Source organism: Capra hircus, chromosome 11 (genome assembly GCF_001704415.2).
Source record: "Capra hircus breed San Clemente chromosome 11, ASM170441v1, whole genome shotgun sequence".
NCBI lineage: Eukaryota > Metazoa > Chordata > Mammalia > Artiodactyla > Bovidae > Capra > Capra hircus.
In genome coordinates this window covers 30,293,319-30,405,245 of record NC_030818.1, presented here as the reverse complement: position 1 = coordinate 30,405,245, position 111,927 = coordinate 30,293,319, and the positions used below count along the sequence as shown (strand labels likewise).

The 111,927-nt window shown below is 41.3% G+C and overlaps 1 protein-coding gene and 1 pseudogene across 1 annotated transcript; one reads left to right on the top strand and one right to left on the bottom strand.

Moving 5' to 3' along the window:
• PPP1R21 (protein phosphatase 1 regulatory subunit 21) lies at positions 9,955-76,875 on the bottom strand. Its single transcript, XM_018055207.1, has 22 exons — positions 76,658-76,875; positions 65,793-65,861; positions 62,485-62,631; positions 56,124-56,222; positions 54,742-54,906; positions 54,143-54,201; positions 52,865-52,959; positions 50,186-50,238; positions 49,552-49,701; positions 46,667-46,768; positions 46,491-46,579; positions 43,856-43,992; positions 34,426-34,518; positions 30,278-30,405; positions 26,629-26,781; positions 24,262-24,354; positions 19,877-20,119; positions 17,628-17,660; positions 16,359-16,475; positions 14,180-14,278; positions 13,020-13,148; positions 9,955-10,611 (listed from the first exon to the last, which is right to left on the bottom strand). The coding sequence occupies exons 1-22, from the start codon at positions 76,712-76,714 to the stop codon at positions 10,582-10,584; spliced, it is 2,340 nt and encodes a 779-aa protein (XP_017910696.1). The 5' UTR covers positions 76,715-76,875; the 3' UTR covers positions 9,955-10,581.
• Positions 61,438-61,887, top strand: LOC102177444 (annotated as a pseudogene).

The following is a 111,927-nucleotide window of genomic DNA, read 5'->3' as shown; positions in this document are numbered from 1 at the left end:
TGGTGACTGATGAATATTGATTTAATGGTCTGTAAAATGAACTGCCTGGGAAGAGAGGGCTTGGGTCCAAGGAGAGGAGTTAGGAGGCCTTAGTGTGTGCAACCGGCAAGGATGAACCAGGTTGCGGTGGTCCCCTGGGCTTGCTTCAAGACATTTGGGTCATCCACCTTCCGGCGGCCCTGCTGCAGGCCTTGTGCACAATGACTGGCTTTGAGTTCTGCTCCCCACTGTGGTCTTTGGAAGCCAGGGCAACTCATTGATATCACATAGTCCCTTTGAGGGGGCCAAATCGCTGAAGCCAGGTTACTGGCTGTTGGTTCCGCTCATCTGTCTTCTTTGGCATCTGCCTCCAAATCCCAGTTGTTGAACACCCTAAATGCTGATTCCACCCCCGGGAAGTGGGCATGGGGGCCCCTGTCTCCAGCTTCTGTAATGTTCTAATGTCTGGGATGCTCTGGAAAGTGAAATGGGACTTTGCACATTATTGACCAAGGGATTTTTGCAGGAACTAACGTCTGTGGCCAGTGATTTGTCATGTAAGTGAATACTGAAACGTGTCCAGTCGATAATGTTCAGGTAACAAAAGACGCATTCATCCACCTGCAGTCAGTAAGTTGTTAAGAATGGCCTGCCCATCCAGTGACCCCAGGTTCACATTCATGTACATGCAAAGGCATTCCCTGAGGCATTCCAGGAACCCTACAAATCACAGCCCCGAGAGTGAGGTGTTGCTGGCTGTCTTCCTCTCGATGGTCCCACCTGGGGTCTGTGTTGGAAACAGCCTGAATTCCAGGCTGGTATGGGCTTCCCTGGTTGCTCAGACAATAAAGAATCCGCCTCCAGTGCAGGAGGCCTGGGTTCAACCCTGGGTCAGGAAGATTTCCCTGGAGAAGGAAATGGCAACCCCCTTCAGTATACTTGCCTGGGAAATCCAATGGACAGAGGAGCCTGGCAGGCTATAGTCCATGGGATCACAAAGAGTCGGACACGATTAAGCGACCAACACACACACACCAGTGAGTATCTTGACTTGAAATGCAGTGCTTGGATGATAGAGAGGAAATGAGGGAATTCTGATTGAACACTTCCTTGTGTTTGCACAGCAGTGTGATTTTCTTTTTAATGGTGTTTAAAGTGTAGTCTTGTGTTTGACCTTGGAATTCCTTGGTGAAATGGAAAAGATAATCAGTATCCTATTCAACCAGCAGCCAGTGGTTAGAACCTGAGGGGTTTGAGGAAGGAAGGAAATATTCAGAGAGGGCACTGGAGTGCCTCATGTCACACAGCTGCGATCTGTTTAGGAGACATTTAGTTTCAGATCAAATTTCTAATTGTGCTTAAGCTTAAGACACCCTAGGCAAACAGAAAAAGACATCAGGTCCTCCTCATAGTCCCTGTCCTCCAGCTACCATCCCTGTGATGATCAAGGGTTGAGGGAGAAAAAGGAGTCTAAAACATAGGAAGTCAGATGACTGTTAACTTTTCAGAGACTCTTCTATGGAATTAGACAGGTACTGGGCCCAAGCCAGCTCCAGTACCCAGACAGGTACTGGGCCCAAGCCTTCTGGTAAGGAGCTGAGCGAAGTGCAGAACAAGGACAAAGAAGAGGGAGGCAGAAGAAAAGAAAAGAGATGTTAACAGACCTGGGAAAAGTTACATGATGGCAACACAAAGCAGAAAAAAAACATGATAAAATATCATCATCCCTTTTGAATGCAAGAAAACTTCTGAGGGGAACAGTGGGGATATGAAACAAGATTAAATAATGAAGCTAAGTGATGATTAGTTCATGATCTGAGAAAAGACAATCTTAAGTATAATCAAGAGATGTCTTGACTCCAGGCATTCTGGCTGAAATCCCAAACTGAAATTCCTGTGTCTAGCCATTGGGCCATCCAAGAGGCCAGCCCATCACAGAAAATGCCACCTGTAACTACAGAAAGGAAACAACACATTGGACAAACCAGTAATTACCATTGGCTTAAAGAGAGTCCTGAGTTCACCTTTTAAATTCCATCTTCTTTTTAATTCCAAGCATTATGATCTTGATTAGTAGGTAGCCCACCCAGTGAAAGAAATCTCTTTTGGAAACTTTGACACTTTTGCAAAGCAAATAGGCCGATAATCTTCTAAAGGGCAAATGCAGTTGACTGAAAACCATTTATCTTTTGCAAGGGACAGGCGCTCCTCTTCTGTGTGACTCAGCATGGCCCAAAAGGTTGCCATTTTCACGAATGCAGATTTATTTCTTGTAACACTTCCACCTATTTTCAAAGGACCCTTTCTGGCAGTGTCCGTTTGTGTCAAAATCTGGTGGTAAACAGCTCAGTCTGGCCTAACTAGCCAGGCGCCCACAGCTGTTCATGGCCAGCTGTGACCTCATTTTCCTCCAGTTCCTGTCCTTTTCTTTGCTCTTCAGTAAAGAGACCCTCAGGCTATATCATTCTTTTCATTAGCAGGTTTCCCTTTCCTGGCATCCTTTTATAGAACCCATTTAGAATTTCCACACTGTTGAGCAACAGTCCCCAAGTTGTCTATAAATATGATCTAGAAGATTAACTTGGAATTCCTTAAATCTCGAATTAGCTGAAGCTGTCAGGATCAATATAAATTCAAACCAGCTTTTGGAAATGCCCAATGTGAAGGTGGACTTTATTGGAAAGTGAGGACTTCAGATCTAGGACAGTCTTAGCCCAAAATGCTTGATAAGAACATCCCTCTCTAAAAACTTTACAAGAGTCAGTCTGTTTATATTACAACATTCATTCAAGATAAAGTAAAGCCCTGCAGAAGACAGTATTAAAAAAAATTAACCAGTGATGGCTTCAACAGCAGTGAAAAAGAAACGGGAAAAAAATAAAAACACACCATTTTAGGTACATGATACATTCTGGACTGATATTTTTAAACAACTTTATCCATGAGGAAACTAAAATACTCTTTCAAAAGCAATTTCCAGAGATAAATAAAAAGCATACATCCTCACTGAGAATGCCAAATGAAATCAATAATACATAGAGGAATGATCACTTAATCAACTCAGGGCCTGAGACTGGCTATCCTGTTTTGGAGATAGGTCACCCCTAGGTATGGCTTGAGCTACAGTTGTATATAGTACCTTGGCCTGCTTCCTAATATGTATCCAATTAGCATTAACTGAACACCTACTGTGTACAAGACATTCTGCTAAGCACTGTCAGGGAGTAAGTATAAGGCATGGTTCCTGCTTCATGGCACCTGTAGTTGTTGAGGGAGATGGCATACGTGAAAATGACAACATGAGATGTGTTGTCAACACAGCAGAAGAGGTACCCTAAGGAAACAGAGGAAAGCTGAAAAATTCAGAAATGTTTTTTCAATAAGTTCTGAAAATTCCATCTCTTCCAGGAAGCAATGAATGATTAAGGTCCTTTTTTTTTTTCTTTTTTTGCTCCTATGTGAACTTCAGCCAACTGAGTCCCTACTCTGCCTGGACTCTCTCATTTTTCACTTTCCATGTTTTAAGGGAAAATATTCTTCAGCGTCTAAGTGAGGTAGTAAGCAACATTTTTTTTTGTTAGTTAACTGAACCATGCTTTTTCTATTCTTGGACCTATGAGGTGTCACCACCCAGCTATCCCACTGGTGTTTGGGGAGCAGTGGGCCACTGAAGAGCAGAGATCATTTAAAACAATACAAAGGATTTAAGTGGGGGAGAGGCCTAACAATAATAGCCTCCAGCATGTTTCCACCCAGAAGTCAATTCTTCTGATCCTCTCCTTATAAAAAGAGTTATTCTAATCCTGCTCTATGATCTCTTCTTTCAAAGATTTGGAAGAAATGTAATGGGTTTTCCTGCTCTAATGCTCTGATTGCCAGTTAGTTTCCTGTTTTGGAGCTAATTACCAAACTGCTTAAAAATGTATAGCACAGGCTAAACTTACTGACAAGCTTTCCATTTATCGCCACAGTGTCTGAGAACGTGGCCCTTAGCCGAGAACAGAAGCTTCTCTTCTGTCCCCAGACTATTCCTTGTCAGTGTGGCTCTGCCAGATGGTTTCTTAGCCTTCATCAACCAAGTTGCTATCTCCAGCCTTTCAAGAGCTGGGAACAACTTCCAGGGTCAATGTTGCATAGAACAAACTATAAACTGCTCATTCTTCTGTCTGAGGGTTTTTATGATGAAGAAAGCTTTAATTCATGATCATTTGGAGAGAGCCTTTTGCTCCAACATTGTTGGTGGCTTTCTCAGCTAATTGGTTCCTCATTTTGTTTTTTTCTCTCACATTTTTGTTTGGAAATAGTGCAGATGATTTTTTTGTTTTGCTTTAGTGGCTAATGAACTTGGAAAATGGTTGTGTTGCTAAAAAGTATCTGTTAGCATAAGTGATGGTCTCTTCCCAAAAGCAGTGGAGAATCCAGTTTTATTTATCAGCTTTGAAAAGTGAACAGTATTGCTTATAACAAGCATGATGGGGGGTGGTGTGTAAAATGACCTAACAAAATACATGCTATTTATCACAGTTGCTCAGGCTGAACCTGGAGCGTCTTCTCCCTTCACCCAGGCCTGCTACAGAACAGAATGTGAACAGTGCCCCCTGGAGTTGTGCAGCCAGCAAACCTACACCCCCCTCCCAGCTACTTCATATTAAAGAGCCTCTTTTTCTCATTTGGAATTTCTTATAATCCCAATTTTTACTGAAAACATGTATCATATATATGCATGAAAAAAGAACAGGAATAAACAAAAATATTAATAGCTGAATCTCCAAAAAGATGTGTATTCAACACTTTTCCTCATTTTCCAAATTTTTCACAATAAGCATATAGTATCTAATGAAGAAAAAGTCAGAAATGTTGTTTCAGTAAGTTCTGAAAATTCCATCACCTCCAGGAAGCAATGAATGATTAAAGTCCTTTTTATTTGCTCCTATGTGAACTTCAGTCAACTGAGTCCCTATCTGTGCCTGGACTGAGAATTTATCTCTCATTTTTCACTTTCCACATTTTAAAAGGCCTAGACAGAACAGATGATTCTTTGAGAGGGCACAGCAATGGCAAGTAGAGACAAAAGACACTCACTGGAAAGGCTTGTGGAGTTATTTTAAGAGGAGACACGATGCCCAGGATGATAAGGAAGGGAGATCCCAAGACAGCAGCAGTACAGCTGGCCTAGAGATCAACCAGGATAGCCTGGCACAGATCAAAGGACTCTCGGAGTGATTTCTTCCTTTCCTTCCTTTTTCTGGCTGCACCACATGGCTTGTGGGATCTTAGTTCTCAGAACAGGGATCAAACCCAGAACCCTGGCATTGAGAGCACTGAGTTCTAACCCTTGGATGGCCAGGGAATTCCCTAGGAGAGACTTCTTGAAGAAGATAAATTTGGCTAAACACCCAGCTGAATCTGATCACACTGAGATGAGAATTATACACCTGGGCACCTAGGAGAGAATTTAGGAATAATTAGTGATAAGCACCATGGAAGACAGATAGATACAGTTATTAACTCCGGGAAAACAAAAAAAAGTTGTACAAGAAAGGAAAAGGCATCATAGTACATTACATGACTGAGTTACCAACAGCATTTAAATGATCACACTAAAATATACATGGAGTATCAGTCTAATCAAAATGTTGATATAACTAGTCTGAAAGAGACAACAGGAAAACAGAAAACGTGTATATGATTGTGAGTAGTAGGGAAAGGGAGGCAGATGAAACAGAGACAAATCCTCATCTTCTAACTGGAAAATCAACTGACAATGCCTAACAGGAAAAGCGAAAGTAGCATGTCATTTGGAAATAGGGAGACAGATCAAAATAGTGAGTGAAAGTGCTTTTCTCTGGGGAGCATGAAATGAGGGTGAAAATCAGGAGATTTGTCTCTTTTGCCTCATTTTATCTTTATAATAAGTACTATTTTTAAATATTTATTTGGCTGTGCCAGGTCTTAGTTTCAGCATGCAGGATCTTTAGCTGTGGCATTCAGACTCTTGGCTGCAGCACGTGGGATCTAGTTCCTGACCAGGGATCAAACTGGGGTCCTGGCATTGGGAACAGAGAGTCTTGGACCACCAGGGACATTCTTGTAATAAGTATTTCAGAACAGCCTGACTCAAATCGAGTTTATAATTTTGGTAAAAATACAGACATTTAATCAAGGAAGCAGCAGCCTCTATGTTTTCTCTCTCACTTGCCGCCTTGTCTGAGACAAGCCCAGGGCAAGACAGGACATATGGCAGATTGTAACTGTGCATTTACAGGATCACTGTTGCTTCACTAACAGACTGTGAGCTCTCAAGGGCAGCCGGTGGACTGCTCTGCCTATCACAGTCTCATCTGCACCGGAGCATTCAGCAGGCACTGGGTGAGGCAGATTAAGAAGCTAGCGCTCTCATCTTACAAAAGGTATGCATGACTTAAGTGTTCACAGGGGAAATGGTCCAATGTCTGGGACCTGCCTTAAAATATTCCCGGAAAAGAAGCCACGTGGAAAAAAAGATGAAACAAGATTGACAAAATGTTTGTAAGAAGTGATGGAGACAAAAGGGTTCATACTAATCTCTAGTTTTGTGGTCACAAAATTCCTTTTAAAAAAAAAATAACAAAGTTTGTACAGAAAGTGGATTATGAGGAAGGGGGAGACTCATGCCATAAATTTATTAAATTCAGAACTTGGTAGCTGGCAAGGTTTATGTAACGAGGAATACGTAAATAAAAACAGGGTCAGAGAAGAAAAAAAATCGTATCAAAGGCAAACCTTGTACCCAGGCCATAAGCTCAAGAAGCTAAATGAATGCTGAAAGAAGGGGTAAGAATACTTACTGAAGACATGGAAAGGGAAAGTTGCATGAAGTATAGGAGTTACAGAGAAATTTAATATTTCATCCTCCAAATATATAGTACTTGTAGGAAGAGAACTGAATGTCTTCAATTCAAAAGGCTCATACTACAGTAGTGAATAAGCCAGGCTCTGGAAATCAGACAAGCCTGGATCTGAATCCCAGCCCCACATGGACTAGCTGTGTGTCTATGGAAAACTGCTTACCCTCTCTAAGCCTTAGTTTTCTAACTGTAAAACAGGGACAGTAATAGCACCAATGAGATACAGTTATTGGAAATTTAAATGAAATAAGTCAAGTCTTTACCATGCCTGACTTAAATAAATGGTTAACCAGTGGTGGTCATTATATGCTTTGGCAAGAGACTGCCTAAAGAACAAAGATCTTAGCAATTAAGTTAAAAAGGGTCAATTTTACCAGGAAACCAACTGCACCCTCTAGAGTCCTGCCCTGTTCCTCAGACCGAGGAAACCTCCCAGAGGCACTGACCCCTAGACAAAGGTCAAGCACTTCACAAGGACTGCCAGCAGGTCTGTGGGACCAGGCACCATGCTGGGCGATAGGGGCCGCTGGTCTGGGAGCTCTGGCAGCTCTCAGGTGGGGAGAGATACAAGTCTCGGCCACCAAAGCAAAGAAGGACACAACCCAAGATTCACATTTTCTCTAAGAGAAAAGCAGGCCCATCTCTCAGGAGAAGTGACACTCTTCCTGACCCAGAGGTCTGAGGATTTTCATAAAGGTAGACAGAGACTTGGAGAAGGCAATGGCAACCCACTCCAGTACCCTTGCCTGGAAAATCCCATGGACGAAGGAGACTGGTAGGCTACAGTCCATGGGGTTGCAAAGAGTCCGACACGACTGAGCGACTTCACTTTCACTGCTGCTGCTGCTGCTGCTGAGTCACTTCAGTCATGTCCGACTCTGCGCAGCCCTATAGACAAGCAGCCCACCAGGCTCCCCTGTCCCTGGGATTCTCCAGGCAAGAACACTGGAGTGGGCTGCCATTTCCTTCTACAGACACTATAGCAAGGGTGGGGGGGGCGGGGGTGCTTGGAAGAGAATAAGGAAAAAGTGAGGGACAGTATACACGTCTCACATGTACACACTACAGCCAGAGCGCAATGAGGGGCCACTGTGAAGGCTTTCTTTCCATCTAGGAGATGGTTCTGCAGAAATGTGCAAAGTGGAGAGAGAGATGTCTGGAGAACAGGAAGACGAGTGAGTCATCCAGGCAGCAGGGAGCTAGGGCTCAATTTAAGGCATCAAATAAGAAGTTAGAGCCGAGATATGTGAAAAGGCAGGAAGGTTCAGCAAGACAAGATAAAAAGCGAGATGTGTGAGGTGAGGAGGAAGTCAAGGTGACTCCTAGATGTTCAGCTTAACTCATAGCCGGGTAGAAGCAAGATGCTACTCCCTCGATCTTCCCTTGCAGTCAGGTGCATTCAGGTCAAAATCCCTGGCTTCACCTTTGACTGACTCTTCTTTCTCTCACACTCCACGTTCCTGCCCAGGAAGCATTCTTTTGACAAACATTCACTGAATGCCAGGTAGTGTTTTAGGTACAGGGAAGACAACAGTGAGCAAACCAGACCAAAAACCTGCCCTTATGGAACTGTAACCTCTAAAGGGGAGAAACAGGCAATAAACAAGATAAATAAGCAAAACATATTGTAGGTTAGATTATGATAAGTATTAGGAGTAAAAGCAGAGAAGAGTAATAGAAGTATAAAGAGTAACAGAAATATAGAGGAAAGCGTTGCGATTTCAGCAATTCCTATCTACTCTCTTCAAAACAAATCCAGAAATAGCCTTCACACAACTTCCACTGCCATCAGCATACACCAGGCCACCATCATCTCTCAACAGCCTCCTGCTACTGAATAGACTCCTAACTCTTCTGTTTACTTCCACCCTTGCTACCCTACAGTCGATTTTAAGCCTGCTGCTGCTGCTGCTGCTAAGTCACTTCAGTTGTGTCCCAGTCTGTGCAACCCCAGAGACAGACGGCAGCCCACCAGGCTCCCCCATCCCTGGGATTCTCCAGGCAAGAACACTGGAGTGGGTTGCCATTTCCTTCTCCAATGCATGAAAGTGAAAGTGAAGTCGCTCAGTCGTGTCCAACTCTTAGCGATCCCATGGACTGCAGCCTACCAGGCTCCTCCGTCCATGGGATTTTCCAGGCAAGAGTACTGGAGTGGGGTGCCATTGCCTTCTCCGGATTTTCAGCCTAGCAACCCATGATTCCATTAAAGCATAAGCCAGATGACATCACTCCTTAGTCCCAAACCCTCCAAAGGAGGAACAGAAACGCAGGGTCACAGAACACTGAGGGTCTAGCAGGGGCTGGAAACTCTAGGTTTAAGGTGGAGCTAAGCAACATGGTGCTTGGGGGCTTAGGCGCAGCCACAGTGAACACCGCTGGGTTCAGCTGACAGAGAATGAAAATGAGCAGATCATACAAAACAGAAAGGGCCAAGGGGCTAGGGAGGATGCGACCGAGCTGGACTCACCCAGAGATCCCTGAGGCAGGATTCAAATACTTCCATTACTGTGAAGACTGGGCACAACAGCCAGTCTGTCTCTATAGCAGGCAGCCAAGAACACGGGGCAGAGGCCAAGGAGTCGGCCTTCGTGCTGAGCACAGAGGGAAGCTGGTGCTGAGCACTCAGGTGAAACAGAGTAAAGCATTCTGGAGGGTGACTAGCAACTGCCCAGTGAAGAGGCTCACAAGAGATGAAGCTGCAGGCAGGGAGGTGAGGAAGGAGGAGCTTCAGTCTGGGGATGCAGACATGGAGTGACATGGGCATGTGCAGGAGACTCGGAGGGAAGGAGAAACTAAAGACTTGGGGAGGGAGGTGCTGGGAGAGACACCTCTGAAATGTACACTGAAATGACACAATGTTTATGAAATAAACCAATACGAGCCTGAAAGGGCTTAGCAACCTTGCCTGAAGTATAGTTACAAGTACCTTGAGAGGTATTCAAAGCCTTAATAAAGGATTAACTGTACAATTATTCCAATTTGAAGGATTAGAAAGATTATATCTAAATCAACTGGGATTTGGTAATTCTGTGAAGCCTACTTTAAAACGTTTCCGTTTCCTTCATCAGATTCTCAAGAAGACTGATAGTTTGATATAAGTATGAATTTATTGACATCAATTTCCTTAAGCTATTATTCCAACACAGAGAAAGTACTGAAGAGCTGAAGACAATGATAATAAACCACAAGATCTGGAGTTTTCAAGGCCCAATCCCTCCAGAACAGAGAAAGAGAGACAGAGAGAATGAATAAGTCTTCAAAAGGAACTGGAGACTGTTTTCAGTTATAGCGAGAAGTAATGACAGTTTGACAATGTAAGCATTTTATCCAGAAACATATATCTATTCCATAGATACCAAATTGATTACCATATCATTGAGTCTGAAAATATACAAAATATTTGTTGTTCTTACATACTGAAATTAAAACCTAATTTTAAAAAGTGCACAGTAAAAACAGCATAAGGAAACCTACAATATCCAAGGTATGTGTATTGTTTTCCATTTTACTGTCAACATCAAATTCTGTATTTGCCTTACCGGTTACAAATATATTTTAAATATTTCAGGGCCATTTACAACACTGACTACTTTACTAGGTCCAACAACACTCCAGCTTCCTGAAGGCGGCCAGCACTGGACGTGGAGGGTCGGCCCCGCAGCTCCGCTCAGCAGTAGCAGCTCTGGAAAGAAGTCGCCAACCCGCTATCCGTAAACTATCGACTCTTGTTCTTTTTAGAATTTCCCTGTGCAAAGAAAAATATCAACAATAAGAATACCAACTTCTAGAAAAATCATCCACACAACTTAGAGATCAAGCTATCTGGAAGCCATAGCTCACTGTGGAAAACTAGCTTCCAAGAAGGAGAAGAGCTGATAACCTTCCATTGCTAACTTTTATTTAGGAATCACAGAGCAGTTTGTTACTTTTCACTCTCTCCACTTTTCTCCATCTACCTTATTTCCCTGGTGTCTGAGCACAGGTAATAAAGAAAAGAAAGCATATCTTGGATTTATCAAACCTCATATATTCATTTTGTTTCAAAGACAAGGTACTTTATGATTTCATAAAGCTGAATAAAATATTTTAGCCTAAACTTGTTCCTTTGCTGTTGAAATGAACAGCTTTTAAAAGGTCTTAATAGGAACTTATTTTTAATATGTGCCAGCTAATATCTCAGTGGCAATGATAATCTCAGGATAAAAGGAAGCTCAGATACCAGCTGAGAGCAACTTGGAAGATGTCTTAACTTAATTCCCAATTCCCTCATATACAGAGATTTGGACTTTCCAGTTTTATGTAACTTTTCTTTTTTCTGGAGTTCAGAACAAGATAATAGCAAACAAATGGCTTCAGGATGTTTACTTGGTATCCAATGGAGACCATGTCAACTCAGCTATCTGATGCTATAGCAATTTAAATGACTAATAAATGGGGAGTGGGGTAGTGGGGACAAAATATAGGGACCACAGAAAGATCAAAGAAAGGTTAACAATGGAAACTAGAAAGTAAAGAAGGATCACTAACTCTACGCTTTATTAATCACAGATATTCTAAGGACTAGATTAAAAATTTCCAAGAGGGCTTAAAAATTTCCTTACTTACAAAGTGACTGCAATACAATTAATTACCTTTGGGACAATGAGCTTTGCTATAGCTCATCAGGCTCTTCTGTCACTGGAATTCTCCAGGCAAGAATACTGGAGTGGGTTGCCATTCACTTCTCCAGGGGATCTTCCAGACTCAGGGATTGAACCCAGGTCTCCCAGTTGCCACCAGGGAAGCCCCTATACCCAACATTAACCCTTCTCAATTCAGAACCAAATGCCCTCTGCAGCTCTGAGGTCTGAAAACTTTTCCTATAATGACTGTTACTTTTCTTCAAATGTTAGGTGCTAAAAGCAGACTTTCTCCTGCTACTCCCACTAACACATGTGCTTTCTACATGAGTCAGCTATTGCCCTGATGGAATACCAAGAGGCCAAAAGGGTTAAGGAGGCATTCTTCAAAAGGACCAATACCCTATCCCCTACCTACAAGCTCAAGTTTCCCCAAGCACCAGTAACCAGAGAACCCTAATCAGCACCACATAGGCTGGTCACAACCATCACAAGATGTCCCAGAAAAGCATCACAAACATTCTCTGAAGCAGCCAGAGGCCAATCAATACCACCCAATTACACTGAGAAACAAAATTCTGTAAGGCAGATTCTAGTGCATTAACATGATACACTTCCAAGGAGACACCAACTGAGCGGAATGCAACTCTGCACCACCACTGGCAGATGCAAAAATGAAGCTATGGTCTGTTCATCTCTATGTCCTTCCCAGGGCCAGCATGCAACAGGAACTCAGCACATGCCTGCAAGATCAGTGAGGGGCAGCGTGGACTGCAAAGAGCACAGGCTGGAGATAGCAGATCCAAGCTGCTGGTGGCAGGGTGTTGTCTGAGTTATCAAAATATGCCAAGCATCTGAGATCATGCATGAAACCAGCTCTCTGGCCTCCTGAAGCCTACCTTCTCATGCTAAGAGAGAGAGAGAGAGAGAGAGAGAGAGAGAGAGAGAGAGAGAGAGAGAGAGTGTGTGTGTGTGTGTGTGTGTGTGTGTGTGTCTGTATAATGATACAACAAAGATACATGATACATGGATATGCCCTTCAACACAAAAACACTACCCATATCTACTGACCCCAGCCTGGACAAGCAGAGGCTTTATGGAAAATGAAATTTAAGAAGTCTTTGGAATTAAAAGGACAAAATAGTCCTTTTATATGGTTATATGGATATGTTATGAGAATAAATTTGCTAAGAAGGTTACTTTTCAATGAGACCGTTTTAGATTCATATAAAGAGTAATCCCCATCATAAACCCTCTTAAGAGTGCTCCTAACTAACCGAACAGTAGCAGAATTGCCCCAAAACCAAAAAGCAAGGAACACAGCGTTAGGGCCTGGAGGTCAGACCTTCTGTCAACTTGTAACTCAATCAAACAATCTTCACTTTACTTTCGGATAAGAGGACAAGTGAAATGATTTATAAACACTTCAAATCTCTTAATCCTTTGCTCCTGAAACACACAGCAATGAAGTACCTAATATGAAATACATTAAATATTAACTATTACTCCTCAGAGAGACCCTTCCTTCCCCTACCTTACTGGACATCTTTAGTGTGTCAATCTCTTCTCTCTGTTTAGATAGCGTCTCGTTCATGCTGCACAGGTGGTCGCTCATCATACTTAACTGATCCTCATAACTCCTCTTGGTAGTTGTCAGCTCATCCTGAATGGCCAGGGAAAAAAGAAAAGAGAAAGCAAAACTCCACCAGTTATACAACTTGAAAGTTTCTTTAAGAAAAAAGAAAAGAAAAAAAAAATGTTGGAAAAGCAACCTATCAAGATGGCCTATCTGATCAATTAAGAAGCAGGTTAAGCTACAGGTCTAACAAGAGAACAAGCAAAAATGGGGAAGAAGTTTTTCTCAACCTTTAAAATGGGTTGTGAATTTCTTTTTGCAGAAATGAGTTTCCTTCTATGCCAGGTATAAAAGTATCACAAAAAAAAAAAAAAAAAAACAAGAGGGCTTCATGCTTTCCCTCAGGTTTTCCTGAGCCTTTGGTGAGGCAGGGAAGGTGGTCTCTGGCACATTCCCACCACCCCACACTTGATGGGGATCCCACAGCCCTCTGGGCAGGACTCTCCCTGGAAAAAGCATCTTCCTCTCCCCTCTCATCTCTCAGGCTCTCTTTGGCCTTTTAACATCTAATCTTGTGATTCTAGAAAATCTATAAATGAATCTGAAACCAGAAGGAAGTATGTATTGCTATTAATGAGTTATTTCTTTGCTTGTAGCATGTGTATGTTTAATAAAGGCTTCTAGAAACAAGGCTTGAAAACTAAGCAGTGAGTAAGAAGGAATATTCTGTAGCCCTGTCTTTCAGTTTATGTCAGTTTTCTGAATCAGTAAAGAGAAGGAATTGAATCATATGAACAAAATAAACTTCTGGCCAGCCATGACAGGGATTATCAACTGGGAGGAAGAGAAAAAGGAAGGACTATGGATAAATAAGTATTATTTAAAGAACTGCTGACTACAAAACTATTTATAATTAAAATTAAACTAGAGAAACAAATAATACAACCACTTCTTGCCTGCCATAAATGAGCTGTAACTTGAAAATAAGCTAGAAATAAAATGGTAAGAAAAATATTATATCTAGAGGTCAAATGTCACCATTTTAGAAAGGAAATGCTGATTTTCAGCCTAAGAACCTTCAATGAAAAAACATACTGCGTAGGTAACATGAAACTCACCTGAAGTCGGCTAATGTTCTGACTGGCTACTTTCATCTCTTCTGTCAGTACCTCTTTAGACTTTTCAGCCAAGGCCAGTCTTTTAGAGAGTGCTCGGCACTGTGAAATCAGAAAACATACCATAATCTCAGGAAGCATTTCCCCAAACCGAACTTACTTCAGGGAAGGTTACTAGAAAACAATCCCCAAGACCACACTTCCTTCCTTCATTCCACAAACATCTGCCAAATATCCACAGGCCCTGAACCATATACCCTGGAGCACACATAAGAAATGTGAGTGGTCCTCACTCACAGCAGTTTCATGAGGGGAAAAAACATCTACTAATCCAAGTTCATCGGTATTTCTTTCCAAACTCTAGCCTAATGACCACAGGTTACAAAAAGCATAAGAAGTTTCTTTTCTACATTTACCCAAGATTCATGTACACTGGATGAGAAAGGAAGTGGTTATTTCAAAAGTGATCAATGCCATCAAGCAGTACGAATTCTAAGATACTTTTCTTCTTGTGTTTTAAGTTCTTTATTGGAGACCATATCACAGGAACAATAAAATCTTCACAGCCTCACTCTGTCGATGGGGGAAAAAAGATGTGAGAGCAGTTTAAAGACCCCAGTTGGCTTTTTTGCGGGGGGGGGGGGGGTGGTGGTCTACTAAACTGAGGCTATCTGGAGACAGTACATGAAGAAGAAAAAAGAAAAATTCTATTTCATGCTATTGTTCAAAGAAGGCGTGCCATTAAAAGGATCACTAAATTTTCTGATAAACCATGAGGTTGACATGGAGAATCTGTTGAGACACATTTGAATGCTGTGTCAACATCAAATGCTCAGACTGACCATTCCAGTAAAGTAATACTGAGGGTCACCACTTCCTGTTTACAGACAAGGAAAAACTAGAACCATTTTAAAATTCCTGTATCACAATTGTGCTAAAAGAATTTACTAAGATAAGCAAATCTCTTGGAAATCCTCAGAAATTCCCCAGTTACTAATTTCATTCCTCATAAGAGAACTTCAGGCAAGTTCAGCCAACCAAATCAACCACTCTCTATTAATCACACATCTATGTGATCAGCCATTGAACCAGAGAAAGAGGGAGAGAGCTCTGCAAAACACAGGTCCTTGTGAGGATGACAATCAAGGCTGGGAGAGTAACTCAGAAGGTAGTTAGGGATCCAAAGCAGGACAAGATGATGTTCTGTGCCACATGGTTCAAACAGTAAGGCACTGCAGCATCCAACCTGCTGTCCTCATTTTTCTATAATCCAACAGCTATCACTACTGATCATCTTCTCAAACAGGTATGCAACACTAAGCTATGCATAGCATTTATTTCAGCAAGAAGAGAGAAGCAAAGCCTCTCTTCACTCCTAGCACCTGGCTTCCTATCAACCTCTCTGTCTCTGCAGAACAGGAGAAAATCACAAAGTCACATTCTAATAAAGGGTGTGATCTTTCCTTTGTCAATTTCCTTAACAGTTTAAAGGATTATACATCTCTGTCCGACATCTACAACTAACCTTTTAAGAAAAAATTTCTAATCAGAGACCTTACAAGTATCCTTATATGTTGAGTGATATCCATTCTATCTTATAAATTGTTTCTCACTTCTTGGTATCTGTAATTTCTTCTTTCATTTTCTCCTCTTCATCAAGGAATTTGTATAATTTTATTATCTTGCATAACCTTTTTCTAACCCTCTTAAGAAGATGAATTATATAGTGATGGAAGAAGAAAATGTAACAAAAGGCAACATTTTATAATTTTTAAAGGTTGAAAGAGGTTACATTTTGCATTTTATCATTTATAAAAACTCATTACCACAAGTTGTCATTTAGTAACTAAAGAGAATACTAAATAGAAACAAAGGCATACTTTACTTTGAATTTCCCAAAAGAAAATTCCTTCACCTACGAATGTTACCAGCTTATAACTCTCTAAAACAAGGAATCTATAATAATAATGTTCCAAAACATGTTATATAACCCTAAGAAAGTCTATCGATAAAGATTTTTCGTTGGTATGTGGACCAATCTACATGAACTCTAACCAAATCCACATTGCAGACACACTGACTCTGATCTCTCTTTTGTGGTGAACAGCAGGAGGCCAAGACAGTGACCTAATTGCTGAAGAGGTTAGGAAAATCCACCTGATCCGATTGACTCTCCACTCACCTCAGCATAAAAGTGCACTGACTTGCTGTCAGCTAGCTGCAGCTGAGACGTCAGTTCCACTATCCTTGTCATGTAGTGATTTCTGATTAAGTCTTCCCGAGATTCCACATCTGGAGCCTAAAGAGGGCACACATAACTGAGTAAATAAATGCCAGTGAGATGAAGCAGTTTTAAGAGGGGGAAAAAAAAAAAAAAAGATTACTATCACTTTAGCCAAATAAGAAGAAGACATTTCCTAGATTTTCATTTGAATTTTGATGGGAAATCATAGTTTCCCCACTTTTCAGAAAAACTTTAAACAAGACAGATGCTTTTATTCAGCTCCCTGCCCATCTCACAGTGAAGGTGTGGCTTCAAGAGCAGAAAGCAGAAGTGAAGTCTTGGGAGGCCCCCCAGCCATGGGGCCATGTCTCTCAGTTAGGTGCCGCACACCTAACTTTTCAAAATCTCTATCTACCTGCCTCCTATGTCTTCCACTAACTAGAGAACAGGGAGAAGGGGAGCATTTATTGGCATTCCTAAAAATATGAACATTCTTTTCCCCCACATTATCTTAAGATAGCTCTAATGCTTCTAAACATACTAACAAATTAAACTATTTCTATAACGAACAATTTATAGCCCTTGTTCCAGACTAGTTTTCTAATTACTCTAGCAATGGCACCTACTCAGTTGAGTTTAGAAGTATATGCATAAGTTCAAGATTACCTAAAGTGTAAGGCCAATAAAGAAACCAAAGAATTTACCAACCTACTTGAACTATGTTTGCCAATTCACCATTCTGACTGTTAGGCTGAATGACTTCAGTGTTCTTTTAATGATTATTTGTAAGTTTACACTTGGAATATTTCAAAATGAAAAGGTGCAAACCTATTTGACAGGCCAAATTTGACCTGGATTCAGTCACTTGAGGGCTGGAAAGAATTACAAGCCCATTGATGGTCAAGGCCCTGAAAAGCCCTGCTCTGCCAGCTGGCCCACTGGGAAGGTAATGGCTTGCAGCCTCCAGCCACATACCAGCAACCTGATGGCCGAGCTCATGCCACACCGTGTCAAACTGCCAAGTCAAGTGATTCAAGAAGACAATTACAGAAACAGGCTGTGATTTGTTGGTGACAGTTAACACTGACCCAAGCAAAGCAACATGGATCCACAATAACTAGACTTGTCAGAAATGTAATTAGATGAAGCTGACTTTTGCTGGACTTTGTCAACAAACATGTCGTCAGATATTTACTAACAAACAACATGATGTTAAGCACACATTACCTCACTGTCAGACGTCCTGGTTAAAATTCCAATCTAGAACACAAGGGAGGAAAAGCTTTAGAACAGACTGTTTATACTTTAAACACAACAGCTTAAACCCGTGTTAATATTTTTTCTCTTCTGGGTTCACATTGTTTCAAAGCACACTAACGAGAATTCCTTGGTGGGCCAGTGGTTAGGACTTGGTGTTTTCACTGCTGTGGGCCCAGTTTCAATCCCTGGTTGGGGAACTAACATCTCATAAGCTGTGTGGTGTTGCCAAAAAATAAAATGAAACAAGCAACATTGAAAAAAATAAATAAAAGCACACTAGCAGTGGAGTTCTGGAAGATCACCCTCAAATCAATCATCTTTTGATACAAATCATCTTTCAACACAAGCTGGCCCTTCAGATATGTAACCATATTCATGATTTCTGTCATATGGCAGTAATGGATATGACCATCACTATTTCCTCTATCCAAATGCTATTAGCCATTTTTACTGAAACCCAACAAATGGTCTGAGAAGAAAAAGAGGAAGAACAGATTTTAACTCTGAGTCATTTCTACGCTTATTTCCAAAGCAGGCAAGACCTAAAGATAGTTTCATGGTGACCCTAATAACTAAACATTTTCTCACTGCTGTGGGCATTTTCTCATATGCTGCTGATAAAGAGTATAAACTAATACAGTCCTTTAGAAACTAATTTAGCAATAAAAATCATGAAAACATTCAGTCTGATCTGATCAATGAGACAGACTCTGAAGGGAAGTCCACAGATGAGTGCTGGCAATGTTGCACTTCCCCAAATGGTACCTAAACTGATGCCAGAATTCTGTCCTGTTGGTTAAATGTCCTTCCAGGCAGTCATCTTCCCTTGTCAGGGGGAGAGGGCAACACCTGCGGCTAGGATTCAACCTCACCATCAGGCTTACATAGGATCCTCCAAGTGAGCATACTGGCCATTCAGGTCACTGCTCTGGGAAGTGTGGTGTGTTTTTCACTTTTCTAAGAATTTTAATTCTTTTTTCCTGTCCTACATTTTACTATGAAAATATGTAAACACAGAGTAAATTTGGGCAAAAAAGGACAATAAACACCTGTGCACCCACAATGTATTAACACATTTATACATTTATTGATGTATTATCAATACAATTATCAATACATTAATACATTTGATAAAGAACAATTTGTTACATTTACTTTGTCTGTGTGTGTACATTTCCTGAAGCATCTGAAAGTAAGCTGCAAATGTGATGATATCTTACTCTAAGTACTTTGGGATTTACCTCCAAAAGATAAAGATATTCTCCTAAATAATCAAAATATCATTATCACATCTAAGAAAACTAACAATAATTCCAGGTTTCTGACACTGTTAAGGTGCAGTGAGGTCTGTATACATCTTGAAAATAAAAGTTAATTTGTATATATCACTATTAAGTATGCTCTGAATCAGACACAGGTAGACGTGAAAGGGACCATGACTTGCTCTTCAATAGCATCCGCGAGCTATAAGGGGAATCACACGCCTTAGGACAGGGCCGTCAGCAGGTACCACGGCTGTCCTCAAGTTTCTCAAAAAAACGCTAACAAAAATACATTTAATGAGATCCTTCTAATTTGAGGGTCTTTTTTCCCTTCCTTTCCTAACTTCTCATTTTTCTAGATTTTTAGTTATTTTTTTACAGTGGGCAAAATACTATAATCAGAAAATTTTTCTCCGTGTAACTCTGAATTCTGTAATTCCAATAGAGATGTTTCCTTACCTTCTAAATCACTGCAATTAAATATAAGGCAAGAAATACAAAGCTGCAAAATAACATCACTATATTGCCTTAGGAAGTCTATAATAACATATAACTTTGTTATATGTAAATCATAAAGCTTTATATTACCTAGGAATATACCATATAATTGGTTTTAAAACATATTTATGGTCATTTCTGTGAAAAGTTAGTCATTTAGTCCTTTGTCAGAGACATAAGCCCCATATCACAAACGTTTCAATGGAAAAATAGAATCATCATAATTTGACTTAGTTTATCTTCACCAGAAACACAGCCCTTACCATAGGGAACTCTTGCATGTACAATCAAAGAGAAAGGAATAAAGTTGTGTTTTGAAGGGGGCATCCTGCTCACCAACCTGAGTTTTCCAGAGCACATGGATTATTCCTATCATAAATTCCTGTAATTCACGTGGTAAACTCTGAACACTCAGGGGGATCCCCACTAGTTACCATTATATAAAAAGGCACTTACCTCACTGGTGCTGTGAACGGGATCTGGCACAGCCTTGGCAGACGCGTCTTCCTGGCCCGTAGCAGTCACCGCAGCAGCCTTCTCCTGGGCCACCCCTACCACCTGCCCACTACTTGTACTCTTCAGTTTATCTGCAGTTCGCTGGTTTTCTTTCTCCAGCTTGATTTTAGCTAACTGTGCTTCCAACATCCAATGTTCTTTTTCCTGCTCCAGTTTAGAAATCTTCTCCAAACTCTGCTGAACCTTGAAAGCAAGAGAGAATTATGAACCTTAGAGGATGATGTGGACAAAACTTAGTGGCCAAAAAAGCACTTTATGGAATGCAAACCAAAACTACTTCACAGGTGTGAAAACAAAACCACTTGATACTGGAAAATTTTTATTTTTCAGTTTTATAAGATGCAAAAGGCACAACCATAAATTGAGAAATTCAACAAGAATAGAATTTTTAAAAAATTTTATTCATCACAAGGTTTAAATAAAAAGAAGCATGTATCCAAAAGAGGACTAATATCCAGAAAATATAAAGAACTTCTATAAATCAATGACAAAAAGACAGACAAACCAACAGAGAAACAGCAGAAAAAAAAGACTTGAATATGCACTTGAATATTACTATAAACATAAAAAAGAAGGTATTCAATGTCACTGTTTATCAAAGAAAAGCAATTTAAGACCCCCCAAATGACTAAAATGAAAGACAGAAAATACAAAGACGGACATACTTATGGAGCAATTGGAACTATCACATAGTGCCAGGAGGAGTGGAATTCGGGACAAACACTTTGAAAACTGTTTGGCAGGATTTCTGAAAATTGAACTTATATCCTGTGCATCACGCTAAGTTGCCTCAGCTGTGTCCGACTCTTTTCAATCCTATGGACTGTAGCCCACCAGGCTCCTCCATCCATGGGATTCTCCAGGCAAGAATACTGGAGTGGGTTGACATGCCCTCCTCTAGAGGATCTTCCTGACCCAGGGATCGAACCCGAGTCTCTTCTGTCTCCTGCATTGGCAGGTGGGTTCTTTACCACCATGTGGACTCAGCAATTCCACTTCTAAATATATGCCCAACAGAAAAATATGCATGTTTATCAAAAGACAGGTATAAGATGCCCATAGCAGCCCTATGATAATTAAACACTTGAAAATACTCATAAGCTATTGCTGTTCAGTCACTCAGCTGTGCTGCAACCCCATGGACTGCAGCATGCAAGGCTTCTCTGCCATCACCATCTCCCAGAGCTTGCTCAAACTTATGTCCATTGCGTCAGTGACGCCATCCAACCGTCTCATCCTCTGTTGTCCCCTTTTCCTCCTGCCTTCAATCTTTCCCAGCATCAGGGACTTTTCTAATGAGTCGGCTCTTTGCATCGGGTGGCCAAAGTATTGGAGCTTCAGTTTCAATCAGTCCCTCCAATGAATATTCAGGACTGATTTCCTTTAGGATGGACTGGTTGGATCTCCTTACAGTCCAAGGGACTCTCAAGAGTCTCCTCCAATACCACAGTTCAAAAGCATCAATTCTTTAGCACTCAGCTTTATGGTCCAACTTTCACATCCATACATAACTACTGGAAAAACCAAAGCTTTGACGAGATGGACTTTTGTTGACAAAGAAATGTCTCTGCTTTTTAACATGCTGTCTAGGTTGGTCATAGCTTTTCTTTCAAGGAGCAAGTGTCTTTTAATTTCACAGCTGCAGTCACCATCTGCAGTGATTTTGGAGCTGAAAAAAATAAAGTCTGACACTGTTTCCCCATCTATTTCCCATGAAGTGATGGGACCAGATGCCATGATCTTAGTTTTCTAAATGAGTTTTAAACCAACTTTTTCACTCTCCTCTTTCACTTTCATCAAGAGGCTCTTTAGTTCTTCTTCGCTTTCTGCCGTAAGGGTGGTGTTATCTGCATATCTGAGGTTATTGATACTTCTCCTGGCCATCTTGATTCCAGATTGTGCTTCATCCAGCCCAGCATTTCTCATGATGTACTCTGCATATAAGTTAAATATGCAGGGTGACAATATACAATCTTGACATACTCCTTTCCCAATTTGGTACTAGTCTGTTGTTCCATGTTCTAACTGCTGCTTCTTGTCCTGCATACAGGTTTCTCAGGAGGCAGGTAAGGTGGCCTCATATTCCCACCTCTTTAAATATTTTCCACAGTTTGTTGTGATCCACACTCAAAGGCTTTGGCACAGTCAATGAAGCAGAAGTAGATGCTTTTCTGGAATTCTCTTGCTTTTTCTATGACTTTTGTTTGTTGGCAGTTTGATCTCTGGTTCCTCTGCCTTTTCTAAAACCAGCTTGAACATCTGGAAGTTCTCGGTTCACGTACCATTGAAGCCTGGCTTGGAGAATTTTGAGCATTACTTTGCTAGCGTGTGAAATGAATTCAATTGTACGGTAGTTTGAACATTTCTGGCATTGCCTTTCTTTGGGACTGGAATGAAAATGGATCTTTTCCATAAGCTATAAGAATGGATAAATTATGTAATTCACATAATAGAATACTCAATAGGAATGAAAATGGACCAAACACAACTACATGTAACATGGATGGAATATCACATATATAATGTTAAACAAAAGAAGCAGATCTGAAAGAGATGCAGCATAATTCTCTTTTAATATAAAGTTCAGTATCATGAAAACAAAGAATGCAGGATTATGGTTATCTTTGGAGAAGAGGAGAGCAGCAACTGGAGAAGGGCATGAGGGAGGCTTCTGGGGTCCCAGCAAGTATTTTTTAAAATACATTTCTTCATGTAAGAATATATCTTTTCCAAAAATTTCATCTAGCTACTGGTTAAAGTGTTTACTTGTGAAAATTCACTGGAATATATTAATAATTTATATACTTTTCTTTATGTTGTACTTAAATAAGGAGTTTTTAAAAAGCTAATTCTCAAGGCAAATAAAAGCTTGAGAATTAAATAAAAATAAAAGCAACCTTTGAGTGAATTCCAAATGCTTTACCAAATGACTGAGCAATTACCAGGTACCAGACACTGTTCATGTATTTTCCTGCCAGTATCCCACTGAAGCCTCCTAACAGTCCTACAATTCTCACTTCTCAAAGAGGAGACCTGAAGTTCCAGGAGCTGGAATCCTTGCTAAGCTAATGGCAGAGCCAGGATTGGGGACCTCATGTGTCTGGTTCATTAGTCTGACTCTTTTCGCCATGTTACACTGCCTCCTACTGGCTCAATTAATCCTTAAGAGACCCTGCAAGGTAGATATTTAGATTGCAGTTCTTATCAGACTAGCCTGCAGCTAGTCTGTGCCAGAGTGCGAAAATAGTTCTGATGTCAGACCATTCTGCCACGTATTAGCTATTAATACTTTGGATAAAAACTTCTTAATTGCTTTGAGCCTTAACCTTCCTCACATAAAATAAGACAGAAATCCAAAATAAATTAAGATACTCCACATTTCACTGTTTGTCTCAGGAATTTTGTTTCTTAGGAATTATTATGTGGATTAAACTTTCAGTTTCAACATCCTCTCAGATTAATGCTGAAAAGATAAGTGATACATATCCAAAAATGAAAACAAGGTCCGCTTAGGCAAAACACTCTCAGATAAATCTGTGCCCTCTTTAAAAGAAATATTTCCAAAACTAAAAGCAAGCCAGGGAGCATCCTGAGTTTAGAATTCTTTCCCCGCTGTTGACCATAAGGACCTAGTCTGCGACAAGTACATTTTGAGCCCTTGATTATGGTCCCATCAAGTCCTGAACTCTGCCAGCTAAAATGTGAACAAGTACACAAATAACTTTTAAACACTTTTTTTTTTTTAGTGATGAGAAAAATATTCAATGTTAGTTAAAGTATGCACTTACAACCCAGTATATAATTGGAAGATGTTCAGATATATTCATTAAAGAAATAACTGTTGAAAAAATAAATAAATAAATAAAAGCAAGCCAGGTATTAAAGTAAATAAACTGCTGGCAAATGCTAAACTGGTGTCAGTTTGTACCAACTTCTGAAAAAACCAGTACTGTCTACCTCCACCTGCCTCTAAATTCAACTGACCAATTGAGTACTGGAAATTTTTCATTCTTGATCCTTTAAGAAATAAAAATAACTCACTGACTCTCTAGCCTTCTCCCTTTTTTGCCTTATTATTTCAGACATTTAAGTCTAGCCTAAATTATTAATCAGCATAGCAAAAGTATGCTGATATATCTTTATTGGCAATTGTAACACCAACTGAATCAGGATGACTTATTTAGAGTCAACAAGTGTTTTTCAATGAATTATGCTTATGGTACTTACAAAGCCTTTTAAATCACTCGATGTATGTTAAAAACCTTCCACAGGGGATTTAACATTCATTATCTTTAGCAAGCATCATGATTTTCCCAATGCCATACCTGTTGTGCAAGGCCTTCTCGACTTTCAGTAGAGCTGAGAAGGACCCGGCGGTTTGCCAGAGCTTCTTCATAAGGCACAGATTCCAAGAGGGGCTATGGAGAAAGCATCATAAGAATTAAAGAAAAAAGCTGCGTGATTTCCCTGATCTTACAAATAAAAGTGCTAAATGAAGTTTAATAATAAAATTCAGGTGTGTGTCTATATAGACTGCTGCTGCTGCTACTGCTAAGTCACTTCAGTCGAGTCCGACTCTGTGCGACCCCATAGACAGTAGCCCACCAGGCTCCCCCGTCCCTGGGATTCTCCAGGCAAGAACATTGGAGTGGGTTGCCATTTCCTTCTCCAATGCATCAAAGTGAGAAGTGAAAGTGAAGTCGCTCAGTCGTGTCCGACTCAGCGACCCCATGGACTGCAGCCTACCAGGCTTCTCCATCCATGGGATTTTCCAGGCAAGAGTACTGGAATGGGGTGCTATTGCCTTCTCTGAAAAGTACCCTGACTTTCCAAGATTGCCCTGAGAATCATCACCATGAAGGAAAAGAATGGCTTGATGATTAAAAAAATGGAAACTTCTAAACATTGAAAAATTACTGCAGCAAACTGAGGGGAAATATTTCCAATATAAACAAAGGACTAGAATCCTTAACACAAAGAGAGCTCTTTTCAAACCTAATTAGGAACATTTATTTAAAAATAGGTGAACAATTTAAACAGGGAATTGATAGAATAATATAAACAGTAATTTATGAAAGGACATTCCACTTCAATAATAAGCAAAGAAATGCAAATTAAAATAATAACAAGAAACCTCTTGTCTCTGAGATTGACAAATGAAATTTACGGGTTAGATTTATACCTCTATTGCTGGTAAATTATAAACAGGTAACCTTCTCGAAGTGTAGTCAGGAAAAAAACATTATCAAAATGTGAAACATTTACACACTCTGAACAAGCAATTCTATCTTCAGGAATTAATAATTAAAACATTTAGGTCACCTTATACATTGTTAGGAGTATACAACCACCCTTAAGGGTAATCTGGCAGTAAATATTAAAATTTAAAATAGGCAAATCACATCATCAAAATGTTCCACCTCTCAGTATTCCACACATATGCCCAAGGAGGCATTTACAAATTATCCATTGAAGTATAATTCTAACAGTGAAAAACTGGAATCAACCTAAATGCCCTCCAAAAGGAGAATACCTAAATGAATCATGGAACATTTACATTATAGAATTCCATGCTGTGTTTAAAATGAATATAGTAGCCATCATATGTATTGATATAGATCTCTAAAACTTACTTTAAATGAGAAAAGCTACACAATGAAACATGCATACAAGTTTTTTTAAAAAAACAAATTTAGAAAAGTCTTTATATTATATATAGTTCAAAATTTATACAGATGAGTATAAATATTCCAAAGTTACACATAAAACTGATAACTACAACTACCACTGAAAAGGAACTGGAATTAGGAACTGTAATTTACCTACAAAGTTCTCATGTAATTTTATGCATTATATATAACTAAAAGTTTTTAAAAAATGAGAAGAAGGTAAAAACAAATACACAAGTTCCATGTGCAAGAATATGCCATGTAGTGTTGTATATAACAGTGAAAAATAGGAAGCAACCTAAAACTCCATGAGCAACGATGGCTTGGCTTAATTAAATTATTACACTTTTATAGAGTGTGAAATACTATATATAACATACTGGATGCATTAAAATGATAGCAATTTATAAGTATAGATACATATTTTTTGATATATAAAGATATCCACAATGCATTAAAAGGAAAAAAACAATTCTAAAACAGTGTTATGTATCTAGATGAACTGCTTTTATAGTGTGTGTGCACATGCATGCATGTATATACTTTAAAATTTTAGGGAGCTAGAGATATACTCTAACCAAGTTAACAGTAGCTACCTTTAGGTGGTGAAATTTGATGTAACCATAGCCTTCTTCTTGTACAGAAATATTTCTTCTGATTTCTTTTTGTAATGATATGTATTTGCATTATACTGAGAAAAAATTATAAACGTATTTCAATTTTTTTGTTTGTTTCTACAAGCTTAAGATTTCCTGAAATTTGACGCTTTTGGCTGCCTGGCTATCTCACCCTAAACACTCTATCAGGCGCTGGAAATGGAAATCTAACACGGCCTAAGAGGTGAGGTTTGGGTCTCCGTCATATCCTACTTTCCAAAGTCCTCCCACCCTTGTAACACCCACCAAGCACCTGCTCCCCAAAATTGTATAAGGCATAAATATAAACTGTGGGGAAACTATTTCCATTCTCTGGAATTATTTCAGATTTTCCGTCTGGTTTAAATGTTAACAGGAGCTCACAAACCTTTCTCAAAGCCTTCATATAGGCAGCAGCTTTTTTCTTATACTGCAGCATGCATTCGGCTGAAAGAGGACTGATGAATCCACTCCCTGTCTTGGGCCCATAGCTCAGCGAAGCAATGAAGTAGTCCACGTTGTTGCTGAAGAAAGATGCAATCTAAACCAAGTGTGACAAGAAGATCGATTTTGTTTTCCAATAATATATTTAAAATACATATCTAACAGTTTTCAGAGCAAAGTTAAGGATACTGAGAATGGAAATGAAAGTTCAACACATGTTCAAAAGCCCACGATTTACTTATTTGAAGAGAATACTTAGGGCAATGATTTATAATAAACACAACATCAGTTTAAATTTTCAGTCCAGAATGGTGACATGTCTTAATCTAGAAAAATTCTACTATTCCTGAAAACCAAGGCTGATTCTGATTTATTCTGTAGGCAATGTTTATGAGCTGTTTACCTCACCAAACCTGCGCCTGTGCTCAAAATATGTATGTTTGGGTTTATACTTTCCATTTGCATCTTAACTTTGACTGTTTCATACTCCAACACAAGAAATGACACAAGCATCATGAATATATAATTTCTACTTAAATTTCACTCTGTAAATCTCAAGCTGTGCATTACAAATAAAGTAGGAAAGAAAATGAATGGAAATTCAGTAGACCCTTATCATTTACAGATTTAACATTCGCTTACAACAACAAAGATCCATGACCGTATTTTTTCTGAGCCATGATTTTGAATCTAAAGTCTATATGAAATGGTGATATAAATTAAAATGTCTAAGAAAGTTATTAGCCAGAAAAATTAAAGTTTTGGATACATTCAAGAGTATTCAATTTCAACAAGTAAGAAAAAGTGACTTGTGAAACAAGAGTATTTTACCTTGGCAAACACTGCTCAAAAAGTAAGCACTCACTAATGGTCTAAAAGGTTATCTTTTTCATTAATATTTTACTGTATCAAATGAAATTCTATGTTAGGTAGTATTTAGAAAAATCAAAACTCTAAAAATCTTGAGTTGTATATTCCATGTATATGACATAAACGAGACATACCAAGAATTTGCATTTAGGTCATGGTAGTATATGGTAAAGTTTACTTTCTTTCCTCTCTAATATTTCTGTATTCCCCATGTATTCTTTAACATGTATATGTTATACCTTCCTAGTGGGTTTTTTAAAAATTACAAATGATAAAATTTAGTTTAATCAAATCACATTAGCTAAGTATTCAGCTGCCACCAGCTAATACTTAATTCAGATAATTATTTTAGTTAAAAACCATTCTAAGAAAAATTTCTGAGTGAAGATCAAAACCTTTCCTTGAGACAACTGTTAAGGTTTCAAGCAAAGTAAACCTAAAATAAACTATGAAGTATACAGGAATTTAATATTCCAGAGCTCTCATTAAAAAGTGACAAAGACTCCTGTAAAATGTCAATATTCTCTTTTTCTCAGAATTTTCCTTAATTGAATCAAAGTTAAAATCATCATCAGAAAGTTTCCAGAATGCTTGTAGATGAAAGCATTACAGAGGAGGCAGTGAGGATAATCTGGCTAAGGAGTCCTGTAGGCACTGATCTGAGCTGACAGAATCTCATAGCACCCTTTAACTACAGCCCTAAACAAGAGCAAACTGTCACAAAGACCAGTCTGACTTTGGGAAAGATAACACTGAATATCTAACATAATCTTTAACCACTTGAATAAAGTGGTTAAACCACTTGAAAAAAGTATGCTCCCTCCTACTAAGGTCAACCTGTCAGAAAAATAATGGTATATAACACAGAGAGAGATTAGCATTTTCTTGAGAAATTATGTTGGATCTGTTCAAATAAATGGGCTAAGATAGTCCTGAATAGTTCTCAGAGAAATCTTAGTCACTAAAGGCTTTCATGACAGCCACAGGAACATGTCTTCCCTGATAGCTCAGTTGGTAAAGAACCTGCCTGCAAGGCAGGAAACCCCAGCACAATTCCTGGGTCGGGAAGATCCACTGGAGAAGGGATAGGCTACCCACTCCAGTATTCTTGGGCTTCCCTTATGGCTCACCTGGTAAAGAATTCACCTGCAACCTTCTTACACTGTTGGTGGGAATGCAAACTAGTACAGCCACTACAGAGAACAGTGTGGAGATTCCTTAAAAAACTGGAAATAAAACTGCCATATGACCCAGCAATCCCACTGCTGGGCATACACACTGAGGAAACCAGAATTGAAAGAGACACTTGTTACTCCAATGTTCATCGCAGCACTGTTTATAATAGCCAGGACATGGAAGCAACCTAGATGTCCATCAGCAGATGAATGGATAAGAAAGCTGTGGTACATATACACAATGGAGTATTACTCAGCCATTAAAAAGAATACATTTGAATCAGTTCTAATGAGGTGGATAAAACTGGAGCCTATTATACAGAGTGAAGTAAGCCAGAAAGAAAAACACCAATACAGTATACTAACGCATATATATGGAATTTAAAAAGATGGTAACAATAACCCTGTATGCGAGACAGCAAAAGAGACACAGATGTATAGCACAGTCTTTTGGACTCTATGGGAGAGGGCGAGGGTGGGATGATATGGGAGGATGGCATTGAAACATGTAAATTATCACATGTGAAACGAATCGCCAGTCCAGGTTCAATGCATGATACAGGGTTCTCGGGGCTGGTGCACTGGGATGACCCAGAGGGATGGGATGGGGAGGGAGATGGGAGGGGGGTTCAGGATGGGGAACACATGTACACCCATGGCAGATTCATGTCAGTGTGTGGCAAAACCAATATAATATTTCAGTAAATAATAAATAAATTTTTTAAAAAAAGAATTAACACCAAAAAAAAAAAAAGAATCTGCCTGCAATGTGGGAGACCCGGGTTCGATCCCTGGGTTGGGAAGATCCCCTGGAAAAGGGAAAGGCTACCCCACTCTAGTATTCTGCCCTGGAGAATTCCATGGACTATATAGTTCATGGGGTCGCAAAGAGTCAGACACGACTAAGCAACTTTCACTTACATTAATGTGCAATTAGAATATGACATCGACTGAAAGCAGTTAGCCCACATAGAACAATTTTTAAAGAAACTGCACTCCAGTCAGTTTATGACAGTAATTAAGTACTTAATGATCCAAATGATCATTATCTAATATTAAGAATTCAATGAGAAGACATGTGTTTAAGTCACTTTAAAAGTATAAATTAAAGTACAAAACCACAAAGGTACAAACAAAAATCTTGGTGGAAAAAAAACAAAATATTAATAAAAGTCTTATAAATCTTTTTCTATACCCCAATTTCGGTAGAGCAGACCTTGAATACACACCAGGATCTATATAGTGAAACCACCTGGTATCTTTGAGTCAGCAAATATCTCATTAAAACATCAACAGTAAAAAAAGAAAAAAGAAAAAAAGAAACATCAACAGTGAGTGGACCCAGTACTCATCACAAACATTTAACAGCATTCTGTATTGTGTCACATATTAGGTAGGAAGGAGGAAAAGGGAGACAACTTTATTTTATGAAAAAGGCTGATAATCTAAAATCCTTTTACAGATTAATTTTTCTACTGTGTCAATCAAGAAAAAAAAAAAAGAGTACATTTAAGAATTTAACATCAGTATAAACCAGAGAAAAATTACCTTTCCTGCTCCATTTGTCAATGCCACTACTGATGACAGGATGCAGTCATTAGTTGTTATGAGCTTCTGTGTTGTTGTTGGAAGTTCAAGCTCTATTGTAGCCTTTTGACTATAATGTTTGGAAATATCTATGAACCCAATCAAATGAAAACTCATCAGTATCTATATACAAGTTGGAAACAGTTAACCAACCCATTGATCTCTCATATCTACGTTTACAAATTTACAAAATAAGTCTGACAAAAAACAGTCCTAAATATCATAATTGGGCTGAATCTCAATTAGGTCTCAAGTCAACTTACAAAGAATAGAGAGTAGTGAGAGGGTCTCTTAACACCATCCTGGGGTCACTATTATAGCCTAGAGCATAGGCTATATATGGGTCTCGGTCTCCTTCATTTGAGAGTCAGTCCTTATTCTAGTGCTGGCCTAGAATGACCCTAACCAGTATCTACTAGTTAAAAACTTTGTTTTGACAGTCTAGTAGGCACAAATGAGAATTTTTATTGTGCTTATATAAACAAACCATGAGGCTGGAAAAGAACAGCCAACATAGGCATGGTGACCCACAATCCTTATTGGATCTTAACCAGTTTGCCAGAACATACTTTAACAATAAGAAAGGTTTGCACAGCCAAATAAGGATTGAACACTGCAGTGTCTGGCTTCACATTCTACTGCCTCCAGTCCAAGAAAATTACAACAAAGGCCTGTGGTTCTAAAAGCATAGAAGAGAGGCTTAGACAGAAACATGTTGAGAGACACAGCAGTAGGTAAACTCGCCAAACAGCTAAACTTGGGGTTTTCTGGGTCTCTGAGAAATAAAATAATTTCATCCTGGAAATAAGGGGGAAACAGAATTAGCAAGACAACACTGATTTGTGAGGAAGGACAACTATATTTGTAAATAATAAAGAGCTTACAATACAGCCTCCTCTGAATTTTTAGAATACTTCAGTTACAACAGCATTATCACTAACAACAAAGCGAAAAATAGATCACAAGACATGGAAATTAATTGTTACAGGAGGCATGTATATGAAGACCTTCATTTATTCAGAATCAAGAAATTTAGTTGATTTTAGACTACAGATAAATAAGAGGAAATAAGACTATTTAGAAATAAGAGATTTAACGTGGTATAACCATGATATTTCAGCACAACTTAAATTTATTTATTAAAGACCAGAAAGAAAGAGATTTAATGCAGTATGATCATAATTTTTTAGCATAAAATCAGTTTTATGAAGATTTCTTTTACTAAAATTTAAAGTCAAGAAATTGTGTTATTTATATACATTGTTATGTATATATACAAATATATGTAAACTTTTACATACAAAAGCTTTTAGGATAGTCTTAGATTTATAAAAAAATTAACTGAGTTTCCAGATACCCTTAGCCAGTTTTCACTATGGTTAACATCCTATGTTAATATGGTACAGCTGTCACAGTGAAGAAACCAACTAATTGGTACATTACTATTATGTCTAATATATTTTTAAAAATAAACGATTATCTTCTATAAATTCATAAGACAGCCAAGCGAATAAAAATTCAGTTGGAACGCTGGACATTTTTGGTATACTGAACTTGTTAGCTCCCAAAGCAGACATCATCTTTCTACACACCACAGCAAGTTTTACTCAATATTTTACTGTCTGTATACAATGCTGTAATACAGCTGAGTTGGCAGGCAGTCATGGCTGACTGTATAGGTAATTAAAATACTTATAAAAGATGTATAATACTAAGAACCCTCCCATGGCTTTTAGTGGATCAAAGCTACTGTAGTCTGACTATAATAATTCTCCCCATCCAACTGTTTACTCTATATTTATTGAATCTAAATATTTTAATTATTTAGGGTGTTCCTTGACGTTAAATTTTAACTTCAAAAAGAACAAGGAAATCATGTGACCTAGACCAGAGATTTATTTTTGTCTAATGTTTCCTATCAGTCTACGTGCTTTAGACTTGAGACTAAAGATCAAACAATTCTCACTTGTTAAAAGATTAATTCATTCCCATTTTAATTCCTTGTAGGACACACATTTTTATAAATCTCTCTCTCTCACTTTTTATATCAAGACCAGCCTGCCTGCTTGCTTGCCTTCCTTCCTTCCTTTTTCACAACTTGGACCAAGCAATTATGCAAGGCAAAGGATCAAGGGAAAAGATTGGAAATAAGAGCTCTCTTAAAAACAAAGTTTATTCTGTTAATGCCAGTTAATGCTGACTCTGAGTTTTCATGAGAGATACACAACACTGTTCCAACTAGGTAAGAAGACAGATTTGAACTGTAAACCTATAAACAAGAGCCCATAATCTGCTTGCCAACCATTCTTCATGTTTCTCAATATTTTTAATTTATATTATGTATACTTTCAAGAACAGAAATAAGCAGAGGCACAAAGAGGGCTTAGGGGGCCTCTGATCCTCCCATAATCTCCACCAGCTCTTGACAAATAGTAACAGTAGCATCCTTTGATTTGGACCACTTGGCATCTAATGCCACATATGAACAAAAGCATCTTCAGAAAACCTAGAAACACATTATTATTATTTATACAAATATAAATAAAATCAAGATTTTTCAATGTAAATAAAGCTTTAAGATCCTTCTCAGTGGATAGCCCCCCTCCATGGCTCTAGCCCCTCCTTTATTAAAATTCTAGAGAAATACTAGTAGGAACAAATCGCAATATTAGCACAGGAAAACTTAGGAAACAAAACCAAAAAATCTGTAGCTACAGAGCAATTTGTGGTTTCAGTGGCCTAGTTCTGGAATAGAAGACTATGGTTAAGTCTGAGCTCCCCAAATCAAAAGCTGCACAGGAAAAAAGTACTAGTCCCTAGGGTTTTCTATGGATCAGACTAGGTTCTGCAGAGTTGGGACTGATTATTGTTACCTGCCACCAAATCTGTCTATGCAAGCTGTGATTTCTGCAATCAGAGCTAGCTCCAGAAGTACAGCGACTTCTACAGTTCCTTATAATTGAAGACAAGCCTCAAAAATGACCATTCTCAAGACTAAGGTGCTATTGGGTAATACTACTGAGACTAAGATAGATTCCCAGTAACACAGGTTATGTGTCAGTTTATAGAAAGGCCCCCAATATACACATTTTATACACGCAATCCAACAAAATCTTAAGTCTTTAAAATATATTTTCTATGAAACCATTAATTGGTCACTAACCATACATTAAACACCACAGTGAAAAATCTAGGTACCTGGGCTACTTCCAAAGGTGGTGGTTTAGTCACTAAGTCATGTCCGTCTCTTGCGACCCCATGGACTGTACCCTGCCAGGCTCCTCCATCCATGGGATTCTCCAGGCAAGAATACTGGAGTGGGTTGCCATTTCCTTCTCCAGGGGATCTCCCCAAACCAGGAATCGAACCCAGGTCTCTTGCACTGCAAGTGGGTTTTTTACCTACTGAGCTACAAGGGAAGCCCTACTTCAAGTAGTCCTTAGTAACTGCTCTGCCCTCTCTTTCTGCTCCTACTGCAATAGCCACCAAAAGGAAAAGACAGAGGGGAAAGAAACCAAAAGCCCTGCAGAGATATAGATCAAAAAGTCAGGACTCAGAATCAGATGCTAAGAAGCAAAGGAAATGCCTTTCGACAAGCATATTCTTAGGAGCACACGGCAAGCGAAAACTGACGAAAGTTTAAAAACAGACCTTCAGTCTGTAAGTTTCTCCTGAACAAAACAGGATTTATGAGTACTCTCAACAAAAAAATGCACAGGAGGGTGGAAAACCAGTACATTATTTCTAGGAACTTTACACCTTTGTTTCCTCAGTCCCTTCATGCTTGGGCTCTAACAAGTGCAGTATTTTGCTAAATGCCTCTGAATAGCATGTCTGACTTAATAAAATTCATACATCTGCCTTAAATCAGTATAATGTATTTTAGGCTAAAGTTCTGCACACAAGGGTTTCTCATCAGTACTTTGTTTACTTCAGGAAAGAAGCAGATGGGAAAAGCAGAAGGCAATAAGCTGTGTACTTTAACGTAAGCCAAATGCTACTAAGCCTTTATCTAGGGTCTATTAGCCTTGGCAGTATTTGTTTAAATCTCATTCAGGCAGATCTCAGAAAAGGGATGAAGCTTATTTATGTTCTTTTTCAAGTCTCACCTTTCATGACATCATGGAATCCATGCAGAGCAGCACCAACATTTGTTAACACAGAACTGTAGTTTGTCCTAAGGAGTCCATCTGGCTGTGTACCTAGGAAACCAAGATCACAGACCTAAGCATCATCCCAGAAGACTTCATCCAAAACACTGAGCCCACCATCTCCTCTCCACCTTTGTGAAGAGAACCAGTACCACTTGTGACATGCTAAACATAATGGCTCTCAAAATTCCTGCAGACACATGCAGACAGAATGGTGATGATTATAGACGCCTAAATTGATCTAAAGCAACAGCGGCGGAGCACTGGAGCGACTGTGAGGAGATACTTCACGTCCAAGGGCAGAGATATAATGGTCATCGGAGGTAAATCCACCTACTCCAGTCCATTTTAGTTCGCTGATTCCTAAAATGTCGACATTCACTCTTGCCATCTCCTATTTGACCACTTTCAATCTGCCTTGATTCATGGACCTAACAAAGAAGATTTCTATGCAATATTGCTCTTTACAGCACTGGACTTTGCTTCTACCACCAGTCACATCCACAACTGGGTGTTGCTGTGGCTCCGTCTCTTCATTCTTTCTAGAGTTATTTTTCCACTGATCTCCAGTAGCATATTGGGCACCTACCGACATGGGGAGTTCATCTATCAGTGTCCTATCTTTTTGCCTTTTCATACTGTTTATGGGGTTCTCTAGGAAAGAATACTGAAGTGGTTTGCCATTCCCTTCTCCAGTGACCCATATTTTGTCAGAATTCTCCACCATGACCCATACATGGTATAGTTTTCATAGTTTCATTGATTCAGACAAGACTGTGGTCCATGTGATCAGATTGGTTAGTTTTCTGTGATTGTGGTTTTCAGTCTGTCTGCCCTCTGACAGAGAAGGATAAGAGGAAGCTTATGGAAGCTTCCTGATGGGAGAGACTGACTGAGGGGGAAACTGGGTCTTGTTCTGATGGGCAGGGCCATGATCAGTAAATCTTTAATCCAATTTTCTGTTGATGAGTGGGGTTGTGTTCCCTCCCTGTTATTTACCTGGGGGCAAACTATGGCAGAGGTAATGAAGATAATGGTGACCTCCTTCAAAAGGTCCCTGGCAGAAACTGCCACACTCAGTGCCCCTAACCATACAGCAGGCACCGCCAACCACTGCTGACCCATGCCTCCACCGGAGACTCGTGGATTCTCCCGGGCAAGTCTGGGTCAGTCTCCTGTGGGGACACCGCTCCTTTCTCCTCGGTCCTGGTGCACACAAGGTTGTGTTTGTGCCCTCCAAGAGTCTATTTCCCAGTCCTGTGTAAGTTCCGGCAGCTCTATGGTGGGGTTAATGGCGTCCTCCTCCAAGAGGGCTTATGCCATACCCAAGTCTGCTGCACCCAGATCTCTTGCCCCTGCGGCAGTCCAGTGCTGACCCTGTACCTCCTCAGGCGACGCTCACTCTCTGTGTGGTCTCTGGGCCCCTGGTGCACACAAGGCTTGTTTGAGCCCTCTGAGCATCTCTGGTGGGAATGGGGTTTGATTGTAAATGTGAACTCACCCCTCCTACCGTCTTGCTGGGGCTTCCCCTTTGCCCTTGTACATGAGGTATCTTCTCACAGCTGCTCCAGTGCTACGTAGCCGCCACTCCAGCACCTACTGTCTTGCTGAGGCTTCTCTGACCTTGGATGTGGAGTATCTCATGAGTGAGAGTGAAAAAGTTGGCTTAAAGCTCAACATTCAGAAAACTAAGATCATAACATCTGGTCCCATCATATCATGGCCAGCGGATGGGGAAACAGTGTAAACAGTGACAGACTTTATTTTTTGGGCTCCCAAATCAATACAGATGGTGATTGCAGCCATGACACTAAAAGACACTTACTCTTTGAAAGAAAAGTTATGACCAAACTAGACAGCATATTAAAAAGCAGGGACATTACTTTGCCAACAGAAGTCCATCTGTCAAAGCTATGGTTTTTCCAGTAATCATGTATGGATGTGAGAGTTGGACTATAAAGAAAACTGAGCTCCAAAGAATTGATGCTTTTGAACTGTGGTACTGGAGAAGACTCTTGAGAGTCCCTTGGACTGCAAGGAGATCCAACCAGTCCATCCTAAAGGAGATCAGTCCTGGGTATTGATTGGAAGGACTGATGCTGAAGCTGAAACTCCAATACTCTGGCCACCTGATGCAAAGAATTGACTCGTTGGAAAAGACCCTGATGCGGGGAAAGATTGAAGGCAGGAGGAGAAGGGGACGACAGAGGAAGAGATGGTTGGATGGCATCACCGACTCAATGGACATGAGTTTAAGTAAACTCCGGGAGTTGGTGATAGACACAGAGGCCTAGCATGCTGTGGTCCATGGGGTCGCAAAGAGTCGGACACGACTGAGTGACTGCACTAAAGGGCAGAGAAGCCCCAGCAAGATGGTAGGAGGGGCAAAATCGTGTTTAGAATCAAACCCAATACCTGCCAGAGATGCTCAGAGGGCTCAAACAAGCCTTGTGCGTACCAGGACCCAGGGACCACACAGAGACTGAGACAGAACTGTGTTTGAGTGTCCCCGGAGGAGGTACGGGGTCAGCACTGGACTGCCGCAGGGGCAGAGGTTCTGGGTGCAGCAGACTTGGGTATGGCATAAGCCCTCTTGGAGGAGGTTGCCATTAACCCCACCATAGAGCTGCCAGAACTTACACAGGACTGGGAAATAGACTCTTGGAGGGTACAAACAGAACCTTGTGTGCACCAGGACCGAGGAGAAAGGAGCAGTGACTCCACAAGAGACTGACCCAGACTTCCCCGGGGGTGTCCAGGAGTCTCCAGAGCAGGTGTGGGTCGGTGCTGGCCTGCTGTATGGTTAGGGGCACTGAATGTAGCAGTGTGTGCACACGACCTTTTGAAGGAGGTCACCATTATCTTCATTACCTCTACCATAGTTTAGCCTCAGGTTAAACAACAGGGAGGGAACACAGCCCCACTCCTCAATAGAAAATTGGATTAAAGATTTACTGATCATGGCCCTGCCCATCAGAACAAGACCCAGTTTCCCCCTCAGTCAGTCTCTCCCATCAGGAAGCTTCCATAAGCTTCCTCTTATCCTTCTCTGCCAGAGGGCAGACAGACTGAAAACCACAATCACAGAAAACTAACCAATCTGATCACATGGACCACAGTCTTGTCTGAATTAATGAAACTATAAACCATGCTGTGTAGGGCCACCCAAGGCAGGTCATGGCGGAGAGTTCTGACAAAATGTGGTCCACTGGAGAAGGAAATCACAAACCACTTCAGTATTCTTTCCTAGAGAACCCCATAAACAGTATGAAAAGGCAAAAAGATAAGACACTGAAAGATGAACTCCCCAGGTCACTTGGTGCCCAATATGCTACTGGAGATCAGTGGAGAAATAACTCCAGGAAGAATGAAGAGACAGAGCCAAAGCAAAAACACCACCCAGCTGTGGATGTGACTGCTGGTAGAAGCAAAGTCCAATGCTGTAAAGAGCAACATTGATAGGAATCTAAAACGTTAGGTCCATAGTGTGTTAGTTGCTCAGTCATATCCGACTCTGCAACCCCACGGACTTTAGCCCACCAGTCTCCTCTCTCCATGGGATTTTCCAGGCAAGAATACTGGAGTGGATTGCCATTCCCTTCTCCAGAGGATCTTCCTGACCCAGGAATTGAACCGTGGTCTCCTGCATTGCAGGAGAACTCTTAACCCTTTGAGCCTACAGGGAAGATCAGTTAGCTGCATGAATCAAGGCAAATTGGAAGTGCTCAAATAGGAGATGGCAAGAGCGAATGTTGACATTTTAGGAATCAGCAAACTAAAATGGACTGGAATGGATGAATTTAATTCAGATGACCATTATATCTACTACTACTTGCCTACTACTGTGGGCAAGAATCCCTTAGAAGAAATGGAGTAGCTATCATAGTCAACAAAAGAGTCCAAAATGCAGTTCTTGGATGCAATCTCAAAAATGACAGAATGATCTCTGTTCGTTTCCAAGGCAAACCATTCAATATCACAGTAATCCAAGTTTATGCCCCAACCAGTAATGCTGAAGAAGCTGAACAGTTCTATGAAGACCAAAAAACCTTCTAGAACTAACATCCAAAAAAGATGTCCTTTTATTATAGGGGACTGGAATTCAAAAGTAAGAGTGAAGAAATACCTGGAGTAACAGGCAAACTTGGCCTTGGAGTACAGAATGAAGCAGGGCAATGGCTAATAAAGTTTTGTCAAGAGAATGCACTGGTCATAGCAAATACTCTCTTCCAACAGCACAAGAGAAGACTCTACACATGGACATCACCAGATGGTCAACACCGAATTCAGATTGATTATATTCTCTGCAGCCAAAGATGGAAAAGCTCTATATAGTCAGCAAAAACAAGACCGGGAACTGACTGTGGCTCACATCATGAGCTCCTTATTGCCAAATTCAGACTTAAATTGAAGAAAGTAGGGAAAACCACTAGACCATTCAGGTATAACCTAAATCAAATCCCTTACGATTATACAGTGGAAGTGACAAATAGATTCAAGGGATTAGATCTGATAGGCAGAGTGCCTGAAGAACTATGGATGGAGGTTCATGACATTGTGCAGGAGGCAGTGATCAAGACCATCCCCAAGAAAAAGAAATGCAAAAAGGCAAAATGGTTGTCTGAGGACAACCAAAGAGCTGTGAAAAGAAGAGAAGCCAAAGGCAAAGGAGAAAAGGAAAGATATACCCATTTGAATGCACAGTTCCAAAGAACAGCAAGGAGAGATAAGAAAGTCTTCCTCAGGATCAATGCAAAGGAATAGAGGAAAACAATAGAATGGGAAAGACTAGAGATCTCTTCAAGAAAATTAGAGATACCAAGGGAACATTTCATGCAAAGATGGGCACAATAAAGGACAGAAATGGTAAGGACCTAACAGAAGCAGAAGATATTAAGAAGAGGTGGCAAGAACACACAGAAGAACCGTACAAAAAAGATCTTCATGACCCAGATAATCACGATGGTGTGACCACTCTTCTAGAGCCAGACATCTTGGAACATGAAGTCAAGTGGGCAAAGCTAGTGGGGGGGTGATGGAATTCTAACTGAGCTATTTCAAATCTTAAAAGATGATGCTGTAAAAGTGCTGCAGTCAATATGTCAGCAGATTTGGAAAACTCAGTAGTGGCCACAGGACTGGAAAAGGTCAGTTTTCATTCCAATCCCAAAGGAAGGCAATGCCAAAGAATGCTCAAACTACTGCACAACTGCATTCATCTCACACGCTAGCAAAGTAATGCTCAAAATCCTCCAAGCCAGGCTTCAATAGTACTAGAACCGTGAACTTCCAGGGATTTAGAAAAGGCAGAGGAACCAGAGATCAAATTGCCAACATCTGCTGGATGATCGAAAAAGCAAGAGAAAAAAATCTACTTGTGCTTTATTGACTATGCCAAAGCCTTTGACTGTGTGGATCACAACAAACTGTGGAAAATTCTTAAAGAGATGGGAATACCAGATCACCTGACCTGCCTCCTGAGAAATCTGTATGCAGGTTAAGAAGCAATGGTTAGAACTAGACATGGAACAACAGACTACTTCCAAATTGGGAAAGGAGTACGTCAAGGCTGCATATTGTCACCCTGCTTATTTAACTTCTATACAGAGTACAGTATGAGAAATACTGGACTGGATAAAAAACGAGCTGGAATCAAGATTGCTGAGAGAAATATCAATAACCTCAGATATGCAGATGACACCACCCTTATGGCAGAAAGCAAAAAAGAACTAAAGAGCCTCTTGAGGAAAGTGAAAGAGGAGAGTGAAGTTGGCTTAAAACTCAACATTCAGAAAACTAAGATCATGGCATCCGATCCCATCACTTCATAGCAGATAGATGGGGAAACAGTGGAAACAGTGACAGACTTTATTTTGGGGGCTCAAAAATCACTGAAGATCCTAATTGCAGCCATGAAATTAAAAGACACTTGCTCCTTGGAAGAAAAGTTATGACCAACCTAGATAGCATATTCAAAAGCAGAGACATTACTTTGCCAACAAAGGTCTGTCTCGTCAAAGCTTTGGTTTTTCCAGTAGTCATGTATGGATGTGAGAGCTGGACTATAAAGAAAGCTAAATATCATAGAATTGATGCTTCTGAACTGTGGTGTTGGAGAATACTCTTGAGAGTCCCCTGGACAGCAAGGAGATCTAACCAGTCTATCCTAAAGGAAATCTATCCTGAATATTCACTGGAAGGACTGATGCTGAAGCTGAAACGCCAATACTCTGGCCACCTGATGTGAAGAACTGACTCATTTGAAAAGACCCTGAAGCTGGGAAAGATTGTAGGCAGGAGGAGGAGACAACAGAGGCCGAGATGGTTGGATGGCATCACCGACTCAATGGACATAAGTTTGAGTAAGCTCTAGGAATTGGTGATGGACAGGAAGGCCTGGTGTGCTGTAGTCCACGGGGTCGCAAAGCATCCAACACAACTGAGTGACTGAACTAAGCTGAAACGGATTTGCATCCCCCATGTCCACAGTTAGTAATGGTTAAGAATCAAAATTAAATTGCTAGGCAGGATTATGTCTTTCATGATTCTCTATGAAATGAAAAGTCTTTGTGAATTTCACCTGTTACTACAGAACACATTTCTCATTTTGTTCTTTTCCCTACATATTACTGTTTGCTGAACATCACTAAAAGCACTATTATTCAAACATCATAATTCTAGTTCCAGCATGACAGCATAAGCAAGCTCCTCATATCCACTCTCCAGCCCAACTGGAAAATTATTTAAAACAACCACTGAAAATGCTGGAAATTATCTTAAGGGCATCAAGCTAATGAAGAAAAAGTTACTCAAGAAAATCTGTATCAATTCAGTGACAACAGCAACAGTCTGTGGTATCTGAACAAGAATCCAACCCCTACCCCTGCCCGCCCAATCAGTGAGCTGGAAACCCCAGTCCAGAGAGTGCAGCAAAGAACATCAGACTCCCTCACCCCTAATTCAGTAGAGAGCCGCATTCCGAATCCTGCTCTCAGCTCCCTGTTGCTGAGGCTAAATTCTAGTTAAGTATGACTCAGGGGTGGGGGTTCTCTTCTTTCACCCAGCCCTGACTTGTGGGATGCTGAGAATCTGTGGCCATGAACACCCTGGTCCCAGCTCAGTAACAGGAGTTCCTTGCTGAAAGAGACAAGTAGAGGCAACGGGGGGCTGCTACCCTCTCCATGGAATATTCCGCTATACCTACAGGGATGTCACTCTAAGAGAAGTATATCATTGTCCTCACCCCCAGCACAGAACTATGGCTCAGAGATTTAACCCAAGGGAGAAACAGTTATTTAAACAGAAAACTCTGAATCTCTTCCCAAAGGAACTGACTTTATTTACAACAGACTATGGAGAAGTTCAAGCCCAGGGGTACCCTCAAAAATAATGGCACCTGTGTTGAAGGTAATTAGGAGGAAATTGGTAGGTTCATTGGAGATATAGGGTAAACAGACAACGATGATCAATCAATTCTTAACAAGGGTGCCAAGACCATTCAATATGGAAGAAACAGTCTTTTCAATAAATGGTACTGAGACAACTGGATAGTCACAAGCAAAAGATGAAGCTGGACCTTTACCTCACACTATATACAAAAATTAACTCAAAACAGATCAAAGACCTAAATGTAAGAGCTAAAAGTATAAAACAAAAGAAAACCTAAGGGTGGGCAAGAATCCCTTAGAAGAAATGGAGTAGCCCCCATAGTCAACAAGAGTCCAAAATGCAGTACTTGCATGCAATTTCAAAAAATGACAGAATGATCTCAGTTTGTTTTCAAGACAAACCATTCAACATCCCAGTAATCCATGTCTATGCCCCAACCACTAATGCCAAAGAAGCTGAATGGTTCTATGAAGACCTGCAAGACCTTCTAGAACTAACACCAAGAAAAGATGTTCATTTCTTCATAGAGGACTGGAATGCAAAAGTAGGAAGTCAAGAGACATCTGGAGTAACAAGCAAGTTTGGCCTTGGAGTACAAAATGATACCTGGAGTAAGAGGCAAATTTGGCCTTGGAATACAAAATGAAGCAGGGCAAAGGCTAATAGAGTTTTGCCAAGAGAACGCACTGGTCATAGCAAACACCCTCTTCCAACAACACAAGAGAGGACGCTACACATGGACATCATCAGACAGTCAATACTGAAATCAGATTATATTCTTTGCAGCCAAAGATGAAGATCTATACAGTCAGCAAAAACAAGACCTAGAGCTGACTATGGTTCAGATCATCAGCTCCTTATAGTAAAATTCAGGCTCAAATTGAAGAAAGCAGGAAAAACCACTATGCCATTCAGGTATGACCTAAATCAAATCCCTTATGGATTACACAGTAGAGATGATGAACAGATTCAAGGGATTAGATCTGGTCAACAGAGTGCCTGCGGAACTATGGAAGGAAGTTTGTAACACTGTACATGAGGTGCTGACCAAAACCATCCCCAAGAAAAAGAACACAAGCAGGAAAAATGGTTGTCTGAGGAGGCCTTACAAATAGCTGAGAAAAGAGGAGGAGCAAAAAGCAAAGTAGAAAGGGAAAGATATAACCAACTGAATGCAGAGTTCCAACGCATAGCAAGGAGAGATAAGAGAGCTTTCTAAGCAATGACGAACGTATACAGCGTATTAAAAACCACAGCTATTATTTTGCCAACAAAGGTCTGTATAGTCAAAGCTATGGTTTTTCCAGTAGTCATGTACAGATATGATAGCTGAATCATAAAGAAGGTTGAATACCAAACCATTGATGCTTTTGAACCATAGTGCTGGAGAAGACTCTTGAGAGTTCTCTAGACAGCCAGGAGATCAAACCAGTCAATACTAAAGGAAATCAACACTAAATATTCACTGGAAGGTCTGATGCTGAAGCTGAACCTCCAATACTTTGGCCACCTGATGTGAAGAGCTGACCCCCTGGAAAAGACCCTGATGCTGGGCAAGACTGAAGGCAAGAGGAGAAGGGGGAGACCAAGGATGAGAGGATGGCATCATTGACTCAATGGACATGAGTTTGGGCAACCTCTGGGAGATAGGACAGGAAAGGACAGGGAAGCCTGGCGTGCTGCAGTCCATAGGGTCACAACACGACTGAGTGACTGAACAAGAAGTCTTAGTCACTAGACCACCACGGAAGTCCCTGTACATTCTTAATTTAACTCATTTACCTTCATTTTACCTTCATTTTATAAGTGGGAAAACAGAAGCAGAAAAGTAAAGTGACTTGTCCAAGGCCTTAAGTGTATAAAGGGCTGCAGGATATGAATTCAAGTTTTTCTGGTCCCAGATCCTGGGCTCTTCTCAAACATGCCAAACCACCTCCCTTCTCCAACTTCTTGTACTCTAAGCTCTTCACACTGAACCATGAGTAACAAAGACACTTACTTGGCAAGGCAAGAAGGGCAATGTATGTCTGCAGCTTCTCAAACCCAGCTGTCATCTTTTTCATGTCCTGGGACAGCTCTAGATTCCTGGCTCGTAACGCAGACGTGCAAAGGGAAGCTTCACATTCTTCTTCTAGGCTAGGCATGGGCAGAGTTTATGAAAGTGAGCATCCCGAATGATTTTCAATCAGCTATAAGAAACTACCTAAATTCTCAAACATCTATATCTGAAGAGAGAATGTACCCAAAAAAGAAACTTGAGCTCATTGACAAGGTTCCATTTTGTTATATCATCATGTACACACTGGCTTCCTCCAATGCCAATGAAGCAAAAGACAACTAAATGGAAAAAAAAGTGCCCACTGTCTTCCATCCTGAGAGCAGCACCAAAATGCTTCCTTTAAAATATTTTCAGGAGAAAAATACTTCATAGGCTGAATTTCTGAAGAGAATTAAACAGGCACTGGGAGAGAAAATCAATAAGAAACCTTTTTCAGTGAGTTGTCTAGTCACTAACTCATGTCCAATTCTTTGTGACCCCATAAACTGTAGCCCGCCAGGTTCCTCTGTCGTGGGATTTCCCAGGCAAGAATACTGTTGTGGGTTATCATTTCCTTCTCCAGGGGATCTTCCTGACCCACAGATTGAACCTGTCTCCTGTATTAGCAGGCGGATGGATTCTTTATCACTGAGCCACCAGGGAAGTGTATGTAATTTCAAAAGTCAGACAGATTGGAAAAACCAATCTATAAGCGCAATATAAAAGTAAATGTTTAACATTCATAAAATATAATCATTTTCCATTTTAAATGGTGCTTGGGGAAACTTAATTATAAGGTTAAAAACTATGTAGACTCTTAACAGTACTTATTAAAATGTGCAATAATCAAGGAAAATGCTTTTTACACAAAGCTAGAAAAGTTATTAGCACAAGAATGATATGCTTGTGATGTGATATCAAGAATCACATCCATTCCCTTGACCTTGACAGTTCTGCTCTATTTATTTATTGCAGACAGCTTCATTCAATATTAAACCCGTTTACTACTAATGAACATGTCATCTTGCCAACTAGAGTAGTATTTAAACCAATGGCAAAAAAAAATTGCTTAAAATACATGAAAATCTGATAAGGTAGGGCTGAAAGCATATGGGACAGAACATTCCCAAGAATAGGAATCTTAGATCAAGAAAGGACTTACCCAGTATTTCTAAAAATATAATAGTGAAAAAATAAATTAAGATAAAATAAAAATGCATTAACTCTTTCAAGTAGTAAATACCACTTTTACAATGATTCTTATAATCTTTTAAACATAAGTTGAATCAATAAAGTGTATTCAATTCAGTGTTAAACTTTCAGAGTCAATTTTCAGAAAACCTTCAATTATACTGAACTAAAACATTTAAGGATCTGAAAGAAACTATAATTCACAATTATGAGGTCATAATTCCCTGAGTCCTAAAATTCTGTCATGTGCACAAATCATAGAATTCAGTTACTAAAATACCTTGTTAGGTTAGAATTAGGAAATAAGATGGTTCTTAACATATATAAATTTTTTAATAACAAAATTTCATATTTTTGAAAAGCTAAAATCTACTATTTTAGTTTATAAGGACTAAAAAACTACAGTTACTTGTATATTTTCAGTATCTGTAAGCTTTTCATCTGTATTTTTCCTAAACCTTATTTTGCAATCTACTATAATATCTATGGGCTTCTCAGGTAGCTCAGCAGTAAAGAATCTGCCTGGCAACGCAGGGGACAGGTTCAATCCCTGGGTCAGGACGATGCCCTAGAAAAGGAAATGGTAACATACTCCAGTATTCTTGCCTAGAGAATCCCCAAGGACAGAGGAGCCTGTCGGGCTACAGTCCATGGGGTTGCAAAAAGTCAGCCATGACTTAGGGAATAAACAACAACAATAATAATACATACCAGTGATAGTACATATACGTTCTTATTTCTCTTATTTCCAGTTGCATTATTCTTTGCCTTTTTTAAAGACTAAATCTTAGGATGAAAAGATTTAGATGAACTAGGAGTCTTTGTAGTTTTAGATCAAAAGTATCAAAATGTACAATTTTCTCTTGCCTTTTCAGGAATGTTTAAGATGGAATATTTAAGGTTACTAAATGACTCATCCTGAGGGCTGGAGGATGTATACAGTTTTTACTTTATAACTTCAATCACCAATAATAAAAACAACATACTATTTAAAAGAAACCTGAGGATTACAGATTCAAATATAGAGGTTAACTATTATTACTCCCATCTAGATGCTTTCAGGAAAAGGATAACAAATACCCAAAACTAAAATATTTCCTTTAATAAATGTGTCATTCTCAATCACTAAAAATACTGGTTCATGTTACATTACATGGTTATAGCAATAATCACAGTTTAAAACTATTGAAAAAACTCTAGCTGAGAAACTACAATTCAGTTTTCTTAAATATAAGTTTATGCTGCTCAAGCCATGATTTTCCTTTTTCACAAACGTCCAAATTGGTTGCGGTGCAAAAAGGCCAGGCAGAGCTCAAGAGGCACACATTGTTACTTTATTAACTCCAGCACAGCTCAGATGACACCTTACAATTCCCCAAGCTCCCTGGCCCAGAGTAGTAAGTACCTTTTTAATTGATAAGGAAGAATCTTCCTAAGAAAACATATGTAAGAGGTTAAATGCTCTGAAAAAGTTTTCAATTTCACAGTTGTCTCCTGGAAAAGAAAAACAATTTCAAGATTAATAATTTTGTTTGAAAAAGCAGCACTCCCACTTCCAGAAGTAAAACAGAAGAAAATTACCAGGACGGTCACAGTATCCTCAGTAATACTTTCAAATAAATGAAGCATTCCTTCCTCAAGAGGGCGGACGTAAGATGCATTTTCATGAAGATATTGTGAGAACTAAATAGAAGGGGAAGAATTCTGAATTAAATCACCGGAAAATAAAGGATATCAAAACATCTGTAAGTGGACCCATTGAGTTACAAACCTTAATTCTTTTGCCAACTTTTTTTTGGGAAATTTGACTTTTACACAAAGTTCCCCTCTAACAATCCCAGATACTAAACCCAAGAGCCTATTCCATGGCAAAGTGACAAACCAGCAGACAGATGACATAATTAACAACTAGGCATGAGGCAAGTGGGGAGGGGATACTATTAACAACACACCACCAATATGCCTTCTTTCTGAAACAACCACTTCTTCATAGGGGTGCCAGTTAAGATAAAAAAGATTTGATATTTGAGTCAAAACTGTAGGACAGATTTTTTTGTTTACATAAATCGCTGTAGATGATGATTGCAGCCACAAAATTAAAAGACGCTTACTCCTTGGAAGGAAAGTTATGACCAACCTAGAAAGCATATTCAAAAGCAGAGACATTACTTTGCCAACAAAGGTCCATCTAGTCAAGGCTATGGTTTTTCCAGTGGTCATGTATGGATGTGAGAGTTGGACTGTGAAGAAAGCTGAGCTCCAAAGAATTGATGCTTTGGAACTGTGGTGTTGGAGAAGACTCTTGAGAATCCCTTGGACTGCAAGGAGATCCAACCAGTCCATTCTGAAGATTAGTACCGGGTGTTCTTTGGAAGGACTGATGCCGAAGCTGAAACTCCAATACTTTGGCTACCTCATGTGAAGAGTTGACTCATTGGAAAAGACTCTGATGCTGGGAGGGATTGAGGGCAGGAGGAGAAGGGGACGACAGAGGATGAGATGGCTGGATGGCATCACCAACTGGATGGACATGAGTTTGGGTGAACTCCGGGAGTTGGTGATGGACAGGGAGGCCTGGCATGTTGCAATTCATGGGGTCACAAAAAGTCGGACACTACTGAGCGACTGAACTGAACTGAACTCATTTTTTAAAAACAAGACTTCTGAGTACAGCTTATATTCACTGCATACAATGTTCAAGGTTAACACATTCTAGGAATGTAACTATCATCTAAATCAGAATATAAAAATTTTTATAACTGTCATGGATATGGTAATACTTATGAAGAACTAATTCAGTATGAAGAACAGATTCAGAAAAAGATCCCCCGAGCTTTGAGACAATTGAGAAACAAGAAGTTAATTTTTCACATGTGAAATATCTCAGCTTTTTAAATATTGTATAATGGCTTCAATTTTGATTTCTCCATATACAAATGTAAAATCTCATTTTGCAGAAATGTGATTCAACTAGTCCAGCTGCAAACTACACAGATACATGGCCCTGGGAAACTCAGTCTCTCTGGGCTGTAAAATAAGTTGAACTCTAAGAAAGAAAGAAAGAAAGTTGCTCAGTCGTGTCCGACTCTTTGCGACCCCATGGACTGTAGCCTACCAGGTCTTCGGTCCATGAGATTTTCCAGGGAAGAATACTGGAGTGGGTTGCCATTTCCTTTCCCAGGGGATCTTCCCGACCCAGGGATTGAAGCCGGGTCTCCCGCCCTGTAGGCAGATGCTTTACCATCTGAGCTACCAGGGAACTCTAAGGTGAAGGCGAAGGTGAAGTCGCTTAGTCGTGTCCGACTCTTTGCGATCCCATGGACTATAACCTACTAGGCTTCTCCGTCCATGGGATTCTCCAGGCAAGAATACTGGAGTGGGTTGCCATTTCCTTTTCCAAGGGATCTTCGCGACCCAGGGATCGAACCTGGGTCTCCCGCATTGGAGGCAGACGCTTTAACCTCTGAGCCACCAGGGAACTCTAAGCTCAGGTATAAAAGTCTACTTTATGATTTTATGAACGAGTCTAAATGCTTCGGTCATCTTTTAACAAATGGTTACTGAATCTTCAATAATAGAGACTTAACAGAAAAGTCACAGAGGTTCTCTCAGAGATTAAAGTACCAAAGGTAAAATACTGAGAAAAATATTAATTCTTCAGAGTAACGAAATATTTCCATTATGATTAACATATTTGATTCTCACCATGTGAGCACAACATGGTAACAAGCTAAGTAAAATAATGGTGGGAATTCCCTGGCAGTCCAGTGGTTAAAACGCAGTGCTTTCACTGCTGGGGCCCAGGTTCAATCCGTAGTTGGGAAACTAAGATCCCACAAGATGCATGGTATGGCCAAAAAAGCCCCCAAAAACAAAACAAATAAAAATAAAAATAAAATAATGGACAAAGAACCAGTGGGGGAAAAAATGCTTTTATATTATAGGAAGTGTAAAAGAAAATATAACTGCCTTAAAACGCTACAGTTCCATTTTCCTTAGCCAGGTCATCTGAAAGCTTTTTCCCACAGTGATATTAAAGAGTATTTCAAAGATTCAAACTTCAATTTTTATGAACGTCAAAAGGTTTGTTGTGAAGTTTTATAGGGAAAAAACAACTACCGCACTTCTCTCTTCCTATGCAAACCATGCTCATTTCTCAAAGCCCAGTCAAATCACCAAAGAGTCTCTCAGACACTACCACCAACAGCAGTCTCCCCTCCTTGATGACATCATATTCACTTACTGCCCTGACCACTTGTTCACACTTAGGTCTTCTAACATATCCCTCACTATTTCATTTCATAAGAATCTCCATGTTTACCCTATTTCTTAATGGTAAAGACTATGACTCAGAGTTTCTCCCCATGTCCTCTACAGTACTTGGCTGAAGCACAGAACTAGTCTAATAAATAGCAAGTCTCCAGATTTATTCAGGGCAGACAAAAGGTATCCTGAGTTAAACGTACCTTCTGATTCAATGGAGATATTGTGTCAATGGCAGAATCAATAGGAAAAATCTGAATCCTCTGTTCTGTATAGGTGTGAAAGTTCAGAAGAGCCTTGACAAGATCTTGAACAAAAGCCAGGGCCTGCCCAGCGATATCCCGCATCTTCAGCTTTAAAATGAAAAAGACCCAGTTAAAGTCAACTATCAGGTTATTACACCCAAACAACTTTATTAAATCTGCTTTTGGAGAAAACATTTGAACTCTAAAAGAATTATTCCTTAATTTAAATTCATTTGCTCCCACTTATATTTTAATACTACCATTTAAGTAAACTAGAAAGCTGTCCATATTGGCTAATATACCTCTTCTACTTAACCTAAAGTGCAAAGCCTACCAACCTAAAAGAAAGGTATGACAAAAATCAGTGCATCCCACAATTCAGTTTTAATGTTATAAGACAAGAGACAGCAAAAATCTGTATTATTTACAAATTCAAAAAAAAGCATGTTCCACAATTTTTTTAAATGTATGAGAAAAGAAAGGAAAAGTAACATGCAGTGGTTTGGTGCACTAAACAGAGGCCCAAACAACTAACTAGTGTTTCTGAAAAGTTTGACATGTACATTACTGAAAATAAAAACTTCATCTTTACCTGATGTCTCCTATTGTGGACTGGAACATTCAGAGCATTATACTGGCTATATTCTACAAAACAAAAATGGATGGACATTAAGTCATTTTTACATTTACAGAAAAAGAGCTTAACTAAGAAATAATAAATGCTCACCCCACTTGCCAGCTCGTCTCCACTCAGTCCCTTCCCTTCCTGATCACTGGGGTGCACTCCGCACAGGCCTCCTTGTACTCTATAACCCTCATTCCCACCGTTGCCAGCAGAGGGGCTCATCCATCCCAACTGGGTCAACATCAGCTTCTCTCCCAGCTCTAGACTTTTATTCACAAATGTGCACACCAGCAGGTAAAGAGATGTACCAATCTGTTAGACGGCTAAGCCACATCCAAGCTAACCTCCTCACCTCTCCCATAAACCTGCTCCTCATCTGCCTCACTGATCTGTGTCAACTGCACCCCATCTTTTCCCTACGCTGCCTGCTCTCTCTGCCTTGCCTCCTTGCATCTCCTGACATCTCAGGCTCCAGCCCCCATCCCAGCACACCAGGACTATCACCGCAATAGCATCAGTCTCCTCCTCCCATTCCAGTGTAGTCTACACTGCGTTGCCTGATTAACCAAGCGCGTGCGCAAATCTCATCAAGACATTTCCAGGGCTTCCCTGGTGGCTCAGTGGTAAAGAATCCGCCTGCCAATGCAGGAGACACAGGTTTGATCCCTAATCCGGAAGAATCCCACATGCCTCGGAGCTACGGAGCCCGTGCTCTAGAGCCTGGAAGAAGCAACTAGGCCCATGTGCCGCAGCTACTGCCGCCGTGCACCCCAGAGCCTGTGGTCTGCAACAAGAGAAGCCACTGCAATGAGAAGCCCTCATACCGCAGCTGGAGAGTGGCCCCCACTCGCCACAACTAGAGAAAAGCACACGCAGCAATGAAGACCGAGCACAGCCAAACATAAATAAACAATTTTGTTTGAAAAGGGACATTTCTAAAATCCTCTCCAACAACCTACTGCCTTGTGAATGAAATCCCAAGTCCTCTGCCCAGAACTTGAGGGTCCAGTCCCACCCACCCTTTCAGAACGTACCTATCACTGGCTTCCACATCCCATCCACGCTAGCTTCCAGTCATACTTAACTAATTACTACTGTCAGGCCCTGACAGCACCTTTATCCTACATACCACACTCAATGCAATTCCCTGGCTGGTTCTCCCTCACCTCTCTGACCAATGAAACCTACTTTCACACCCTGGCCCAGCCCAAAGCACAATTCTTCCAGAAGGCTTCCTCAAACAACCCCACCAGCAGTAATCACCCTTCCTCTGAAACCCCAGGAAGTTCTTCATGGAATAACTTAGCTTATATTTCAGATATTTCTCTATCTTATTTTCCCCCTACTGGACTATAAATTCCTCGAGGGTAGAGATTTTTGTCTTATACATTTTTGCATATCTTATGCAAAATTTAGACCTTCAGCAAATAATCTCTAAATATTTCAGAACTAGAAGTAGTAACTCTACTTGTGACATGATAAGGACCTAAAAGAGGGTGACAACTAGTATTGGAAAAGAAAGGACAAACCCAAAGAGATTCAGACGGAACTGATTAGAACCTGATGACTAAGGATTAAGGAGCAAATGAAATGCCAAGGATTCAAGTCTAGTGGATCAAAGTATGCTGATGCTATTTACATTAATGTAGAAAGCAGTAACAGGTGTTGTTTTCAGAGGAATTTAGGTTTTTGATATGATAATGACATATGCTGATTTCAGTTTTAGAGCAAACTGCTATTTTTCTTTTTCTTTGTCTTTTCTTCCCTCTTTTTTTAGGTCTTTCCTAAGAAAAATTGAGAAGTCAAAAATTAATTTCAATCATATAATTGTAAAAAAGAAAATGTATACCACATTGAATTTAAGTTTCAAACAACTGTTTTCTTTAAGATTTTGACTTAACACTTGGGCTTCCCTGGTAGCTCAGAAAGTAAAGAATCTGCTTGCAGTGCAGGAGACCTGGGTTCGATCCCTGCGTCAGGAAGATTCCCCAGAAGAATACTACCCACTCCAGTATTCTTGCCTGGTGAGTTCAATGGACAGAGGAGCCTGGTGGGCTACAGTCCATGGGGTTGCAAAGAGTCGAACACGACAAAGTGACTAACACTTTCAAACACATACACGCAAGTCAATTTTTTTTTAAAGTTCTCTTTGGTGCTCTTGGTTATGTAAATTACCAGATCCTTCCCAGGATGATGGGGAAGCAGGTATACACAAGTCAGCTCCGGAACTAGTGCTGCGCATTGTCCAAAAGGCAGGAGATATCTGACAGAGAAGATTCATCTCCCACCCATCCCCTTACTCCTCTTCCACCTTGCCATCCATTGTGATCAGCATTTTTTGTACAAATATTCAGGTACTTTATGTGTACAGGCTGGTTTTCACATTGGGATATGTTAAATACATGCAATTGAAAAATGTAGCTTTGGGCTTTTTCCAAGAAGACTAGCTTCACAATAGTTATGTGACAACATAAAACCTCCCTATGAGACATGAGGGCCAAAGCTGATCAAAAGGACAAAAAGAAAGCAACCCTCTGTTGGGCGAGTGAGGTTTTCAGCCAAGTACATTACAAACTGTTTTAATAAGATGGCTATCCTAAAGAAGTTCAGAGTTGCAAATAATGGAAAACTGTACATAATACCTACTTGTATCATTAAAAGGTACTTTCTCATTGATGATTGATAAGGATTCCTCTAATCTACTTGACAAATCTTCATGAAGATTCTTTAACTGTAACTGACTGAAAGAAAAAATACAAAACCATATGGATCAACATTTGCATGTTACCTCAATAGCTGGTATCAGGCTTTCAGACTGACAGGCTTATCTGACATCTGTATACCCTTGGTAGTAGAGAGTTGTTTAAAAAAAAAAAAGAAGATATAAGAAAAATACTAAGTCTTGATTTTAAAGCCCTTGAGACTCCCGCTGAATAACTAGAAGTTGCAAAGAATTTATCACAGTCCCACTATCTTAAATAATTTTGAGTTTATTTCCCCAAGCTCAAAATCATCTTAGAGCCATTTCAAACTCATAGATTTTTCTCTTTATAACACAAGTATTTGTTCAAATATAACAGTACAATTTTTTAAAGTATTATAGTAGATTTTTCCCTTGAGCTCAAAATCTGATCATTTTTGGGTTTGATTCAATTAAGAGTAGGTACATCATGCATTTTCAGTACAACTAAATTGAAGAAATTCACTTGATTGAGCCTATCAAAAACTAAAATATGTCATTTATCAAATAAATGTTGGCACATGCTCTTACCATCCAGAGATAAGTAATATTTTAACAGGTAAATATCTCCACATTAGATTACACAACCTCATTTTATTTAAAAGGTACCATTTTATTAAAATGTTGGGCTTCCCTGGTGGCTCAGCAGTAAAGAATCTGCCTACATGCAGGAGACACAGGAGATGTGAGTTCAATCCCTGAGTCAGGAAGATCCCCTGGAGAAGGAAATGGCAAACCACTCCAGTATTCTCGCCTGGGAAATTCCATGGATGGAGGAGCCTGGCGGGCTACAGTCCCTGGGTCTCAAAGAGTCAGACACGACTTAGCAACTAAACATTAGAAGGTTGACACCGCGATCAACAGTCAGGTTTCCTGCCTGGGACTATGAGAAGACCATCTCTTTAGAGCAGTCTGCCACAGAAAGCACCCAACCCTCAGTACAGGAGCCCCAGAATGGCATCTGCCATAGGCCAGAACATCTGCAGGCTGAGGACTGCTGCACAAGCCACTCTACCAAGAATTTGTAAGGTCCCAGAGATAAAATAACTGAAAAGGCCCCTAGAAATGACCTACTTCTGTCTCAATGCCAATGTAAGAAAACTGAGACAGAGAAGCTACTAAACCAAAATTCAGGTCTTCTGATTCTCACTTCAGGGCCCCTTGGAATTCACATTTCCACATACCATTCTTCTGTCCGAAGTCGACATTCCTTGGCCTCCTTTTCTAGAGTCTGAGATTTTACCTAAATTTTAGAAGGAAAAGAAAAGCATAGCACAGGGAACTCTACTCAATAGTCTGTAATAACTTATACGGGGAAAAAAATCTGAAAAAGAATGAATATATGTATATGCATAACTGAATCATTTTGCTGAACACTTGAAACTAACACAACATTGTATATCAATGAGACTCCAATAAAATTTTTTTAAAATGAAAAATAAACTATGCCAAACTATATTGCTTGGCTTTCCATTTTGAAATCCTGAAAGTGGTAAAAAATTTTTTCTACTCTTTTTTCTTTTTGGCTTTCCCCTATAAATTTTATGTAGCTATTTATTTGAAACTGTGTTCTGTTTGCTAGGAATGTGGTATGACAACCACTATTAACCAAAATTATATGCATATCTGTCTATGAGAAAAAAAGAAAAGCAGATGAATCAGGCCACAGATGACAACACGCTGAGTAGACACTGTACGCTGCAGTCCCGCCTTTGAGTAGCTAACTTCTGTTCTCCAAAGCAGGCAGACGGTTTACAAAAGCCCAGACTATTTCTGAACTTACCTCTAGTTTAGCCTTGTCGTTCTGCAGCTTCTCGATGGTCTCCATGTACTTCCGCGTCAGGCCATCGACCACGGCTTGGTGCTGAGCCGCCTCCATTTCCAGAGTGGACAGCCGACTCCTAAGCTCTGCTTCCACGTGCTTGTGCTGCTCATCGGCTTCAAAAAACTGAAAAGAAAAGATCACGTCTTCTCACAACCTCCTCATATACACAGTGACTAATCATTGAGTGACTTCCGTAAGGTTCCATATGCCCAGTGTGCGAAACTGCACAGGCAAGAGCTCAGTGGGTCCTCACAGAAGGTCAGAGGCAGTGTTACCTGCAGACCCTCCTTTACAGATGGGGAACCTGAAGCTTCACAGGTCAACTGTCAACTGTTTCACAGGCACAAACAGACTTCAAAGCCTACATTTCCTTCCCCAACCTATCTCAAGGACTTCTAGTGCAGACTACCTCTGGCACACGGAGAACTAACTCAACTGACTAGTTGAGTACAATTCTTGCTATACTGTTATGTGAACTTCTACAATTAAATAATCAAAACTCAAACAGATGTTACTCCTGTATCAGGTAAAGCTCCTTTCCTTAATGAGAACCCTAGCCTATCCCTTCTCCAACAAATCTTCCTGACCCAGGAATTGAACCGGGCTCTCCTGCATTGCAGGTGGTTTCTTCACCAACCGAGCTATCAGGGAAGCCCAATGAGAATTCAACACTAATTAAGAATTATGACTATTTCACACAAAATTCATGAGGTCAAAAGTTCATTTTGAAAACATTTTCAAACACTAAGAATGAAAATTTATTTTCCACTGTTTGATTATGCTCGCCATTTCACCCAAGAAAAATCAGGAGGCACAGTTGAATACACTATACTATGACTCTTAAAATATGCTGACTGGTTTGGAGCAGACATTGATTACTGAGCATTCCATAAATATCTGAAGGCATGCCATGAGTAAGGCCCTGTTCTGAGGCTGGGCAGAAAAAAAATGACATGGTCTGTACCCTAGTGAGACCTTACAGACTCAAAGGGAAACAGACAAAAACCAACTGTCACAAATTAAAATGATAAGCCCCATCTAAATAACCCATCTGAACATGTCCTATAGAAAAGGAGGAGTCCCCACTATACTTCTGTATCATTAACTTATAAAGCTATTCAGCTGTCCTCTGAACCCATGCATACTGAAAGCACACACCCGTATTAAAATGTGAGATCTTAGAAATGAATGAAGGACGGTGACATATGTCCCCACCAACCACAGGAGACAGTAGCACACCCACCCACATACAAAACACTCTACCGTGAGTTGTTTCTTCCACATTCCAGATCACACAACCCATTTTTTAATTCATACAGGAAAACAGAAGATTTCCTCACTTGTATATGCAACCGTTCATTCTCTTCTATCTTCTTTTGCAGGTCTTCATCAAAGACACTCTTCTGCTCTTGACTCAGCTGAGAAGATTCTCCACTTTTCTGATGGAAAGAATAAGTTATGTCCACATAACTGTCATCATTTAGAGAAACATTCTAAGGTACACAGATTCTCTATCACCTTAGCAGCTTGTCTCTTCTACGTGTTCACGACTGTCAAACAATCCTGTAAAAGGTATACAGTCCATCATTTAACTTTTCCTATGTGACGTAAGTTGGAAATGCAGATACTGCAATGAACATAAAAGCTTAAAAAAGAGAGGACAAAAAGAACAGATAAGGCTCACTATTCTTCGCAGATGAATTTGTGAGTAGTTCTACTGGAAGACAGAGTAGACCCAGAAAGTTAGCAACATAAATATGTTGATAAATATCATTTCAACAATTGATCTCCCGGTTTAAAAAATGACAGTTTTAGCAATTCCATGAGTCTGAGTTGTTAAACTCCTTTAAGAAATTAACAGCATTCACAAAACTACATTTATACAAAAGTTCACATACATTTCTAATTTTAAAAAATACAATATAAAGCTATTACAAATAAATAGAAGAAAAAAAGCACAAAACTATGAAAAATACTTTCCTTTTTGCCTTTATACCAATATTAACTTTTTCTACATAGGAAGAATAGCACTATTTAAGAGCCAATAATGAACATTTGTTTTCATGGAATACACACAGAAATGACACTATTCAAGGGACAGGCTAACAATGAAACGGTTCAGACATCAGTCACCACCCTCCTCTGCCTTTCTTGTACTTCACTGCTCACTTAAAATGAAGTCACTTACTGATCCAACGTGAACCCACGATTAGAAAGCCCTCTGAAAATGGAGCAGCTATGTAATAAACAAATACATAAACACCAAATGTGAACACAAGACGTACATTCACACAAGGAACACTGCTGAATGACATATTCTGGTTGTTCAATAATTCCAAATTTGGAAAGTTTTTATTAAAATTAATTCACAAGTAATTACACCTAAATCTACTAAAACAGCCCTGAGAGAGGATCTCATTAACCTGGCGATGAAATACAGATGGCTATTTCCCCTCCCCATGCGTCTTCCAGAATTTCCACAGCCTGTGTATTTTGACAAGGTTTTCCAAGCGATTCCGATACATATCTGTTTTGCACTCTCTGTTCCAATTTCAAGGTAAAAAGGAAGTGGTCAAACAGGAGATGGCAAGAGTGAACGTTGACATTTTAGTAGTCAGTGAACTAAAATGGACTGGAATTGGTGAATTTAACTCAGATGACCATTATATCTACTACCGTGGGCAAGAATCCCTTAAAAGAAATGGAGTAGCCATCATAGTTAACAAGAGTCCAAAATGCAGTCCTTGGGTGCAAGCTCAAAAACAACAAAATCATCTCTGTTCGTTTCCAAGGCAAACCATTCCGTATCACGGTAATCCAAGTCTATGCCCCAACCACTAATGCTGAAGAAGCTGAAGTTGAATGGTTCTATGAAAACCTTCAAGACCTTCTAGAACTAACACCCAAAAAAGATGCCCTTTTCATTATAGGGGACTGGAATGCAAAAGGAAGTCAAGAGATACCTAGAGTAAGAGGCAAATTTGGTCTTGGAGTACAGAATGAAGCAGAGCAAAGGCTAACAGAGTTTTGCCAAGAGAATTCACTGGTCATAGCAAACACTCTCTTCCAATGACACAAGAGAAGAGTCTACACATGAACATCACGAGATGGTCATTACCGAAATCAGACTGATTATATTCTTTGCAGCCAAAGATGGAGAAACTCTATACAGTCAGCAAAAACAAGACTGGGAGATGACTGTGGCTCAGGTCATGAACTCCTTATTGCCAAATTCAGACTTAAATTGAAGAAAGTAGGGAAAACCACTAGACCATTCAGTTCAGTTCAGTTCAGTTGCTCAGTCATGTCCGACTCTTTGCGACCCCATGAATCGCAGCACGCCAGGCCTCCCTGTTCATCACCAACTCCCAGAGTCCACCCAAACTCATGTCCATCGAGTCGGTGACGCCATCCAGCCATCTCATCCTCTGTTGTCCCCTTCTCCTTTTGCCCCCAATCCCTCCCAGCATCAGAGTCTTTTCCAATGAATCAACTCTTCGCATGAGGTGGCCAAAGTATTGGAGTTTCAGCTTCAGCATCACTCCTTCCAATGAACACCCAGGACTGATCTCCTTTAGAACGAACTGGTTGGATCTCCTTGCAGTCCAAGGGATTCTCAAGAGTCTTTTCCAACACCACAGTTCAAAAGCATCAATTCTTCAGCGCTCAGCTTTCTTCACAGTCCAACTCTCACATCCATACATGACCAGTGGAAAAATCATAGCTTTGACCAGGTGGACCTTTGTTGGCAAAGTAAGGTTTCTGCTTTTGAATATGCTATCTAGGTTGGTCATAACTTTCCTTCTAAGGAGTAAGCATCTTTTAACTTCATGGCTGCAGTAACCATCTGCAGTGATTTTGGAGCCCAGAAAAATAAAGTCTGACACTGTTTCCACTGTTTCCCCATCTATTTCCCATGAAGTGATGGGACCAGAAGCCATGATCTTAGTTTTCTGAATGTTGAGCTATATAACCTAAATCAAATCCCTTATGATTATACAGTGGAAGTGACAAATAGATCCAAGGAATTAGATCTGATAGACAGAGTGCCTGAAGAACTATGGATGGGTGTTTGTGACACTGTACAGAGGCAATGATCGAGATCATCCCCGAGAAAAAGAAACACAAAAAGGCGAAAGAGTTGTCTGAAGAGGGCTTACAAATAGCTGAGAAAAGAAGAGAAGCTAAATGCAAAGGAAAAAAGGAAAGATATACCCTTCTGAATGCAGATTTCCAAAGAACAGCAAGGAGAGATGAGAAAGCCTTCCTCACTGATCAATGCAAAGAAATAGAGGAAAACAATAGAATGGGAAAGACTAGAGATCTCTAGAGACACCAAGGGCACATTTCATGCAAAGATGGGCACAATAAAGGTTAGAAATGCTATGGACCTAACAGAAGCAGAAGATATTAAGAAGAGGTTGCAAGAATACACAGAACTATACAAAAAAGATCTTCACAACCCAGATAACAACGATAGTGTAACCACTTACCTAGAGCCAGACATCCTGGAATGTGAACTCAAGTGGGCCTTAGGAAGTATCCCCGAACAAAGCTAGTGGAGGTGATGGAATTCCAGTTGAGCTATTTCAAATCCTAAAAGATGATGCTGTTAAAGTGCTGTACTCAATATGCCAGCAAATTTATAAAACACGTGACAAATTTAGCAACATGTCAGTGGCCAGAGGACTGGAAAAGGTCAGTTTTCATTCCAATCCCAAAGAAAGGCAATGCCAAAGAATGCTCAAACTACCGCACAATTGCACTCATCTCACACACTAGCAAAGTAATGCTCAAAATCCTCCAAGCCAAGCTTCAACAGTACATGAACTGTGAACTTCCAGATGTTCAAGTTGGATTTAGAAAAGGCAGAAGAACCAGAGATCAATTTGCCAACATCCATTAGATCATAAGAAAGCAAGAGAGTTCCAGAAAAACATCTACTTCTGCTCTATGAACTTTACCAAAGCCTTTGTGTGGATCACAACAAACTGTGGAAAATTCTTAAAGAGATGGGAGTACCAGACCACCTGACCTGCCTCCTGAGAAATCTGCATGCAGGTCAAGAAGCAATGGTTAGAACTGGACATGGAACAACAGACTAGTTCCAAATCGGGAAAGGAGTATGTCAAGGCTGCATATTGTCACCCTGTTTATTTAACTTCTATGCAGAGCACATCATGAGAAATGCTGGACTGGATAAAGCACAAGCTGGAATCAAGATTTGACACCACCCTTATGGCAGAAAGCAAAGAGCTAATGAGCCACTTGAGGAAAGTGAAAGAGGAGAGTGAAGTTGGCTTAAAACTCAACATTCAGAAAATTAAGATCATGGCATCCAGTCTCATCACTTCATGGCAAATAGATGGGGAAACAATAGAAACAGTGAGAGACTTTATTTTCTTGGGCTCCAAAATCACTGCAGATGGTGACTACAGCCATAAAATTAAAAGGTGCTTACTCCTTGGAAGAAAAGCTATGACCAACCTAGACAGCATATTAAAAAGCAGAGACATTACTTTGCCAGCAAAGGTACATCTAGTCGAAGCTATGGTTTTTCCAGTAGTCATGTATGGATGTGAGAGTTGGATTATAAAGAAAGCTGAATGCTGAAGAATTGATACTCTTCAACTGTGGTGTTGGAGAAGATTCTCGAGTCTCTTGCACTGCAAGGTGATCCAACCAGTCCATCCTGAAGGAAATCCGTCCTGAATATTCATTGGAAGGACTGATGTTGAAGCTGAAATTCCAATACTTTGGCCACCTGATATGAAAAACTGACTCACTGGAAAAGACCCTGATGCTGGGAAAGATTGAAAGCAGGCAGAGAAGGGTATGACAGAGGATGAGATGGTTGGATGGCATCACTGACTCAATGGAAATGCGTTTGAGAAAGCTTCGGGAGTTGGTGATGGACAGGGAAGCCTGGCGTGCAGTAGTTCATGGGGTCACAAAGAGTCAGACATGACTGAGTGACTGAACTGAACTGTTCTCCACTTACTTGAAAAATTACCACTCTGGAGAATTCTTCCATGGAGGGGAAATGAGACATAATTAGTCAGCATGTCCATCATAGGCACATACAGTCCTAGGTACTTTATATGATCTCATTTAATCCTGACAACAACCATGAAAGTCTTTCCCACAACTGAGCCTGCAAGGCTAAAAAAACTTGCCTAAGGTCATAGACCTATAAATGGAAGACAAAGAATTCAAATCTGGGCTCAGCTCCAAAGCCTGCACTCTTTCCTCCTCACGTACCGCTTCAGTTACTGTGAACCTTCTTCCCTCCAACCATTTTGTCATCATTGCCTCAGTCCACACATTTTTGGGGTGCTGTCCAACAAACACACAGGACTTTTAAAGACTCAATCACTAGCTTATGCCCTTGAAAAAAGCAGTAACTTCTTAACCACAGAATGATCAAAAGTATCAGATCATCCATCTTAGATCAATCAGAATCTCACCTCACTACACAAAACCAGAAGGGAAAGAAATTTATATTTACACCTTGGGACTTTTTTTTTTTTTTTAAGAGAAACATGGTGTTTAAAGGTAAAGCTTAGCACACTCCAGTATCGGGCATGACCTGAAGTTGAAGCAGGAGGCGTGGGTAGGTGACCTCCATGGAGCTTCATGTAGTGAAGAGGATGAGTAAGACGAGCATCAGACAGAAGAGCAGAAGCCAGGAGACTGAGAAAACAGAGCGCCAGGGCGCCACGCATTCCTCCTGCTCTGATCCACTCTTCGACCAGGGGTCCCATCAGGCCTTTGTCTGCCTCTTTCCTGAGTAGGCCAGAGATCTCAACTGGACAGCCTTCCCACAGCAGTGTCCCACTCCAGGTGGCCAGGCAGGAGTACCAGACCAGCGTTTTCTCCTGGGATATTGACACAGCAGCCAAGTTTACTGGCATTGGGGCTGCCACAGTTGGTGTGGCTGGCTCAGGGGCTGGCACTGGAGCACTGTTTGTCAGCTTGATCATTGGCTATGCCAGGAACCCATCTCTGAAGCAGCAGCTCTTCTCCTAGGCTATTTTGGGCTTTGCCTAGTGTGAGGAGCTCTTCTGTTTAATGGTTGCCTTTCTCATCATCTTTGCCATGTGAACCTCCATGGAGGTCACCTACCCATCCCTGTTGCTTAGACTCCAGGCCATGCCTGGTGCTGGAGTGTGCTAAGCTTTACCATTAAATACAATGTTTCTCTAAAACAACAAACGAACAAACAAACAAAACACACACAAACTGAACTCGTAAGAATAAAAACAAAGAAAATACATCTGTAGCCAACTTACAAGCCTCATGTATGAGTACTAACTGCCACTTCCATAGACAGTGGTCCATATGGACAGTGCTTCTCATTCTATCTGCCCTACCTTGAGTTAAATGGCAACTTACTATAAATACAACAGTTTAATTTTGACCAATATGAGATACACCATTCATTTTTCTTAGCCACTAAATCAACTATATGCATGCTGGTTTCTCATAAACTCTTGAAAACTCACTTCCATGTGAAAATGGCTCTAATAAATACTTAGTATATATTAATAATAAATGTTTTGCTTTCTGGACCCAATAACCAGGTGTAATAAATAGACCTTTAGAGTATTTGGAGGTGAGGTCTTCTGCTAAAACCAGGATGGCCTGGAGATGTCTGCACCTAATGGCAAGGTCACCCTACCTTGTTTTGACTTGACCTACCTTGTTTTTCTTGCCTCGGGGTTCACTTAGAGCCAGTTCATCTTGAAGTAGCTCGACCCTTTTGGCAAGCTGCAGATTTCGGAATGTCAAACTGTCCATTTCCTGCTGCAGTTTCCTCAGTGACTGATCCTTCATTTTCAGTTGTTCCTACATCAAAGTGAAAACAAACCATTCCTTGTAATTTAGTCTTAACACTTAAAAAATACTAAAAAAAAGTTTTTGTTTCACCAAAATATAATCAAAACCTCTTTATTTAAGGAATTAAACTTATATGTTTATAATTCCAGTTCCTATGTTTTTTTAGCTCTGTTTGGTGACAAAATCATTTTCTGGTCCAACCAAGGAAGTTAAAATATAAAGCTAAAGAGTATACTACTGAAGTAACACTGATCAACTTAAATACCCACATCAACATGTTTTTATATATTGTTGTTATTCATGTGTTTGGTGGTAAGGAGTCACAAAGTCTGAGACTACAATTTTATAAATTTGAAATTTTAAAGGGAACCTCAGATTCACTGATGATGCCCTTCAGGTAAGCAAGAATGGAAGAAATACATTTGTATTCACTTTTTCCTATGAATCCTCCTTGAATTTAAGTCAGTCAAAATGAAGTCTTTTCAATACTCTTAACTTTAAATTATTCTGATCTATCAAAGATAAAAATCAATGTTATCCTAACAAAGAATATTTTCCAGATACCAAAGAATATTCTCAGTTCACTTTAAAGTGAAAATAGGAACAAAATCTGAAATGTAAACAACATGTTCTCTACTGACCACGCCGTACTATTTACACCACAACAGGGTAAGAAAATGGGAAACAAGAGAAGTATTTAGTTTCACTCTATTTTTAAAAATAATATTATTCTTATTCTAACTATATTTTCCTTACGATATTCTGGTAACTTTGTGTTCACTGGTAATCAAACACAAATGGCCGTACACCACCATAAACTGAAAGATCTGTACGTTTACTTTACCTTCACTGAAAAACCACTATAAAGCTAAGAAGAGGTCAAGTTTTAATGAACAGGGGTTTTTTTTAATTGGAGGATAATTGCTTTACAATGTTGTGGCGGTCTCTGCCGTCCATCAACTGAATCAGTCATAATTGCATATATATCCCATCCCTCTTAAGCCTCCCTCTCCCACTCCATTCCACCCCTCTCGGTTGTCACAGAACGCCAGGCTGGGCTCCCTGTGTTTTATAGCAGCTTCCTGCTAGTTACCTACTCTACACATGATAGCGTATATATATGTCAATGCTACTTTCCCAATTTTGAACAGTGGATTTTGAAACAGCAACCTAAAAACCAGAGGCTGGTTCTGCAATCTGCTGACATTATTTGCATGTTGAGGGCATGGCTAGAGGGATAGAACATGTTTCCATTGAAGAGAAAAAAAATTTCCTTTTCTGTTGTTTGTTTAGTAAGTCCTTAATGTTTACTTGCAGTTCAATGGTAAACTCAGGCCCAGCCCGTGTCTAAATTATTATATATTTCAATTAAAGGAAATTCAAATCAATAAATGCTCATTGTATCTAACAACTCATTGAAGAGACAAACCTAATATAATCAAAATGCTGACTGCAATGAACGGTTCAGTTAAAAGTAATCTTTTTACATCCTTATAATTAATTGCTCCCGCATCCCTGGGATTCTCCAGGCAAGAATACTAGAGTGGGTTGCCATTTCCTTCTCCACATTAATCACTAGGTGACTAATACTCCAATCCCATTAACCAATCACTGATTTCAGAAGACATCCATCCCAATCTCTCTATAAATCCTAGTTCCTGCGATGATAATGATGACGGTGGCATGTGCCCTCGCAGGGCTGTTGTGAAAACTGAGAAAATGGGCGTAAGGTGCGGAGTGCAATGCCTGCCTGACACACAGCGAGCACTCAATGGAGAGGGCCTGCTGACCCCGCCACCGTAGTCACCACCACAGCCACTATCAGCATTAACCAAACACAATCAGCCACGGGAGGGTGTGAAACACCAGTGTGGGCGACTAAGATGAGTTGGGAAATCCTTTCCCCAGGGATAGGTTTTAAACATCATAAGGAGATAGATAATGATCAATTTCTTCAGTGATTTAAACAAAACAGTAACTTAGCTAACAAATCCTGACTATGAAGCTTAATTTTAATCATCTCAGCTTAAGCGCAGACAGCTTAGGGTAAGGTACTGTGAACCATCTCAGCCCCGAGTCTGTGGAACAGCACCCAAGGAGGAGCACCACTCAAGAGACGGGTTTCTCCGGAGAAGGGGCCAACACTAGCCAAGTGCAAGGACGCATCTCACGACCTTGGTGACTGTTCTTGTCACTGGTTCCGGGCTACTCCAGAAAGACAGAAAAGCAAAGGGACTCCTCAGCCCCTTTCTCTGAAGAGGGAGCAAGGGAGGCAGTGAAAGAAAGAGGCAGGCAGTGTATTTTACTGAAACTTGGCCAAGAAGGAATCCATATCCTAGAATCAATTTATCCAATTAAGAGTATCACTAAGCAATATCTGGGCTTCCCTGGTGGCTCAGATGGTAAAGAATTTGCCTATAATGTGGGAGACCTAGGTTCGACCCCTGGGTCAGAAAGATTCCCCTGGAGAAGGGAATTGCAACCCACCCCAGTATTCTTGCCTGGAGAATCCCACAGACAGAGGAGCCTGGCAGGCTATATAGTCCCTGGGGTCACAAAGAGTTGGCCTGAGTTAACTGAACAACTAACACTTTCAAGCAGTATTTATTACATGCCTGCTACAATGAGGTAGAAACAAATTCTTCTTCTCCCATCATATTTCTCCTCTCAGTTAAAGGTGCTGATGGATCACTCAAACAGTCATCATTAACACAGTTTATTACTATTAACCAGCTCAACCCAAAGCAAGACTAAGGCGCTAAATGATTCACACTTTCAGATCCATTTATTAGGGGACAATCTGCTGAATGCTAGGGATATAAACATGAATATGACCCAGTCCCTGCAGAATGCTATCAGATCAAGCCAGATAAGAAGTCCCATTAATCCTGATGAATTTAGCTATGAAAGAAGCTGGGTTTGAGAGAAATGCATTAGATACAGTCCAATAAGACATTTCTGTAATCTCCAGTTAAGAAGTCAAAGCATATCACATTCATACCTAAATAAGTAAGAAAGTTAAACACACAAAAAATTCCATTACCTTCCCCTATCCCTAGTGAATCAGTGTCAGAGTTGGGAATTTAACCCACAAAATGGGCTGAATTCCCTGCTGTAAGCTTCACCAAACACTAACCTAACTCTCACAACACAAACACTCAGTAGCCTACCTTCAAGGCAGCAGAATTTGCTTGTTCATCCACGACACCTTTCTTCAAGACCTGATTCTGAGCCCGAAGCTGAAAACAGAGGAAGTAATAATTGATTTTTAATATAAAGCAACCACTTATAGCAAGGAAATCACTTACCATTACCTTATAGGAATCTGTACACTGAGTATAACTATCAGCTCACATACAAACGAGCCCTCAAGAGGAAAGCAGAGATCACCAGTGTGCCACTCAACAAATAAAGACATAGAGGCTGAGCTGCCCAATGACATAAAACTAAGCAACGCAAAATTAAGACTAAAATCCAGGTCTCTTGACTCCCCATATTCATGGCTCTTTCCATGAAACCAATCACCTCCCTAAATAAAAACTATACAGTATACAATAGGGCATTAAGTATGCCATTTTCCTTGTAACTCTGACATACCATTCACCTGTAAAATACATACAATTTGACTAAGTATGGAATAAGAATTCTACAGAGAATCAAAGTATAGGGCAACAACACACCCAGCAGGATACTGTGCCTAATATTAGCCATGCAACTATCACTCACTTCAGCCTCAGGAATGGAGGACTTACAATCAGCCATCAGCGGAAGCAGTGTACAAAAGCAACTGAGAAGCAAATTTAATTCAGAAATTAATAACAATAGCAGCTAGCATCTGAATCCTCATTACATACCAGGCACTGTCCTAAGTACTTAACATATACCACCTCAACAATCCTCACAACCTGATGAAATAGCTGCTGTAATTACCACCACTTCACACATGAGCAAACTAAGGTACAGAGAAGTTAAGTGGCAATGCTGAGAATCAGACTCCAGTAGTTTTGACTCCAGGCGTAATGCCATTTAGACAATACTGGCTATTGTTTTATAAAGCTAAATGTAAGTGAGAACAGTAGTAGACTGGTGAGATGGAAGAAGTTTTGGGGGAGGCAGGACTTGGGTTTCTTTTGTAGTTAACTTTTTTAAGTTGGGGTCGACTTCTATCTTAAAATATACAAAGCAAAATTATACAGCTTGATGAATTTTTATTCATGGTTACATCTGTATCACCATCACCAACAGGGTTTTGAAAGATAAATCTTCTGTAGTAATCCCCTTCTGTAATTATCAACGAGCACAACACAGAGCATGCAAGTACAAATACACCAGCACAGAGTAGCTGACACCAAAGGGTTACACACAAACAGTCTCAGGACTCAGTACAAAGACCATGAAAGACCAGGTTCTTCTCTGAGAAACTAAATGAATGGGATGATTTTATCTATGAGCTTAAAAATAAAAAATCTATTTCTAATTCCATGCAACTCACATCTGTGTCTTGAAAACAGAAATGACCCTTTTCTGTGCCAAAAGAATAGGAATATTTGAATGCTAAACTTCAAACTGAGCATTTGACACTCAAGAGAAAACTGAGCTAAGATTCTAAGAAAAACAGGAACACTGCAGGATATTCAGTTTGAGCAAGACAGACTAAAAGGATGAGCTGCTTCTGTTTTCAGAAAGTTAGAGATCAGGGTTCACTACCACAAAAGAAGATCCAAATTTTGCTCTGTCACTTCCTAGACAATATAAACTAGAGATACTCACTTAATCTTTTGTTATATGGTCTACAAAGTGGGGCAATACACCTACCCTATCTTCATTCTTCTGAGGTGGTTGTGAGAATCAGATAAGAAATCTATGTCAAAGCACTTTTTAAATGATATCATGCTCCACAAACAGTAACAGAGCTCTTATTAAGAGAGCAGACTCAAAGGGACAACAGATCCACTTCTAGTTTGCCATACAACCGGGAGCTAATTGTGGTTCATATCATCAGGTCCTGAAAGACGATGCTGTTAAAGTGCTGCACTCAATATGCCAGTGCACTTGGAAAACTCAGCAGTGGCCACAGAACTGGAAAAGGTCTGTTTTCATTCCAATCCCAAAGAAAGGCAATGCCAAAGAATGCTCAAACTACTGCACGATTGTACTCACTTCACATGCTAGCCAGGTAATGCTCAAAATCCTTCAAACTCATATAGCCAAAGGACAGCAGTACTACTTGAGGGCTTAGGTTTCATTTCATACCCCCATTCTAACTTTGATCTATGATCATCTCCTTTGTGCGGTCTTTAGAACCTCTTACTGACTGCCTCAAAGACTAGGGATGAAGTCTGAAATTTGCTGAACTGACAATTCTCTGTAGGACCAGAATTGCATCCATTTTTAAAACAAGTGGGCAAACAGGAAAACCTCCCTGTAATCTCTAAGGCTCACTTAGAAGCTACTTAAAGCAAACCAAACAGCCTACTTTGTCAAAAAAAGCAAAATTAAATTTTTCAAATTACTGCTGTTTGGAAGTTAATCTGATCATCAAGAACAATGATTTTGATTTTCCTTTGGAAAATACTGTTGGCTGAATTGATAACAATTCAAATACAGTGTTTCAATGGTACCACTCAACAGAAAAATGCAGCTTTTAGAAATATTTATCTAAAATCCCCTTCTAGTAATTGGTAGGTAGAAAAGGATGAGCTCGGCCGACTCCACTGCTTGTTAATTACACTTGGCATTTGGCATCTCCCTGCACTTCAGCCACTGCCACATCTCTGCATTACTGACCAGCATCCTGTCAAACGCAGATACTGCTGGGACCAGGCTGGTCTTTCAGAATCTTATCTTTCTCCTCATCAGCATTCACCACAGTGGGAAGGCAAATGCAGTGCTTGTCTTAGAAACAGTTACAGATGGTCACTAATGCCTCTAGGAGACGAGTGTGCAGACTCCAGTGGACGTGGACGTAACTGAGAAACAACTGCCCTGAAGTCTCCATTAGAACAGGGAAATTCTCCAGGAGATGATAAAGCCTATTCCCAGCAGCTGTGCCATGCACTACTGTTCCATTCAGTAGAAAAATGGTCCTCTGAATCCCAACTCAGAAACCCTCTTGGTCTTTTCAAACTCATTTTTCATGGTCTTGTGATCTTCTGACTAGCTTTCAGTTCAGTTCAGTTCAGTTGCTCAGTCGTGTCCGACTCTCTGCGACCCCATGAATCGCAGCACGCCAGGCCTCCCTGTCCATCACCAACTCCCGGAGTTCACTCAAACTCACGTCCATCGAGTCAGTGATGCCATCCAGCCATCTTGTCCTCTGTTGTCCCCTTCTCCTCCTGACACCAATCCCTCCCAGCATCAGTCTTTTCCAATGAGTCAAATCTTCGCATGAGGTGGCCAAAGTACTGGAGTTTCAGCTTCAGCATCATTCCCTCCAAAGAAATCCCAGGGCTGATCTCCTTCAGAATGGACTGGTTGGATCTCCTTGCAGTCCAAGGGACTCTCAAGAGTCTTCTCCGACACCACAGTTCAAAAGCACCAATTCTTCGGCGCTCAGCTTTCCCTTGACTCAAAAACACAGCCTTTTCACATGTTGACCGACCAAACCCCAACTGTTCTTCTAGAGACTACTTCCTACTCTGATCCTAGTTCCATAAATTTTTCCCAGCCATTCTCTATAGTGCCCCTATGGTCCACAGAGACCATGCCCTCAGTTTCCTGGGCACTTACTAGTAACAAGACATCACTTATAAAAGTATTCAGTCTTTATAGTACATTTTACATTCACTAATTTATGTATGATTTCTACACTCAAGTCCCATCTGCCAATTAAACCGTCCTTCACAGTAGAGACTACAGTATAATCCCTTTTATCTCCTGCCTACAGTGAAAGATCAATGCTGCGGACACAGAAAGCATTCGATATATGTTTAATTATCAAATTAAATGCTGTAAATCAGGGGTCCCCAACCCCCAGGCCACCTTCCACTACTGCTAAGTGGCCTGTTAGGAACCAGGCCACACAGCAGGGAGTGAGCTGCATGATAGGGAGTGAAGTTGTGGCCATATTTACAGCTGTTGCCCATCGCCCTCCAACACCCCCAGATGGGACCGTCTACTTGTAGGAAAACAAGTTCTGGGCTCCCACTGATTCTGCATTATGGTGAGCTATATAATTACTTCATTATATATCACAATGTAATAACAATAGAAACAAAGTGCACAATAAATGTAATATGCTTGAATCATCCTGAAACCACCCCTCCCCTCTGCCAGTCTGTGGAAAACCTGTCTTCCGCAAAATCGATCCCTGGTACCAAAAAGACTGAGGACCGCGGATGTACCTAAAAGGGGTCGAAATGTAATCCTTCGTAGGGACTTTCCTGGTGGCTCAGTGGTCAAGAATCTACCCACTAGTGCAGGAGACACAGGTTCAAACCCTGGTCTAGGAACTAAGCCTTGGGCGCTGCAACTAGACAGAAGCCCTCATGCAGCAAGAAGAGCCTGCATGCTGCAACTAAGACGCAACACAGCCAAAAATAAACAATAAATGTAACGCATTCTGCAAGAGACCACCATTACATCAACAGTCCCTCTTTAAAGCCCTTCTGCAAATGATCTGAACCTCATGGCCCTACTGGACACCAAGCACCTTCTAAAGTCCTGAGCCTAACTCTCTGACAACCAGTGCCCGGACTGCTCTGTGTGACTCTGCTTCTGGAACAGCCTGGCTTCAGTCAGACTTACCACAAAGCTGTTTCTCCAGGGACACAGAGAGTGGGGTGAGCCACCTATGACCTCTCTCATGCCGCTCTGCCAACGTGTGGTAGAATAACTGGCCCAAGATTAGAGATTTACTATGTTCTATCACAAACTACTAGAAGAGTTTGTGCGGAAAGAGGTGAATAGCCTACATGCTGTTTCTCATCTAATCCTCAACAAGACTGTGTTCACTCTTACATAACTGCTTCCATACAATGGGCCTTGTGACGTTTATACATGTCTTTGTGCGCGCCCAGTCCAACTCTTTGTGACCCCATGGACTATAGCCTGCCAGGCCTCTCTGTCCGTGGAATTTTTCAGGCAAGAATACCAGAGTGTGTTGCCATTTCCTCCTCCAGGGGATCTTCCTGACCCAGGGATCAAACCTGCATCTCCTGCAATGGCAGGCAGGTTCTTTACCACAGTGCCATCTGGGAAGCCTTTATACATGGTTTACAACCCTATAAAACAATCTTCAGACATCTAGATTTTCTCTATTACAAAATAATGTATGCAGAAGACAACCTGAAGCCCATTCCTACGCCTCACCAAAAACCCTGATTTCAGAATACTGAAGTCACCAGCAGACCACCATTTCAGTGTCTCTAGCCTAGATGAGCCTTTTAAAAACTCCTAGTTGTAACATTGTAGGTATTCTACAGCTGTGAGGAATACCACTTAGTCTTTCTCTCTGCCTACTAACTTGTTCCTTGCCCTGGAAAAGCATCAAGTAGCTGTAGGCTACATATTGTGTACTAAAGGCTGAGATCCTTTCGTCACTGAGTTGGGAAAAAAACCTTCTTTCAGACCTGCCTTCAAACAAAACTCTTTGTCTTGTCCCTGCTCCCATGTAGGGAAATTCAGTAGGATAAAGCCCCCACTCCAACCCTGCAGTCTGCCTCATCAGTGATTGCTTGGCAATTCAGCTGAATTAAGAGAGTAGGACACCCCTTGACTTTCTAAGGCCTTGCTATTCAAAGTGTGGTCTAGGGACAGCTGTAGCAGGATCATCTGGGAGCAGAATCTAGGCCCCACCCCAGACCTACTGAACCAGAATCTGCAGTTTAACAAGGTGCTTCCCTGATGGCTCAGATGGTAAAGAATCCACCTGCAATGCAAGAGACCCAGGTTCAATCCCTGGGTCAGAAAGATCCCGTAGAGAAGGGCATGGCAACCCACACCAGTATTCTTACCTGGAGAACTTCATGGACAGAGGAGCCTAGTGAGCTACAGTCCATGGGGTTGCAAAGAATCAGACATGACTGAATGACTACCACTTTCACCTCTCAGGTGCGTCACATGGATATTTACATTTGCGATGCACTGACCTAGGGGCTAACGTAGCACAGTTCAGCAGAGTGGTCAATAGCCACATGCTCCTATTAAAACTTAAATTACTGGGACTTCCCTGGTGATCCAGTGGATAGAAAGCCACCTTCCAGTGCAAGGGACAAGGGCTCAACCCCTGGCTGGGGAACTGGGATCCCCCATGCCACAATGGGAGAAAAGCCTCTGAGGTGCAAAGAGGAGCCTGCGTGCTGCAACTAAGATCTGATGCAATCAAAAATAAAATAAGAAATATTTAAATGACTTCAATAAAGTCCAAAATTCAGTTCCTCAGCTGAGCTAGCCATGTCTCAAGTACTCAACAGCCCCACGTGCTAGTGGATGCCCTACCGGACCGCAAACATGCAGAACATTTGCATTCTCCTGGAAAGCTCCAGTCCACAGCACTGAACACAGGCTGGTTTTCAATCCACCTTTAGTCGTGAACCCAATACATTAGGGTAGAAAAAAGCTGATACTCCGTTTTACTTTAGTCCAGCTGCTGAGTCTTACTTCCTTTACAAGAGGAAGCTATCAGGTTCAGCCAAGCCCTGCTCTCCGGTAAGCAAAACTGATCCTTTCCTAAAACGAGCAGTTCTAAGAGTATCAATCTAAAAAGTTTCCAAAGGCAATCTCCTTCCTAACTACAAGAAGCATCAACTGCAAGGTAAACCGTTAGGGAAATAGGATCCAGCTTTCCCACTGGTTTTCACAGCTTTGAAAAGAGCTTTAAAAAGATTACCTTTATCTGAGCAAAAGCTACTATACTGACACCATTTCTTGGTGGTTCTCAAACTCTGGTGTGCTCGCAAATCACTGGAGAGGTTTGTTACAACACAGACTCCCAGGCCTGACCACCAGTTTCAGATTCAGTAAATCCAGGATAGATGCAACCCATTCCCAACAGCGATGATGCTGATCCCGGGGCTACACTTTGAACCACTGACCCAGGGTAACACAAACAATGGAAAGATGCTTAGACTTGACACTTGTTTCCACAGGGACATTGTGCCAGGCAAGAGTGCAGAAGCCTGTGCAGAGAAAGCAGATTGAAATCAAATGGGTCAGGACTGTGTGCCCTCAGCCTCTTTTCCAGAAAGATACACACCAAGTAAGAAATGGTCTCTGATTCTTAAGTCAACAGTGTAGTCAAAATGAGGCCCTGATTAACTCTCCCTCACATCTCAAAGAGGCAGCCTCCATCTATTACCTACTAATTTCATAAATCTCTGAAAACCAGCTTCTAACCCCTTCCCCTCCCCCAAAGTGTTAAACCAGAAATTTTAAAAGCCTACAATGATTGCCTAATTGCCCAAACCACTAATGTCTTAATCTCCACTTTAACTGGCCTTTCCATAACAATTTATGTTTTAGCAACCTGTCTGCCTCAGAAATTTTCATCTGCTTCGGCCTCCATGGTTCATCTTTTATCTAACGAAACTCTCAGTCTCTTTAATGGAAGCTCCTCACATTGATATTGCTCTTTCTCAGGGGGAAAAAAGATAATGACAAGTTATAGAGGGAGAAATGGGCCCCTTCCTGGCACACAGACTGAGATCTGCATTAAATAAGAACGAGAAGATTCTGTAAGTGTCATTGGTTGAGGGATCATCCTTGCTGCTCTCTTGATATTGAGGCTTCCTTCTATAGCTTAAAAAGACATCATTTTTCTTTGTATCCTAAATAAGGAAAAAGGGAGACATAACTGAAATTCAACATCAGCCCACTAAGTCTGTACCAGGGAAGCTAACAAAAAGGTAAAATACCCCCCTTCCATAGGCACAGGGCTGAAGGAAGCATGTATACTGCACGCTCAGTCACTCACTTGAGTCTGACTCTTGCAACCCCATTGACTGCAGCTCACCAGGCTCCTCTGTCCATGGGAGTCTCCAGGAAAGAATACTGGAGTGGGTAGCTATTCCCTTCTCCAGGGGAATCTTCCTGATGCAAGGATCAAACTGGGTCTCCTGCATTGCAGGTGGATTCTTTACCGCTAAGTTAGTAGGCTTAGTTGGCAGCATAAATCTTATCTAGAAATTGCTTGGCCCTAGAATCAACAGGGAACAAAAAGCACATGAAATCTTTTGACCAATCCCTGTTCTCACATTCTGAAATTTCCATCACGTTGCAGTTAAAAGGATGGAAAATGGTCTGGCCCAACAGGGAGACAACTTCAAGTCTGGCAGACCCCCTACAGTACCCTTAGCATCTCCTACTGCCACAGCCTTCCCACAGGTGTTCCCCCAAAAAATCGATCTAAAGTGATTAACTCTCAAAGTTCAACTATCATCTTTAGGGAAATTATTTTTAAAGTTTTGGCCTTCGTCCTGACTTTTAGCCAGTCTGTCTCCACTAGAAATTTTTGACATTACTTCAACCTACTATGTGAATCAGACGGCCTCAGCATGCCTTCCAACCATAATACTATGATTACATCTAACCTTCACGGCAAACTGGCGTGCCTTCTGACCCACCCTCCTCTGCCAGCTGGCAGTGGTGTTCTGTCAGAGCAGTCCATGGGTTAATTTCAGGGTCAACTCTCAGTCTTCCCTCACTCATCACGTCCCTCAGAATGAATGAGACACAAGGATGACTGCCTTGACACTTCCATATGCTTCATAAGTTTGCAGCTACATGCAAAGCAGGCACTCAAAAAACAGATAAGCTAAACCATATTTGTCAACCATAATTCCTAAATTTAAGCCCTTTCCATCTTAACAGTCACAAATTTTATTTAACCCTATATAACTGTCCCTGATACTATTCAGAGAGCCTGCAGTCTGGTCTCCTTTTCACCAGTCTTTCCCAATTTGTCCATCTTCCTCATAGCTACCAGTTATCTTTCTAAAAGCACTGTCACTCTCCCATTTGAAAACCTTTAGTGTCTATTCCATTTATTCAAAGTTCAAACTTCTTACTTGACATCCACAACTCTTCACAATCGGGTCCAAATTATCCCTCCAACCATACTTCACCACTCTCTGTCATTTATCTGACCATGTCTTCATGTCAGCAGAGACTGTCTCCTTTGCCTGGAATACTACCATCCATCCTTTCCTCCCTATCCACTACTCCCCAATCTGAGTAACTTCTACTCTTACCTGCCATTTCTTCTGTGCGCCTACTGATCTAACACTTGTCGTCTTGTATTAATTTTACGTACAACATTTGAATATTCTATTAAAGGGGTCTCCTTAAGGTGGAACTCTGCCTCACTCAGTGGGGCCTGGCAGACTGTTTACAGGTGGCATACAACTGTCTGCTGAACAAAAGAGCTTACAAAGTCAAAAGAATAAAATCTTTTCAAAGTTTCCACTACTTTTGCGAGGCTGTTATTTCAGCAGTGCGGTCACTGCTCATATTTCTGGAACTCTCTTCTGCCATTTGGAATTGCCTTCTGAGTTTGTTTACTCTCTGGAAAAGAAAATCAATCCCCTTACTTTTTACTCATGAAACATTTTCACCCCAAAATAGGAGAGCCAAGTGTCGGGACTGCCATCCTCTACCCACCACACTTCATCACATGGATTTGTTCCAAATAATTTCTGGACCTTTCAAACAAACAAAAAATGCCTTCAAAGGATAAAAACTTGCCATCACTAACATCTTGCCAGAGGCTCTTAGAGACAAATTCAAATGGAAATGCAGAAGCTTTGCCAGCGGTCGTGCTTAGACCTCAGTGGGTCCTCAGTCTGTCCGACTCTTTGCGATCCCTTGGACTGTAGCCCACCAGGCTCCTCTGTCCATAGGGATTCTCCAGGGAAGATACTGGAGTGGGTTGCCATGCCCTCCTCCAGGAGATCTTCCAACCCAGGCCTCCCACATTGCAGGTGGATTCTTTACCTTCTGAGCTACTGGGGAAGCCCTTGCCAATAGTAGCACCACTGGAATAATAGTATCTCAAAAGGCTTCCATGTGATTCTTAAGACTTAAGTGTGTATGTTTAGGCACAGGTTTTATTTTTCACAAAACAATGCATTTCACATTGCTGCATATCCATTATATGAAATTTTTTAAAGTGTGTCTCAGTTTCTCCAAAGTAAAAAGGAGTCTAAGCTTCCCCATGCTCTCTCGAATGCCAAGATCACTGAAAACCAAATTTAATGACTACTGAATCTATTTCCAAAGATGCAAGATTCTGCTTTTAGAACTTCCCTAGAATATTCTTGAGGCAGAACCACACTACACAGAAAAGCAGCACCGTCCTTTTCCAAGAAAACGGTCCCACCAGTTAAAAGACTGATGCCATAAATATGACAAAGGGAAAGGTCAGTATTTTGCTTAATTCAACATGTCTTGAGCATCTTCTGGGTGCTCTGCCCCACTCCAGGTGACCCAAGAAAAAGAGAGAAAAGGACATAGCCCTAGCACTCCAGCTTTCAAAATCATTTTCAGACAACGTCTTTCCAAAGCACTGAATCCATTCGTAACCACCTATTTCTGGTGAAGTACTTTACACGCATGACTCTATTCACACTTTAATTTAATTGCGGGGGTGTGGGGGGGGGGGTGGGAGGCAGATAAATCTCTTTATCCTCATATCATCCCTGTGGGAAAGGAGAAAGCTTGATCCTTCCCATCGCCAGGCTGGGAAATTGAGGAAGCGGCAGGAAAGCGATGGTCCTCACCTTTCCCTGCCCCTCCCGACCAGCACCAGAAGCGGAAGCCAGGATTTCTGACATCCCTCTCCAAGCCCGCTAGTTCAATGAGAAGGAAGAATCAAACTCCTGCTCCTTCCCGCAGAACCGCACACCGACCAGACACCGCCCGGCCCCATCTCCTGGGAACTGCAGGTGGAAGCGCGGTAATGGTGGATACAGAAGGCGGAGACAGGAGGGGCGCGCTCGCGTGCCCCCTCCGCCTTCTCCCTCTGTCCGGACAAGTCGCTGCCAAGGCAACCCGCGGCCGCAGGACCGGGGACCCCCTACTCCCCGCATACGACGGGTACCTTAGAGTACTCCTGAGCCAGCTTCTGGTACTTCCCCTGCAACTCTGCCGAGGCCATGGCCTCCCCCGCCCTGTCCAGGCCAGACTGCCCAGGCCACTCAGCCCCACCCCCCGCCCCCAACCCCAGACACGCTGCCGGGTGTGGATCCACCAGCTCCTGCCGCTCTGCCACCGCCGCCGCGCCTCCTCCTCCACTTCCGGGTTCGCCGGGTGAGAGGAAGGAGGAGTGGGGCCAGGGGTGGAGCGACCACCGGGGGCGGGGCGACGTCTGACATCACCGCCCCACCCTCCCGCGCCCGAGCACGTACGCGCGCAGGATCGCTGGCCCTCCTGGGCTCTGCCTCTGGCTGGAGCAGGGGGCGCCATCTTGACGCATGGCCCAAGATGGCGACCCAGAACAGGGAAGGAGAGCGTTAAAAGGGGAAGAAAATGATAAGAGCCCACAGAATGGGCGGGGGACGACGGAGAGGGGCGGTGGTGCGAAGAATCGAGGACCGGAAGAAGAAACATTCTAAGCGCATGAAGAATTCTGGTCGAACACACCGTCCTCCCCCACTGGTTCCCATGGCAACCGTCTGTCGTTTGATGGTTACATCTTTCAGAAGGTGCTCGGAGAGAAAGACCTCTGTATTCCACTCCCTGCTATCCGGATATGGTAGCACCGGACATGGCCTGCATTGTAAACTTTCCCCCACTTTTATAACGCGCGCTGCTGTCACCCTGTTATGCCCCAGACAAACCTCTTTGTCTTACATTTTGACGTTGGGATGTCTTTGTATCCATTCTCTACCCATTCCACCAGCCCAGCCCTGCCTCCATACTGGCACTGCATCAGAGCGTTTTCTCAGAGAATTGGGTAAAAAGCTTTTAGGAAATTTCAGGGAATGATCCCTGCCACGCATGCATATAGGGTGGACGTTAACGACATGTAACTGGACAATTGAAGCAAATAGTAGTCTGCCTGAAATACTTTATGCCTCTTTGCTCATTAAATATGTTTTGAGGACGTATTATATGTTAGATATTCTAAGCATTGCATTTATTGCAACAGTGAAATGTTCATAGAGGAATAAATAATTTAGGATACTTGCTTGCCATAAATTAAAGCATTGCGGTTTAACAAAACTAATGAATCTGTGTCTATCAACGTGACAAAACACTGTTAAATGTAAAAAGCAAATTGCAGTATACTAGAGCATGAAAAGATACATTTGAAGAATATAAAGCAACATTTGTGCTGCTCATGGACACATGAACATGTACTAAAAATAGAGAAACAAGAACTGGAAGGATACACATCTAATTCTGGCTTGTGATTGCCTCTAGTGAGAAAACGAAGAAAGGGGAATGAAAAAGAACAAAGAAGCATACATTTTATTTTTATTTAATTTTTTGAAGTGAATGTGACTGGAAGTTAACGTTTATTATCCAGGTAATAGGGAAAGGGATGTTAGTTATATTGTTATTTTAAAACGTTTGTTATTTTCCATGATTAAAAAAACACCTCCTATTTTCCTTTTTGACATTCGACTATGAGTATGCCTGGAATTTTAAAGTGAAAGCATGAGCTGGTATATGCACTTTTCAGCCACTGTAATGTAAGGAAAGGATTACAAACTTTTAAAAATGTTGTTTATACTTTTCAGTTGACTAACAGCCAAGCCCTACTATCCAGCAAACTTGCAGAATTTTTAAAATTATTATTATTAGTTTTCCATGGCACCACCAAGCGGCAGAATTAAATATTGTTAAGTGTATTTCTGTAGTTTGTAATGTAATGGAATTTTCAATTATTTAAAAATAAAATGTTATTTCAGAACTAACATTCCAAAGGAAGAATGTGCAACTTTGGTTAGAGAGCCTATGTACTGACCTGAGAAATTTATATTTCTACTGCTTAATCTAGTTGTTGTCAGTTGCAAAAAATTGTTTCCAAATCCCGACTGCTAAATCGAACACATTTCAGAATCTCTTCCTCAAAAGACACCATTAAGTGAGTGAAAAGGCATTTGCAATATATATGTATCCAACAAAGGTGTCCCTTATCCAGATATATAAAGAGCTCTTACAAATCAATAAGAAAAAAGACCAGCAACCAGATAGAAAAATGAGCAAGGGACTTCCAACAGGCACTTCACAAAGGAAAATACACAAACGGGCTATTAAACGTGCAAGGGGGTGTTAAGTTTCATTAGCAACCAGGAGGAAGTGAAATTAAAACCACAGTGCAATGCCATACACACCCACACAAACGGCTAATATTTAAAAGATTGACAAGAGTGAATGATAATATAAAAGGAGAAACTGTCATAACATATTGATGAGAGCCTTCCCTAGTGGTGCAATGGGTAGGAATCCACCTGCCAATGCAGGGGACATGGGTTAGATCCCTGGTCTGGGAAGATCCCACATGCCATGAAGCAACTAATCCCATGTGCCAACTTCTGAAGCCCATGCTCTAGGGCCTGTAAGCTGCAGCTGCTGAAGCCTGCATGCCTTGAGCCTGTGCTGTACAATATGGGAAGCCACCACCACGACAAGATTACCCACCACAACTAGAGAGTAGCCCCCACTCTGCACAACTAGGGAAAGCCCAATTGCAGCAATGAAGACCCAGCACAGCCAAAAATAAAATAAAATTTTAAAGTGTTGCTAGGAATATAACCTGGAAGAGCCACTTAGGAAAGACCTTGGTATTATCCACTCACCTGAAAAGATACATATTTAGGATCCAACAATTCTTCTCATGTATACACTCAAAAAATGTGTGCATGTATTCACCAAGAATATTCATAGCAGTATTAGTCATAATAGCCAAAAAAGCTTATCAGTAAATAGATAGTTATTAGAAATAACTGTATATTCGTATCATGGAATACTAAACAGCAATGAAAAAAGCTGAACTACAACTACAATTAACTACTGGATGAATCTCAGACAATAATACAGAACAAAAGAAACCAAATTCCCCCCAAAATATACTATATAACTTCATTTATATATCACTCAAAAAATGGCAGAATTCGACTATAAGATTCAGGATGCATGCCTAAGTATTAAAACTAGAAAGAAAATTAAGAAAGTGGCAGGCATGAAAGTCAGGAGCTTCATTGTTTTTGGGTGGAAGAGGATGATCACTACTGGAAGAGGCCATGAGATGGGCTTCAAGTAGTATTGGCAATGTTCTATTTATGTGTGATAGTTACAAAGGTGTTAACTTTGTGTTAATTCCTCATGAGGTGCATTTTTCTGTGTGCACCTTTTTCGTATGGATGTTACATTTCACAATAACAAAATTTTTTAATTTTTTTGTTAACTCATATGCTTACCAGTGATGGTTCTCGACTTGTAACCATGATTTACTTGTAGGGAGTGGCATAAATGAAGGTCACTTGGAATTATTATAAATATGCAAACACTGTGATGATCATTAAAACATTTAACAGCGTACTGTTTTAGAAATTTTTTTCAGTTGCAGGTGTCAGGAACTGACTCAAACTATCTTGGCTCCAAAGGAGTACTTTCCTAGAAGTATGTGTGGTAGCTCAGAGAACAGCAGGAAGAAAACAGGAGCTGCAGAGCTCAAGTTCAGAGTTGCTGGCCATTAGTTCAGTGTTAGTGAATCAACAATATGTATTAAGTAAGGTGCTTTTAAATAGAAACACACCGAAAACTAGGTTATATGTTGTTTGGTTGACAAAAGTGAGACCAGAGGCTCTCATGATCCAAACCCTGTGTTTTCCCTAGGAGCAATGCTATTCACTAATTCAGTGTATGTGATGATTTTATAGAATACAACTCTGCAAATAAAGGGAATCGATTGTGTATACAGTGAGAACAGTGTGGAACTTCTTTTGGTCATATGGACAACGACCAGACTTGACGTTGGGTTACTTAGATGATATTGTCAATCTCTGAGTAAACATCATTTCATGGTAGAGTAGAGTCATGCGCTCTCTGTCCTTGCATGCATCTGAAAATCAAGAACTTCCTTCAAGCTTCAAAGCTCCACCCATTCTACTTCATAACCTGCTATGCGCAGCAGGTCTTAGAGCGACATTGGGAGCTCAGCTACCCCCACTAGCACCTCCCCAGACAGTCATTCCGAAAGCTAAGTAAAGATTTTCTCTGGCCTTGTTTCACACTCCTGTGCCCAGTCACCACACATGATTATTGAGGTAATGGACAGCAAAGAGTGTTTATATGAGTGGACATAAGGAAGGGATTAAAGAAAGCAACTTATGAATCTTTTATGATAACATATTGTCTTTGTTATTATTTATTATGTTAATCCAGTCAGAAAATGTATATCGTGCTACAGTGACATTTTAAAAAGTGGGGAGGGAATAAAAGAAAGAAAAGAACTTTCCTTCTCATGAGTTTTCCTAAGCAGTTAGCACCAAAGTTTATATTTTGTAAACAGTGAGGTGAAATCTAAAGATTTGTAACTGAGGAGCTCTACTAAAAATCAGAATTCTGGGCTTGAAATTTTATAACTTTTTCATTTGACCAAACTCATGCTTTGCCTATTTCCGTCACAGCAAGAAAGAATGACAGAATAAGCCCAGAGCCCTGATGTAGCTTGTCCAAAGTCACATGGAAAACACTGACAGAAGCAAAACTCGAACCAAGTCCTTCAGCCTTCACTGCAGACTGTATTTTTGTCCCTTAGGTTAAGTGCTCACATGTAGGAAGCCCTTAATATTTAGTTCAAATACAGTGAATGAATCCTAGATTAGGTGTGAGGATGCAAAGGGTGCGTCATGTTCCTTGGCATTTATCTGGACTGGCACCTTCACAAAATAGGTACCTTTCGAGCTGTTTGGGTGGGGCTAGTCTACCCAGGGCTCTCTCACTGAACCCAAGGGCAACGTCCAGGAGGTAGGGGATGTGTAGGTGGGAAGTAGTAACACTTTACTGCTTAGAGCTCATGTCTCACCCCTGTTCCACTCTGTGCTTTTGCTTCATAATTGCTATTTCCCTTCTGGTTTTCTCTGTCACCAGTCTTACTGGAGGAAATGGTCACATACAACATCCAGATTTATATACATTAACCTATTCAGTTCAGTCCTTCAGTCGTGTCCGACTCTTTGCAACCTCATGAATCGCAGCACGCCAGGCCTCCCTGTCCATCACCAACTCCCGGAGTTGACTCAAACCCATGTCCATCGAGTCGGTGATGCCATCCAGCCATCTCATCCTCTGTCGTCCCCTTCTCCTCCTGCCCCCAATCCCTCCCAGCATCAGAATATTTTCCAATGAGTCAGTTCTTCGCATGAGGTGGCCAAAGTCCTGGACTTTCAGCTTTAGCATCATTCCTTCCAAAGAAATCGCAGGACTGACTTCCTTTAGGATGGACTGGTTGGATCTCCTTGCTGTCCAAGGGACTCTCAAGAGTCTTCTCCAACACCACAGTTCAAAAGCATCAATTCTTCGGCACTCAGCTTTCTTCACAGTCCAACTCTCACATCCATACATGACTACTGGAAAAACCATAGCCTTGACTAGACGGACCTTTGTTGGCAAAGCAATGTCTCTGCTTTTGAATATGCTGTCTAGGTTGGTCATAACTTTCCTTCCAAGGAGTAAGCGTCTTTTAATATCATGGCTGCAATCACCATCTGCAGTGATTTTGGAGCCCCCAAAAATAAAGTCTGACACTGTTTCCACTGTTTCCTCATCTATCTCCCATGAAGTGATGGGACTGGATGCCATGATCTTAGTTTTCTGAATTTTGAGCTTTAAGCCAATTTTTTCACTCTCCTCTTTCACTTTCATCAAGAGGCTCTTTAATCCCTCTTCACTTTCTGCCATAAGGGTGGTGTCATCTGCATATCTGAGTTTATTGATATTTCTCCCGGCAATCTTGATTCCAGCTTGTGCTTCCTCCAGCCCAGTGTTTCTCATGATGTACTCTGCATAGAAGTTAAATAAGCAGGGTGACAATATACAGCCTTGACGTACTCCTTTTCCTATTTGGAACCAGTCTGTTGTTCCATGTCCAGTTCTAACTGTTGCTTCCTGACCTACATATTAACCTATTAGGTTTTCTAAAGTTTATAACTTTATTCTATATGTATTTATGGAGCCTTGCATTTTTAGAAAGAAGACTGTTATTCACTGTTTTCTTCCCAAGCCAATCCATTGTCCACTGTCTCTCACCTCCATTGCTACCATCTCTTGTCTAGATGCCTCAAAAAGCCTTCTAACTGGTAGCCCTTCTTCCATCCTTGCCCAGCTGCAATCTTTCCTCCACAGAGCACCCAGTGTGATATTCTGAAGCATAGCATTCTTATTAAAACCTTCAAGAACCCACAGAGCACTGGGAACAAAGTCCATATTCCTTACCATGCTACTAAGGCTTTACATACTCTAGTTGCTGTGACCTCCCCACTTCATGTTCCAAAAGGGCAAACAGCCAAGCCTTGAGCCTTCCTAAGGTCTAGGCTCTAGAGTTTGTACCTCACTCCTGCCACATCCTATTAATCAAAGCAAATCCCATGGCCAGATCATCAGTCTGGCTGACTAGATTGAAGGGACTGGAGAAATACACACTGCCTCTTGATGGAAGGAGGAGGAAGGTCAATTGTAAAGAGTATGAACAAAGAGAAGCCTGATTCACTGAGGGCCTTATATTAGAACAATCTACGAAGGAATGATGCTCAAGCTGAAACTCCAGTACTTTGGCCACCTCATGCGAAGAGTTGACTCATTGGAAAAGACTGATGCTGGGAGGGATTGGGGGCAGGAGGAGAAGGGGACGACAGAGGATGAGATGGCTGGATGGCATCACTGACTCGATGGACAGGAGTTTGAGTGAACTCCGGGAGCTGGTGATGGACAGGGAAGCCTGGTGTGCTGCGATTCATGGGGTTGAAAAGAATCGGACACGACTGAGCGACTGAACGCCTGACTGATCATCCCTCACCTCCGATCATTTCTGTTCCTCAGTCTTCAAAAACTTTGTACCTGTTGTTTTTTTTGTTTTTTCCAGTGGCACTCCAGAATTTCTTTGCAGGGAGAATTTACAAGGCTACATCTAGTTGGAATAGGAGACACGTAGAAATGAGTTTGGATAGTGAACCCACTGTACTTATTTAAGATGGTTCAAGGGAGCTCAAGGCGGGAGCTAAACGAGCTAAAGCCTAGATACCGCCAGCCCTTCCTTGGTGCTGCTGCTCATTATATTCAGCCTGGCCTTTCCCAGAACTGAGTACAGTTGCAGCCTTCTCAACACTCAGGTGCTAGCCCACACACTGCCAATTCAGAGAGACATTTCTTGAGCATCTACTTAGATATTTCCCTTTCCCATCTCTCTCTGCTCTGTTTTATTGTCACCATAAAACTTCTTGCCATTTGAAATTACCTGAGGCAAATCAGCAGCTTTCATGAAATCCTCCATGTATCCCACCTTTTAGGACTCTAAGCAACTTCTCCAGAAGGGTTTGGGGGCCCTGTCTGTGCAGAACTAGCTGCAGACATAACATTCTAGGTTAGACAGAAAAAATAGCCTCTCATAGATATCCATGTTCTAGTCTCTCGCATTTATATTGTATGTATACCTTCAGTTACATAAATTAAGGTTACACATGAAATTAAGTTTGCTAATCAGCTTTCCAAAGAGAGAACCAAAGAGATGGGAGCATGAAAAGGAATCAGACCAACGTTGCTGGCTTTGAGGATGGAGAAGGAGTCCACAAAGCCAAGGAATGCAGATGGTCTCTAGAAGCTGGTGAAAGGCTAGAGATCACAGCCTCCAAAAGGACCACAGCCCTGCCAAGAGACTGATTTTAGCTCAGTGAGACCCCTTTCTGACTAATAACCTCGAAAACTGTGAGATGACAAATATGTGTTATTTTCAACCACTAAGTTTGGAGAAATTTAATACACCATTAACAGGAAACTAAATAACCTGCATAATTGAGGTAACGCATAGTGCTACACCCAGCTCCTTCCTTCTACTGTGACCCAAGGTCATTGATCATCCATGGGTCGGAGTCATCCCACCCACTTTGCTTCCAATTCCCAGCCACATGTTGTATATGACCATGGCTACACTGCAGTATTGTGACAGGTAAATCAGTGGTGCATGGGAGCAGGCTCCTACTAGCTTGAAAGAACCATTTGTTAACTTTTCAGGAGCTGTGCAAATTAGTTATTGAACACAGCCATCACTGAAGATTAAATTATATGAGTGTTAAATAAGTTATATTACAAACATAAATACTCTAAATTCATCACTTTCTTATTTCACTATATTTGCTATATATAACTATTATCTAAGCTCTTGAAATTATTTACTTTTACTGTATCTATGTAATACTATACAGTGATGTGCTATGCCCATCTTTGCAACTCTGCATTCAGTGACATCATGTTGGTAGCTTGAAACTGGCCATGGTGGAGGATTTACACTGTGGAAATAGGCAGATGCTACAAACGTGGGCTCCCCCCACTCCACAGTTGGTTACAAGTGTGCCACCTGTGTATAGGACAGAGGATACCTAACTTTGGAGTGTTCCCTACAGCTTCAGGGTGCTCTTTTTATTTTTCACAACAAAGACTGTAAACATCTGTGTGAGGCAAGACCCAGGAACTCCTGACTGTGCGAGGCAAGACCCAGGAGCTACTGAAGGAAAACTCATCTGTTAGGCCGCTGAGGTCTCACAGAGTCTGGGTCTAATTCATCTTTATTTTCCTAATGCAGTGAGCACTTAAGAAATGACTCCTAGGGACTTCCCTGGTGGTTCCGTAGTTAAGAATCTGCCTTGCAGTGCCGGGGATGTGGGTTCAGTCCCTGATCAGGAAACTAAGATTCTATATGCCATGGAGCAACAAATCCCGCATGCCACAACAATTGAAGCCCATGCTCAGAACAACTGGCACTCTTATTTCTTCTATAACTAATAGATTATCATTGTTAGACAATTAACTTAACTCAATAGGAAATGTTTCATAAACATTAGTCGCTACTATCATTACAATGTTAGTAGCTACCCCGGACGGGAGAGCCTGATGGGCTGCCGTCTATGGAGTTGCACAGAGTCGGACAGGACTGAAGTGACTTAGCAGCAGCAGCTGCTACTATTATTAAGCAAGAGACTTCCCTGGTGGCTCAGACGGTAAAGCGTCTCCCTATAATGCAGGAGACCGGGGTTCAATCCCTGGGTCTGGAAGAGCTCCTGGAGAAGGAAATGGCAACCCACTCCAGTATTCTTGCCTGGAAAATCCAATGGACGGTGTTACTTTTAGCCCACAATCTATCCAAGTCCATTGATATATCAATGTTCTTCTATATTAGGGACATTTTTTTCTAAAGCCAGGTGAGCAAATTCTTATATTTACATTTTGAATAGTACTTAATTATAAAAGCTTTTCTTACCTTAGCCTTTTAAAAATTTCTAACAATTGGAGCTAAGAAAGCTGAACAGCTACATGTGAAATGAAATTAGAACATTCCATCATACCATACATAAAAATAAGTTTAAATGGTTTAAAGATCTAAATGTAGGACATGACACCATGAAACTCCTAGAAGAGAACATAACTGAAACAGTCTAACATAAATCATGGCAATATTTTCTTAGATCAGTATATATAAAACTATAACTCATCCATAAAAACAGAATGAAATCCTACCTTTTGCAGTAATGTGGATAGACCTAAATAATATTCTGCTTAGTGATATATGTCAGCAGAAGACAAATATAAGCAATATCACTCATATGTGAAATCTAAAAACTAATACAAATGAATATATATACAAAATAAAAACAGAGTAACAGATATAGAAAACAAATTTATGGTTACCAATAAGGAGAGGGAAAGATAGAGGGAGAAATTAGGGGTATGGAATTAACAGATACAAACTACTATACATCAAATAGATAAGCAATAAAACTTTACTATATAGCACAGAGAATCTAAGATCATGGCATCCGATCCCATCACTTCAGGGCAAATAGATGGGGAAACAATGGAAACAGTGACAGACTTTATTTTGGGGGTCTCCAAAATCACTACAGATGGTGACTGCAGCCATGAAATTAAAAGACGCATGCTCCTTGGAAGAAAAGCTATGACCAACCTAGACAACATAGTAAAAAGCAGAGGCATTACTTTGCCAGCAAAGGTCCATCTAGTCAAAGCTTTCCTTTTTCCAGCAGTCATGTATGGATGTGAGAGTTGGACTATAAAGAAAGCTGAGCGCTGAAGAATTAATGTTGTTGAACTGTGGTGTTGGAGAAGACTCTTGAGAGTCTCTTGGACTGCAAGGAAATCCAACCAGTCCATCCTAAAGGAAATCAGTCCTAAATATGCATTGAAAGGACTGATGTTGAAGCTGAAACTCCAATACTTCGGGTACCTGATGCAAAGAACTGACTCATTTGAAAAGACCCTGATGCTGGGAAAGATTGAAGGCGGGAGAAGGGGAAAACAGAGGATGAGATAGTTGGATGGCATCACCGACTCGATGGACATGAGTTTGAGTAATATTTGGGAGTTGTTGATGGACAGGGAAGCCTGGCGTGCGGCAGTCCATGGGGTCGCAAAGAGTCGGACACGACTGAGCGACTGAACTGAACTGAACTGAACTGACGCCCAATTAATTGTTCCAGCAGAGGTTTCTGCCTGATATAATCTCGTGTTGCCAGCAGGGGGCGCGCCCTCACCGAATTTGTTTAGAAAAGGTAAAACTCAGACGATAGTCCGAGTGGCTGGTTAGGAGTGCTTCCGCACGAACTATGGCCAGTGTTTGTAGTTGTTTAGGCACGTCTCTAGTGACCTCATCCCACTATACCTGATTCTTTTTGAGGAAACAAGTAGCCTGTTTGAACAGAACAGGCAAGGCAAATTAGTAACTGGAAAATTACTGTCTTTCTGCAGAATGCGTTGGGACATCCGGTATTCCCTTGAGGCTTTGAGTTAGGGTGTGGACCCTTCCTCCTCACCTGATGGCTGGGAAAGGAGACAAGTCACCCCTCTCCACAGGGCGCAGCCTCTCCTTTGTTCTGGGTAGGCTGGCCCTCATGGACAGGGCTTCGGTGGGAAGACAGGGGGCCTCTCTGGCAGCCTCCTGAGCCAGGAGATGTAGCCTTAGGAACCTCTGGGCTGGAGAAGAGCCCGAAGAGGTGGTGCCATGTGTTCTACAAACCCCGGAAGCAGGTTCTCCAGCACATGCTAGGCCCTCCTGTTCCTTCTAGCCACGTTCCAAGAGACCAGTGGATTCAAGGCCACATTCCTGCCCCTTGTGCAAGGCCCCAGAGGACAAGGGGCTTGAGGGAGAGGATGAGAAAAGGAGGGCCGACTCTCTCTCAACTGCAGGCCTTCCCAACACAGCCATGCGCAGAAGGGTGTCCCTGATGAGAAGAGGAATCCGTTCTGGGATAACATTCCAGAACGGAATTACACTGGAATTACATTCTGGTCACCATTCACTTATACCTTCATGGGTTCACTGAGGGGGTTCCCCAAGTGGCACTAGTGGTAAAGAATCCGCCTGCCAGTGTAGGAAATGCAAGAGATACAGGTTCAATCCCTGGGTCAGGAAGAGCCCCTGGAACCGGCAACCCACACTAGTTCACTGATATTAGTGGGAGTGGTGTGTGCCAGGCACTGGGATAGGTGTTGGAAGTACCTCAAAGAGCCCACCAACAGCCATCTGCTGGGGGAGGCAGATCATAAAATCATAGGGATACAGCATAAGCTCTTCAGTTCAGTTCAGTTGTTCAGTTGTGTCAGACTCTTTGTGACCCCATGGACTGCAGCATGCCAGGCCTCCCTGTCCATCACCAACTCCTGGAGTTTACTCAAACTCATGCCCATTGAGTCAGTGATGCCATCTAGCCATCTCATCCTCTGTCGCCCCCTTCTCCTCCCGCCTTCAATTTTTCCCAGTATCAGGGTCTTTTCAAATGAGTCAGTTCTTCACATCAGGTAGCCAAAGTATTGGAGTTTCAGCTCCAGCATCAGTCCTTCCAGTGAATATTTAGGACTGATTTCCTTTAAGATGGACTGGTTGGATTTCCTTGCAGTCCAAGAGACTCTCAAGAGTCTTCTCCAACACCACAGTTCAAAAGCATCAATTTTTCAGCACTCAGCTTTCTTTATAGTCCAACTCTCACATCCATACATGACCACTGGAAAAACCATAGCTTTAACTAGATGGACCTTTGTTGTCTCTGCTTTTTACTAAGCTGTCTAGGTTGGTCATAACTTTTCTTCCAAGAAGTAAGCGTCTTTTAATTTCATAGTTACAGTCACCATCTGCAGTGATTTTGGAGCCCCCCAAAATAAAGTCTGTCACTGTTTCCACTGTTTCCCCATCTATTTGCCATGAAGTGATGGGACCAGATGCCATGATCTTAGTTTTCTGAATGTTGAGTTTTAAGCCACATGTATTATACAATGTATTATACAATGAACTAACACAGAGGAAAAGAATCTGGACCTATTGTGAACGGAGATGAGGAAAGTACTGAGATTAGGAAAGGTTTACAGAGGAGGTGGGCATTTGGAGATTCAGTCAGCCGGTCAGCCAGTAAATGCTTACTGAGGGTCTCATGCGTCGGACACTGTTTTGGGTACTGGGACTCATGAGGAAGAAAATAGTCCCAAACCCATACTCTTGTAGAGGTGGCATTGGGGCGGGAGACGCAGAGCATGTGTAAATATTAGTAAACATAATTAGTACCTCCAGGTTAGAATGGAAGGAACACAGGGCTGCTGGGTGGAGTTTGGTGAGGGGGTCAGGTGAGCTTCACTGAGAAAGCGAGATTTGAGCAAGGACTTCCAGAATAGCAGGAATAAGCCCCCCCTTCCCCTGGGTCTCTACGGGGAGTGTTCCAAGCACGGGGAGCAGGCAGGGCCAGTCCCTGGAAATGAGAATGTCTTGGAAGGCGAGGAGGCCCATGTGCCTGGAGCAAAGCAGAGGAACTTCGAGAAGGAATCAGTTTCCAGGGGGACTTGCAGGTAGTTGTGACAAGTTTGGCTTTTGCTCTAAGAGAAACGGGTCACCGTTGGAGCAATGGTGTGCTGGCAAATTGAGTCTCAAAAAAAGAAACGCTGTTTTTTTTTTAAGCATCTGCCAATTTCTGTGGTATAAATACTCCCACCGTGCTTATTCTAAGCTACCGATGTGACGCCACTGAACACAGTAGAGAAGGTGTGTGAGGGTGGCTTCTCACCAGCCGGGACCAGCTCCTCCAGCCCACCATTGCTTTGGAGGGTTTTCAGAAAAGTGTGACACGATCTGACTTGTGTCTAAGAAGGTCACTCTGGCTGCTGTATTGAGAGCACCCATGGGTGGGAGGGAGGGCAAAGGCCAAAGCAGGGGCCGCGTTGGAAGCTAGGGCCAAGCTCAAGCTGAGAGAGGACAGCAGAGACCGTGAGTCCTGGACAGATTGTGGGTGTATTCTGAAGGAGGTATATTGAAATCCACGTGGTTTCTTGGTGGACTGGTTGTGGGGTGTGAGAGAAAGAAAGCAAAACAGGATGGTGCTGAAGTTTAGTGGAAGGTTTGGGGGTGATGAAAGGAAAAGCATTCCAGGCACAGGGAACAGTCGTAAGAGTCATGTCGTGAGCGCATGTTGCATTTGGGCACATAAAAACACGAGGAAGGGTTGTGGTTAGTGAGCCAGTTACATGTGCAGAGGCTGTGGTTGGGGCTGGACAGAAGAGTGCCCCCCACCAGAGAGAGCCAGGACTCAGGCTGTAGCCAGGGCAGAGCCCCTAATGGGATTTTAACAGAGAAGCATGTGCCTAGGTTCATAATAAGACGAAATAACTAAAGAATCCAGAAGTAGCGAGATCAGTTAGGAAACTGTAGCATTGATCAGCCCAGCAGAGAGCTGGCATCTCCCCTGGATAGTGGTGGTGAGGCTGGAGGGAGGAGGAGGGAAGAGGAGGGAGGGCCTGGCACCGGTTCCAAAGCCATCCTTGCACATCTTCCACAGAGTACTGTGGGCATGTCGTACCTGTTTGTTCAGTAAGTTAACTGATCAGCTGATTGACGTGAGTGTTACCTTTACAAATCTCCTCCCATTCCCCCACTTATCTCCCAACCAAAGATATCTTTTCCAGAGGACAAATGAATTTATTATATTAGAAATGTAGCTTAAACGCACATGCCTCTCTGAGGGGGCTGGGAAATTCTTAGTATCAATCCAAGGGGTGACTGCGTGGGTAATCCTTAGGCCGTACAAGGCAGGTTGCACACTCAGCTGGGTAAGTGTTGGCCATGATTCACTCTACCCATAACTGACAGAACACAGAGCCCTTCCTTAGACCAAGCCCTTGTTTCCAGAAGGGACAAGAGGCCAAGAGTATTGGGTGAGGACAGAATGTGCAGAACACAAGAGACTATAACTTTACCCGCTTGTTTGCTGCTGAAAATTCACGTGGCCAGGGTTATCTGTAACATCCACATCTTTCCCCTGACGTCACACCTTAGATAAGGTGTGTGTGATGGGAGGAGAAAGAACAGGTCAGGACTCGGTGGCTGACTCAACAACACGAGACAAACTTGCCTGAAAATTCTGAAAGTTGGGCCTTAACAAGGCTGTATAGGATCATCCCAAGGCGTCATTTTTTTATAGCACAGCCTCGTCATCAGCAATCTGGTCCATCTATCTAGGAGGAAGCTGACTTTTCCATCCTTCAAATCTCTTCCCACCCCACAGATAGCTTCTCCTCCATGCACAGAGCTCACGTGTATCCCTTCCACAACACGTGCAGCTACAGACCTGTAGACTGTTCTGGACAGATCAGCAGCCCGAAGCCTGCCTACTCCACAAAACCAGTGATTACTTCCTCAGTGACAGTCGGGGGTTGTTTTTTAGTAAGCTTTGTTTTCGCAGTTAGCCTGCAAGTGTGAGTTCAGGACTCGACTCCCAGAGGCTCTCGGGGGTATTTACTCTTCTCAGACAATGACCTGCACCCCAGAAAGGAAAGAGTGGATGCCACCTTTCACGCTCAGACTGTGAGGAGTGTATCCATGTGTCTCTACTAGAGTTGGGTTCTCTGAAGAGGACCGGAAGAGTGTGCATGTGTGTGTGTGTTTCTGTATGCACACGTGCCTGAATGTAGGTGTGTATCTATGTTTGAGAGAATAAACATATTGTTGTCTTTGTTGTCATTTAGTCACTAAGTTATGTCTGACTCTTTGTGACCCCATGGACTGTAGCCTGCCAGGCTCCTCTGTCTATGGGATTTCCCAGGCAAGGCTGAAGTGGGTTGCCATTTCCTACTCCAGCGGATCTTCCCAACCCAGGGATCGATCCTGTGTCCCCTGTTTGGCAGGTGGATTCTGCACCACTGAGCCACCTGGGAAGCCCATAAACATGTTTATATCTATATTATTAATTATTATCAACTATGTTATTAACTAACTATGTTACTCTATGTTATATTCCCATTGGGCACCAATAACTTAATACTCTCATTGAATCTTCACAACCCAGTGAGGAAAATGTTATTATAGAACCTCTGATGAATAAATCTGTTACAAACTAGTCTTGGGAATGACATAAGACTTTCTGATACATTTTCTCTTTGGAGATGTTTGAAGATTTTTACAGCAAGGTCAATTTTTTTCCCACTTAACCACTTTTATAGGACTATGCTGCCTGTAATTCAGGTTAAGTTATGCATGATAACCAAGTTTAATTAGAAAAAAAATAATGTATTTCAGGATTTCAACATTTTTAATGAGTGGTAGTAGTATTCGTGAACAGTTCTAAGTCAAGTGATTTTATTAAATGAAAATGCTCACTTAAGTAACTGTTAGATCATGAAGAATAAATCTTGAGCCAAAAGCAAAATAATAATAATATTCATGATAAACAGGTATCCAGTGTGCTTTGATAACTTGCTCTAAACATTTCCTTAAGGACACAAGTTGTTAAGTGCCTCAGTTGCTATACTGATACTCCGAAAAGTAGAGACTTGCTCAAGGTCACACAAGCTCAGTCTCTAGGTGCCCTTTGTCTGCCTCTGGCTGGACAGAGAAAGTCATGAGTGAAATACAGGTGTCTCTGCTCTCCACGTAGGCACAAGCTGGGGGCTGGGATCCTTTCCATTCAGGTTGGAAATCCCCAGGAAACAGTCATCATAAACCAATTGTAGGCCAAAAGCAAAAAAGGATACATCTTTCAAAAGAAGGTGCTATTCCAGAGCTCACATTGGTGACATTACTGAGTGATCCTCACTTCCTTTCTGGACCTGAGAGCATTTCAAAACGAAGGGTTTTCCAAGAATGAAGATTCCAAAATGTACCTGGAAAAGAGCCCTGGACAGTCCTGGGGTGGTCATCAGGCAAACATCACTCATCCCATCCTCAGAAACGATGACACCTTTGCCTGCATTTGGGTTCTGTTGTCCTGGCAATGTCATCTCTAAACAGTTCCTCTTCCAGACACCCCCGAAAGAAGTTGCCCAAAGGGTGGCGTCAGGAGTTTTGATCAAGATATAGCCCAGCCTGAAGTGCAAGGCGGTTAGGATGTATCTGGGGAAAAGGTAAAGATTTTCACTGCCCTGAAAAAAATGCTTAAATTTGTTGGTTTTATATCCATTTTTACTCCTATAACGTTAGAAGAAGCAGGCATAGCCCCTGGCATAGCCTCACCCACAGAGGAGGCAATCAAGCCACAGTTGTGATTAGATGGAATGAAGTGACATGACTTTAAGGATATCATAACATTTTTTTCCTCAATTGTTTTTGCAGGTGAGGAAACAGACCTGGAAAGGTTAAGTTACTTGCCCAAAGCAGCTTAAGCCCCTAGCCCAGTCCCGGCGCTTCTGAGCACCCGCTGCTGCAGGAGGAGCCCACTGACCTGCAGTACACACAGGGGTCTCCCCACCCCGCCTTGCCCAGCACAGGCTGCATAGGAGACACCGCCGCTCTGTGTCTTCCTTCTTGGCACGAGATGAAATCAGGTGGTCCCATTCTTCCTGTTCCACTCCGCCAAGTTAATCTGAACACATTTCCTCTCCACAAAGCCAACTCGCCAATTATCTGCTCCAGTTAAAGCGTGTGAGATGTGGTTAATTCAGTCACTCCAGTAGGGTGACAAGGGCAAACAGGGGGCTGGCCATGCTGGCTGCAAGTCCTCCGGTGCCCCTGGCTGTGCTGCTTCCCCTGGCATGCTTCCTACCCCCAGATGGCCTCTGTGGTTTCTTCCCCTCCCTGCTCCTTCCTTTCTGAGTCCCTGGAGTTCCAGAACTGTGCCTTGCCCTGGCTCCTCCCCTATCAATGGACAGTTCTGTCCTAATTTTGTGTCCTCTGATAAACTAACATGTATAGAGTTGTCAGTGGTAAACAGCATGGTAATACTTAAAGTATTACCATAAAAAACAGTAATACTTAAAGTCTCTCACAAATAAGTAACTCTCAAATGACATTGCACATGAGGCATCTTCTGTATTTATGCCCAAAGCCAGGCTTGTGACCAATGAATGTAAAAGTCATGCCTCTTTTGCTTTGACGTACAAACCGCAGACACTCAGCTCTCTAAGGCCAGGCCTTTCTGCCTCTTAGCATCAAAACAAAGAAGGTAGACAAAGGCTGAATGTGTATTAGTCTGATCTGTTAGGACAATGGACACAAGGTCAAGTTCAATGCCTTCCTCCCTTTTATGAAATAAATACTATGACCCTGAGGTGAAATGTGTAAGATAATATAACCTACTTACACACATGCAGTGCCGGGCTCAGTCACTCAGTCGTGTACGACTCTTTGCAACCCCATGGACTGTAGCCCACCAGGCTCCTCTGTCCATAGTATTTTCTCTGCAAGAATACTGGAGTGGGTTACCATTTCCTCCTCCAGGGAATCTCCTCCAGGGTTCTTCTGGAGATCGAACCCTTATCTCCTGCTTTGGAGTTCTGCACCACTGAACTCCCTGGGAAGCTCCTATCTACATAAGTCCCTACCTTCTCAAAAATAAAATCAATATATTGCCTGGACTGGAAAGATTCAAAGGAGAAATAAGACAGAGATAATTTCTAATAAAGTAATACATATTTCAATATGGAAACACTTGGGCGCAACTATCTTAGAAGATAAGATGAAGGAGTCAAATGTAATTATTCGTACATTCACCATGAATGGGACAACTATAAATGTAGATCAATTCAATTGTATCATGTTGTATACAGTTAGTGCCATAAACAAATCCTAGTAAACTTCCAAAAACCAAAGTACCAGATTACTTTGCTTCATATGGCAGCTGCATTCTTGGAAAATTAAGTGTCTCTGAAAATATGCAAATATACATTTTATTTATGTGTAAAATGTAGTTAAGTTTGAGGCACAGGTAATTATAAACATTGTCGTTTTTGTCATTTTAAAGCTACATAAGCATCTGAGACAGGACATCCCTTGGCTCTTATCTACAATTTTATTGTATTTACAAGTAGTGTCATTTATTGTGGCAACAAAAAAAATACAACCACCCCCCAAAAAATTCCCAAATGCTCCTGGGGTAGTACTGTGCCCTTCCCTCAATAGCAAGTCATTCCATTATCAATTACAATTAGCCTCTACTAACAGAGTCAAGAGACAATATTTAAACACGATAGAGATTCGTTTTTCTCTCAGGTAAAACAAATCTGGAAGCAGGCAGTCTTGGGCTGATTTTTTCCAAGTCTCCTATCTTTTCTTTTCCAACATTCCTAGTACTGATTTCCATCCTTAAGTTCATGGTCACAGAATGGCTGCTGGAGCCCCAGCTACTGTATCCATGATTTAGTTAAGATGAAGAAAGAAGGGAGAAAGTCAGGAAGAGCAAAGCCATGTAGTAAATGAATAAGGCTCCTTTAGAAATGTTTCTAGAAGTCTCTCCCAACAACTACCTTTATATCTCATTAGCTACCCCTGTCCTCAAAGAAGCCTACAAATGTAATTAGGCACTTTGCTGTCTCTAATAATACTGAGTTCCATAGTGAAGAAGCAGGAGTGAACGGACACTGGCTAGGCAGCCAGTCATCTCTACCATATTACTTCACCCACTGATAACGTCCAGAGATCCTGCTAAAACCCCAAATGCAGATGTAAGACACAGGTGCTGAGAAGGGCATGCAGTCTTTTGGGTTGCTTAGCTCAGGACCTCAAGCTTATGTGGGCTTCAATATTTGTATGCTATTCCCTGCACGGGAGCAGTGTGACGCTTCATCACAGTGATCTATTCTGACTAGATCGTGGCACTGAACAAATCTGGGTCAGCAGACAGATCTGAGAAGGGGTTCAAAACTCAAAATCTGCCTGAGTGTCTACTGTGAGGATTCAAGATGACAGTGGTTGAGCTGTTCATATCTGGCATTAGCCATTCAAACACACGTGTGTGTTTCCAGACTTTGGGCCAGCCCCTCTAAATTTTCTTAGGGGAGTTCTGTTCCGGCTCACAAACTTGCACTGCATCTACTTGTTTTTCCTGCTGTGTCACAGGGATGCAAGATAAAACCAACAAAGGTGCTTCCCTGAAAAGCTTATACTCTGGGTGTGGAGGGAGAAGGCAGGGAAGGAAGGCTAGGGGGAGCAGAGAGTATTGAAGTGGTCCGTGCTGTGGAAAGGCATGTCCTGGGTATCGTGTGTCTGCAGCAGCCAGCAACCTGCCATTCCTAGTGGGTGCTCAATAAATAGTTGTGGGTACTTCCCAGGTGGTCCAGTGGCTAAGACTCCACGCTCCCTATGCAGGGTGCCCTGGTTTGATCCCTGGTCAGGGAACTAGATCCCACTTGCTACAGTTAAAAAGATCCTGCTCCAGGGCAGCCAAATAAATAATAAAAGAAAATAAATAGTTAGCTGTATTTTTTATTTAAAATTCTTCTCCGTGATACTTGGAGAGGAATCTGTTCTCTTCTGAGACTTCCTGGGCTGAGGAGTTATTCATCACAGCTGAATTGCTTTGTTTTCTCTTCCACTTCATTCAGTCAGCTATGTCCTAGAAAAAGTTCCCAAAATATAGCTTTAATTTTTCAAACTTGCAGAAAGCCTTCTTGGTTGAAGCCATGCCAAACCTTTTCGAACTGGGAAATATCAGTGATATGCAAAGATAATAAAAATAATCTCTGTGCTTGGAAATTTCTAATTCTTCTATAGCCTCAGAATCCCTCCAGAGGGCAATTTGGCAACAATTTTCAAAGTTTTAGTAAAACATTCATATCTTTTGACTCAGCAATTCTAAGAACTTAAACCAAGAAAGTAATGAAGGATATAGAGGAAGATCCAAAAATAAGGATATTTATTAGAGTTTGGTCTATTTTTGTGAAAGATGATAGATGTGGTTGTTTCCAACGTTTTCTAACCAATAATAGGAGATCAATGAATAAATATAGTGCATTTCATACAATACATTATAGCCACTCGAAATGATTCATTTAACAATTGTGTATTGATTACCTGTTGTGTGCCAGTCACTATTGTAGATAGAAGAACATAAGTGAATAAAACAGACAATGTGGATCTCAACATTCTGGTAATGTGCCATGATTGTGTTTATTAACATGAAAATATACTGCTAAATTTAAAAGGCAGTATAGCACATGGAACTCTACTCAATATTATGTGCCAGCCTGGATGCAAGGGGAGTTTGGGGGAGAATGGATACATGTATATACATGGCTGAGTCCCTTCACTGTTCATTGAAACTATCACAACATTGTTAACCAGCTATGCCCCAATACAAAATAAAAAGCGTCAGGTTTGGAAAAAAAATTTTTTTTAAGCAGGTTAGGATGTAAGTATTCTTATTATTAAGAAAAATAATAGTTAACAGTTATATAGTTTTTATTATGTGCCAAAATTATGCTGCTGCTGCTGCTAAATCGCCTCAGTCGTGTCGGACTCTGCGACCCCATAGAGGGCAGCCCACCAGGCTCCCCCGTCCCTGGGATTCTCCAGGCAAGAACACTGGAGTGGGTTGCTATTTCCTTCTCCAATGCAGGAAAGTGAAATGTGAAAGTGAGGTCGCTCAGTCGTGTCAGACTCTTCGTGACCCCATGGACTGCAACGTATCAGCCTCCTCCATCCATGTGATTTTCCAGGCAAGAGTACTGGAGTGGGGTGCCACTGCCTTCTCCAAATATATAAATAAATACATAAATAAATAAATATATATATATACAAATGCACATATCTGAAGGTTTCATTTCAAAATGCTATCAGTTCTCTTCGGGTCACAGAATTATTTTTCTCTGTTTATCTGTACTTTATCTATACTTTGAACATTAGAAGAAAACGACATTTTAAAAGTTTTTATTAAAGTATAGTTGATTGACAATGCGGCGGACTGACATGCCCCAGACCGTGGCTGCTGCGGGTGGGCAGCCAGCTGGGGCAACAAGCTGCTGCGGCTAGCGAGGAGCCCAGCGTCGGGGGCATAGCGTGCCTTTCTCATCCCCCTCACTTGCCCGGCCCGAGAGACCGAGAGGAAACGTGGCAACCCCATTGCGCCGATGGTCCTGATCCCTGGAGCGACAGCGGCTGCTGCCTAACCTGGAAAATGGCGGAGTAGAAGGACGTGCTTAAAATTCTCCAAGTCAGGCTTCAGCAGTCCGTGAACCATGAACTTCCAGATATTCAAGCTGGATTTAGAAAAGGCAGTGGAAGCAGAGATCAAATTGCCAACATCCGTTGGATCATCTAAAAAGCAGGAGAAAAAAATCTATTGCTTTATTGACTAAGGCAAAGCCTTTGACTGTGTGGATCACAACAAAACTGTGGAAAATTCTTAAAGAGATGGGAATACCAGACCACATGACCTGCCTCGTGAGAAATCTGTATGCAGGTCAAGAAGCAACAGTTAGAACTGGATATGGAAAAATAGATTGGTTCTGAATCCGGAAAGGAGTATGTCAAGGCTGTATATTGTCACCCGGCTTATATAGGTAGAGTACATCATGCAAAATGCCGGGCTGGATGAAGCTCAAGCTGGAATCAAGATTTCTGGGAGAAATATCCAGAACCTCAGATATCCAGATGGCACCACCGTTATAGCAGAAAGTGAAGAAGAACTAAAGAGCCTCTTGATGAAAGTGAAAGAGGAGAGTGAAAAAGTTGGCTTAAAGCTCAACATTCAGAAAACTAAGATCATGGCATCTGGTCCCATCACTTCATGGCAAATAGATGGGGAAACAGTGGAAACAGTGAAAAACTTTATTTTGGGGGGCTCCCACTGCAGATGGTAACTGCAACAATGAAATTAAAAGACACTTACTCCTTGGAAGAAAAGCTATGACCAACCTAGACAGCATATAAAAAGCACAGACATTACTTTGCCAACAAAGGTCCATCTAGTCAAAGCTATGGTTTTTCTGGTAGTCATGTATGGGTTGTGAGAGTTAGACTATAAAGAAAACTGAGCGCTGAAGAATTGATGCTTTTGAACTGTGGTGGTTGGAGAAGACTCTTGAGAGTCTCTTGGGCTACAAGGAGATCCAACCAGTTCATCCTAAAGGAAATCAGTCCTGAATATTTATTGGAAGGACTGATGCTGAAGGTGAAACTCCAATAGTTTGGCCCCTGATTCAAAGAACTGACTCGTTGGAAAAGATCCTGATGCTGGGAAAGATTGGAGGTGGGAGGAGAAGGGGACGACAGAGCACGAGATGGTTGGATGGCATCATCAACTCGATGGACAGGAGTTTGAGTAAGCTCTGGGAGCTGGTGATGGACAGGGAAGCCTGGCGTGCTGTAGTCCATGGGGTCACAAAGAGTTGGACACAACTGAGCAACTGAACTGAACTGAACTGATTTACAATGTGTTAATTTCTTCAGACATGAAGCAAAATGACTCAGTTATATTTTTTCATATTATTTTTCATATTCTTTTCCATTATGGTTGTCACAGGATATTGAGTAGATTCCCTGTGCTATAGAGTAGGATCTAATTGTGTAGCCATTCTACATGTAATAGTTCACCTCTGCTAATTCCAGACCCCCATTCCTTCCCTCCTCTGTCCCCTCTTTTCCTTGGCAACCACAAGTCTGTTCTCTATATCTGCGAGTTTGCATCCCATCAGTTTTGGTATTTTGGATTTCATTTTATGCATTTATTTTTCTTACAAATTTCACTTTTAAGAGTGTTTAGTTGACCAGACTCAAATTAATGAAACTGGAACATATTCTATATTTGATCCACCCACTAATACCCTTTAGGCAGTGTTCCACACTCCCTTGGGATTGGTTTGCACAAGTGCTACTTTAGATATCCATTTGCTGCTTTAAATTGCTCTCAGGGCTTCAAAGGCCCTTGTGTTCACTGGTTCACATGGCTATAGTCTGCTACTCTTTAATACTAAAATACAGGCAAATCTCCCATGGAATAAGAGCTTAAAAAATTTAAAAGCACTTTTTAATTTATATTCTTTTATTTTACCCTTTTATTCTTTCAACAATAGAGCACCTGCACACGTGATAGTCACTTCAGCTGTATCCGACTCTGTGTGGTCCTATGGACTGTAGCCTACCAGACTCTTGTGTCCATGGGGATTCTTGAGGCAAGAATACTGAAGTGGGTTGCCATGCCCTCCTCCAGGGGATCTTCCCAACCCAGGGATCAAACCTACATCTCTTCCATCTCCTGCATTGGCAGGCAGATTCTTTTCCACTGGTGCCACCTGGGAAGCCCTACAGAGCACCTGTCATATGCCAGATATTGCACCAATCCCTAGAGACACAGAACTCTGAAGACAGTTTTGGTGTCTGTGGCCTTGATGAGCCTGTTTACTTCTGAACTGGACCTGAGTTTATTCTCTTAACCTCAGTATAGTCTTTAAATATATGAGCACCAACATGTTGAGGACACATTTAACAATACTACATAAGGCATAGAACAAGTCAGTAGAAAATGAACTTTGCCTTCTGCATGATTACAATCTAAATTAGTCTCCACACTGACCTAGTTATAAGGAAACCTGGTCACTTTTAATTAGATGTATGAATTGGTTAGCTATTTGAGTTTCAGTTTCCTGAATTAAAAAATGAGTATTATATTAGTTAACTTCTACGTTTTCTCACAATGCTAATAAATTGCATATAATTCTATTGGGTCCCCCAAGTGAGTATCATTAATTAATTATGCAAAAATATATGTTCATTCACTATGTGCCAGGCACTGCAAGAGAAAACATGGTACAAACTGTCCTCATGGAACTCAGTAAGTGTCTGCTAATTCATTTACTATCTGACTAAAACAATAATAATAAAGATTTCTGTTCTTTAAACCCACATATGGTCAATTACTCTTCCACAAAGGAAGCAAGAATATATGACGGGGAAAAGACAGTCTCTTCAGCAAGGGGTGTTGGGTGAGTTGGACAGCTGCATATAAATCAATGAAGTTAGAGCACACCCTCACAGCATACACAAAAATAAATTCCAAATGGCTTAAAAGTTTAAATGTAAGACATGACACCATAATGCTCCTAGAAGAGAACACAGGCAAGAAATTCTCTGACATAAATTATACCAAGGTTTTCTTAGTTCAAGACAATAGAAATAAAGGCAAAAATAAACAAATGGGACCTAATCAAACCTATAAGCATTTGTATAGCAAAGGAAACCATAAACAAAACAAAAATGGACTAGGAGAAAATACTTGCAAATGATGCAATTGACAAGGGCTCAATTTACAAAATATACAAACAGCTCATATAACTCAATAACAAAAACCACAAATAGCCAAATAAAAAATGGGCAGAAGACCTAAATAGACATTTCTCCAGAGAAGACATGCAGGTGGCCCATAGGCCCATGAAAAGATGCACAGAATCACTAACCATTAGAGAAATGCAAATCAAAACTACAATGAAGTACCACCTCATACCAAACAGAATGGCCAACATAAAAAAGTCTGCAAATGACAAATACAGGAGAAAACATGGAGAAAAGGGAATCCTCTGACACTCTTGGTGGGAATGCAAATTGGTGCAGCCACTACGGAAAACAGTATGGAGTTTTCTCAAAACACTAGAAAATAGAGCTACCATATGATATAGCAATCCCACTCCTGGGTATATATCTGGACAAAACTATAATTCATAATATGTTCACAGAAACACCATTTGCAATAGCCAAGACATAGGAACGTCTCAAACAACCTAAACGTCCATCGACAGATAAAAAAGACGATGTGTGTGTGTGCATATATATATACACACACAATGGAATATACTTACTAAGCCATAAAAAAGAATGGAAAAAATGCCATTTGCAGCTACATGGATGGACCCAAAGATTATCATACTAAGTGAAGTAAGTCAGAAAGAAAAAGAGAAAGGCCATGTGATGTCACTTATCTGTGGAATCTAAAATACAATACAAATGAACTTATCTATGAAACAAAAACAGACTCACAGACATAGAGAACAGTCCTGTGGTTGCCCAGGGGGAAGGGGATAGGGGAGGGTTGGATTGGGAGTTTGGGAGTAGCAGATGCAAACTATTACATATAGAATGGATAAACAACAAAGTCCTACTGCACAGTGCAGGAAACTATTAATATATTCAATATCCTGTAAGAAACCATAATGAAAAAGTATATATATATATGTATAACTGAATCACTTTACTGTATAGCAGAATTGATAACACTGTAAATCATACTACACTGTAAATCAACTCTACCTCAAGTTAAAGAAAGATTTCCCTTCCTAAGGAAATCATTATACTGTATAAAGTGGGGGGGGGGGCAGAAAAAATGTTAAACAATTAGAGCTCTCAAATTAACAAAAGATTAGTTTCATGAGAGAAATCAAAAAAGAATTTGCTTGTCTGGGAAGCAGTCTGAACAAGATGATTCTGGAAATCTAGTTTGGAAGCAATACCACCAGTTCACATGTGGGTCTGTCAAGCCCTGTGATAAATTCTCTAGCAGAGTCAAGTGCAAAAGAGGAGGGGCAATCTTGCCGAACTTTCTGTTTGGAGAAATAAGATATGCTTGCAAAGTCCCCCACCCAAGAGCTCAGAAAGCAACTCTGTGCAAATCAGGAAAAAGTACCCCTCCAGGCAGACAAATTACAAAATGGCACCCCCACAGGGCAACAAATCAGATAAAGACGCATTTCTTAAGAATACTTCACCAAGAGTGTGTGCGGACACATGGAGGCTGGGCTGATTTCAGCTCCACTCATCCCCTGGTTTTTGTGTTGGGCACTGACCACACACCTGTGTGACAGCCTGGCTTACAGTGAGCAAGAGAATATAAAGTCTGAAGACACCAAGGGGATAATCATGTGAGTTAAATCATGACCCCTGTGAAAAAAATTTCCAAATGTATCGGTCTTTTTAAACCAAGTAAGGTCCTTGGTCTAAACAGGAAGTTTCCTCTCATTGCCCTTGGAAACACATCTTAAAAAACAAGCTGTCGTATTCTTATTAGGCCTTTTGTCCAGAGATCATTGCCATGTCAGCAACAAGAAGCCCTGACAGCGTAGGGTTAAGTGTTTGAAAATTCTCTTCCACTGAAGGCTGATCTTGTTGCCTAGTGACTGCGTTGCTTGCTGCTGTCACTCACCTTGTCTCCAGAGAATTATCCCCCACTCTCATAAGGAAGGTTATGATTGGACAAAGCTGACATCATAGCCCAGAGAGGAACGGCATCTCTTTGTCAAGACAGCACCAATGAGATGACTCAAGAGTTGGTGGCCAAGGGTTCTGGTTCCTTTGTTTTGTTTCTTTAATATAGAGCCAACAAATTGGATGAAACATTTTCCTTTTTTCTTGCCGAGCCAATTTTGCAGGTGTTAGTAGTGAATTTTTACCCATAAAGATATTTCTTGATAGTGTATGGATTATCTTCCCATCCATTTAATCAACACTGTCCCCCCCCCCCCGAAGTCTTTTCTCCCCCATGCACTTGGTCAGCACTTGAGAAGCTGAACAGATTACAGGCAGAAAATGAGTACCCCGGAGCTCATTATCACACCACTGGTTGCAGTGTGGAATTTCACACAAGGCAGATTCTTCTGGGTGCTTATCTGAAAAGTACCTGAAGAAGTTTCAAAGCATCAGTTTCAAGGACAGCCCTGTAATACTCCTTCAGAGCACAAACACCAGACACCAAAAAAGTTTTTTGAAAGTCGATTAAACTGGAAGGCACACCTACTTTTAAAACCAAGCAGTTGGAAAACTCTCACGCATTTTAGATAATAAACAAACATAAGTTCTTTGATCACTTTTAAAAATTTACATCATGCATTTGCACTGCTTTGAAAATCAAGCTTGATAAGTCTTTGTTTTTTGCACTGACTTGAGCTACGTGTGTACTCTTGAATATTTCAGCCATTGAAGACATTAGCTATATGACTGGAGTGTTGGTTGCAGATTCATTATGCCAGACTGCTATATTAAATCATCTGTTAAATGTGTTCTTTTCTTGGTAAATATTTGGTATATAGCATAGTCACAGCTGTTACAATTGGATAATTACTTCCAATTAATGCTCTATTTCGAAAGCTGCAATTCCATATAAAGCTTAGAGTTAAGCTGTAACAAAAGCAACCCCCTCCTGGGGAAACAGAGAGTGAGAATTCCTTTCTGTAATTCTCCTGGAAAGCAATTAGAGAGAGAGTACTAATAAATTATATATGGTCCTGCTTTTACCTGCGCTGATAAAGAATCTGTAGTGTGTCAGCTAAAATGTGTAAATACACCACTGCCTCTCCCAAGAGCTGTCTGCAAGTATTTGAAGATTGCAATTTCTTATTTGAATAATCAACATTTTTCTTAGAGTGAATTAAAACTGACCATACATTCCTGGGGAGAATTTATTTAAAAGAAGGGAGAGAGAGTATTTACACAGAATCAAGTTATAAGGAAACACTTCATCTTAGAATTATCATCAAACAATATAAATTCAGGAAAAACCAATTTCATTTGTAATATAATTTTCTTTAAGAATTCAGATTGGTGTGTAAGTGCAAGCAGAAAGTGGGTAGGAGTTCTTTTAAGCGAAATCTTAATAGATCTGAGGAGCAGAGTCTACTGTAACACAGTTCTTGCTCATTTGACCAGAAAGATACCAAATGTCTGGGTTCTTAGAGTGTTAATTAATGTCTTAGTTCTTAGAGTGTCTTTGCTTGGAAACAACAGTGAATTAGGTGTTGCAGAACCCCCTCAGACAGGCTGATTCTAAGATTATTCTTCTCTATTCCCTTAATGCCATAAAAAATGTGGATGGTTTAGAACCAATTACACTTAAAACTAGTAAATATATATTTTAATAGACTTTGCAGTAATGCAGCCTGACCTTTATACTAATGAGAAGAAATAAGATTTTTACCCATGAAACTTATTAATAAGATACTATAATCTATGTAGCAGTTTAGAGAAATACCACTTCTTTCTTAACTGCGTAGATTTTATACCCCCTGAATATTCACTGGAAGGACTGATGCTGAAGCTGAAGCTCCTATACTTTGGCCACCTGATGTGAAGAGCCAACTCACTGGAAAAGACCCTGATGCTGGGCAAGACTGAAGGCAGGAAGAGAAGGGGATGACAGAGAATGAGATGGTTGGATGGAATCACTGACTCAATGGACATGAATCTGAGCAAACTCCGGCAGATGGTGGCAGACAGGGAAGCCTGACATGCTGCAGTCCATGGGGTCACAAAGAGTCGGGAGCAACTGAACAATACGGTTATGTACATTTCTTGGTTTTGGAGTTATTTTAGCTGGAAGGGTAACTGTAGAAGGTGATAGTGTAGAGATGTCCTGTTTGTCAGAAATATTTGATTAATAATTTGTTAATTTGTATTGTATTAAAAATTTGTTATGGACACTCTCCAAATCTCAAGGTGTGGTAGCCATCCTTAGAAAATGCAGTTTGATTCCACTGCTTCTAGATCTTGGATTCTAAGTTCTTACCATGGTAGCCACAGAACTCTGTTAAGACCTGGCCCCGGGGACCGAAATACTTTGCAGGCCTCACCTCCTACCAGTCTTTCCTTTGTAAGGGATGCTCCAGGCAAATAGCTATTCTTCTTGCTAATGCTGTAAAAACATCAAAGAGCTGCAGCCTCTAATTTAGCCTTCACTGTTCCTTTCCTCCGGAGACTTGTGTGTCACTCCTGCACATCGTCCTTTCTAATCTCTGCTTAGAGCCACCTAGGTGAGAGGTCCTCCCCATCTAAAAAAGGCGAACTGTTGGGTTACATCCTGAAGGCCTGCGAGTCCTGGACTTGCCTAGCTTCAAGACTGAAGAGCTCTGAGTCAGCAACAGATACGGCTGGTTTAATAGATGGGGAGGCTACCTGTCTGAAACAAGGTCCTGGAGCGACTTCCCACTGTGTGCGGCAGGTGACTGGTTGGACATGGTGGCATTCTTCGTTCCCGGTGGAAGGGTGAGGTTACCACTTATGGGGGAACTGACATCATGTTGACGCATTGGTTACCAGGGAAATTAGCCAAGGGGCATGCTCCTCTTGCCCCTTTGATAAGCTATCCTAGTGGAGATAATCTGATCTGATAGAACAATGACTAGCGGGCAGGGGGCAAGTATGTAGAAGGTCAGTCGTGTGACTGGTGCAGGTGAAGCAGGCACTAGTCAAGCAGCAGGATGTACAAGGGAGCAGGAGAATCGCCATCTTAAGGGGCCTGATCATACGGCGACTGTCACCTTGCCCCTTCCTTACCTGTTTTTCTTCATAGCACTTATCACTTTCAGTATTTTATTTCAAGTTTTTGTTTTGCTAGTCTCCTCCCACTAGAATGTAAGCTCCATGAGGGCAGAGAGACTTTCATCTGTTTCGCTCACTGCCAAACCATGAGGGCCTAGGCAAAGATTTGTTGAATAAGTGAAGAAAAGGCCAAGCATTCTTCTTGTGATTAGTTCTGTAAACTAGAGGCGGTAAAACCTGGCAGTTAAAAGCACAAGTTTAGGCACTGCTGCTGCTGCTAAGTCGCTTCACTTGTGTCCGACTCTGTGTGACCCCATAGATGGTAGCCCACCGAGGCTCCCCCGTCCCTGGGATTCTCCAGGCAAGAACACTGGAGTGGGCTGCCATTTCCTTCTCCAGTGCATGAAAGTGAAAAGTGAAAGTGAAGTCGCTCAGTCGAGTCCGACTCTTTGCGACCCCGTGGCCTGCAGCGCACCAGGCTCCTTGGCTTCCCAGGTGGCTCTGTCGTAAAGGATCTGCCTGCCAGTGCAGAAGATACAGGAAATACAGGTTCAGTCCCTAAGTCGGGAAGATCCCCTGGAGGAGGAAATGGAAACCCACTCCAGTATTCTTGCCTGGAGAATCCCACTGCACAGAGCCTGGCAGGCTACAGTTCATGGGGTCACAGAAGAGCTGGATGCGACTTAGCAACTAAACACAGCAACAACAACATTAACCTCATGATGTGATGTAAGAATTAAATGAAATAAGCTATCTAAATGTTTGATTTAGTACTTGCCAAGTCTGTCAAGTAGAAAATAGTAAGTAGTTATAACATTTCAGGTAATACCCTTCATAGATTACTAAATCAGATTCAGATAGCTCTTAATTAACATTAAAAAGCCATTGAACTCCCAGCAAGTGACTTTCCATACCCACCCAGCCCTCCCCAGAGAATATTTCTTTCTCTCCAATCTATCTCATATTCTGTAGGGGAGCCACCTGTCTGACTTGAAGGGTTTTTACTCAACTCTCAGCTCTGAAGCTGTTCAATTTATTTCAACTTCTCATTTGCTCCTTACTAACAAATTTTTATTAACTCCCTTACTCTGCAGTTCAAATGGGACAACTTATTTTTGGTTTGCAAAAAAGAAATGAGAATGTCAAGGAGCTTTTCTCTTGACACTGTATGTTTCTTAGCTCTCACTCCACCCACCCTGCCTGCCTGCCCGTCGGGAGGTATATGGATCTACTTTCTGTCACTATAGATTCCATTACTATTGTTCAGTCGTGAAGTCGTGTCTGACTCTTTGGTGCTCCATGGACTGTAGCCTGCCAGGCTTCTCTGTCCATGGAGTTCTGCAGGAAAGAATACTGGAATGGGTTGCCATTTCTTTCTCCAGGGCATCTCCCTGGACCAGAGACTGAAGTCTTGTCTCCTGCGTTGGCAGATGGATTCTTTACCGCTGAGCCACCAAGGAAGCCCAGTTAGTTTTTTCTAAAGTTCCATGTAAATGGAATCACATAGTGTGTATTCTTTTGAGACTATTTTCATCTACACTGTTACTAGTATCAGCAGCTTGTTTCTTTTTATTTCTGGGTAGTGCTCTATTGCAGGAACTCATAATGTATAAATATTTACCTATTGATGGACATTTGCTTTGTTTCCCATTTTTGGAGCTATTTTGAATATGACTGCTATGAAAGCTTACTGCCATGAATATTTAGGAAAAAATCTTTTATTTCTCTTGGGGGGACACCTAAGAACAAAATTTCTGAGTGTTACAGGCTAAACTGTACCCCCCTCCCAAATTCTTATCTTGAAGCACTAACCCCTAGTACTTCAGAATGTGACTGTATTTGGACATAGGGTCTTTACAAAAGGAATTAACCTAAAACAAGACCATTGAAGATGGGTCCTAACCCCATCTGACTGGTGTCCTTGTGAAAAGATGAAATTTGGACAAAGAGGGAGAACCAGGGATGCAAGTGCACAAAGGAAAGGCCACGTGGGTACAGTGAGAAGGCAGCCATCTGCAAGCCAAGGAGAGAGGCCTCAGAAGGAACAACACCTTGCTCTTGGACTTCCTGCCCACACCTCGATCTTGGACTTCCTGCCTCCAGAATCGTAAGCAAATAAAATTTTGTTTCTAAGCCATCCAGTCAGTGGCATTTTATTGTAGCAAACAGCCCTAGCCGACTAGTACATTGGGCTATATAAGTGTATGTTGAACTTTTAAGAAACTGCCAAACTGGTTTTCAAAGTGTTTGTGCCGTTCTATATTCCTGCCAGCAGCTATGAAGTTTGTACTGGTTTTGTATCTTTAAACACACTTGGTGTGGTCAATCCTTCTAACTTTAGACGTTCTGTTGGATGTGTAGCATCATCTCATTGGGGTTTTAGTATGCATTTCTCTTATAGCTAATGATGTTGAGCATGTTTCCATGGTCTTATTGGCTGTTCCTATATATCTTTGGTTAACAGTCTGGTCAAATCTTTACCCATTCTTTACTCTGTTTATGTCTCTTTAATATGGAGTTGTAGGAGCTTTTTATATATCCTGAATACAATCCTTTGTCAGATATACTTGTTGTATCTCCTCCCAGTGTGGCATCTGCTGTTCCATTTCCTTAATGGCGTCTTTTGGAGAGCAAGTTTTCAATTTTGATGAAGATCAGCCGACTTAGCAGAGCAGAGCATCAGAGTTTATAAACCTTTTGTCCTCTTGTGGTTTGCATGTTCTAAAAAATCTGCTTGTTCTGAGAGGTCAAAAAAGTTTCCCTCTGTTTTAAAAGAACACTTCTAAATTTTACAAGGTAGCTTTAACATTTAGGTCAGTAATACTGATTGTAAATTAATTTTCATGTATGGTGAGAGAGGAGTCAACATTCACCATTTTCTACATGTATATCCAACTGTCCAGCACGATTTGTTAAAAAAAATTATCCTTAGTCCTTTCAGCACCTTTGTCAAAAATCAACTGCCCCCTGGATAGGAAGGGATTTTGGGGGAGAATGGATATGTGTATAAGTATGGCTGAGTCCCTTCACTGTTCACTTGAAACTATCACATTGTTAATCAGCTATCCTTGTTTTGCTGAGTTGTGTGTGACTCTCTGTGACCCCATGGCCTGCTATGCCCCTCTGTCCATGTGATTCTCCGGACAAGAATACTGGAATGGGTATACCCCCAACACAAAATAAAGTTTTTATAAAAAAATCAACTGCCTCTATATATGTGGATTTTGTTTCAGGACTATCCTGTTTCACTGAAATATATTAAAGCATACTCTTTATTATCATACCTTTATACTGAAATTTGAAATCAGGTGGTATAAGCCATTGGAGAAGGCGATGGCACCCCACTCCAGTACTCTTGCCTGGAAAATCCCATGGACGGAGGAGGCTGGTAGGCTGCAGACCATGGGCTCGCTAAGAGTTGAACACGACTGAGTGACTTCACTTTCACTTTCATGCATTGGAGAAGGAAATGGCAACCCACTCCAGTGTTCTGGCCTGGAGAATCACAGGGACGGGGGAGCCTGGTGGGCTGCCGTCTATGGAGTTGCACAGAGTCGGACATGACTGAAACGACTTAGCAGCAGCAGCAGTATAAGCCATTCAACTTTTAAAAATGCATTTGGCTATTTCCACATATACTTTTATAATCAGCTTTCCATTTGCCTCAGAAAAGCCTACTCGATTTTGATTGGTATTGAATTGAATGTATATTGAATGTATAGGTGAATTTGGAGAGAACTGACATCGTAACAATATTTAAGTCTTTGGATCCATAAACACAGTATATCTATCCACTTATTTAGATGTCCTTAGCTCTCTCAAGGAGAAGGCAATGGCACCCCACTCCAGTACTCCTGCCTGGGAAATCCCATGGGTGGAGGAGCCTGGTAGGCTGCAGTCCATGGGGTCGCTAAGAGTCGGACACAACTGAGCGACTTCACTTTCACTCTTCACTTTCATGCATTGGAGAAGGAAATGGCAACCCACTCCCGTGTTCTTGCCTGGAGAATCCCAGGGACGGGGGAGCCTGGTGGGCTACCGTCTGTGGGGTCACACAGAGTCGGACACGACTGAAGCAACTTAGCAGCAGCAGCAGCAGCTCTCTCAACTTGGCTTTATAGTTTTTATTGCACGGGTCTTGCACATTTCATTACATTTGCTCCTTCATTTCTTGCACACTAATGTAACTAACATTTTTTAAAACTTCATTTTCCAAAATTTTGTTGCTACTATATTGAAATACAATTGATTTTTATCAATCACTGGACCTAGTATCCTGAAGTGAAAGTGAAGTCGCTCAGTTGTGTCCGACTCTTTGCGACCCTGTGGACTGTAACCTACCAGGCTCCTCCATTCATGGGATTCTCCAGGCAAGAATACTGGAGTGGGTTGCCATTTCCTTCTTCAGGGGATCTTCCTGACCCAGGGACTGAACCCGGGTCTCCCACCTTGCAGGCAGACGCTTTAACCTCTGAGCCACAGTTCTAGTAGCCTTTTGCAGATTCCTTAGGAATTTTTACATATACAACCATGTTGTCTGTACAAGGCTGGCTTCATGTCTTCCTTTCCAAACACTATGCCCTTTATCCCACCTCCTTCTTCCTCCCCCTATTTTTTCACCTTACCAAACTGGCAAAGAGGTCCACTAAAATATAGTAGTAATTAGAGGGGACATGCTTGACTTATGCATAATTAGAGGGGACATGGTTAGCCTCTCACCATTCAATGTGATGCTAGCGGTAAATTTTTCACAGATGCCTTTTATCAGACACAAGAATGTCAAGAACTGTTAAGGATGGGATTCCATGGTGGTCCAGTGGTTAAGAGTCCACCTGCCAATGCAGGGGACATGGGTTCCATCCCTGGTCTGGGAAGATTCCAAATACTGTAGGGCAACTAAGCTAGTGAGTCTGTGAGCTGCAACTACTGAACATGCGGGACCTATAGCCCGTGCTTCCTCAAAAAGAGAAGCCACCCGATGAGAAGCCCGTGCACTTCAACCAGATTAGACTCCACTCGTTGCAACTAGAAAAAACCCACACAGAGCAATGAAGACCTAGCACAACCAAAAATACATAAATGGAACAACAAAAAAGAGTGGATTATTAAAAAAAAACACAACTGTGAAGGATGTAAGCTTTTACAGTACTTTCACGCTAACAAGCTTGCTTGCTACAGTTTCATGGAAGCTGGCAGAAAACATGACTCCTGGGTCAGAGACAAAGGAATTTATTACTCACAGCAAGCAACATGAGCTTTACACTCAGGGTTTGGGTCTCAGTTTTCCCATGGGGATGTGCAGAGCAGCCCAGCTGAATGCTGCTTAGGAAACCCTAATATTTTATAAAGGCTGCAAGCAAATGTGTCTGACCTTTGCCCCAGAGGGAGCCATTATCTTTATTATACTGGACTGCAAACAAATCTGTCCTCCATTCTGAAGGAAGACATTTTATTTTCCACAGTTATTTACCATACATATATTCTTAAATATAGGCTGCAAGAAAATATTGCAATGCCTCTGCTTGCAAGACATGCAAAAGAGTGGCACACCCTACTTCAGCCCCACTAGGACGATTCAGGCTATTATAAAGGGAGAGAGGGAGAGAGGGAGAAAAGAACAAGTGCTGGAAAGGATATGGAGAAACTGGGAC

Excerpts from the sequence above, each read along its gene's own strand:
- PPP1R21 (XM_018055207.1), bottom strand. The coding sequence starts at position 76,714 with ATGGCCTCGGCAGAGTTGCAGGGGAAGTACCAGAAGCTGGCTCAGGAG. Across the intron at positions 62,632-65,792 it reads CAAATTCTGCTGCCTTGAAG|GAACAACTGAAAATGAAGGA; the intron begins GTAGGCTACTGA and ends ACTTTGATGTAG. Across the intron at positions 20,120-24,261 it reads GAGAAGGCCTTGCACAACAG|GTTCAGCAGAGTTTGGAGAA; the intron begins GTATGGCATTGG and ends CTTGCTTTCAAG.